This window comes from Danio rerio, chromosome 17, assembly GCF_049306965.1.
Source record: "Danio rerio strain Tuebingen ecotype United States chromosome 17, GRCz12tu, whole genome shotgun sequence".
NCBI lineage: Eukaryota > Metazoa > Chordata > Actinopteri > Cypriniformes > Danionidae > Danio > Danio rerio.
This window is the reverse complement of record NC_133192.1, coordinates 28816002-28960180: the sequence shown is the minus strand read 5'-3', so window position 1 is coordinate 28960180 and position 144179 is coordinate 28816002. Positions and strand designations below refer to the sequence as shown.

At 36.6% G+C, this 144179-nt stretch overlaps 4 protein-coding genes, 2 long non-coding RNA genes and 1 other non-coding gene across 14 annotated transcripts; 4 read left to right on the top strand and 3 right to left on the bottom strand.

Moving 5' to 3' along the window:
* Positions 1-7677: 7677 nt before the first annotated feature.
* Positions 7678-12158, bottom strand: ctsl.1 (cathepsin L.1). 2 transcript variants are annotated; one of them, XM_005158777.4, is made up of 9 exons: positions 11962-12158; positions 11669-11769; positions 10042-10184; positions 9629-9826; positions 9337-9528; positions 8556-8721; positions 8263-8368; positions 8068-8170; positions 7678-7902 (listed from the first exon to the last, which is right to left on the bottom strand). In XM_005158777.4, the coding sequence occupies exons 2-8, from the start codon at positions 11766-11768 to the stop codon at positions 8071-8073; spliced, it is 1005 nt and encodes a 334-aa protein (XP_005158834.2). In that variant the 5' UTR covers position 11769; positions 11962-12158; the 3' UTR covers positions 7678-7902; positions 8068-8070.
* A 7067-nt stretch (positions 12159-19225) lies between these two features.
* On the top strand, positions 19226-31556 carry LOC141378578 (uncharacterized). The gene is made up of 3 exons (XR_012393420.1): positions 19226-19364; positions 19554-19696; positions 30863-31556. It is a non-coding gene; the product is annotated as an uncharacterized lncRNA (long non-coding RNA).
* Positions 21454-32411, bottom strand: vgll2b (vestigial-like family member 2b). Its single transcript, NM_001033095.1, is given in 4 exon segments — positions 21454-21991; positions 24035-24454; positions 30897-31212; positions 32135-32411. Coding segments are annotated over 4 exon segments (867 nt in total). The 5' UTR covers positions 32222-32411; the 3' UTR covers positions 21454-21947.
* A 15492-nt stretch (positions 32412-47903) lies between these two features.
* Positions 47904-59488, top strand: ythdf2 (YTH N6-methyladenosine RNA binding protein F2). Of its 4 annotated transcripts, none has more exons than XR_012392656.1 (6): positions 47904-48075; positions 48241-48265; positions 50097-50176; positions 51981-56490; positions 56641-57535; positions 58266-58422. XR_012392656.1 is itself a non-coding variant. In XM_005158763.6 (6 exons), exons 1-6 carry the CDS (start codon positions 48049-48051, stop codon positions 58287-58289), a joined length of 1842 nt encoding a protein of 613 aa, XP_005158820.1. In that variant the 5' UTR covers positions 47904-48048; the 3' UTR covers positions 58290-59488.
* Positions 59489-63444: 3956 nt separating this feature from the next.
* Positions 63445-141914, top strand: msrab (methionine sulfoxide reductase Ab). 4 transcript variants are annotated; one of them, XM_073928604.1, is made up of 8 exons: positions 63602-63695; positions 63789-63849; positions 63995-64066; positions 101741-101809; positions 104488-104607; positions 107621-107725; positions 120664-120770; positions 140513-141914. In XM_073928604.1, exons 4-8 carry the CDS (start codon positions 101791-101793, stop codon positions 140684-140686), a joined length of 525 nt encoding a protein of 174 aa, XP_073784705.1. In that variant the 5' UTR covers positions 63602-63695; positions 63789-63849; positions 63995-64066; positions 101741-101790; the 3' UTR covers positions 140687-141914. The 4 variants fall into 4 exon arrangements, with proteins under 4 accessions (XP_073784704.1, XP_073784705.1, XP_073784706.1 ...); XM_073928603.1 differs by having other exon boundaries at positions 63445-63849; XM_073928605.1 differs by lacking the exons at positions 63602-63695; positions 63789-63849 and having other exon boundaries at positions 63932-64066.
* On the bottom strand, positions 64848-64930 carry dre-mir-124-4 (microRNA 124-4). The gene has a single exon (NR_030062.1). It is a non-coding gene; the product is annotated as a microRNA 124-4 (primary transcript).
* LOC141378577 (uncharacterized) lies at positions 134519-136099 on the top strand. The gene is made up of 3 exons (XR_012393419.1): positions 134519-134633; positions 134765-134870; positions 135225-136099. It is a non-coding gene; the product is annotated as an uncharacterized lncRNA (long non-coding RNA).
* Positions 141915-144179: the final 2265 nt, after the last annotated feature.

Sequence of the window (144179 nt, the reverse complement as noted above, 5' to 3'; positions counted from 1 at the left end):
CTTAATAATAGCTTGTATTGTAGGTAATGCTGTTTCAAAGGAACTAGCTTGAATGTATACCTACAACTATTGCCTAATACGCTGGGGCATCTGCTGTTTAAGTAAAAATATAAGGAGGCTTGACAGTTAAAAAAAGCGAGAGAAAAATATAAGCTTGATGACAAAATTCTACATGGCACTTAGCCTGCAAAATTAGAAGAGCTCTGGTGAAAAAATGACAACGATGACAGCAAATGCATCAATGAGGGGAAAGGATGTGTTTTCTTGGCTTGTGTTAACACTTTTTGTTTATTCTTTCTTTCATAATAGACCATCAAAACAAATCATAACAGAGCCTGTTGTCAGTAACTAAATTCCAAAAGAAATACTGAGTTTTGTGTCTGACATCTTTGGACTTTAAAGTTAACTTCTTAAATAAAAAATATAATTTCTGATTTACAAAACTGGAACAGGAAATCAGATGAAAAGTTATGGATTCTCAAGTCCTTCAGTCCTTTATATCATAAAATTCAGCGCTTTTCAAAGCTTCTCAGTTATTAAGACGTACGACTAAGTACGTCACAACATGCACGTAAACATCCATTCCATCTTGACGTCCTAAGATGAGTCAACTGTATTTCTGACTGAGAATGACGTTGGTTTTCACTGGCAATCTTTCCATTCAAGAAACATCCGGTGATGCTCCTGTTCTGATTGTCACATGCTCCACTGATCTCCATTCACTTAAGAACAATGCAAAAAGCCTCTGCTAATGCAAATATAACTCGGTATTTAAGACATGTGGGCAGAGCTTCACACATGTGCCCAGTAATTAACCATGTGGGTCGTCAGGCAGCTCTGGCAGTCTGTGGGCGCAGCAGGGATGGGTCCTTTTCTGACTAAACAGCTGGAGGGAGCTGGGTGTGTGTGTGTGTGTGTGTGTGTGTGTGTGCATGCATGCGTGTGTGTCTGTTTGTTTGCCCGTTTGGAAGGAGGTATAATTGGGATTACAAGCTGTAATCAGGAGTCGTGCTGACTGCCCCAGTTTTTGCTGTTTATCTGATTCACTTACTGACTGGAAGAGCCTCACGATTTTGGTTTCAGTCAATCACGGGGAGGAAGGAAGACAGATGATTAGTCTCTTCATTGTCCTTTTTTCATTTATTTACATTTGGCGTTTTCCACTTCAAACTCCCACTTCTTTGTTGCTGAGACATCAGCCAATCAGTCATATGTTGTGCACTGAAAGATGAACCTTGTCTGTTTACATTCACATTTTCTAAATGTGATCATGTTTTATTCTTCTTCCTAAAGACTGTATTAAAATCGTATTACACGCCTCCCTGGAAGATGACATTCTGATTGATCAATCATGCCATTCACTAGCATCTATAGAGTTCAGCAGTCGGCTTCTGGACAGAAAGTTCCCATTCATTTTCTCTGTAAGGGAATTGATTTCAGAGAATAAACCTTTTAATATGGAGCAATGAGGTTATTAATCGAAGGCAAATACTTTCATTGAAGCCGTCAAGCCCACATAATGAAACCCTTTTTAAAAGTTGAGTTGTACAGTTTCTGCACTACTAGTGTCACTTGGTGGCATGACATTGCAGCATATTTTCAAACAACATATGTAATTCATTCATTTTCTTTTTTGGCTAAGTCACTTTATTAATCAGGGGTCGCCACAGCGGAATGAACCAAAAACTTATACAGCATATGTTTTATGCAGCGGATGCCCCTTCAGCTGCAACCCATCACTGGGATACACCTATACACTCTCATTCACACACATACACTACGGACAATTTAGCTTACCTAATTCACCCATAGCGCATGTCGGAGAGAACATGCAAACTCCACACAGAAATGCCAACTGACCCAGGCGAGGCTCGAACCAGTGACCTCGCTGTGTCACCGCGCCGCTCCATATGTAATTGCAACACTTATTATTAAATGTACCTATTTTATATGATAATGAGGTTAAACATGGCAAAAACGTACTACTTGAATTTACCTGATGAAAAAAACTGTCTTGATTGAAATCCAAGCATTTCATCTGATTTTGGTTGAACTGGAAAGTGCCTCAGATTTGTTTTGATGGTTATTGAGAGGCTCAGTATTGACACTTTTGATGTATAATCTCATGAATTCCATACTAATAATAATAAATAATCCTTTTCAGCAGGTAAGTTTCTGGTAAAAAAAAAAAAAAAACAAGGGTTAGTTCACTCAAAAATTGAAATTATGTTACTAATCCCCCACCCCCTCATGTCGTTTCAATCCCGAGACCTCCATTCATCTTCAGAATACAAATTAATATATCATAAATGAAATTTGAAAGCTCTCTCAATCTCCATAGACAGCAAGGATCCTGAAAAGTCTAGAAAAGCAAGCAAAAACATTGTCAAGACATTCAATGTGACTTCAGTGTTTCAGTTGTAATCATATGAAGCTCTAAAAACACTTTTGTGCAACAAAAGAATTATATTAAAATTAATTTTGTTGGCCTACAGTAGGCCTATACCTTCACATTAGATGCATCCCACATAGCAAAATTTCTCTGGCCCACACAATCAGTGTTTGCTTGGCCCACATGCCCCAGTGAATTACAGTACATGATTGCACCAAGTCTGGCTTCCAGGCAAGGGCCACACATGGGTCATGTCTGGGACAAGTTGTAGCCAGGTTAATAACACTGAACTGGGTAATTGTCTGGACGCAAAATTCCAGTAGCAACACACAGAAAAGAATAGATGAATAATTTAAACAATTAAATATTGATTGTTTTCTGGATTACAATGAAGGCATTAGAAGATGCAAACAAGACGATGGAAATGATTTTGTGTATTAAAATATTTCTTTACTCAAAAAAATTATTAAAAGGATTTTAAATGTGGGTCAAGAAAAGCCAAGCTTCTGCGGCGCACATATAATTTTTTTTATATCTGGGCCAAATACTACATTTGACTCCTGGCCTATGTCTTCTATGACACTTTAGGACGGTGCCAACTCTGCCTGTTTTACCCACATGCTATATACCAGTGCCTGATGAACGGCTGCTGCACCAGCTTTATGCCAAATCTGGGCCAGAATTCTTTGCTACCTGGGATGTTCACGGCAAGCATTATAACACTTGTGTGGTATGCCGTTGACTCTTATGGCAACATCTGTTGTACTGCCCATAGTAAATGCATACCTTGATGATCCACCAAGGAAGGGAAGACTCGTGAACAAAGTAATTTTTACAGGTTTTTATTTTGTATTTTTTTTGGAACACAAAAGTGGTCTTGGGGTTTCATTTGATTGAAGTTGAACCACTGAATCACATGGAATGGGAATGTTTTTGGTTCCTTTTCTGGACTTTGAACATCTTGAGACTGTTGCTGTGTATGGGAGAGCTCTAGGATGAAGGTTTCAGGGGATTGGAAGAACATAAGGGTGAATGATTAATCACAGAATTTTCATTTTTGGGTTTCTGCTGAAAACTCTTGACCATAAACTGCACAGCATAAAGCTTCAAGAACACCTTCAGTTTTAGACTCTTAAAATACTTTACAATACTTCTTGCTCACCAACAATAGTTTGAGTAATTAATAATTTCTTCTTTCACTTGAACCAACTTTTACTCAGTATTTTTGGATGAGCAGAAAAATCATTTTCCTCACAACAACCGCTGAAAATGAGAAATGAGAGTCTCATTAACCAACAGCTGTGTGGTGATGATGAGATTCACAGAGAGGAAAAGAGGAAGGAAGCAAAGAATGAGAAAATGATGGAGGATGAATGGAGTAAATCAGAGCTGTGCAAATTGTACTATATATGTATGTGATGCCGATTCTTCATCACTCAGATTTATTTAGCATTACGTGGGCCTGTAACATTCCTCATCAACATACTGCAATTGCAATATATCTGTTATTAAATGCACAATAATTCCATCATTTACATTTAAATGAATAACACGTGTAATTTAAAAGTAAATGCAAATGTAAAACACAAATAAACCATGAAATAACATTCATTTTAAGTAAATAGTGCTCCTGCTAGCTGGTTGTTAACATCCCCCTTATCATTAGCTCAATATAAAACAAAAGAAGTCAATGGTTAGTACCTACCATGACAGGAAAACAAACATAATGTGCTTTTTTTGATCCGAGAGTGAGTCAGTGTCAGTGGGTGTTAATTCTGCATTAATCTTGGCTGGGATGCTGCAGCTTTTCATTCCTGCACATTTACAAAAGACCACCAGTATGAGACTGAATGACTCTGAACTACTAAATCGATGAAAGCTGAATTACAGAAAGTTGTTGAGTCTCTTGTTCTGTGTTCAATCCATCGCCGCCTCCTGTGGTTCTCAACAGGAGTGGGAGGATCATCATCATTATTATTGCATGTGACACTCTAACAAGACGCCATCATCAATCTTATAATTGCTGCTCAGTAGCTCTGCAGTTTATACCATTCAAATTTCTGTCAAATGCTGAACTAAAGCAGATTAAACAAAAAGAATTTAAACATAATACAAAACATGTGTTTTTAAATCAATAACTTGTTTAGGACAATGTAAAGTATAACAGTGTAAACTATTGCATCTTCAAATCCCAAAAATGTAAACATACCAGTTGTAGATGACAGGACTGAAGCTAAAACTTAACATAAATCCTCACAGCAGAAGTGCATGGTTTGGGCTTTCTCGCCATCCAGTGGTTAAAGTGTGAACTGCATTTCAATTTGGTTTGAGAACTTCTCTGTTCGTTGGCTCGGGTGGTTAGCACCGTCGCCTCACAGCAAGAAAGTTCGAGTTCCTGTTGTGTGGAGTTCGTCCCATTTTCGTGTGGGTTTCCTCCAGTTTTCCCCACAGTCCAAAGGCATGCTATAACTAAGTGGCCATAGTGTATGAGTTTGTGTGTGAATGAGAGGCTGTATGAATGTTTACCAGTACCTACTGGGTTAGAGCTGGAATGACATCCACTGTGTAAATCATATGCTGAATAATTGGCAGTGCATTCCGCCGTGGCAACTTTTCTGTTCATGAAGAGGGACTTAAAATGTAGGATGACTAAAAAAGTTAATTTGCGACATAAAATAAATAAAAATAATAAAATATATTAAGGATGTAAATACAAAAATAAAAAATAAAATGACCAGAGATAAGTCAATTCATGCATTTCTGCAGTTTTGTGTCATGCATTTTTAAGCTTTCAGAATCAATTTCCTTACTAAAAAAGACTTTCGCTTTCAGTGAAACTGTCGTTTGGTTTTTCTTTTGCTTTATCTAAGTAGATCTGTATAGTGTACATACCGTAGAATGAAGCTTGAGCAGTTAGTACGTGCTAGAAAATGTTTAAGAGCTTTAGGAGGAGCCCTACCTTTTTTTGTTCTTTTTTATTAATTGCTTTTATGAAACATGCTAGTTAAGATTAGGAAAATGTGAATAAGATAATTAGGAAAAACAGAAAAGTATTGATATGAGAATAAGGCTCATTCCTTCATAATTTTAATTCACAAATTATTGTATCATCATCAGCAATGCAGTGGTGCAGTAGGTAGTGCTGTCGCCTCACAGCAAGAAGGCCGGTGGTTCGAGCCTTGGCTGGGTCAGTTAGCAATTCTGCATGGAGTTTGCATGTTGACCCTGTGTTCGTGTGTTCACTGCGGGTGCTCTGGTTTCCCCCACAAGTCCAAAGACATGCGCTATATGTGTATTGGGTAAGCTAAAATTGTCCGTAGTGTAGGTGAGTGAATAAGGGTGTATGGGTGTTTCCCAGTGATGTGTTGCAGCTTAAAGGGCATCCCCTGCGTAAAACATGTGCTGGATAAGTTGGCAGTTCATTCTGCTGTGGCGACCCCAGATTAATAAAGGAAATAAACTGAAAAAGTAAATGAATGAATGAAAGTATCATCATCATTATTATTATGTTTGCATTGAATAGGGAGATGCACTTAATCTCATCGCATATGTATATTATGTACATTGCATATGTGTACAGTGACAATAAAAGGCATTCTATTCTATATGCATTTGAGTGTGGGGTAGAAAAGTGGCTTAGTGATTAGCACTGTCACCTCACAGCAAGAAGGTTTAAAACTAAACTAAATAATTTGTGGGTGAATGTCAGAGTGAATATATTGGTGTTTTCCAGCACTGGGGGTTTATGAAGTCTGCTCTCAGTGTAGGTTGTGGCTGGATGACAATAGGTTCTTATGAGGTTCAGTTTAGGGTGTAGGTGTAATAGACATTAATAAAACACAACAGGTTACTGTGAGGTTGGGTTTAAGGTTGTGGTAGGTGTAGACAATCATAAAACACAATAGATGTTAGATGGACCACAGACACAATACAATAGACTCTGCGTCATGTACAAGACATTGAATAAATTAAAAACTCTAGATTCGTACAGCACATTTGAAGCAGGCTCCGACCTCCATTTACTCTATAACCTTCTTGCTAGAAGAGCATCTGCTGCATAAAGCATGCCACAGTAATTGTCGGTTAATTCCGCTGTGGCAACCCCTGATAATCAGGGAATAAGCTCAAGGTGATTGAGTGACCTTTAAGTGTATATGTAGTTATGTTTTTTCTTTCTTTTTTCCTCCGTCCTTTCTTTTCATGCTTGTTTACACCTACAGAGCTCTGCAAATGCTTGGATGCAGTAGAAAGTGCAATGTAATTTTCTGTAAGTAAGTGATGAAGGCAATATGGACAAATCAGGAAAAGCACACTTAAAATCATATCTATTTTTTTACAGACAAAATCAAAGTTAATGCCATTAAAGAAAGTAAATAATAATAATGTGATTTCTCAAAATGTATTAATGATAGATTTCTAACTATAAAATATGAATCGGCTCTCTGAAAATGTGACTGTAGTATTTTAAATCTGCACAAACTACAGAAAAGAGAATCACAGAATATGATAAATGTGACTATTAATGACGAATTATGTGGCTGCACAAAAAAAAAAAAACATAATAACTCTGGGTTAAATAAATAATAAATCTTATTACAATGTCTGTTTAAGCCGAGTTTATTTGAGTATTAAAAACAGCATCTGTTTCTTAACACCAACCGGACCAGAGAGACTTCCTTTGAAAAGAAACCTCCAACTGAAACACTCCATTGGGACCTAAAGCTCCTCTAAACTGTAGTAATGTTTTACTTTCATTAAATGTATTTTCATGGTTTGTTCAGTCACTGACAGATGGGAAGGAATAGAAGTCCCTGTGACCGTCTCTCTTGAGAAAGTAAAAGCTTATGTATTTGTCCCAGTTATCTCAAGTTTCAAGCAGAAGCTTCCAACAAATCTCCAGACATCATTGAGTCTTCCATGATTTTTCTTTTTCTCAGCATATAATTCCTGGCTATTTTAAAGACTTGCATTTTGCCACAGCCATAGCACCCTGCAGCCCAAGACCAGTTACTCACTGAAGCTAAGCAGGGATAATTCTGGTCAGTACCTGGATAGGAGACCACATGGGAAACCCGATAGCTGTTGGAAGTGGTCTTAGTGAAGCCAGCAAGGGTCACTTAACCTGCAGTCCTAACCGCTATATAAATACACATTACATTGTTATCCCATTAGTATTTCAGTGTATTTGAAAGGATACTTATACTTAGCATTGCGCTGATTCTGAATTATGAAAACAAAAAGTAAAACCACAGGAATTACTGTAAAATATACTCCACACAAATGTATTACTTTTTAGACATTTTTATTTCCTATTTTAAATTAACAGTGTTTTCCTAGACAGGGGCATTAAAAATGATAACAGCTAATGTCAGTTCATCAGAACATTTAAAATGTTAATTCAAATATGAATTAAAATGAGTTATGATTGAGGTATTATGGTAAAATCATTCAAATGGTCTACATTTCACTTTTCTTTTCTCTTCTTTGCTCCAGATCCATGTCTCTCTTTCCTGCTGAAAATAATCATTTTTATTTTATTTTGTATATTTTACTAACTGCAGAGTAAACTATTAAAATATGCTATGTAATATTATTATATGTTAAGCATTTATAAATATTTATTTAACTTGTTCAGTTCCGTCAATTAATGAAATCATGAAATTTGTTGAGCTCACCTTTTAGACCAGAGGGTAACTGGCTGCAGTGGCAATGCCACACTGGTTGCTCTTGTTTCTCGACATCAAGATATAGCCCTTAACACCCCAATCCAGGCCCCAGCTAAATTCACAACAGTTTAACTGTTAGTTGACATGTTTTTGATTCCTCCAATCTTTCATTTAAAACATTAATGTATTGTCTTTTTATTTTACCTGTTCTTGACAATCCAATAGTCATCACCATTGCTACTTCCATAACCAACAGCCAGAACACCGTGATCTAATTCAGAGCTGCTGCAGTCAGGCTCATCATAGACACCTGTAAATATTCATATTAATCATCAACTTGTCAGTTAATTAGTTTGAATAAAAGTAATATAATATATAACTAAATATAATATATATAATTAAAATTTTATTTACTTCTAAATGTGTGGAAACACCCTTAGCCCTTGTGAACATCTATTGTTAGCCCTTGTAGTATTTCTCTCAGAAAGACTGGTTACCTGATGAATAGAGCTGAAAGCTGCTGTGTCCAGCATCTATGGCAACAGATATGGGGCCGATAGTGGCTACAGCCTCCTGCAGTGCACTTTCATCTCCACTGGCGATATCAACATACCCTGTGCATGAGGCACCTACAGTGCTTGGGTTGAAACGGCACTCACCATCCTGTGTGGAGAAAAATTCAAATGACTCAGATTGATTTAAGAAGCTCAGAGTATAGTTTGTTTCCATTTATATATTGGCATACTGTTTTTCAAAGCTGTCTTTATTTGATAGCACACAGATGAACAGTATGGAAGGCCATCGGGGTCAAAAGTCAAAACACACACACACACAGTTTAACAATTAAAACACATTAACATGAGACTTATTGGTTCATGATGGATATTTTAATAGTGTACGGGAATGTAGGCATACAAACATCAGAAGACATTTATTTAATAACTTCTGTATTAATTTATCAAAACCATATGGACTATGCTGTGTGGAAAATAAGGATTAGCGAAAATTACAAAAAAAATTTTTAAATAGGTATGCTTTTTTTTTTACACACACAAGGCATACTGCTTTTAAAAGTATTTTCAATTTTATAGCATACATATGAATGTGAGCACTTAACACAGGCACAACGATTTATGTTTGTGAAGATGCTTTTGGCCTCAATGACCTTCCATATACAGTATGCCATACATGACAAGCTGCACATTAAACACACTGTCCCTCTACCCTAAAATCTACTTTAATACTAAAGTCATTCTCCCAAACATTATTAGGGCTCACCTGGGCTTCATAGGGGTAGGAGTCCTCTGTATCCAGACCTTTATTGGCTTCGATGTACTGGAAGGCCTGATCCATAAGTCCTCCATCACAGCCATAGTTCCCATAAGAACCAGAGCAGTCCACCAGCTGCTGCTCACTTAAAGACACCAGTTTCCCTGTCTTCCTGAATGTCTGACCCTCCAGGGAACCAGTCTGAATAAAGGAAAATGAAGGACATTAAATGCTGAACTATATGTGCTGCATATACATTTGGCATCTAAGATCTGTTTGTAAAGAGAATTGTAGGTCTTACTGCACTGAAGGCCCAGCATGATCCACACTGTTTCTGATCTTTAATATCAGTCACATAGCCCTTGTCCCTCCAGTCCACTGTATCAGGCACCACAGCAGCCTTTCTCAGCCTGAAGAATGTAGATCCACCACGGGCCTTAGTGTTATTCATGGAGCCCAGACATCCACGAAACACCAGTTGTCTGTATTCCTCATTACTCTGAGAGAGGACATAGGGATGAATTATGATGAAATCTGAAGTTTTATAATGAATGTAATTATTAGATAATTTTAAACAAAACATATTATAGACTAACTCTGACGTTGATTATTTATATATTTATTATAATAAAAAATACACTACATGTTCCTACTAATAATGATAATCGATGTCACTAAAAAGACCTGTGTTTTGAGTTTGTTTTAATTTCCTACCATGTCAGCAAAGTATGTCATGCCAAGTCGGTAGGATTTCAAACCCTGATCTGCCATCATGTTGTGGACCAAAACCAGTTTGCGATTGGTCAGCCAGGTCAGCTGACGGTGTGACTCTTCCTCTGCAGATCTGTAGCTCTTTCCTAAAGCATAAGAGAACATTTTATGATGCATTATGATTTAACCAGTATTTACTTATATTCTCTGCAAAAGGTTTTGTTTGTTAAAATAGTTTTAACTGGCATTTATAAGAAAAAAATGAACAGCATAGTTCATCCAAAAATGAAAATCATTCATGATTTTCTCATCCTCCACTTCTGGTTTTAAACCTGTTTTAGTTTTTGCGATTTGTTTATGAATGACATTTGTTCGACACTCGACCTGAGGCACATTTATACATACTTTAAACAACCTGTTTGACTAGCGATATACCCGTAACCTCGGAAAGTCAATTCTTGTGCAAGTTTAGGAAACACTAGAATATAAACTTAACTAAAACTAAACTCAAAGAAATGAAAAGGACCACTGTGAAAAAGATGCAGTCAGCAAATTCAGACAAATCGGCATATTATCATCTCAAAAACAATGCAAGTATCAGATGTTTTGTTTCCAGTTAAGACTTAGTGAAACTTGTCCGTGCAGCAGTGTGTAACGGACTCCTCACTGACCAGTAAATGACTATACTGTAAAAAAAAAAATCTGTTAATTAGAATCTGTTATTTTTGTGATTTAAAGATTTTCTTTTCAGTTGTTTATTTAGGAATTGCATTATAGGACCTTGATCTCTGCTCTGTCGAATTTTGATGTTGAAAATTCAACATCAGTTTAACATCAGAGTTGCTTTTATTGACATATTAATAGTTTAAAACAATATCTGTAAAATATTATATATAAAACAATATATCGTAAAAGAATTTTGAAAGAATTTGTAATCCGAAAAAGTGGCAGTTTATTTATAGATTTTTGAACTGTAACAACAACCCAGACAATTTATTACTTCAAACTATTAAAATATCTAAAAGTGGGGACTTTTTCAAACTTTTTTACATTAAGTTCTTAAGTTTTTGGAGGAAAGAACAAGATGTTGTTACAGTGCAGGCATCTGACCAGAACAATGAAAGACAATCAAAGCACATCACACCAGTCCTCAGGTCTTTACACTGGCTTCTAATTAAAGTAGATTTTAAATGATTTTTAATTGTTTATAAATCAGTAAATGGCCTAGGACCTTAAAGCATTGCAGTTATGCCCACAGAGTATAAACATAACAGATCAATCTTATCAGTATGATTGAGTGAATAAAAAATTCCAAGAGCTCAGTCAAAGCATGCTGAACCTGCTTTCAGCTACTATGCCAACCGCAGCCTCCAGAAATGATCAGATGCTGATCTGATCACGCTATTCATACATCTCTCTTTTTAAACCTTTTAACCATTTCTTAATTACTTATTTTATTATTCCTTTAAAAAAAAAAATTATTTTAAGTACTTTGAATTAGACCTGCCATTGTCTATGAAACGTGTTATATAAAAAGCCCAAACTTGCCTTGCCTATTTTGAATTAGTTATTGCAGTCACTAAGGAGAACCTGCAATTTGCTACAGCTAAGAAAAAAAAGCTAGACTTACCAAACTTCAGTTTCCAGGCGTGAAACTCCATGTCCTCCAGAGAAAGACTGGCAGCACTGGCAACAGCCAGAAAAGCAGCAGCAACGACCAGAACCCTCATCCTGCACAGAGAAAAGAAATCAGACAAATGTGAGGTCGCATAGAGGTGCGTAAGATAAAACAGACTCAAGTGTCTGATGTCATCATTTCAGGTTTTCTGTCACGCACCCACACATTTGTCCTCAGTACAGTAACAGTATTTTTAGTTCCATAGGAGGCCTGAAATCTGGTTCAACCTGAGTTTGAATACTTACTTGTTGTGGTGCAAGATCTATAGATTTCCTTGTCACCTGTGTGTCAGCATTTGTCTGAATGAACATCCGGGTTTATATAGGAGTCTTTGGTGTCGGTGGTCAGGTGCCTCTCATAAAATCATAAACAGAAAAGCATTGCTGAGTGCAAAGATGAAAAAGGGAAATTGCGTAAGAGCAATATTGCGTGTGGTGTATATGGGTGTAATGCCGGGGAACACATTGAAGGGAAGTTTCCTGTAAATATCAGCCAGGTTCTTTTTTTAATCGTTGTGGTATAAAAGTTATGTTTAATTACATTGTTCCTTTATAAAAAAAAATGCATTAGTCATACCACTGAAAACACCTATGTCATACTTTTTTCTGTTGAGCTTGCATTTTTTACAAGGTTTCCAGGAACAACTTGCATGTGACTTTCCTTCAGAACTGGCATAGAAACACATCAAGAGTGACACACATCATAACCTGAAACCACGCCCACCAGGAGAAAAACAAGCCGACCATCTCTATTGACTTTGCATGGCAGGGAGCTGCCTCTGACTTTTAACAACAATAAAAACTGAACATTGTCTAAAAAATTGCTTTGTGACAAGATGTACAGTAAACAAGTTGAAAAATCAACAATTTAAAAAATTTCATTCTTTTGTTCATTCATTCATTTTCTTTTCGGCTTAGTCCCTTTATTAATCGTGGGTCACCACAGCGGAACTGCTTATCCAGCATATGTTTTACGCAGCAGATGCCCTTCCAGCTGCAACCTGTCACTGGGAAACACTCATACACTCTCATTAACACATGCACTATGGACAATTAAGCCTACCCAATTCATCTATATGGCATGTCTTTGGACTTATAGGGGAAACCATAGCATGCGGAGGTCACCATTCCTTTTGTTTTGCAGATTTATGCAACAAAGGCTCATTCTGAAAACGAAGCCCTATATAAATTTCTGGTATATAACTGGTAGATCGCAAACTATTTAGCCAGAGCTATGTGCATTTCATCTTTAAAACAAACCAGGGAGTATGATGCCGTTCCTTTTCTTGCTGACCGCTTACCTCCGTATGGACGGCTTTTCTGCTGTTGCCAGTTTGTCCGGGAGCTCAATATGTACGTCAGCGGACTTCAGATGCAGAGCAGAGTTGACTGTGACAACGGGTTTCGAGTCTGGTGCAGAATGGTTCCAGAAAGCATGTAAGACCAAAACAACAAAATAAAATAAACAAGTAAAACACAGGGTGAGAATGAGATAAAAATCAGGGAGCTTTTATTTTTCTGAATTGCTTTTTAAAAGTCAGTCGGTGCTTTTTAAAACACTATTGGTTGGATTTAGGGAAGAGGGAGGGTGGGGGTATCAGTCGGTTAGTCAGTCAGTCTGTTGACAGCAGTCTCTGGTGGATTTACATGAGAACAGCAGGCGTGAATGGCACTCGCAAGAGAATTTTGAGATCTAAAAAAGCGTATACAGCATCCTCTCTCCAGAAATATATAAGGGGTACGTAATCAGAATGAGCCTGGGTTGGACTTATGAGTGGTCGACTCTGATTGGCTTGTAAGATTTTAATGGACAGCACCTTGTCATAGACATAGAAACTAGTGTGCATGTTAGAAAACTAGCTGTTAAATTGTGTGGAGAAATGCTTCATATTTTGTGTGAGTATTATTAATTGACATAAATAATATATAAGTATTGGTGAGATAAATCGAGAACAAATTGTGGCATGCTCTACAGGGTAAAAAAAAAAAAGTTTATTGATTAGTGTTGTAGCACAATTATCTTGGGCTCTGGCGGAAGTAGATGCTTATAGTGTTCAGTGCCTCTCTTGAAAACTCATCCGAGCAAAGCCCAAATATTATTTAGGCTACATATTGAATAAAATATCTTTATTTATGCCACCAAAACAGCACTGAGTATGTTTAATGTAACATGCAATCAAATTCTGTTTTAGACATATCATGTGGTATCTGGTTTGAGGTTAGCATCTCGAGCTAAAGCACAAAATAATAATGGAAAGTTTCAACTCTGTTATTGTCAACTCTGTTAGTGGTTTAAAAAGATTAACAATAATACCCAAATTGTTTCTTAGCACATAAAAACATTTAGTATGTGTGTGTCTGTGTGTTTGCGTACATTGTTTAGTGTCAGCAGACGTATGGTCTATTTAGTTAGCATGTTGGTAGATGTAGGTAAGTTGAGACTGGATTTGTGCCCTCATGGCATTTGAGGTCTGGTTGAGGACATGAGCTGACTTACAACAAACGTTGCATGACACTGCAAGAATTTTGGATGTAGCCTATAGATGTAGTATATAAATATATACAGTAAATGAGTGATGTTTTGCATCTCCAAGATAAACCTTTTATTATTTTTCATAACACAAACTGAATGAAAAGGTTTTGAATTATTGACACAAATTACATCTGGTTATCTCTAAAAAATGTTTGTATGTGTATTTTGGGTGATTCATTGTTTTGAAATATTAACTTAGACTCGCACTACACCTGCATGTACTTTTGACTATCTCTGCCTTTTGACTCATCCAACTTTATTGTTCATTAAATAGTTAAGTGTAAATGTCCTATTTAGTGTGTGTGTGTGCGTGTGTGCGTGTGTGTGTGTGTGTGTGTGTGTGTGTGTGTGTGTGTGTGTGTGTGTGTGTGTGTGTGTGTGCGTGCGTGTGCATGCGTGTCTGCATGTGCGTGCGTGCGTGTGTGTTTACGCTAGGTTAAATAAAAATTAGCATTAAGCATTTGTAATTCCGGTTTTAAGAAAACATTTTGTTTGTTCCTATGTTCTGGTAAATGTACTTTGGTTTTAAACAAGCAATCTGTAAAGCACCTGTAGAGACATGTGATTTGCTCCAAGTGATGTCACTTCCTCTGGCGGGAAACTCTGGAAGGCTAAAGTTGTGTCATAATTCTTCTCATTCATTTGTACAAAATGTTTAGGATAAACCAGTTGTAGCTTAATTATTAGTCAAGTATGTTATTGTAATATTAAGTGAACTTATTTCTTAAACTCATTCATTTTTAAAAAAAACTAATATGACAGGGTGGCATGGTGGCTCAGTGGTTAGCACTGTCTCCTCACAGCAAGAAGGTTGCTGGTTCGATTCCCGACCGGGTCAGTTGACATTTCTGTGTGGAGTTTGCATATTATCCCAGTGTTTGCGTGGGTTTCCTCTGGGTGCTCTGGTTTCCCCCACAGTCCAAAGACATGCAGTATAGGTGAATTGAATAAACTAAATTGGTCATAGTGTATGTGTGTGTACGTGAAAGTCTATGGCTGTTTCCCAGTACTGGGTTGCAGCTGGAAGGGCATCCACTGTGTAAAACGTGCTAGATAAGTTGGTAGTTCATTCTGGTGTGCAACTTCTGATGAATAAAGGGACTAAGCCGAAAGATAGTTAATGAATGAATGAATGATATGATGCCAATACATCAAATTCTGTTTTAATACCATTTGGTATCTGGTTTGAGGTTAACATCCTGTGCTAAAGTAGAAAATGGAGGAACATGTCAACTCTGTTATTGTCAGCCTAATTATCTTTTCATACCAATAATGGATTCATTTCACATAAATTTGTCCTTTTTCCTTTTATAATTCTAGTTATTAAAAGAATATAAATGAAAGTAAAATGAATGGAAAATGCTTGAAATGTAACTGCAGTTCTAGAATGAGTCACGTGTTTATGAAGATTCCACAACACACAGAGAATTACTTTTAAACATCACCTTCTTCTCTTTACATTTTTTTCACATGAATTTTAAACATACTTTTATTTTTAAACAGATTTCAGCTTTTAAAAAATCGAATTCCCTTTTCGCAGCCTGTAAATATACTGATTGATGCAGACCGTTGATTTCCTGTTAATGTAAAACATCATATGAGTAGGAAGATGCAAACTACTTTGAAACAGAGCTTGTCTCGATTTCTTTGAAAAGTTTCACTAAACCCCAGACATCCTGTTTACCTCTGTTTTGTGTTTTGTAAAGGTTTTGTCTTGTGAACATATCCTCCTTCACCATCTCTTGTTTTTTATGAGTTGTTTATGAGTTGTATCTTTCTGGCAGTGAGTAAACTGTGAACTCATTGTGCTTCTACCGATCATTAACCTATATAATTCCATTTTTTTCACAGTTTCATTTTAGTCATAAGGCTTTTCTAAAACATAAACTTCATGCCTCTGTTGATATAAAAAATAGGTGTCATACTTGATCACAAAAGTGACTGGTGGGAAACTGCATTGACAAAATTTGTTAGCAATATAACTGTAATATTACAGGTAACAAATGTGACATTAACAAATTTCCACCTCTTACGTTTTTTGTTTTAGTTGTGCAAGCTTGTAATATATGTAAAAATGTGTTTGTGCCTCTGACTCTGCTGTTTTTGCAGTGTCATTATAAAGGTGTCGTGATAGAGGTTAAAGATACATTGAAGTTCCCAGTTGATCATGGCACAGACGTGGTTTATGGTAACGTGCTGCAGTTCCCATGATCATAACATGACAATAAGCTGTTTTGTGTTAAAATGGACAATACAGACTTCTTCTTTGTGGTGGTTTTAAATGTATATGTCTGTACTGTCTGTTCATGTGCTGCACATTTATGTGTTTTTCCGCTGTAAGTGCTTAGTGTGCAGTTTGTTGTTCTTGTTTTTTAGCATGCATTGTACACTTTTACATGTGTCTTGTTCCTCATTAAAATCCTATTAATGCCTGTGTTTCCATTATATATTATTTAGTGTAAATAAGAAGATCCAGGTGGGTCACAGTTTTTACAAAATATTATTACTCACCTGGAAAGCAAAACTCCATTTATCATACATTTGTCCTAAAACAGTAATACTGAAGAATCAAATTCACATTGATGACAATGGAGATTATACAAATAGCATATCTGCCCAGAAAAAAGAGTGTGTTAATAAGTTATATGCATTAATATAATATATTAATAATATAATGAAAGTTAATAAGGTTATATTAATTTATATAATAACAGGTTCAAAGGTGTAAAATTGGTATATGGCTTTTGGGTAGTTCATGATTGGGGGTTCATCTGCTTGCTTTTATAGGCATTATGAAGAAATATGTTGTGAATTTGAGCTCTTTAAAATACATTAAGCGCGTACATTCTCGTGTTAACCTCTTAATGCATGACTCATTAGTTCTTCTCACTAAATATTTCAATAATGTGTTTAGATTATTTTGAAAAATATTTCACAATATCTTAAATATTTTCGAAACAAAATTTTGTTATTGTTATTATTGTTTGTTTGTTTGTTTAATAATGTTTTTTGTTAAATAAATATGTAAGTGCCATAAATCAGTCATCACTCATGAACTGTAAATTTAAAGGAATATTTCCAATATATCCTTGTTATTTGATATTTATTGTGATAAATTATTTATAGTTTGATTTATTAAATGATAAACTATATATAATATATATATATATATATATATATATATATATATATATATATATATATATATATATATATATGGAAGCATTTTACAAAAATTCATATTCACTCTTTGATCAGAAGTTGCTGTTTTATTATATATAAAAAGATTATTGTGCAAAAAAACATTTATTTTGAATTCATTATGAGGGTTGGGTGCTTTAGATTGTATGCTAAAATACTGCAGCATTTGTCATTTTTATTATTTGCCCTAATACTTAGTTTTTCTCATTTTGATAGGAGAGCCCAATATTAGTTACTTAAAACTATTGTACATTGTTTGTACTGAATGTGTTGGCCACAGTTCTGTTCAAATCTATGTACAAGTGATGAGGTTGAAACTATGAAAATGGCCAGGCAGCAGATAAAAATGTAATATAAGTAATGTGCATAGTTAATAATTTAGACTAATGTTAAACATATTTGTTTATTATTATTATTATTATTATTATTAATAGATTTCATCATTTAGTTTCATGAAGTTGGGTACTGTGGATCTTTATCATTTGATCTTCTATGTGAAATGGTGGTCCTGAAGCAAACCATTTGAGACTAACTGATCTAAAGCACAATAGGTATTCTAAAAATTACCAGAGAAAGCACCAGATGACAGAATGACAGCCATGCGCTTGCAGTATTTCTGATCACATGTTTGAAGTATACAATCTTTATAACTTCTGTCAACTGACTGACTGCATCGATGTCCTAACATCCTTAACAGACACGATCTGCCCACAAAAAAATATTTTCAAATTTTACCATCTGACACATGATTGCCATATAACAACAATACAACTTTCCAGACATGTGACAGAAGTCTCAGCCGGCAGACACAAATGTTAAGTCAAGTTGACCCTTTTTAAAACATACTAAAACATATTCATGAGAAACTGTTTATTGATTAGACACAAGTTCATAATTGATAGATAGTATATAGCCCTTATTTAAAATGTATTGATTTATTTACATTACTTTCAGTTTTGACAATTAACTATTCACTATATTGGTAACGTAGTACTTTTTTTCAATTTAAAACCGAAACCTTTTTTATTTTAGTAGGAAAACTTTTAATTAAACCCTGCATTACCAGAAATGAATGCGTATAGTATTTATTAAATATGAACTTGTTTTTTAACAAATAAGTATCTGGAGGGAATAAACACCAATATATGAAGAATACACACTACCATCAAATTAATTAGAACTACTTAATGAAAAAGGCAGCAAGGTGGCGCAGTGGGTAGCACAATCTTCTCACAGCAAGAAGGTCGCTGGTTCAAGCCCCAGCTGGGTCAGCTGGCATTTGGAATTTGCATGTGCTCTGGTTTTCCCCATAGTCCAAAGACATGCACTTTAGGTGAATTGAATAAGCTACATTTTTAGTATATGTACACATATGACTGTGTGCAAGAATGTGTGAGTGTTTCCCAGTGTTGGTTTGTGGCTGGAGAGGCATCCGCTGTGTAAAACGTTCTGGATAAGTTGGCGGATCGTCCCGCTATGGCAACCCCTGATTAATAAAGGGACTAAGCTGAAAAGAAAATGAATCAATGAATGAATGAATGAATTTAATGGAAAATATACTTTCTTATTAGGTCAAGACCTAACATAGCATAAAAGTAGATACTAGAACGTTTTCAGATTAAATGTTACACCGAATTGCTCTGATTTTGTTTTACATCCTTTTCATAAATCCATTGTTTTTTTAATGACTCTATAATAAATCACTAGTTTTCATATTTACACTATTAACCACCAAGCAATTACAGTTCATGACCAGCAGATGTCGCTTTTGTTTCTGCTGTTGTGAGTATGATTGGCAAACACACCTGACAAAACCCTAAAGTGCGCATTCATGATGTCCTTACTAATGAATGTTTCACGTTTAAACTGACAAAGTCTTCCTAATTTTCCTTTCCTCATCCTCAAGTGCAGTAAGGTACGGTGTGAAGAAAGAACAATCACTGTTTATTTCACGGAAGTTTATTTATTTACTTGAAGTAGTTGTGGCATGTGTTTTATTACATATATATTCGTAATCAACTTTCTGATTTAGCTTAAAACACAATTATAAATAGTGCCTGTTGACAGACAGAGATTTTATACCAACTGCTGCCGTGTTTTATAGGTTTGGCAGGAGAGTCTAAGAGGAACCAGGAACATTCGTATACCCGTTTATAATTTCACGACAAGAGTGAGTTTGTGCCCAACAACATCAGTGATAAGCCTGGAACATCTTTCCATCCAGAGGAACATAAACACCGTTAAACGGTATCAAATCTAGGCTACCGAAACCCGCCATTACATACACATACACGAGTCAATTAAAGGGGCCGTTTGCCCAAAATAAACATTTAGGCTACTGAACATTTACTCACCCAGGCCATTTTGGGTTTTTTATTCCAGAACAAAGTTTGTAATTGAAACGTTGTTCCTTCAAATAACTCAGCTTAATGGGTATCTTGCCAACAAAAATGAATATAGGCTACGGTAGCTGCTGTAGGCTTGGACTTTTAGTAAAAATGTCAGTCTTTGCAAAAAACTGAACATTATTTACAATATAATTTAATCCACAGAAGACAGTCCTGAATACCATTCTAGAGCAGATAGTTCCTGTTTGTGACAATTGTTCACTGCATTTACAATGTGTCTGCCACTAAGTTGTTATTTATGTCCAGCTTAAAGAGTTCACCCAAAAATGAAAACTCTTCCAATGTTGGGGAGAAAATTATTGTTAATGGCTGATTTTTTCCCCAAAAAAAACTTTAGACATATAACATGTATAACATATGTTGTTTTGTGTTGAACAGAAGAAAGAAATTCATAAAAGTTTAGATCTGAGTGAGTAAATGGTGAGGAAATTTTGGTTAAACTGGACATTTTTGAGTGAACTATCTCTTTAACTCCGACACACCAAACAAACATTTTTAGTATTTCATAACTATAGAAATTGTTTAAATGTTTAAAAAGTCATAAGGAGAACAAAGCAATTTATTCAAACTCATGTTTAATATGTAAATACAAACACTGTCTTACATTTTCAGTTTTAAAAATTTTTATTGCAATAAAATAGACCCACCGTTTAAAAATATTACACCAAAAACGATTTTGCCTACAAAATACACTAAATCGCTTCAGCATTAATATCGCCATGTGAGAATTTGTAATAGTCACATCGCAGGATCTGCAATGTCAAGTTAGGATTATAATGAACCAGGAACCACAGTTCAGAACATGTGTTTTGTGGTCATTGCAAAGCTTAACTTTATTCTAATAATGTGAAAGATTTTTATTTGGATGTTTTAAAGGATTGTGCCTGCATGATTTAAATCATATTAATCCATTTGGGCACTAGAAATCATAAAGTTTTCCCCTTTAACAAGGATTAATTGTGTTTAATTGTCAATACAATGAATACTATAAAGTGATATTTCTGTCCCTCAATACTTTTAGACTTCAAATGTGCTGTTTCTTTTATTATTTATCTTTGTTCTGTTGTTTCCATCTGTGCTTTGATTTATTTTATTTTGTATATTGTATACAAACGCACAAAACATCATAAAAAAAATCATCCCAATTAAATTATGTATTCTATCCAATACAAAGTAATCTTGTAAAATTATATTCACAATGCAATAAATATTGCAATGCAGTTTTATCCAATATCGTGCCCATATAGCCCTATATGGAACATTTATTGTTCTAGTGGTTGGTTTGAAACTTTCATATCAAATAAAATATCATCAATACAGCAATGTTTCTTTACAAAGTAATATTGCCAAGTACATGGCAGCCTGGCCTAAAAATATATAGTTTTCAGTCATTTCTGTGGATCCGTGTGAAACTTTTTATAAACAGAAAATGACCACTTCTTCATTTTATCTAAATTGTTGTTGTAGAAACTTAACCTAACATGATAAATTACACATTTTTTCACTGTTTTATTATGTAGTATATTTTATTAATTAAATATTATAGCTGTTTCACAATATGGCACATTTCCTATATGAAAAACAACATAAAACATATCACTGGCCATAACTGTATTTTAATTAAAACACATAAATACTACTGTATATATATATATATATAAATAAAAATACTGTACATGAGAGGAAAATACAATACAAACACATCGCTGCCACCTTTGTTCAATCAATATAAACAGCCATATTTGTTTTAGAAAATGTATCATTCCATACTGTATATATACGGCACCATGCAGTATTTCTTACAGAGAATCAGAGAGCAAGCTGGATGTTTACACCACAATAAATTAATAATAAAAAAAGATCAAAAAGAGAAAAACAGATCCAAAAAGAGAAAGAGCATGTCAGCTTGCGCCCCCTGCCTCCCCCAGGCGTCCTCTCGTCGCCCGTGTTCGTATCTCCATGGTGCACACAAATAGTCCTGGAGCGCGTTCAGAGCGTGTGCAGAGCCGCGTGGGGCTAAAGAAACAACAGTTCGGCTACAATGGGCCAAACTGCAGGCTTTAATTGGATGGTCGATGAAGGGCTTCTCATTAAAACCAGTAGAGCTCCTTCCCTTTCTTGTGGTGCTGGAGACCTGCGGTGCAGAGCAGACATGAGCACAATGGCTGAAAACAAGAGGACCGTATACACACACACTGAATCTCCATGGTGGCTGCAAACTCTGTATATAATAAGCAGCAACAACTGAGGCCAAACAATCCATTTCCTGCCATTATCCTGGAGGGGTTTGGGTGTATGTGTGTGTGAAGCTCGTTTGCCTTTAACATAATTCATGCACTTTTCTAAACAGAACGTTCTGGAAACTTGATGGGTAATTTGCCGGTTCACTCTCAGTTAGTTTGGAAAATGAAGCACTGTGGAACAAATAGAGGCTTCAGAGGCTTTATTTTTCAAAACTGATTTAGATTTAACAAGCAAATCAGTGATTAAGTTTACATGATGTTCAGTTGTTTATGAATATCTAGCATGCAAACAGTAAAAAAGGTGGAAGCCATATTTTGTGAGTTATTTTATTTTTATTTTGTGAGTTATTTATTGCATAATAGGGTGCATCTGCTTTAAATGGTTATTATTGAGACACATATTAGGGATTTTAGGAAAAGTTTAACAGATCTTGCTACAAAACCAATTTTTTAATGTATGTGTAATAATTAATTAATAATTAATAAATGCTGATTCTGAATTAGCATTTGTTAAAATCAAAGATGCCCAAAGTAGGCCGACGATAACCTTTGACTTTGCCCACCATCACATTTTTAACATAAATGTAACATATTTTTTCGTTTTAACATAATCTTTTGTTTCTTTGTTTTATTGCTGAGCTATAAAACAAACTGAACAATTAAATTAAATGTTGTAAATAACTTTTAAAAAGTACTGTCACCTGACAGATAGAGGACAATGCACAAGACCTCGGCAAGCAAAGGCAGAAGCAGCTCGACTAGTGTATTCAGCATTGAACTCCATTGTGTTATAAATAGGATTGTTTATGTTTTTACTGTAATAGGTTCATCATAAAATGTTTCAAATGATACTGCATTAGTTAAGATGATTCAAAGCAAGGTTTTCTAATTATTTTTAAATATTAGGAAATAAATTAGGGGAGAAGCAGTGGCGCAGTAGGTAGTGCTGTTGCCTCACAGCATAAAGGTCACTGGTTCGATCCTCGACTCAGTTAGCGTTTCTGTGTGGAGTTTGCATGTTCTCCCTGCGTTCACGTGGGTTTCCTCTGGGTGCTCCGGTTTCCCCCACAGTCCAAAGACATGCGGTACAGGTGAATTGGGTAGGCTAAATTGTCCATAGTGTATGAGTGTGTGTATGAGTGTTTGTGGATGTTTCCCAGAGATGGGTTGCAGCTGGAAGGGCATCCACTGCGTAAAAACATGCAGGATAAGTTGGCACATTCCGCTGTGGCAACCCCAGATTAATAAAGAGACTAAGCCGACAAGAAAATGAATGAATGAATAAATTAGACAAATTTAATGTAATATGGTTTGCATTTTTTATGTATTTCTTGTTATATAAATTAACCTTAAAATTAAATAACTATTAGATTATTATTTTAAGAAGTACACTCTTCAGGGTCACACTAAATTGCCCTTTTTTCATGTTTGTGTATTTGTTTTTAATTGTATGGATTGATTAATTGATCCGTTTTAGGATGTCAAATGGTGTATAAAAATGGTGTATAATTTGATTCATATATTTGTTTTTAACTTTTCTATTTGTAGGCTATTCATAAATCAACATTATAGACTTTCAAAAACAGCTTGTATAATTTTAAGAAATGGTATACAGTGTCAAATTAACTCTAAACCATTTTTGAATACATATTAAGATGCATAAAATTAGTAGATGACAAACAATACATTTAAATTGGTTTAATTTTTTAATGTTTCATTTATTAAACGCTTAATTTCATTTTTTTATCTGATAGAATACTTTTTTTTTAATTGTATAGTTGAAATAGTCAAAATTAACAATTTCAGCTTTTCAAAGCCATTTCAGCTTAAAATAAAAAAAATGTGTGTTCCTGCAGAAAATTCATGAGTCGAACTATCAGTGCATTTCTTAGTATTTGCATTTAGTTTGCCTACATTACACCTCATCAGCTTACCTGGCTCCATGTTGAGAGCCAGACTCTGTGCCACGTCGCCAGGAGGAAGCAGCCCTGGCCAAGTTGCGGTGGGCTCCAGCTTGCCCACATCGTAATGCCCAGGCAGTGTGGGCAGATGAGGCGGCCTCACAGCAGGCATCAGCAGGGGCCCATAGTGGGCATCCAGCCCAGGAGGAGAGTACAGTTCGTGAAGGGGCCGGTGGGCGGGATAGGCCTGGCTCTGGGAGTAGGTCCAGGACTCTGATGGGTGTGGGTGCGGGTGTGTGTGTGGCAGACCCGGGTGCAGGCCCTGGCTGTAGGGGTCTATGGCGTAGGTGGGAGCACCTGTAGGGTCGCAGTGAGGTCGGCTCGGGGGAGAGGGGTAGTTACTGTCCCAGAATGATGGAGGGAAACTGCGCCGACTGCTTGAGGATAAAGGATCTGATGGGGAGAAGAGAGAGACACAAATATAAATGACACAAATACATTTTTTGTATTTTTTAAATTAGTATTTCGCATACGTCCAGTTTTGACAATTATAGGGCAGGTTTGACATTCAGCATGCTAATTATTCATGTATTTTTTAGTTCCTTCCTTCTTTGGTCAATTCCCTGCTTTATCAGGGATTGGCACTGCAGAATGTTCAGGGCCAGAAATTAATAATAGCCTCAATTTATTTAACAAACTTTAAAAAAATGATTTAATTGTAAATGGCTTTGCATGAACAAACATGTTGTTTTTGCGGATATAAGCATAACTGTAATGCCTCATTCACTATAGCAGCAACTTTGTAGCTGCCTGTCGCTCTAGGTGGTGACCTGCTGCAAACATACTTTTGCTTGGAACCACGTCAACTGCGTGTGCACCTCACAAAATGGACAAGGCTGCGAACAGAAGGCATTAAAACAAACCCATCGTAAAGTCAGGCTGATAAATAGAGAAGTGGGAAGTTTCCGGAACAACGTCATAACATTAATATTATTCAAGATTTTTAAACTAAATCTTTTTATTATTTTCCTAATTTTTTAATGATTATAAAGATTTTCATAATCATTCATTATTTTTCTTGAAGTCAATCACTGTTCATTGATATGAACAGTTGCTTTTTGCTTTGCCTCTGCGAGTCACTCGTAGTGTGAATGAGGTTTTAATGTGACGTTTATGTTATACAAAAGACATTTCAATAAAAAAAGTTGTCAATATCGGCTGTTTTTGCTGTTTCATACAAAAACACATCAGAACATTTTTGTTTGTCTGAGCAAAACATAGTTGTGCTTCGTTCATTTCTGAATGAATTAACATTTTTGAATGAATTGGTTGAGTTAGTGACAATGACTCAATCACCTGGGCTCTAGCACCGTTGTCCTGCAAGACACATTTCCTTCCTCTGTATGTCCACACATGGCGCGGAATGACAATAAAGCTCGACTTGACTTGACTAAAAATGTGGACAATACAAGTAATCAAAGCAACAAATAGTGTTGGTGGACAGTCAGAGTTTGTTTGGAGTTTTTGTAGAACAGTGATGTGTGAAAATGGCCTTCAATCAGTTAAAAGGGGCAAATATCAGTGTTTATTGAAAAGTTAATTTCTGTCAGTGCTGCTGTTGCTATGGTGACCTCATCAGGTGACTATGACCTCTGTTCACCAGCATCTCTCTTCAGCGGGATTGAACTAACTTGTACCCTTATGTTTGCGGTTGTTGAAATGCTGTCTGAACACCACCGAAACTTCCTTTCGAGCTTTAATTAGAGGGGTCAATCCCCCCATAATTTGCATGCTGTGTGGATTAGCTATCATATTATTGGAGGTTCAGCTGAGATGGCATGTCTGTGTCTCATTTGTCCACATATAAGGCCGTTGCACCTTGGACTCTTAGGTCAGGCTTGCCACATGATTTCACATGATTTCCAGCCCCACGCCTTCAGATGTCTTTCTGATTGAATCATATGGTGTTCCATTTGCTTCTAAAGAGCTTAGCACACATCACAGAAATACACACAGCCACATGAGTAAGATGAGAGACGGAGGGAGAGAGGGAGAGCGAGAGGGGAGTTAGAAAACCCACGAAAGAAATACAAAAGATGAAGAGGTCAAGAACAATTAAGCTAATAAGTTTGACAGACATGTTTGATATGAGCTTCCATGTTTTGCGTGCAATGTAACGCTGAAGTATGAAGTTGAAAAAGTTTAATATTGAGCATTTTTATTCTGTTGTCTGACATCTTATTTTTTCCTCATGTTCTGGGTAAAAAGTTAAAGATTTCTGTAAAGATATTTACCTCAAAAGGACTTTTTTCTGTAGTAGAACAAAGATATTTTGGGCTGAAACTATGATCCTTGTTGATATATTTAGTGCAAGTTCATTCATTCATTCATTTTCTTTTCAGCTTAGTCTCTTTATTAATTAGGGGACGCCATGTTTTACCCAGTGGATGCACTTCCAGCTGCAACCCAACACTGGGAAACACTCATACACTCTTTCAGTGCAAGTTGCCACTATTTATTGGTAATAGTAATAATAATAATAGCAGCACTTTGAAAGTAAAAAAATAAATGCAACAGCTTAAACAGATTTGTGAAGAAACTGAACTAATTATTTTTGGCAGCTCGCAAATTCAATCTGCATTTTTCAATAATGTTTTAAATTACAATTTTATTTTAATATATGTTTTGGATTACAGATTGTCGTTTAGTGTAAAGTTTATTTGACTGAAAAAACTTGTAGGTCTTGAGAAATAAATCCAACTGTAGCAATTTTATTCTAAAACAAATGTACTTGAAGCTGACTTGCAACCATCAGACATAAAGTCAGTAATTCCTCAATACAAGATATGTTGTTAAATGTTTTGTGCATATTTTTAGTGCATTTTAATCAAATTTAAAGCAGACTTTTATGTTGACAAGGCTGACACATTATTTTCTGAGCATACATATGATAGCTCCACATAAAACGGTAAATGCTTGTGAAGTGACTGTCAGATCAGCTCTGGAGATTAAGTCTGTGTGTGAAGGTGGATGAGAGCATCGTGCAAGCTTTAAGATGTGTAATAAATGAAACCACTCCATTCATTCACACGTACGCAGCACAGACTTCACCTCATGTTTCTCTTATGGTTTAATATTCACTTGTTATCCATATGTGCTTTGACAATTTTTAACAGAGCAATCCAAATTCCAGAAGAATCTCATTATTATTAAAATTTTAACTCTCAAAGTTATAACGATTTTTTAGATCATCAAAATGTTACTTTTTGGATGCTGCAAAGTTGTAAACAAGCAGCGTCAGCTTATTTGAATATCGTGTGCTAAGGTTTTAAATTAAAAGTAATAATGAAGTAAATAATTCACAAATGGATCTTTTTGCATCCTAAGACCTCAATATATCATCAGGAGCCATGAGTAAGAAATTAGTTTTTCCTGTTTACACGAAAAAAAGGTAACTCAACTTAAAATTGTAAGGCAACTTGCACTTTTTTAAGTTGACTTAACTTTTAAACCAAGTTCTGCACTTGACTTGAATTTAAGTTGAGTCAACTAAAAAAAAGCTCTGCAACAAGTTGCCGTACAATTTTAAGTTGAGTTAGCATTTGTTTTACTGTTCATGTTTTTTTGACTGTCGAAATGCCAGTGGCTCTTCACATGCTTTTTATGCACAGACAATGATTACAATTTCAGCAAAATAATTTCCCTAATGTTTCTCAAATGTTCTAACAACACCGAATGGTCATTTTTGGGTCAAGTACCCCTTTAAGAGTCTCTGTGTGTCCCAGCAGTCTATATAAGGCTGGAGTTTAAACCTGGAGATCTGCATGTGGTCTTCTTCTACCGTCACCAGCACCTCCACAGACCTGCAGACCCCTGTCTCTGATCGTGTGCCCCCACCTGTTGTTTTTACTAACCCTCTCGCCCCCCGTAACCCCTCGTAGAATGTGCCGGGAGGGGAGAAGCGTCTTTTTAGCTGTTACTTTTATATTTAGAATTGGTCTGAAAAAAGACACCAGTGATGTATTGGTGATCAGAGGAGGGGTGGACGAACTCCTCATAAATCTGACGCGTGGTATTGTGAGCCGTTTGAACGCGATACCAGCTCGAGCCACTGCGCTTACCGCCATGTTTAAACATAGTATCTGTTGGGAGGCAGGCAGTGTCTGAGAGGCAGGATGAAGATGTCATGGGGAGGGGAGGAAATATAGCAAAGGTTCATTAAGGTAAACACACAAACACATTAAGCGCCAACTTGCGCAGAAGATACTTGTGCGCTCTGCTATTCAGTAGGCTGTGCACGCTCACATTTGATTGGATAAAAGGGGCAGAAAGACATTAGTGACTGTTTTGTGACATTTTTCATGTGCTACTGTAGATAGTTTAGCCAAAAAATTTAAGTTCTGTCTTTTTTTTTTTTTTTTTTTTCTAGCTTATAACTTATAGACCTGAGTTGGTCAAATAAGGTGTAATTTCACACTTTTGCCAGCAACACATTTTTACATACTTATAGATAAAACATTTTAAAATATTTTAATGAATTCATTTTTACGTAATTATAAGATATATATGCTTTTCTCAGTATTGTTTGGACTTTCAGCAGAGAAATTTAAACCACACTGAGCTGAATTAAACTGGACCTCAACTCTGAAAACTGGACTGAGAAAGTTTCAATTTACTAGATTATCTATGTTAGGCTGCTTTGACACAATCTACATTGTAAAAGCGCTATAGAAATAAAGATTAATTGAATTGAGCTGAACTAGTGTGTTCCGGCTGAAGGGCATCCGCTGCGTAAAATATATTTCAGAATAGTTGGCGGTTCATTCCACTGTGGCGATCCCTAATAAATCAGGGTCTAAGCCAAAAGAAAATAAATTAATGAATGAATATATATGCTATGATGAATGACAAATTAGTAGACATGTCTATTTGCTATTAAATCATTTTTGTATATTTTAATTGATGCTGACACCAAAATGGGATGTTCTAAAGCACTAACAGCTGAAATATTCTTTGAAATATCTCCTTTAGCATTGCACATGCTCTTAAAATAGAGATTTTCCTGGTGATGCAACAGAATCCAGTGTAGAAAAGCCATTTGGTTCTTCAAAGAACCTTTTTGTAATGAAGATTGTTCAATTTAATTCAGTTCATCTTTATTTTTATAGCGTTTTTACAATGTAGACAGTGTCAAAGCAACTTAACATAGACGTTCTAGTAAATTGAAACTGTGTCAGTCCAGTTTTCAGAGTTGAAGTTCAGTTAAGTTCATTTCAGTGCAGTTTAAATTTCACTGATAAAGATTGCTCCACTAATCTGAATAATTTCTGCTATAAATAAGCTTTTGAGCATTGGAAAGGTGGATGTTAAAGGTTCTTAGAACCATCAATGCTAAAAAAAATAAAACCCAGACGAAAGTCCCACAAGTTCAGTATGACATGAAAATAAGAACAACTCTTTTAAAAAATGTCAAATATCATTTCCCTCTAATATTGTTCTGATATGAAGCCTCAATCAGTTTAATTAAAGAGACAGTTCACTCAAAAACGAAAAATCTGTCAAATTCCAGCAACATCTAATTATTATTAAAATGTTAACTTACAAACACTGTAAAAAAAAATGCAGGGTTCCACATAATTCATTCATGTTGTCCCAACACAAATCGATTAAGTTAACTTAATACTTTTAACAAATATATGTGGATTGAATATAAAAAATTTAAATTGTTCCAATGAAACCTCAAGAATGGTGTTGTTTTAGCTCATTTTAAATAAGTAATTTGAACAAATAATTTTTTTTACAATTTAGATCATTAAAATGTTACTTATTGGATGCCGTAGCCATATGAAAAAGTTGTAAACAAGCAGCATCTGCTCATATAAATATTGTTTGCTAAGGTTGTAAATTAAAAGTAATAAAGTAAAAAAGTGTTTGTTTTTTGAATAGATGCATCTTTTCAGGTAATAAGGCCTCAATACATCATCAGGACCAGGGATTTTCTTGGAGATGCAACAGAACAGTGTAGAAAAGCCATTTAGTTCCTCAAATAACCTTTTTGAAATGAAGATTGTTTTACTAATCTGAATGATAAACAAGCATTTGAGCATTGGAAAGGTGGATGTTAAATGTTCTTAGAACCATCGACGTAAAAAAAAAAAATCCAGAAGTCTCACAAGTTCAGAATGACATGAAAATAACAACTCTTAAAAAATGTCAAATATCATTTCCCACTAAATTTGTTCTGACATGATGCCTCAATCAGTTAAATTAAAAGGATAGTTCACTCAAAAAAAAAATCTGTCATCAAATACTTTCCCTCCAATTGTTTCAAACATGTTTGAGTTTATTTCTTCTGTTGAACACAAAAGAAGGTAAAAATATGTAAAACAACAGCCATTTACTTCCAGAGTATATTGTTTTTTCCTATTATAGATGTTCAGTGCTGCTTTTTCCCAACATTCTTCAGAATATCTTGATTTGTGTTCAACAGAGGTAACATATAGAAGTTCAGAAACACCTGAGTGTGAATTTTCATTTATGGGTGAACTATCCCTTTAACATCAATTAACAGCATGCCAGCAGACTAATTCAGACAGATTACAGATCAACTGTCAAACATTCCACCACCCGGTAAATGCTATTGAACATGTTCAGTTAACATTAGTGAGAAATGAGCACTGATCAATGCCAACAGATGCCAACAGTTTTTTTTTTATTTGTGATGCGAATGGAGGTGTAAAACACTAATCCAAAATCAAAAACAAAGTGTCTCATTTGAATGCAGATGAGCCATGAGACAGCATAGATAATTAGTATACAAACTCATTTTAAATTCCTTTTGTCTGTTTCTTGTGTGCTCAGATCAAATAGTGAAATACTTTTGGCATGCTCTCACCTGTGCTGGGATCACTGGCCCTCTTTTTGCCCTCTGCCTCCATGTATGTGCTGAGGGCTCTGGAGAAGTGCTCGTCCACCACGCTGCTGATGTCTCCTTGGTAGTAGGTGAAGAGGACACACCGTGAGCTCAGGTATTCTGCCTCTCCGACCTCTTTGTCCTTTGTAGCCTCCTCTACCTGTCCGGACGGAGGGTACGGTGATGTAGATGGACCAGCTGAGCTGGAGCTGCCGGCATTGTCCGAGCAGCACAGGGCTCCCGCACTGTCCATGGGGTCCCTACAGCGAGACGAGGGGCTTCTCAGACCAAGGGGAGCCTTAAAAGAAAAGGCAGTTTATAAGCATTGCTCAACATTGTCTTGTTTTTGTAAGAATGAGGAGGTCAGTGTGTGCGTGTATGCCTGACCATTTAATTACGAACATGTAAGTGTGAATGGCAATTACACATGTATAAAATCAGTGTTACTGTACAGTTTAGGCAAAAAAAATTATATTGTTTGGAATATTATTTTTATTTAATTACATTTATAAAACACATTATTTTTGACAAAATGTATTTGACATCTTAGTAAATGAATACATTTGATATTTTTGACATGTAATAAATTGTTCATTAATTATTTCATGTATACATATTTTTCATCATCTTCCAGTAATATATAAAACAAAATACATAAAAAAAACAATTACTAAAAATAAAGAATATTTGAATAAGAAATTAAACATTAATATATTGAAATATTAAACATATAATTACATTTAAAAGATACTTTTGCTTATAATAACAACTACAACAACAATAATAATGTCCCATAAAACATTAGGTTTTATCTATTTTGACTGATTTAACTAAATTTTTTGCAATTTCATGAATCTTTTTATACATTTTACTGTTATGAAACCCGCAAAGTAAACTATACTGTCATATTACACTGAGAAAACTTGGCCTATATAACGTGACAACATCTCTCGTTCAGATGGTCAGCTTGTGTTGAGTGAACTGCATCTTTTTGAATAGCATTCATGTGCAATAACGATTTGCCTTCTTTAAATAGCCAAACTTAAACATTTCTGCCTTTACAAAACCTGAGAAGTATTTACTAAAGTGTGACAACTATCAAACCTCAATCGCAGAGCAAATACATGCATTATAAACGATACATAAAGTGCATTTTACATCCGCACAATGTGCACCTTTAATACAGTCGATTCAAACACACTTGATTAACCGCTGCTTACCGGTAAAGTGCTGATAAAGGCTGAAGCTTTGTGCGCGTACGGTGCGTAATGACCATAAGCCGGGTACATAACATCCAGACAACTCATGATAACCCGCTCGCTCCTCTCGGCTCGCAGGCAGCAGAACTGTCGCGCTCTGTTTCACGTGCAGAAGCAGAGAAACGGCTTGTTAAAGTCAGGTTGGACGGCGCGACATCTCGGTGTCGGGAAGCAAAGCGCGCGGAGACTGGTCACCGGTCCTCGGTGACGCTCACCTGACAGCTGCACTTATACCACTGAATTCACTGAGTTCAAGACAGAGCTTGTCATGTCGACCCTCCCACCCCTCACCGAGACCCCCGACCAGCCTCTAAAACTGAGCTGCGTGATCCAAACAATGCAGAACAGATCAGTGACAGACCACAGACATCTGCGATGATTGATGAGCAGAGACACTGCCTGATAGACAGTAAAACATCCTGGTTGCCTTACATTTTTAAACTGAATCATTGAACTTATATTATGTTAAACTGACTTAAAACAGCTTGTGTATCTTATAAAATTGATTAACTTACCTTATTCTGTTACAATGAAGCATCACCATGCTGTCAGAACTAACTGATCATATAATTTTTTACACTGCAGGTGCGTGTGTGAAGCAGTTGAAGCGCATTTTGTCTCTATTTCAATTTTCATACAATATTACTGCTTCTCTTTTCAAATCATATTTGTTTAAATGTGACGGTATTTGTATATTTATTTAGTATTTAATATATGCAAGTATAGGCTAGTCCTGAAAAACAACCTGCCCCATGGGTATTTATTAGTTTTGCTTAATGAAGTTTGAATTTTAATTTAATTAATTTTCAATTACTTCAATTTAATTTTTAAAAAAGGAATTAGCATAATTGTTTTATTTATCATTTGGATTAAAAAGTCTTAGAAAAGAAAAACCAAAATAAACTTAAATTAAACAATTATATATATAATAGTAAATTATAAATTTTTTATATCCATGAGGCAATTCAAAAGTCTTTAAAATAAAGCAAAATTTATTAATCAAAATGATAATAAATTGTTTACATTTTAAATTGTATTTTAATGTCTTTTAGACTGTGTAATCATAAATAATATAGTAAATACAATAATAAAATAATACCATATTATATTATTTATGTTAAGTGTTTTATGTTTAAAAAACCTTAAAGAAGACTTAAAAATGACTAAACAAAAAAAGAATCAATGAAAGATTATTCAGTTCAATCATTTATTTTCTTTATTATTATGCAATCAAATTATTCACAAACAAAAATTACTAAAGATAATCACAATACTTATTATATTATGAGTAAAAGTATTTAAATAATTCTTTCTGGATTTAAAAATGATTTAAGCTTCTACAAGACTTAAAACTAATAGCAGCTGCACAACTATAAAACATCATGTAGTGAACTGTTTATCTTGCTGCACTGAAGAACATTGGAGGTATTTGGCTGATTCTCAGGCTGCCACATTGGTGCGAGGTAAAAACTGGACACCCAATCCATACCAGCACTTCAGCAAAAAGATTCCTCTCAAATCTAGCTCACATTATCACCTTCACTTAAACAAACACGAGGTCAGTCAAACACGCACCTATTAATGCGGCCTGTGTTCCACTAGTTCAAAAGAATATATATTCCACATTGCAGCTATTAATGAACCATTAGAGGCAGAACCTCCTCTAGATCCTGCTCTTTGAAGTGTGTCAGATATTCTCTCAGATATTAATAAATGCACACTGGACCTTGAGTTACCACAGTTTTCTGACAGGCTTTCTAGAAGGTTAAGAGAATCGTGTGGAATATTTGCAGAATTTCATTCAGCGGTGTTAAACAGAGAGGAATGTCTCTGAAGTGTTTGCTCAGGGTCGACAGAAGAGATACGTGCCAGCTTCAATTGACCGATAAACATTCTGTCTAATAGAACTGTTTTCAGACCAACTGTTTCTGCTGTTTGTTTGTTTGTAAGTGTCAGAAATGTCGATGCTTTTAAATAATACATACAAAGATTTCAATTACCTTCAAAACAAATTAACTTTGCAATCACCAAAAACATAATAAAAATTATAATATACATCAAATAACATTATATTAAATCAGTAATATTATTAATAATGTAAAATAATTATCTTAAAGAAGCATGGATTAATTTGATGATGGACTGTTGAATTATTTTAAAACAATTAACAGAAAAGAAGTAACATGTGCAACATGAAGAGCACCTAACACTTGTTATTCATATGCCCTTCTTTCACTGTAAAAAGTCAGATAGTCGAGATCGAGATCACATTTTCTTTTTTATACTCCATATATTATTTGATGGATCTTTAACATAACACTGATATGCTTTTCTAGTATATTCTACCATTGTATTAACTGCACATGATAACAAAAACAGAAAACGTAATTTTGACTTTTTTTCTAGACTAACATTTTCAGCATAACATGGTGTGGTTTGGTTTAGATGGCTCAGTTCAGCTTGGCTCACTTTTGGGTTTTTTTTCTTTTTAGTACCTGCATTCAAAAAATTACTTTTGCTGCTTAAACTTCTTATTTAATTCTTTAGGTTTTGGGGGGCACAACTTTAAATTTGTTAAAGTGATCCAGTTAACTTAATCGATTTGTGTACGGACAACATGAAGGAATTGTGTGGAAGCCTGCATTTTTTACAGAGTGGTATTGAGTATTTAGTAATGATATTTTTTTAGTTCCTCTTTGAGTGAGGTTCCGAGCAAGCCGTAACATTACCAAAATGTGATGCATACACACTGCTGATCACAACCACTACCAGCGTCATTGGATTTGCAAAATGAAATACTAAACCACTTTGAATAGTCAGCAGCCGCCACTACTGTATAGTTAAAAAAGGAAAACGACACCTAAAATGGCAGCATGATAGTCAGTAGAAGATGTTCCTCTCATTGGTAGCCGAAGAGTGGATGAGATGGATGGGATGATAAAATTCAGCAAGTCATGGCAGTGGAACTTTAGTGACCCACTTTAACAGTAGAACTATATAGATGGTTATTTTTTAATTTTGTTTAAATAAAACCCAAATATTTATAATACTTTGATTTTTCTTAAATGTGTGACTATTTAGTTTTTTTGTTTATTACAAAAACCACAAAAGAGTTCCAATTACTTTTATCTTGAACTACCATATAGTGGTCAAGCTGACCCCATGCATTTCAGTGTTTGCTACTTTATCCCTCGCCTTTGAATATGCGTGCCTCTGTTGCCTAGCAACTTCCTGCTAACATAAACATTACTTTCTGATAGCAAAACATAACTTGACTTCAGATATGTCTTTCAAAACAACATATTCAGTGCTGCAAAGAAACCTTGCTCTCCCACTTGTGAAGTGAAAGTGAGTGCACAGTATAGACTCACACACATTTATAGGCTATATTATGAAAAAGATTATGAGATTATTATGAAAAAGATGACTTATGTATTTGACTTATTATAATGACTTATTATAATGTAATTATGATGCGACAATGTGATGAGGTCTTTTATAAGAATGGCTGGAATGACCCCGTTGGATATTCTAGTAGTTCTAGAATTCTTGTAGTTAACTGCAGTGGAAATGCAAGCCGAGCTGAGTGTTATGGTGCCAAATTAGAAATAGTTGCTTTGGATGCTTGTTTTCTGTATTTTAAAGATATATTCAACTTATTTTTACCTATAATCAAAGAGAGAAAAATACTTTGCCGTGAGTATATTTTAGCATTAAATCAAGTTCAGTCTCTTGTATACAGTAGTCCCTCACTATAACACAGTTCACCTTTCTCGGCCTCACAGATTTTTTAGTGCAATTTAAAATACTTTTTTTACAGCGCATTGGGTTGTGCATCCTGATTGGTCGTAGATCATTGTCAATCAATCTCCTCTGTGTCTCCTGTACAGTACATAATGCGTTCAGCTTGCCAAATTTACATAAATATTCAATCACTAGCAGTGTGAGTTCCAAAAATCATGTACTTTTTTTATCAGGCTGAATTTGAGAGTGTCATTAGGTATGGTCTATCTACATGTGTAACCCCGCCGGTCCTACACCACCAAACTCGCTCTGAGCTGGTATCACACCGGCGACTTTCCGCATGGGAGTCTGTTGCTCTACCAAGAAGGCCAAAGATCATGGCCTCTAGTGCTTGTTGCTAGGGCACCTTTAGAGGTCAGAGGAGTGAGGTTTACCTGCACAGCACTTACTAGCTGGCCTCCGTTACACTCACTCCCCTAAACCTCACTCCCATCTGGGTCGCGGCACCAATGTAACCTCGCCAGTCCTACGCCACCCAACCCGCTCCGAGCTGGTACCACACCAGCGACCTTCCACATGGGAGTCGGTAGCTCTACCAAGGAGGCTAAAGACCATGGCCTCTAGCGTCAGTCACTAGAGCACCTTTAGAGGTCAGAGGAGTGAGGTTTACCTGCACAGCACTTACTAGCTAACTACCCCACTTACTAGCTAACTACTAGCTTACTACCCCTAAACCTCTCTCCCATCCGGGTCACGACACCAATGCAACCCCTCTGGTCCTGCGCTACCCAACCTGCTCCGAACTGGTATCAAACTGGCAAACTTCCGCATGGGAGTCGGTTGCTCTACCAAGGAGCCTAAAGACCATGGTCTCTAGGGTCTGTCGCTAGGCTCAGAGGAGTGAGGTTTACCTGCCCAGCACTTACTAGCTGGCCTCTGTTACACATGGTATGGCAATCTTTCTGTAAATCTGAAATCATTTTTTGTATATCAACAGAATAACTATTTGACTAATATTATAATAAACCTTTACTAGTTTTCAACACTTTATGAGCAATGCACTTTTAATGAAGCAAAAAGATATTTTAAACAATCCATCCCATGTACTCTTTCCATTTTATGATATTTTACCTTCTCGTAAAAGATACAGAACTTCCCGACTGAAGCAGAACAGACTTAAGAACTCTTTTATCCCAATTAGACTGTTGAACGCTGATCGATATGTTTTTCTTGTATGTAATCCCTTTACAGGGTTGCCTATTTTATAATTTTTTATTGTGTCAGAACATGCTTAAGTGCTCTGTGAGTCCACAGAAAATATACCCTTCAAAGACAATAAAGTAAACAAACAAACAAACAAGGATGCAAAAAGGGTTGTAACTGTCCACGGCAAGACCATTGTAAAGGGGTCGCACACCAAATGTGAAGTGCCTTGCATTTTAGAATTGTAAACATAGGTTTATAATAAGGTACGCACACCCAGTGTTCGAACTATACCATAGCCTTTGGGGAAGCCCACTTTTTTTGTAATGGAGTGAGGGTTTACTTTGATCTTGAGAGTTCCTTGCCACAATGGTGTAGGCTATAACACACAGGATCACTTACAACCGTAAAGCCTATGATATTTAAAATAATAATAATAATAAAACTGACTACTTCGCAGATTTCGAATATTGCAAAATTTTTAGAATGTAACTACCATGAATTACAAGGGACCACTGTACAATGAAAAAAATTAATGTAAACATATCATTTCCTCCAAATTTAACCTGAAATAATTTTTTAGATCTTATTTATTATATTTCTTAGTCAGTGGAGCAATTACATCATTTGTTTGTGTTGACATTTTTAGTGTATCCATACACATGAATGCTAGCACGGGAAATACAATTTGAGTTGCAGTTCACATAGTGGCCAATGGTGTTGCTGTGTTTCTGAGTTTTACATGTGGTCTCCCTACAAAGCACAAATTGTCAATTTTGATTTCACGGTAACATGTTCTCATCTATATCCACATAGACATACTTAACCACATGACATTTTATCAAAACAACAACAAAAAACAACTTTGCAAAACTTCAGGCAAATGCAACATAACAATTTGTACTAACACAGCCGTTAAAATACACTTGCACAATTACAGAGTACATTTACAGGAATGAGAGACGCGGTCACTTGAGACTAAATTGGACGGAGCTCCACACTGCTGTCATGAGTACAAGCTTAACTAGTCTCTTCTGCAGGTCAAGAGGTCTGGGACTATTAACCTCTCGTTTTACACGCATTCAAAAGACCTGTTCTCTAAATGCATTCTGCAGTCATGGACATGATGTGGCCCTTCTGATGTCTGTCTGTGCACTGTGGGGTTTATTTGGGATACAGAGAGAAGGATGCAATGCCGCAGGGAAAGAGCTTAAGAGCTTCAGCTGCTCCTGACGACACGCAGCACAGTTTAAAACAGACTCTGCACTATGACCACATGGAGGAGGATCCCTTTTTATTAATGGCCATGACCGATTGCTCTCTCTCTCTTTCTCTCTCTCTTTCTGTATTCTCTCAAAGTCTTCCCAGCAACACATATCACTCTCTCCTTCCTTTTCGGAACAGTAAGTCATTTGTCATTACTAAGAAAACAGGTTGTATGACTATATGTGTATATGCGTGTGATGTCTGGCCCAGTGTGTATCACAGTGAATGACCCTTAATGTCGAGCTCTGAGTGACCAAACTTGGGAACAGAGGAGAAGGACAGACGAGCCCCTCCTTCCCTTCTCTCCATTTATCTTCATTGCCACTTCATTCACTGTTCTAAGGCTGTGTGTGTGTGTGTGTGTGTGTGTGTGTGTGTGTGTGTGTGTGTGTGTGTGTGTGTGTGTGTGTGTGTGTGTGTGTGTGTGTGTGTGTGTGTGTGTGTGTGGGGTGTGTGTCTGTATTCGTGAACGAGGAGAAAATAAACGGTGGTTACATCATCGTTTGGTTTAGACCCTTCATGCTAAGTCATAAAACTAAACTGACAAATCGGTCAGCTTGAACACGGTGTTTGAAATATCTTGTAAAATGTATCGTGGGATTGCGTGAACATAAATATGTGCAGTGAAAATCATTGGCAGTTGTTTAGGTTATGCAACATGTGAATTAAATTAAATTGAAGGGGAGAGATTTTTTTAAAGCTGGCTTATGTTGGAAATTGCTAAAAGTGTTCATAAAATTAAAATGAACATTATTAACTTTCCTAGGTCACATTGCAACTCTGGAGGTGGACAAATAATCTGTGCAAGTTCCCTTTGGTTTATTCTCTGCTTTATCAGGGGTGGCCACAGTGGAATGATCCACCCTGTGCAAGTTAATCCACTAAAAAAATTTTTTAGTTATGCTTAATAAAATTATGAACATTTGCTGCCTTTTTGGAATGGCAATATATAGATGGAGCATATTAAGATTGATTACTTTTTATTAATATTTATTTATTTATTTTTTATTTTATTTTTTTTCTAAACCATGAAAAGACAAATGTTATGCTTTCAGCTTGTTGTAATAATAATTATATATTTTTTAAAACTTTAAGCTTCATTTTTAATTTTAATTCATCTAAAGTTTTTTCATGAATTAACTTTTAGTTTTTGTTCTGGTAACTAACACTGTGAACCCTGATTCAAGCTGAAAGTATTTTTGCAAAACAGTCAAAGCAATTAAATTCCTAAAAATAAACACAACCCCTCCTCTTACTGCTCGGAAAATCATCCATTTATACATCAGTCATATCTTGTGGAGGCCCTGAAACACTAGCCTGAATTTAGAATTTAGGGCCTAATCTGGCTCATCACCATTGGGTTCAGGGCTGGAGGTCACACTGTTGTTTATCTTGTTCAGCTACGACTCCCTGTGTAGAGTACAGTTGCTGCATAACATACAAACTGCAAAAGCACACACACACATACACATACACATTAGCGCTGACTATTACCACAGGAAAAGCCAATTTGATTTTGCACTGTGACAATAACTATTTAACAAAAATATATATAAAATGTTTGAGCTATCAACATTTTCCTATGCACCATGATTGGAATATCTTCTGATTAATTCACTGTAACAAAAGCTGGGTTCCACAAAAGCTCTTCATGTCATCACAACACAAATCAGTTAACTTAACTCAACTTTAACATTTTAAGTTGATTGAACATAAAACAATTAGGATGTCTAAAAAAACTCAAGAACTGTGTTGTTTGAGCTCATTTTAAATAAGTAATTTAAACAAGCAGTAATATTTTTTTATTGTTATAAACAAGCAGTAAAGTGTTTTTGTTGTTGTTGTTGTTGTTGTTGTTTGGTTTTTTACTATATAATGAGACGTCGCTATCCTCTTCACAGTTCCAACAATTTTTAAGTTTTAAAGTTCTTTAAAAAAAAATGTAAGCAGATCATAGTTAATTATGCCCTGTAACACAGCTCACACTAAACCCTTTCTTGCCTTTTAATTCATAAAATATTATATATTCATTTTCTTTTTGGCTTAGTCCCTTTATTAATCCGGGGTCACCACAGCAGAATGAATTGCCAACTTATCCAGCACGTTTTTAAGCAGCGGATACCCTTCCAGCTGCAACCCATCTCTGGGAAATATCCACACACACTCATTCACACTCACACACTACGGACAATTTAGGCTGTAACAAATTCACCTGTATCTCAGGTCTTTGGACTGTGGAGGAAACCGAAACACCTGGAGGAAACCCACACGAATGCAGGGAGAACATGCAAACTCCACACAGAAACGCCAACTGACCCAGCCAAGGCTCAAACCAGCGACCTTCTTGCTGTGAGGTGACAGCACTACCTGCACAACTGCATCGCCCCTTTACTTCACACAGAAACGCCAACTCACCCAGCCAAGGCTCGAACCAGCAAACTTGTTGCTGTAAGGTGACAGCACTACCTACAGCGCCACTGCGTCACCTATAAAATATTATATCAAATGTTATTATACTCTCTACTTATTTTTTCTTTGGCTTATTCCTTGCTTTATCAGGGGTCACAACAGTTAAATGAACCACATATTATAATATATTATATTATATTATATTATATTATATTATATTATATTATATTATATTATATTATATTATGGGCGACGCGGATGGCATATCTGTGTGGAGTTTGAATGTTCTCCTCGTGTTCATGTAGGTTTCCTCCAGGTGCTCCGGTTTCCCCCACAAGTCCAAAGACATGGTACAGGTGAATTGAGTAAGCTAAAAATTGACCATAGTGTATGAATGTGTGTGTGTGAATGAGTGTTTATGGATGTTTCCCAGGGATTGGTTGCGGGTGGAAGGGCATTTGCTGTGTAAAACATATGCTGGATAAGTTGGCGGTTCATTCCGCTGTGGCGACTCCTGATGAATAAAGGGACTAAGCTGAAGAAAAATGAATAAATAAATATAATATTAGTGATAAACTGTATCTAAAAACTAATCTTTCTTCCCCTTTCAGTAGTTTATATTCATCAAACTTTCTCCTTGGGCCTGTTTATTAAAAGCTAACCCACTCAGTATGTCCAGTACGTGAACAAGCAGCATGACTGAAGTAACTGACGGGTGCCACATTCCCACTTTGGCAGCCTGGACTGTCCCAGCGATGCAGACAAGCAGCTGATGTCATCCTTGCTCAGTGTGTGTGTGTGAGTGCATGTGTGTTTGTAAAGGGCTCGCTGGAGATTGTCACCCTGCTGTTGAGCATTCCTGTCCCACAAGCACAGGAGAGTACTGCTGCCCCCAGAGAAGATGGACAGATAGAAAGAAAGAGCAATAGAGAGAAAGAAACTGACCTGACAGAAGAGGAGATGTGGTTTCAGAGCTGCTGTGTCACATGCTCCAGCAGCGATAATTTACTCCGCTGCCGTCAGATGGTGTTAGAGCCTCAGAATGACAGGAACGCAGATGAGTTCATTCTGATGATCACACTGGCGCTCCATGTTAAAGGGCAGTTCCACCAAATCTTTCAGGGCTCTCTGGGGATTTATTGTGGTTTTCTGCTTACCAGCAAGGACCTACATTTCAAAACAAAACTGAAAGTGTTATTAAAACTTTGAAGCATCAGCTACGGTTTACCCCTACAATTTCAATTTGCTCATCATTTACTCAAGACATTCATTCATTTATACTTCTTCGGCTTAGTCCCTTAATTAATTAGGGGTCGCCACAGCAGAATGAACCACCAACTTATTGAGCATTCGTTTGGGAAACACCCATACACACATACTGTACACTACGACCAATTTAGTTTATTCAATTCACCCATAGCGAAACCGGAGCACCCACAGGACACCCACGCGGACACAGGTAGAAACTCCACACAGAAATGCCAACTGACCCTGTTGGGACTCAAACCAGAGACCTTCTTGCTGTGAGGTGACAGTGCTACCACTGAGCCACTGTGACACCCTTACTCAAGACAAACTAGTCTAAGTGGTTCCAAATCCCCATAAGCTGCTTTTTTTCTGCTTAGCACAGAGGAGCATATTTTGAAGCATGTTGAAAACCAGTAGACACAGACATACACTGTAAGAAAGAAAGCCAGTGGCTACAAGTTTACAACATTCTTCAGAATATCTCCTTCAACAGAAAAAGGGGACTCAAGCAGGTGAAATAAGTTGAGGCAGGATAAATGGCAGAATGTTCATTTTTGAGTGAACTATACTCCTTTATTTACAGAGCATTTGTGCATCCACCCTGTTCAAGAAAAAACCTTATTTCGCTTGCTAAAAATGATAAATCATGCTAGCCGGATATAGTAAAACATTTGAACAACATGCTAGAACAAAAATATGTGAAAGGTTTGAAGCTAGCATTGTGTTAAACATGGTAGAGACATGCTAATTTGTGCTAGAAATGTAAAAGATGTAAAAACATGCTATAATAGCAACAACTAAAATATGTAAACACATGTACTATACGCTAAATTTATGCTAATTCATATTGTTATAACGGTAAACATAACGCTAGCAGCAATTTTCAACATGTCAGCTGGCTCAAGCTCACAGCTTGCTAACAACACGTTCATTCATTTTCTTTTAGGCTTAGTCCCTTTAATGATCACCACAGCGGAATGAACCGCCAACTTATCCAGCACATGTTTTATGCAGCGGATGCCCTTCCAGCCGCAATCCATCACTGGGAAACATCCATACACACACTCATTCACATGCACTACGGACAATTTAACCTACCGAATTAACTTATACCGCATGTCTTTGGACTTGTGGGGAAAACCAGAGCACCCAGAGGAAACCCACACGAACACTGGGACTCGGGGAGAACATGCAAACTCCACACAGAAATGCCAACTAACTCAGCCGAGGCTTGAACCAGCAAACTTCTTGCTGTGAGGCGAACGTGCTACCCACTGCGCCACCGTGTCACCCCACAACACTTGTTAGAAACATGATAATTCATGTTAGCAATGTGCTACCCACATAGTAACGACATGCTAATTCTTATTAAAGCATGTTAGGCTAAAACCTATGATTACTGACCCCCTTGTTCATACTTCCAAGTATTAAAATCATGCTTGTTAAAAAAAGTAGCTAGACATGTTAGAAACATTTTATTGACTTTCTCTGAGCAAAACATTTAAGTTCTAATCATTCAAACGTTGTCTTACATGTTTTCTATTTAAGCAATTCTATTTAACTCAATTTCTATGTGCTGCTTTGAATTATGGGAATTGTTTCTTTCATGTTGTGCCATCTGTACAGTGCAGATGCAGAGTGATTTATTTAGTGATGACATCATTGAGTTCACAGCTATTTTTATTGGCCAGTAAATTTGTAGATCTGCCCTCAGTTACAGCCGCTAGCCAATCAGAGAGGGTATGTGGGAAAATAAACATTATGCTGGCAATCAACCAGGCCTCCACATGGAAAAGCTATGCTAAATTGTGTAGGCAAACTCAAGTTTCTGCATTTCTGCAGAATTTCTTCTGTAAAGTAAAACCTGTCTCTGTGCTAACTAGACTGTTAGCCCACCAGCCCCACCAACCCCACTTTATCCAATCAATTTTCCATCTCTTATTTCTCACAGGACCCTGGAACATTAACGTCACCCCTGTGCAATCTCAGTGTGGGACACTCTACTCAGATCAGTGCCATCCACTTTAAATATAAAATTCACCTGTCATTGACCTGCCACATGCAGCGATCCTGCAATGTGACTACGTTTATGAATCCTGGCCTTTGAAATAAGGTGAAAGATTAAAAACAGGGAGGATTTTAATTTCAAGATGTTTATAACAAGATGTCAGTAAATTGATGCAATTCATAAGGTTAATTAAAACTAAGATCAGAACACTCTAACTTGCAAATATGACACATAAATATGTGCCTTTGTGAAACTAACAGCTTCCTCATTCTTCCTTTTTCAGCCGTTCAGTGTTTCTTTAGCACTTATAAAAAATGTGAGAGATTTTCCTTGTTTGCATAATATGTGACTTGCATTTTCACACAACACTGAAAGTTCACCTCAATCTCCTGCTGTTCTGAAAGCAAATGTTAAAAGGGTTCAAGTATATCTAATTTTTATCCAACACATCCAACCACAAACTCAACTCCTGCATTAAAAGATTATTCACAGAGCTAATTACAGACTCTATAAGGAACCCGGGCTCGACCACAAGCACTTTTTCAAAATAATCTCAAAAGATCTGACATCGGGCTTTAAGAGCACATTACAGGCCAAGGCTGGAGCTTGAAAGGTTATAGAGCACAGGTCTTGCATCTGTTAATAGAGATAGAGCTGCTAATGAGTTGTTTTGACACAGTCTGAGACTCACAAATTGGATCAATACACATTCAGTAAATGGTAAAGACACCATCTTAATTGGTCATTCATTCATTTCACTCCTTGCAGGTTTTAACAGGTTCATTTGTGGCTGTGTGAGCGTGTGTGAAAGAGAGAGAGGGAGAAGAGAGAGAGAGAGAGAGAGAGAGAGAGAGAGAGAGAGAGAGAGAGAGAGAGAATAATTTGCAGTATGCATATACTAATTCTTAGTATAACCAGCATTTTTGTTAGATTGTTTTCTTTTAATATTGTTTTGCAATTTAATGGTTTAGGGAAATATATTGGAAAATACATTAAAATAATTAATAAATAATTTGATACAGTAAGATTAAAATAAATAAACAATTAAAATGTATTTAAATTAATTACATTAGAATGAAAGACACAATCATTTAAAATATCAAGCTTATCTATTGATGGTAATAATTATAAAATTGTTTAAAAAAAAGATTAAAATAAAATTGAATAAGGAATAAGCCTAATGAAGGTAAGACTAAAACACATATTCCAAATTGTGAATAAAATAAGTATTTAACATTACATATTAAGCATGTGATAATAATTAATAAGCATTAGATTAAAGCAAACTAAGACATTTTGATATGTGGTTCAAGTTAATACTGTAAAATTCCAAATAATTAGATAAAGTAGTAAGTATTATAAAGAGTATAATGTAACCTAGTAGAAACAAAATATTTTCATTATATATATATATATATATATATATATATATATATATATATATATATATATATATATATATATCATAATAAAATAGAGGTGGCTCAGTGGTTGGCACTGTCAATTCACAGCAAGAAGGTCACTGGTTTGAGTCCCAGCTGGGTCAGTTAGCATTTCTTATTCATTTTAGTTTATTCAATTTACCTATAGCACATGTCTTTGGACTGTTGGGGAAACACACTCTCATTCACACATAAATTACGGACAATTTAGTTTACCTATTTCACCCACATGTCTGGACTTGTGGAAGACAGCGAAGCACTTAGAGGAAACCGACGCGAGCACAGGGAGAACATGCAAACTCCACACAGAAATGCAAATCGACCCAGCCGAGACTCAAACCAGTGACCTTATTCCTGTGAGGTGATCATACCCACTGCACCACCATGACGACCTACAATATTATATAATATTTCTATTTTTATATAAACAATATCTTAAAAACTCATGTTCTAAACTTTGGTCTGTAAGGAAAAAAACATTTATTTCTGCACCTTGAGTTCTGTAAGAAAGATTTTTTAGCTACTACTACTATTGCAAACTTTAAGCCTTGATTATCGGCCATGTTAGTTAGAAACACTGCCATTTCTTTGTAAATATAACTTCTTGCACTAAACCTGACATTCAAATAATATTTTTTACAAATGTGTTTGTTTGTTTGTTTGTTTGTTTGTTTGTTTGTTTGTTTGTTTGACTTTATTAATCCCCTAAGTTAAATTCATGTCACAGCAGAGCTTTCCACGCTAAAATAGCTAGATAAAATAAGCTATAAAAAAAAAAAATATATATATATATATATATATATATATATATATATATATATATATATATATATATATATATATATATATATATAAACAATTATAAAATTTCTTTCATACTGCACACCTTAGTTTCAAAAACAACGAGTAAACACTTGTTGTGCATATCTATCAACTAGGCCTATTACAAATCAGCAAACTACATCTAGTATGATTTTGGTTATACAGTCTGATCACTGTAGGTAAAAATGAACTCCTGTATTTTTCTCTGTAGGAAATATAGGTTGCTCTTGAAAATAAACCATAAAGCGCAAATGTACTGTAGTTGCGTAAGCTGTTACGTCCACGACTGTCTCTCTGATATAACATAAATGTGCTGCGTAATCAGGGCGACATCTAGCGGCTCACAGGTGACAGTGCATATTTTAATCGTGACTTTTTTTTAGTTCATAAAGCGCACAAACACAAAGTAAACTCATTATAATAACATAACAATCGGGTTTTATTAACGTCTTTAGTGCAACAACCAAAATTGCAGAGTGAGAGCTGATAAAAAAGACAAAAGTGTGGATATTTTACTGCACTGTGTAGTAAATTGAGAATTAATTTTGATATAAAAAAGTGAATTAGACGATTTATTTGAAAAACACTGTGTCATTTACTTTTATTTTATTTAACCCTATTCGTGTATTTAATTAAATTATCCTTATTTTGTATTTGTAATATATCAGTAGGGGCAGTAGGTTGTGCTGTCGCCTCACAGCAAGAAGGTCGCTGGTTCAAGCCTCGGCTGTGTCAATTGGCGTTTCTGTGTGGAGTTTGCATGTTCTCCCCGCGTTCGTGTGGGGTTCTTCCGGGTGCTCCGGTATCCCCCACAGTCCAAAGACGTGGTAAGCTAAATTGTCCGTAGTGTATGTGTGTGAATGAGAGTGTATGGGTGTTTCCCAGTGTTGGGTTGCAGCTGGAAGGGCATCCAATGCGTTAAACATATGCTGGAAAAGTTGGCGGTACATTCTGCTGTGGCGACCCCTGATTAATAAAGGGACTAAGCTGAAAAAAAATTCATGAATGAATTTATCAATATCAAAATCTGAATTTGATATAAAACCAAATGGATTTATCAATCTGCTAATTTGAATAATGATAAAATGATTACAAATGCGAAAATAATGATAGCCGTATAATCATGACATAATACAATGTAAATTAAATAATTGCACATGAAATAAATTTCGAATTTAGAACGCATAAATAAAAACAGATTATTCAAAAAAGCTAATAAATACAACATATAGGTATTCAAACAAACAATAAAGAAATTAAATTGTGATTAAATCACTGAATACAGTGATGATTACTTGAAAATGTAACTTAAAATAAATTAAATATTCGTATACTAAATACATATACTTTGAACATTTTGATAATTTTATGAGTCGGATTTTTTCTCAGTTTAAATCCCTTGCCTTAGCTACATTTACCCCTTTAGGATCGCCACGGATTATCATTTTGGTGGGACTTGAATTTGGACCCACTGTCGTTCATTCATTACCTTCACCTCCTCCCAGCCGCAGTGTGGCGCTATACCGCCGGGGATAAACGTGTGGCGGCATCTCGGCCATGTTGAAGTGTGGAGGAACTGCAGCCCGCCATTGTGTGTCTGATCTGCAGCTGTAGCGAGAGAGAGGGAGAGAGAGAGACTCGGGCGCAAAGACTCTAAAAACACACACATTTCCCGTTGACTTTAACCCGCAAACAAACGCGCAGTCTAACACACAGGCACCGGGGAGTGAGAAATGTCAGCCAGCAGCCTTCTGGAGCAGGTAAACAGAGGCACTTTGTGAACATTGAGCAGAAGTGGCGTCGAGGCGGGTTTTTTTTCTCTCTCGCAGCGCGAGTTCAGGCCTGAGCTTCATATAAACCTTCATTTATTCTCCCTCTTTCCTCTCCAAACTCACTCCTTCATGAATCACCTGGACCCAATCCAGAGACCGAAAGGCCAAGCAAACAAAGGTAGGTGAAGTGTGTGTCGTTTTAGCGCTGTAGATAACGAGAGTCTCGTGCTGGTTCTCCTGCTAGCAGGCCGTGTGTTCAAACCAATTCCGCTATCAAATCAAACCGTGTAACCTGCTCAGAACAGACACCCGTGGGTTTAAAGGATAAGTATGTCTTATAGTAGATGATCTGGTTGACTTTAGTGTTATTGATCCGATAAAGAGCTGGTGTTTTGGAGCCCACGCTAGTTAGCCGCTTAGCACAGCGCTAAGGCCGAGTGCAGCAGAACGCGTGACACTCCGAAGCACCTGAACACCCACATACACTACAGCTTTCGCTCTTTTTAGACGCTTGTTTAAAGTGTAGCGGTGGAAGGGTCCCGCATACCCATAGACCACCCCCGCTACCGGTGGGCAACAGGCGGGGGGTTAACATGCCGCCGGGGGACCTGTTGAGGGGATTTTCAGCACCCCAGTCTGTGTCAAGCTTTCACAATCCAGTTGCGTGTTGAATCAGTCTATTTAACACGTGCATTTAATGTGACAGCTTTTAGTTCTTTATTTTTAGTCTATTTCTAATCCTTTTGCATACGGTGCATTCTTGACACAAATTCATTTAAAAAGCCATTTGGTGTTTAATCGATTATTACGTACTTTAAGGAAAATGATACAGAATAAAATAGTTTAATCATAGTTGTAGTGACTACATGACTGCACAGACAACCGATCCTCAGATGCAACAATGGCTGTTATAAAGAATCATCTCCGTTTAAAGTCTTTCACAATGTTAAAACTACAATTAGATTTTAATTGCTAAAATTATTTAATTATATTGTAAAGTAGATTTTAAAGAAAAAAAATAAGCAAACTGTTTCAAAATTAATTTTAATATATTTAAACATGCATGACGGGAAACATGCAGTTAAAATTAAGTACAGCTGTTAATACAGTGCCACTTTAGACAACTTTTTTTAATAGAGACATCCTTGGTCAACAAAATGTGCTTCTTTGAAAACAGTGTTGTACTTGCATCATTTACCCTTGTTTCAAATCTTTGAATGTCTACTGTTCAACACAAAAGTACATATTTTGAAGAAATTCTTCTCTTTATAAGAAATACTTTATTATTTATTACTAATAATATAATTGATATTTTAGATGCACTTACGTATGTTTGCTTTTCACCTTGTAAATATTGTATACTGTAGGCTAAAGAACGTAGTGTACTATGCCAAAGCTCAATTTCTGTGGGTGCTTCCCAAATTCGCAGCTTAAAAGGTATGACGTGGTAAGCTTCTGGGAAGTTTGTGTTTATGAGTTGGGAAGTTGGAGTAAGGTCAGTTGTGGTCAACTTTGGTTAGATGGAGTGGGTGCTTGGCTCACTGGAGTGGAAAAACAAGGCATTTTAACATTTTTTTTTTTTTTATGAAACTACGTTGATCCAGTGTACTTTATATGCTTTTAACATGCAAATATGACATTCCTGACATGAACTTAAACACCCCGTCAGAGCAATGCACCTGCTGCTGAATTGGACAGGTCATTGATTCTTATCATATTTAAAAGATATCACTAGATAACAACAGAAAATATGTTTCATCAAAAATATAATCTGACTGAATATAGTCATAAATACAATGCATAGACAGATTCAGGAGAGGACTCGTTTAACAAAATCTTAGGGTTTACATATAATTAAAAGGGATTTTAATCTTTTAGATGACACAGAACCCCAATTGAACATTCCTCATCCTGTAATTATGCATGCATGCATGCATGCATGCATGCATGTGTATGGATGGATGGATGAGACGAGACCTGTACCTTAACTTTCTCTGTTTTCTTTTCAGTACAAAACGGAGCTGTTACCCAAAAGGATACTTTGAACGATGATGAGTTCGAGCCTTACCTGAATGCTCAGCCCAGACAGGTAGGTCTTGTTTCAAAGTTTTAACAAAAGAAGGATCTCATAGAGACAGCGTGCCGTAGCAATTGTTTTTCTGTCTATTGTTTTAAGGATTTATTATGGTCCGTAATTGCATCCTGGCCACGGGGCTTTGTTTTCTTATTAGGGTGTCTCTGTGGCCTTTTACATTGTGGCTTATCACTGTATGCGTAGTTTAAAGCAGTTTGTGGACTTAAGTCAATTCATCCATTACGTGTATTGAGAAATATTTAGTTGCTGTCTAGGTTGAAGTACATGCGGATGAGTCATAGGAAATTATGCAAAAAGCAGCACAGTCGTTTACCAGGAAGTGGAGAAAGGTGATTGCGTTTATGTTCCTGTCCAGATATTCTGTAATAGAATTCCATTCAAATTAAAAATGAATCAGTCCTGGCACTGATAAAGAGGGTTCTGGCAATGGATGTCTTCTGAGGAAAAAATAAAAATGGGACACGGACGAATAAAGGGTCTAGTATTCACCCTGTCAAAGGAATGCTGGGATCCTTTGTAGGGAATCTGTGCCACTATTGCCCTCACAAAGCTGATTGCTGGTGTTGAAAATGCGAGCAGGCTGTGTGCCTGGAGGGGGGGCTAAGTCCAGCACCAGTCCCAAATGATCTGAGGAGGTTGTTCAGTCCAGATTTGCATTGTTTGGTGTTGTAGTTCACAGAGCTTAACACTGATGCTCCACTTGACCCAAGTTTTTATTTAATTATATTTTGTCAATGTATGGAAAATTGTATGACTGCAGATGGGTTTTTATTGCATAAAGTGATCTCAGGGGAGCTTTAAAGGGATAGTTCACCCAAAAATGAAAATGTACTTTCTAATTGCTTGTCCTCGCATGGTTCCTTTGGGTTTCTTTCTTTTAAGCACAAACGATATCTTGAAGAAAGCGGAAAACTTGTAAACACTGACTAGCTTCTATAGTAGGAAACACATGCTATGGAAGTCAATGTTCAACAGTTTTCAGCTTTCTTCAAAATATGCACTTGTGTTCAATAGAAGAAAGACACAAAAATTTGAAACAAGTAAAGAATAAAGGAAGCAAGTAGAACACTATTTTTTTTATGTTTTTGGAGAAATATATTTTGTTGACCAAGGAGGTCTATTAAAAATAGTTGTTAAATTATCACTGTTTAACAACTAGGTTTAATTTTTAAATGCATGCTTGTTTAAATGTATTAATGTATTTTGAAACGGTGTGCTTAATTTTTCAGAAGCTAATATTGTGTAGTGTAAACCAATTTCAGAACGCATTTATTTGAATATACATGCAACAGTAGTCACTTGAAATCTGTCCATTTATGAAGTAGTTTTAACATTACATTTATAATATGTATATGAATATTAAAACCATTTAAAGTTTAGACATTTCATTATCTGTCGATAGAATATTATTGCTGTTATTTTTATTTTAGATATATTTTTTGCTATATTTAAAATTATGCAAAATGGGTGCATATCAAAGAATTAAAAATATTTACCTTAATGGACATGGAAAATTTCATTTAAATTTTTTTTATTTAGTTTTTATTCAGGTTTACTTTTACAAAGTAAAATAATAAAGCAAGAGATTATCTTGATAATTGATTTGACTTTAATCTACAGTTAATGTACTTAAGTTTTTACTCAAAGGGTTAATGCTACAAGGGGAGAAATGTTTCCAGGTGACAACAGGGAGCAATTGTCACCTGGCAATATTTTCCAGGTTGTTGCATTACCTTTCTAATCCTACTTGTCTGGAGTTGATAATGACTAATCACAATTTATGTTGTTGTTTTTACAGAGCAATGCCTATACGGCCATGTCCGACTCCTACATGCCCAGTTACTACAGCCCCTCAATAGGCTTCACCTATTCCCTGAATGAAGCGGCATGGTCAACAGGTGGAGATCCCCCGATGCCTTACCTGGCCTCTTATGGACAGCTTAGCAATGGGGAGCACCACTTTCTCCCGGATGCCATGTTTGGACAGTCTGGAGCACTGGGGAACAACCCTTTCCTAGGACAGCATGGCTTCAACTTCTTTCCCAGTGGGATTGACTTTCCCGCTTGGGGCAACAGCAGCTCTCAGGGACAGTCCACACAGAGTTCAGGTTACAGCAGCAGTTACGCCTATGCCCCTAGCACGCTAGGAGGTGCAATGATTGACGGACAGTCTCCCTTTGCAGCCAATGAGCCACTCAACAAGGCAGTGGGGATGAATAGCTTGGATCAGGGCATGGCAGGGCTTAAAATTGGGGCAGGGGACATGGCACCAAAGGTTGTTGGTTCTGGACTTCCCGGAGGGCCATTGAGTCAGGTGTCTACAGCTCCAACCATGCCTCCTGCCTCCATGGCTCCTGCGAAAACTGCTTCTTGGGCGGACATTGCCAGCAAGCCAGCCAAACCACAGCCTAAATTGAAAACTAAGGGGGGACTTGGTGGGACAAATCTGCCACCACCTCCAATAAAACATAACATGGATATTGGGACATGGGACAACAAGGGGAATATGCCTAAACCAGCAGCCCCACAGCAGACTTCCCTGCCCACTAATGGACAGCCACCCAATCAGTCGTCTCCTCAACCAGGTGCTACTGCTGGTGGGGTGCCTCAGTTGCCCCTCAGCAATGGACAGCTAGTTCCTCCTACTGGACAGCTTGTCCAGCACCCTCTTCCTCCAGGTGGCCAGCCCGGTGCTGTTCCACCTCAACTCTCCCAGGGCCCACCAGCTTCCCAACCCTCCCAGCCAACCCGCTGGGTGCCCCCGCGTAACCGTGCCAACGGCTTTGGGGATGCAGCAGGTGGACCTGGCCAATCCCCTCCCAATTCAGGAATGGGTGGCATTACTGTGCCAGCAGAACCCCACCCAGTTCTAGAAAAACTGCGCATGGTAAACAACTACAATCCCAAGGACTTCGACTGGAACCCTAAACATGGTCGTGTCTTCATCATCAAGAGTTACTCTGAGGACGATATCCACCGGTCCATTAAGTACAATATCTGGTGCAGCACAGAACATGGCAATAAGCGTCTGGACGCTGCATACCGTTCGCTAGCCAACAAAGGGCCACTGTACCTGCTCTTCAGTGTGAATGGCAGTGGGCACTTCTGTGGCGTGGCGGAGATGCGCTCGCCTGTGGACTACAACACTTGTGCAGGCGTGTGGTCGCAGGACAAGTGGAAGGGTCGTTTCGATGTGCGCTGGATCTTTGTCAAGGACGTTCCCAACAGCCAACTAAGGCACATTCGCTTGGAGAACAATGAGAATAAGCCGGTAACCAACTCTCGCGACACACAGGAGGTTCCTCTAGACAAGGCACGTCAAGTGTTGAAGATCATCGCGAGTTACAAGCACACCACCTCCATTTTTGACGACTTCTCACACTACGAGAAACGTCAGGAAGAGGAGGAGAGTGTAAAAAAGGTAACCTGCCACGGCCTTGCTCCATCTGGAATATAATGCTGATTATCTTTCATCCAGTTCTTCTGCTGTTGTTATTTCTAAATGTTAATTTTGTTCAGTATTTTTTCTTTTTATTTGTGCATCTAAAATCATGACTTTTCACTCTGGTCTTTGAGTTCCCCTGATTCAGAAGATGATTGTTTTCTATGTCTCAACCATTTACTCAATGATATGGTGAATGAAAAGTGTGTTTTGAAAATGCAATCCCAGATGCTGCACATTTTTGCTTGGTGTAATGGATTTTTTTTTTCAGAATTGTGGTTTGATGCGCTAATAGCTCATCTGCAAAGAGCTCGGTTATAAATATTCAGGGAACAAATAATTTGCAGAGTCAGTGCACGCTAGGTTCCTTAGAGGTTGTTCAGATTAAATGATCTAAATAAGTCGTTAACCTAATGCAGTGATTCTCAATTTCCGGTCCTCGAGCCCCTCTTTTCTGCACATTTTAAGTGTATTGCTTAACCACACCTGATTCAGATCATCAACTTGTTAACAGAGAAATCCATTAACTGATTATCGTGTCTCAAATAAGAGACATGCAAAATGTGCCAGGCAGGGTTGGAGCGAGGACTGAATTGAGAGCCGTTGACCTAATGTGACCAAATCTATATTCATTTATTTTTGGATCATTTTGTTTTTTCACTGTGTGGATAAGATTATTTCAGAATAAGATTCTTCAAACTAAGTTTATTCTACAGAAAGTATTATACATGAAGACATGAGAACATCAATTTTCTTTTGCCAAATATTGCTTATATGGATTGTGACACTAGTCTAAGTTTTGTATCATTAGAATTACATGTGCCCATGTAAATCTTCTAAAACCTGCCTTTTATTTGGTGAGAATGTTTGCATGTGACATTAGAAACTTTATACCCACCTTAAAATCTCCCAACCACAAGTGTGCTAATAAGGCTTTTTGTTCCTATGCGTCTTTCCAAAAGAACATGTTTGCTTGACAAATAATATAATGTTGCCTGTCCATGATTCATATCTGAAAAACTCCACTTTATTAGTTCACTTCACTCAAGCAAAATTAAAAAAGAGCAATTAAAATGGATGTTTCTTTTTTTATATATTTATGCTGTTTATTATATTTATGGCTTGATGTTCTTTCATGTGCTATACATTAATCACAAGTTTATTAGTTTAGTTTGTTGAACAGCATTTAGTTCCCTAACAGCTCATTCTTTTGAAACAAATGATTTATTTGTCTCTGTGCAGAGTTTACTCAAATCCTGTGTGTATGTGGTGCTGTTGTAGCTGTCATTTTTAGGGAGGTCATTTTAGAGAATGCATTTTTATTACTTTAATTCATGTGGATTAAAACTCAAAGCTATAGAAAAAAAAAAGTTCTTATTAGGGCTTGGCAATTAATATTAGATTATTTTTGAGAAATTTCAGTAAATCCAATTCTAGTAAACCTCTAGATGGAGCAGAGTAAACCAAAGGGTTGCAGTTGAGATGTTTTAAAATCAGATACAATCTGATTGGTCAATGACATCAAGATAATTCTGCTATAATTAGTGCTGTTTACTTGTTAGTAAGTCTATAGGTAGTAAAGCCATAGTAAACATGTGAAATTACCAAAATTACCTCTGTGAGATTATTCAATTTTCGTTTGTTTATTAGTCACTCTGAATCTTTGAAAGCAGGTAATTCTTGTTTATAATGCAACTCTATACGGGATATTTCCTGGCTTTCTGAGAGCGCCCTCTGGCCTTCAGATGATATTTACCACAGATCACACCATTCTTACCTGACAAGATGTGCATGACAATCGCAACTTTACTCCATCACATTTGCAGTTTTATTTCTATTATTTGCCTAGCTCTAGTTCTTTTTTACAGTTCTTTCTGTATCCATGTACTAACTTTAGTTAGTTTTGCTCATTTTAAGGTTGTTAGCACGACTTGTCTGAGTGTATAATTGCTTTTGTGAAGTATTGCTTACTGACAAATACGATCAACATAACATTTAGCTAGATATTGTTAGTTCCCCTCATCTTTTCACTGACTTTATCATTGATCAAACTAGATTTTCCATTGTCACGTTTAATGTGTCTGTCAGAATAGATGAGCACCAATTCATATTTTGTCATCATGCATTGTCCCTATGCAGTAGACCTTGGAGTATGTATCCCTTTCAAATTGTCCAATGTGGTATTGATAAAGAGCAATGTTTTTTTTTATTTTTAACTTGTTTCATTCACTGTTGATTTAATTTCATTAACGTGTTACCCAGTTTGATGTTATATCACTCTGGAAACCTAACTACAAACTTGAGGGGAAATGATTGTAGAAATTTAAACCCTTGAAAAACATTATGGGATGCAGTGAATGTAGATTTTCAAGTATAACCAGTCACTAAGCGATGTTTCAACCTTTTTTTTGTACATCCTCATCTATTGATTATTTAGACATATTAAATTATAATGGAGGCTAAGCAAAGCTTTGTGAAGCATCAAGGCTTTCTTTTCAACAAATGGTTCATTACTTAAAACCACTCGGTGTAGTGTGGATATTGTAAAGCACATAAAACTATGTTTCTTGAAGTTAATTTTGGGTCTCCTATTTACCTTATTCACGTACGAGTGGGGAAAGCCATTTGGATCTTTTTGGCTTGAGACTTCTAGTCTCATTTACTTCTAATAACTTGTAGGCGTTAAAAAACAGCTCGTTATGTTGCTTGTTGTTGCAAACTGATATTTTCTTATTTTATTCTGCTTTGTCTATATATTCATGCAAACACTTGTTTGTAGAGCAAGTAGTTAGACTGTTTTTGCCTTTTAGTATTCACATTCATTTCTCCCATAGACAACTGAAAGGAAAGTTCTAAAACCAGGTGTGTCCAAACTCGGTCCTGGAGGGCCGGTGTCCTGGAGAGTTTAGCTCCAACCCTAATCAAACACACCTGAACCAGCTAATTAAGCTCTTGCTATATAAACTAGAAACTTTCTGGCAGGTGTGTTGAAACAAGTTGGAGCTAAACTATGCAGGACACCGGCCCTCCAGAACTGAGTTTGGACACCCTTGTCTAAAACAATCGCAATAACGAGTGCACTTCCACATTGAAGCATAAGGTCTATAGAAATTCCATTGGGTTAACAATTTTGTATTGAAGTCAGTCACATACTGCTTTGAATCAGATACTTTAACAGTCACATGCTAGGGCTGGGCGATTAATCGAAAAGTAATCGAAATCGACATTCAGAACGTATTATCTAAAAAATTTTTCAGGTAATTTATTTCATTTACTTTCCCTTCCGTGTGTGAAGTTCTGTGACACTGCTACTGTTTACACTTCTGTGTTGAGCGTAGTGTATGGTCTGGCACAGCCTCCGTGCTTCCACATACCCCTCGCCGTGACTGATGCTGATCTCTCAAAAAATCTAACTACACGTTGCAACAACGCATAGCGCAAGGTCTTTGATCGGTCAGCTTGGTAGCATTGATGAGTGTAGGCAGCGCGGAGAGGACAAAAAAAAAATTGTTTCTAAAATGTAATCAAGTTAGTGTTTAATTAATGGAGAATCGCCCAGTTCTATCGCATGCTTTTAGGATATTCAAGCTTTAAATAATATTTTGGCAAATTAATCAAGCCCTCATACATTGCTTTTATGTTAAATTAGTGGGGGTTTTTGTGTGTTTTTGTTGTCAGATGCAAGTTGTGTATATAGCTTAGTCTAAAGTGTTGGTATATTCTGAAATGATCTTTGTTGTTAAGTGTCAACCTTAGTATTCAAATATTATTGTTTTCTGTCATTTACATTTAAATGATGTTCGATATTTCAGGATTATTTGACTAAATGCTGTTCTTCTCTTGGGTAGGTGGAGGTTCAGGGCAGTGACCCGTACTCCAATAACTCCAGTCGGAGCCACTACAGAATGCAGGTGATGCATCTTGTTCACACTGTTCTTTGTCTGTCAGCATGTTTTGTGAGTTTCTGTAAGCATGTTAATGGGTTTCATCTCTGTTAGCTTTGGCAGTAGGCCCTGCCATTACATGTGTGTCAATTGAATATGTCAGTGACAGGTTTAGGGCTTGTCCGTAGACGCATTAGTAAAAATATGTTCTGATAACAGCAATTAAATGTTTTTGTGGCAGTAATTTTCATATTATTTATTTAAAGTGATAGTTCAGCCAAAAATGAAAGTTTACTCATTTTCAAGTGGTTCAAAATTATGAGTTTCTAACTTCTGTTGAACACAAAAGGTGATTATTTTAAAGAAAGCTGAAAACTTGTAACTATTAACTTCATAGTCCACAGCAAACAAATACTATTCAACAGACAGAAGATACTCAAACGGGATTGGAAAAAGTGGAGGATGAGTAAATGATGACAATTAAAATGTTTGGGTGAACTATATTTAAAGAGTGCTGTAAAGTTCCATAAACCTTAACATTTAAAAAAATGTTTGAGCAGATTTTCATTTTTGTAGTAGTTCTGAGATACACAGCATTGGTTACTATTTAGAAGCAATATTTTCAGCTTTTTTGAAGACTTTCTGAGATGTTTACATGGTTTGAATTTATATTTAAGAAATTTGCTGTCAGAATGACCTTTGTGGGCATACGTTGATTTAAAAAAAATAATAATGATGATTTTTCTTTCTCTTGCAGGATCGCCAAGGACGTGTAAAGTAACAGGCACTGCTTTGGGCAAAAGACTGAAAGGCCCTATTTTTTTTTTTCTCCCCAATCTTAAAACCAGATATTTTCAGAAATTATTTCGGGGAAAGATTTAACCAAGGATTCAAAAAGAGGAAAAAAAAAGAAACTAAATGAAGACTCTTCTTTGATTTCTGTTGACCTAAAAGACTTACTTCGAACTTGTAGTAAAAGAAAATGACACAATTATTCATAGGACTACAACTTAATTCTATAGGATTCTAATAGCAAACCCAGTACTTCCCACTTTTTTGGTCCTGTTTTCATTTGGCTGGCTCTTTTCTCTCTCTCTCTCTTTTTTTTTTTTTTTTTTTTTTTTTTTTTTTTTTTTAGGAAAAACATCTGTTTTTACAGTCCAAACACATGGCTTTGCTTCTCTCTTACAATTGTGAGATTTTTTTTTAGAGTTTCCCCAATCTTCATTTCTCTGTCCTAACTCTTTATTGGAGCTGAAACCATCCAATCAGGAATGATCGTCGCCGTCTCAGTGGATGTTTCTTTATTGGTAAATTGGCCACCAAGTTGCAACCAAGTGAATAAAATTGAAAAAGAATTGTAATTCAAAAGAAGAAAAATAACGAATGTTCAGGAATGTCCTGAGTTTTCTTTTTTTCCTGTTTGTTTTTGTTTTTTGTTATTGGTAATAGAGGGTGTTTTGCAGGGGACGGTAAACGGAGAAGCCAATTTGTTGTGTTAAGGCTTTTGCTCACTGGATCAGTTTTATAAGTGTACCAAAGGGGGCAGCGTTTGAGAGTTGTCAGCTTATTTTCCATTTACTCCTTTTACTTCTGCAAGTTAAAGAAAAATTGTTGCTATGGGCTGCTCTCCTCCCGTCATATTTTTTTTCGTTCTTGTCTTTCTCTTCCGTTTCTTAAGTCTGCATTGAGGTGGGCCCTGCACCCTCTCTTTCTCATAATCAGTTCATTAAAAATAAATGTGGTATACTCGGCAGAACTTGTGTGTTGCATTTTCCCCTTGTTTGACTTAATACTACTTCATGCACTAACCTGTGTCCCAAACTGCCTGGTCCCCTTCCATCCAGCACCCACACTCCTCTTTTACACTATAGCTGCCTGCACACTTCATCCCTTCTTCTATGTTCATGTTGGTGCATTGAACAACTCATGCAAAACTGCTGGCATTTAGCAGTGTCAGAATAAAGATGCTGCACAAAGCCTCAAGTGTGTTTGCTTTCTCAAGAAAAGGATTGATCATGCAACTACAAATTTGGTGTAATGGAACCTGTCCCAGGGTTTTATTTGTATCCTTTGCTACCTATGACACAAACAGTTTTTTGTCTTTGTGGTTAATCAAGCTGTCTAAAATGTTAAGTTTTTAAAATCCTCAGTATAAATTAATTCAGTGCAGTATGCTTCCCTGTACTTTTTTGTGACCATGAAATACAAATACCCTTTTTAAAACCGAACAAGTGAGCAAGGTGTCATTGTAATATGTATTTTAAATTATCCAGGGCCTAGGTTGAAGCTTGTTTTCATTATGGAAAAGACATTTTCCAATCTATTTGCAAATGTGAGCTCTCAATTGTGACTTTTTCTTCAGACTTATGGGCTCTAAAATTGCTGTGCACCTTATAAACTTGCGTTTGTGAGAAGCTCAGAATTTACTTGTTTTAAATGCAACTAAAGTTGTTCATTGATGGATTCTGACTTTATATCCTTGCAAGGGAATTCTTGGCTTATGTTAAAAGTCAGATGTTATGTTAAAATTGAGAAATCTTGAATTTGAGCATATGGCTCTCTTTTCGGACTTTTGTCTGAATTGTGAAGTAAAACTCAATTACAAGTAATTACATTCTTCTATCCTTTGGCTAATTGGCTTTTACAAGCCTTTTCTCAAACATTTCTCCATGTATTGACCAGCTTTTCTCACAAAAAAGTGTTGCATGCTGAACTGTTACAAACAATTTGTGTTGAATTTAAACAAACAAATTAAATTTAATAATGTTCAACTTAATTTGTTTAAATTCAGCCCAAATAAAATTTTTACAACCACCTACCGTAAAAAATTGAGTGAATCCAAGGAATCGTGAATAATTTTTAATTTTAGGTCTATTACTTAAGATTTTCTCAAAACATTTTATGTGTTTTATTTATATTACGTGAGGATGGAATTCGGAAATGTTTCTTTTTCAATGTTGAATTGAGTGTATAGCTCTCATTTCTTTTCTTTTTTTTATCTGAATTGTGAGATGAAACATTAACTACATAAACTACATTTCTCTATCTTTGGGCAAACTGGCATCCTTTCTCAACAACTGAAATGGTTCTCTGTGGATTTACAAGTTTTTTCATGGCTAGTGATCTAGGTTTTCCGTGAAAATGTTTGATTTATTTAATTTATCATAAAACATGTTTTATGTGTTATTTTTTTTATAACATGAAGAATGTGATTTCATCAATCTTGCTTTTTCTGTTTACTTAGTGAAGTAGCCTACATTCTTTACTCGCCTCTCTGTGGCGCCGTTTCCACCTCTAACCTGAATGTTGATACACGTTTATACCTTGAGCGTTTACAACGCTTGCATGTTAAAGAGCCTCGCTGTTTTCGCCGTTATCTGTAAATGGATTAATTATAGGCTATTTACGTAAGTAATATGTTAATATCTTAAAATAGTGAGTCTGCTGCTTTATACTGTTAACCGGGCGGGCTAGTTTAATCCTAAAATGGCGGCACGATGTGGAACTGGTTATGTTTGTCCAACAGGGGGAGTTATAACTTTATTTTTTTATTCGCCTTTCTAAACTCGTCTGAACAAAATTAAATACACTGAGATTGGGTTTTGTGACGTTCAAAATAATGTATATAGGGCCTATTGGATTCCCTTGTTCTGTGACTTAAAGCTACAAAAAAGATTAACAAAATAGCTTAAATTACCCAAACTTTCCAATAAATGAAGCATTGTATTTTTTTGCTGTCATCAACCTTTACTGTATCAAGATGTGTGTGTGCAATGTCATAAACCGATTCACGATAAATATTAGTTTACCAGAATCAGTTAATTTGTCACCAATATTTTGTTACCAAAAGTATTAAAACATTTTTGTGTATTCCACAGAAGAAAGAAAACAGGAACCACACGAGGGTGAGTAAGTAATGATAGAATTTACCTTTATTTTTGGATTGGACAAATTCCCCCCAAATTGTGTAGAGTGGCTGAATGTATTCACATGTTTGACAATGCATTTGTGTAAGATGGTTACGAGAAACAATGTCTGTTACTGTATACTGTTTAATAAGTTAACCTTATTTGTGTTAGGACAACATAAATGTATGGAACACTACTTTTTTTACAGTGCACACATGGAAAATATTTGGGTTCCCTTGTAGCTATTTCGGTAGCACAACACAACCAAATCCTTTGCTTTGTTTTAATGAAAAAAATTAACAAACATTTTACAGCATTTAGCAAATTTTAAAAATACAATAAAATTACAATCCCAACTGTTTCGAGCTTGGGTGATTTGTCAATCCCCTGCTGTGCCAGTGAGGTCACAGCAATCAATCACTGTAATATTTTAATTGATGACAGCGCAGAAGAGTTACCTCCTTAAGTGAGAAGACCAAGTGTTTACAAGAAGCCTGTGTGTTTGAATCAGTTCTGATGCATGCATGCATTTTAGGCTTTGTATATTTGTGTCTTTAGTGCATATCATATTTCTTCTCTATTTGAGTACTGTATGTGTAAGAGAGAGAGCGCCTACTGAGCTTGATTTAGGTATGAAGGGGGAATAAGACGCAGCACATGGCTCAACCTTCCGTCTGTCTATATGATGCTGCCTGAGGGGCCCTTTTCTGACCCCGGCCTCTCTCTTTCTCCCCAGGGACCCCAAAACCTCTTGGGATCCTCAGGCAACATGAAGGTGGGGAGGGGGCGGCACGTGTCTAAGACCGTTGATGCGGTGTGTGTTTAAGACAGATGCAGTCTGGTCTGTCCTTGTGTCTGCTGCCATCCCTCTCTGAAAAAAAAATCTGCTCATCTTCAGCAAAACAACTGGTCTACATGCCTGCTAATGTTTATATTTTGTCAACACAAGCTTATACTGATATTTTGACTAATATGGGGTGCTGTCAGGAGTTTTGGAGAAAATCATAACCTCATAATGGATAGCCTATTTCTCGTGCAAACTATTTTACTATTGAATAAAAATAGGCTTAGTAGCCTAATGTCTAGGTATATCTTGCACATTTGAGCATCAATCACTATCACAGAGCAGGCCTCAGGAAAGTCTGCTGCGATTTTCAGGCTTTTCAGATCATATCTGTGTGGCCACTGATAACAGGCCGCACCTGAATAACAAAGAGATGCAGGCCTGAACTCAATCAGTCTCGGGTTTAAAAGCAATAGATGTTGTGAATTTCCGATTTAGGTTGTTCTTGTACCCCAGACAGTATTATCGCTTTTTTATCCTGCTGCCGTAGCCGTCCGGATTGTGCGCGGGGTGCGGGGCGAGGAGCGCGCGCTGCGTTTATCAGCGTGTTGACAGTCGAGCAGCCGCGTGCGTTCAGCGCATTATCAAGAGCGCGCGCGTGTATTTTTGCCATTAGTAACGCCTGGCCATGTCTGCAAAAGATGCAATTTACATAATAAAATCATTTCTGTACTACACCCAGGCACCGATTTATTTCAAACGAATGTGTATATGGGGAGGTAGAACGAAAATATCAAAGGGGGGCATTTAAATGCCCCTTTAATTGTGTGGTGCGTATTTAACACAATTTAAAAGTAGATGAAATAACACGTTTTTAGTTAAAATTGTAAAAATAATAATTTAGGGTAATTTGTTGTATACATATGCAACGCCTTGCATGTTTAATAACTGTCTTCTTACATTTAAATAGTCCATTAGTTTATAAGCATCTGTTGTATTTATATCACATTTAGTTATACGACAACGAAATTATTCAAATTAATTAAAAAAAATATTTATTAATTGTAATTTGCTTTTCGTTTTTCTGGGTTGCTTTTTAATGTTGTCTATTTGCTAAGGATAACTTTTTTTCTCGTCTAGAGAATTTTAATAGACTAGGCAATAATAATAATAATAATAATTTTTATTATAATAATAATAATAATAATTGTTAATATTAATAATATAATAGCCTAATAAATGTAATAATAATCTAAAACTACATATTTAATTTGAGACTCGTGTAAGGCTTCTCGACTTTATTATCTAAACTTTGCTTCTTATTTTATAATTAGGCTGGTTTATTCTTTAATAGAAAAATATTTTTTAGGTTAAATGTGTTTCCGTTGTGGTCTTAATAGGCTTAGGGGTGTTAGGTGAAAGCCTGTACTGTGACGTAGGCTATATGGCCTCAAGTTGATTTAAGAGCAAGGCGTCGTTTCTCTACGTCTTGGTGCATAACGGCAATTTCTAAATATTTATATTGAATTTAAACGAAAATTCGCAATGCTGTTTTACAAAGCTGAATATTTGCTTCCTTTTTAAGCATATCTGAAATCGTCAAGAAGACAAATGTGAAGTGTGGACAAAATAAATACGTCCTAAAGGTTTGTACTTTATATGCGAACAACAAAAATTAACCGTAACTGTGTGCAGATGTATTAAAGCGTAAAATGCAACACCAGCAATGTCGTCGCGTGGTGTCTGAATGACTGTCAAAGTGATTAATATTTGCTTTTATTGTCTTCACAGTTGTGTGTTCCGTCGACAGAAATCTAGCCTGAGGGGCAGAGCCTCATCCCAGACCGTGTTTGCCTTTCTTTTGTGAGTAAAATTCATCATTAGTCATAAATAATAGGTAAACTTTGACCCCTCTAAACATCTGCGCCACGTGCCCAGAGCAGATAGCTGATTTATTACTGCTAGTGTGAAGGGGACATGATTTGAATGTCAGGAGCATGACGGTGGGCCTTATGCTCTTATGCTGTGGTGTTTGTGCTGTTTAAAATGTCAATTAAAAGGTTGCTACAAACCCTATTGATACCTAGCTAAATTAAAAGGGTTTGTTCCAAAAGACTCCTGAGCTTTACTCTAAAATTACTGCATCACAATGCTGTCAGAAATTGTAAAATGATGAAATATTTTGGTATTAGTGTGTTATATTCAAATCTTTTAATCCCATACTTACTACATAGCATTTGCATATCAAACTTCAGCGCATGTATTGATGGTTTGTGTTGTGAAATGTAGGTCATAACGCAACCTTTGCAGTTTTTGCCTCCGAGCATTTTTGCCGAGCATTGTCACCAAATATAATCTCCTGGTTTGGGAGAGATACTGCCGTGCCTTTTGTAAATGGTTAGAGTATGCGTATTAGGCCCTGTGTTTATTTCAGTGTAATGAATATTCGATGGTCTGCTTAAGTGTTCGCCATGCATAAGGGGATTATCTGCTTCCATGACATTGCTGGGTATCAGATAGGGAATGGCAGTGGGATGGTGCAGGGTGTTATTTTATTGTGCACTAATATGAAAGCACAGTTGCAGTGACTGTACTATAGATGACTTTGTCCTGTCGACCGGGCGCTCAGGTGAGTGCTGCTGTTGGCTTCTCTCTTGGCATTCACCGCGTGCCTTAATTGTATTGAAATTAAATCAAGGTCCACTGTGAACACAAAGAGCAAAAACCCAAGTTTCCGAATGTCATCCGACTTGTCTTTTCCTAAAGAACTCTCTTCGTTCCTCTTCATCACGGCTAACGGTTCGGTCGTCCAGCTTGTCTGTATTTGGTCCCTATGCAGTCTGCACATCCTGTTCTTGTCCTTCAGTACAATACCACGTTTCTGTACTCATCTAAAATCCCTTTCTTCTCACCTGTCCTCCTCCTCCTGCATCTGATGTGGGCTTTGCTGGTGTTAGTGCAGTCCAAACCAGAAGTCCTAATCGCACACACACACACACACACGCACAATTACACATCTTTCTGAGGATTCTCCCTGCTTGTGCGGTTTTAAATCCTCCTTTCCGTCGGCCTAGATGTGTGGTGAGAACAAAACATACATGACAACGCAACACAGTGTTTCTTATGATCATATTTTACACACAAAAACATCCAGAAGGACCTTTCTATTTATATCACGAATGCATAACCTGACAGAGAGAGAGAGAGAGAGAGAAGACAGCGAGAGAGATAAAGAGGGATCTACCTTTTGTTGTACCCATTCTGCAAGAAGCACCTGCCTTCTGTTTCATTCCAGCAGACCTTTTCCCTCTACCGGCCAAACAAAGAGGACCAGCAAAGCTGAGCGTGAGGGATGTGCGAAGATGCAAAGCTATGCACTGCTCTCTTGCTCGTCCATTCAGCACGTCCACCGCCATGATGAGACGGCTGCCAGCATCGCAATGTAAAGCTAGCGCTTCCCTATGACAGTCTGTTCTCTGCCTCTCTCACCCCCCCATCTCTCTCTCTCTCTCTCTCTCTCTCTCTCTCTCTGTCTTTTATTTCTCTCTCTCTCTCACCGCACAAGCACCTATACGGCAAGTAAAAACAAGTACAGTTAAAAACACAACACACAAATGAGTGGAAGCTGACCACAAATAAATGCATACAAAAAACATACATGTATTTACAAAAATAATAACATTCCAGGGAAAAAAAAAGCATCAGATCACACAAGAATTACCCAGAAATATCGTCTATCTCTGCAAAACTACTAACATTATCCTAAGCTTCATTCTTTCTCTTCTCCCTAGTGCAGAAGATACACAAGCGTACATCCTGTTTTTCCCTCCTGTTCTCTTAGTTCCAACAGTTCTCGCTATTCTCCATCCAGGGGTGAACAGGGGGTCCTGCTGAAGCTCTCTGCCCCAGCTGAGGCTCCTCTTCCAGGGTTGCAAGGGATGATGGTCTTGGGGTATAGGGTGGAGGGGATTTAGGGGGGAAAGGTAGGCAGGTTGGAATGTTTTCATGCATGCAGGAAGGGAAAATCAGGTGCTGGGATGCCGCAGTTGTTTAAAAAAAAAAAAACCAATACAGAGAAAAAAAAAACAACAGAGGAGTATTCTCCCCGTGCCCTTCAGCGTGAGAAAATCCAACTGTGCGCGATACAAAAAAAATGATGCGTAAAAAACGAAAAGCTAAAAATGCGCATATACATATATAAACGCATCATATATGTATACATATCCAGAGGAAGAGGGAAGGAGCAGGTATGCAAGGGATGAGCGGTTCACACACACGGACACACACACACTGCGCTGCGCACACGCTCGGGCTACAATTTATGCTCTCCGTTTGACACCACCCCCACCTCCCTGGGCACATACATACGCGCACACACACACACACACACACACACACGTGCGTGTAACGTCCCAGCTGATCGTGGTAGAGAGATTAGATTGTGGGGACAGCTGGCAGGGATTACACACACAGGGGGTTGACTGAGCAGGGGAGGGGAGACCCTCTCTGACCAAGATGTATACAGACACACACTCATACCACCTCACTATAAATTTCACGAGGAAAGTGTGCAGCATCATGTTTACCTCCAAATATACTGATATCACAGATAAATGCATGCTATATTTGCAAAGAAGGTGAACGCACACACATATCCTAATGAGATATGCACAAATAGAGTGCATCTAAACAACGAGGGTTAATGTATGGTAATACATACTGACTGCTTGGGGGTGGCGGGGTGACACAGTTGACCTTTGACCCTGTACCACTCCATCTTTTCAGGGTGATCAGCTGATTGCAAAAGGGGGGTCCGTGGGGAGGCAACCCAATATGCTCTTTTCTGACACACACGCATGCAGACGATACATCATGCATGATATAACACGAGCCGCTGCTTCGCTAATGCGCAATATCGCTGCAAATCAGTGGGACGGAGGATTTCAGATGCGAAATCATTTTTTTTTTCTTCTTAAAATCGGTTTCTCCTCATTTTTGTCCGCAGCGCTCATGATGGCGTTAAATCTGGAAGCGTTTCAAAGCGTGAAACCCCAGTGAACTAGCTGTACAGAAGGGATCAATACTGTTTAGTCTTGGATTTTGAACAGCGTTTGAACTATATCTGACATTTAAATCAATTCTATGCTTCAGCATTTTCTGTTGCAGAGAGCTGTGGTCTGTTGTGTGGAGAAAGGATCATCTTAAGCAATATCATGCAGAATAGGCACAGAGTCTGTTTAATTAGAATTTTTATGAGTAGAACGAAGATTAAGTGTTGCTAAAATATTTCATTGTTATAAATAAACGCATATAAATGACTTTTTTCAAGATTAATTAAACAGCGCACATTGATGTTTGAGCCAGAGCGTCATTTTTAATTTTAATGGAGCGAAAACATTAAAGAGAATATTGTGTGCGCGTAAACATCCACAACTGTCATTAAAACTGAGTTTGTGTGTGTGTGTGACACGCTGAAAATGTGTCCTTGCTCTATTTACGTCTTTGGCAATGTGAGGATATACCTGGATTATTGCATATTTTTGCATTTTGTGTGTGTTTGTGCCTCAGGCAAATCAAATAGAAATGAGTGTATGTAAATGGAAGAGATTAGAGCCAATATGTGTGTGTGTGTGTCAGCACTAGCCTAGCCTGCATTCCTCCTAGCAATAGCGTCCTCTGAGTGCACTTTAATCTGTAATCTGACAGATTAGCAAATAGGAGCGTTTGAGCTGGATTATCGCCTCATTACAAATGACGAGCATCCCAGGACCTGCTCCTTATGTGTGTGTGTTGCGTGTGTGTGTGTGTTAGTGTATATTCTATATTCTTTGTGCTCGGTGCTTTTTTTGTGGTAAGAGATTCATTTAAATGCACTTTATTGCTTCGGTGTTTCGTTAAAATGACTCTACATTCATTGCATTTGGATAACATTTGATTGAAGGATCGAAGAATATGTTTTTTTTTCCTGCAAAGAATTCAACAGATTTAAAGAAATAAATTTTTTTCTTTTTTTTGTAATATCACAGATTTTTTTCTCTTTTTTTAACAGCAAAAGAGAGATTTTCAGCCTTCATCGAAATAATTATTATTATTTTTTAATTTAATCCCAGAGTTCATATTGTGTATGTCTGCATCAGATTAAAAACTCCATCAAAAAAGAAATAAATAAACAAAAACAAAGCAACCAGATGTTCTGTAAAGCGGTCGGTCTTTGCGCTGCATCATTTTAAAGAGGTCACATAACAGATGGGTCGCTAAAACGTCCTCACCGGCAAGCCGAAACGGGACATTTACAAGATTACAAAGACTAAAGCTAAATGAGTTTAAAACCTAAACCTGCAGTATTTAAGGGTGAAAGATCACTATTCTAAACTAATGCATGCTACAGTGAGCGATTGGGGGAAAGGAAAGCGGAGCACAGATTCACATTGACATGCGTTTTCCTTTTTTTTTTCTGTGCTTCTGCTTTAAAGGTATATGGGTATAATGCTGAGTTGGCCATTATATGTGTGTCTCAGGAGTGTGTATGTATGTGTGTGTGCCTATGGGCTATGCACAGATGTGTGTGTAAGCAAGCACTGATGCGTGTGTGTCTGTGCAGAAAGCTTGGTCGGTCGTTCAGTAAATCTGGCAGCATGTGCTGTTATGTTCGCTGCTTTACTAGCATGCATGCACAAATATATAAAATGCACATATAAATGCAAAAAAGGGCAATTTGTTATTGAATTAATATTCAATAACAAAGATAAATATTCTGCAAGTATTTATTTGCTGTGGTGTTGCTTAAAATGTTGTCTACAAAATGTTGTTCTAAAAGATGACATTTAAATCAATGCTATGCTTTAGCATTCTGTTGCAGAGAGCTGTGGTCTATTGTGTGGATAAATGATCATCTCAAACTGTATCATGCAGAATATGCATAGGGTTTGTTTAATTATACTTTTTGTAGTAGAATGACGATTAAGTGTTGCTAAAATAAGCAATAAGCATGGTTTTAAATAAATGCATATAAGTGGCTTTTTTAGATTAATTAAACAGTACATGCTTGATTCAGATTCACATTTTTTATTTTAATAGAAAGAGAAATTATAAAATAATATTCTGTATAAATGCATATAAAATATAAATGCATATGAAGTGCACCAATAAATGCAAAAAGACGATTTGTTATTGAATAAGCACATAAAAAAATTCTGTAAGTTTTTGTTTGCTGTCATGTTGTTTAAAATGTTGTTTAATAAATTATTGTTCTGAAACAGACACATTTTGACGAATATAAAAACTGTTCCTTTAAAATACTTTTTAAATATCTGCAACAACTAATGACAAATGAAACCCTTGCCATTTATTAATGTCTATGTTGTTCTGAGCATGTATGACTTTAACTCTTCTGTATAACCCAATTGAAAAAAGGTTAAGATTTTAAAATAGCTGTGAAAATATTTTTTTTCTAATTTTGAAAAAAATTATATCTGCAACAATCATCATATAAATCACAAATTAAACAGATAGTTAACCTAAGAATGAAAGTCCTGGCATAATTTATTTGTCCTCGTTCCAAACTGCTGTTTTGTTTTTTCACTCTTCAACGAAATGTAAAATATTAATGAAATATGAGAATAAAGAATGTTGCTATTTTTTAGAAGACATTTTTAAAGTTTCTGCAACAAATAAATACAATTTGTTGCTAAATATACTCAAAGAATTAAAAGAACATAGACATGTTTTGAAAATGATAATCTAGCTTCCATAAATTTACCCTTGTCTTGTTTTTAGTCTTCTGTGGACCACATAAGAACATTTCAAAAGTAATTTTTTCTGTTTTTCTGCAGCAAAAAAGTAGATTTCAGTCATCACATCCTGTACCCTAAATCAAACGAAACTAGGGCATAATGTATTGTAGTTAGTATGACGAAATGTACTGTATATATATATTTTTTTTTACATATGTTTTGAACTTTAAATGTTTAAAATTGGAAGATTTAATATGTCCTGGCATAACATAAACATTTAAAAAATGTTTTTTTTTTTTTTTTTTTTTTTTTACATTTTATTCACCCTCATGTCGTATTAAACCTGTAAAACTTTTGTGGACCTCAAGAAAACATTTAAAATGCTGCATCTGTTTTCCAATAGGCATTTTTAAAGTTTTATTTTATTATTTTTTCACAGAAGAAAGTCAATAAAACAGTTCTGGAACAGTATTTGTGAATATTCAATTGGACGATGCTCAATTATTTCCTCTAATTACATCCCTTTAAATATTATTCCACTAGATGGAAAAGGTATGTCATCGAAGCCTTAATGCGTCATAGATGTACTATAAACCCATTGCTTTCGTATATGGCGGTACAGTACATGATGTGATGCTGGTTGTGGCAGTGCAGTCTCCAGTGTACAGCTGAAAGCATGAGCTCCCGGTCATCATGAGCGCTTCATTGTGGATGGATCGATGCCCTGCTCTCCCCCTGGGTCACTGCTGTCCTCCAGTGCCCTTAATATTAGTGGCAATTTCATTAGCTCTGACCACATTGCTCTGATAGAGAGGCCGACGGGGCGTTTTTTTTTTTTTTTTAGGACTTGCTGATTAGGTAGAATCACTGAATTGATATCACATCCAGAAGAGCTCAATTTAGCATTTTCTTCATACCGTCAGATCATTATTGGTTGTCTTTATAATCAAACCTCTGGAATATTGCATTCGGGATGGGATCTTTTATTTTTGGAAGCTTGTTGAAATATAACGATGCTCCTAGACCCTAAAACATGACTAATTCCCCCAAAACAGGGATGGGAACTTCTCATTCTGTCTCAGTTTCTCTCTCCCTCCCTCTTTTCTCAATACGCCCCAATAGTCAGCCCAGCAACAGCACACAGAAGCTCCCAAAAGCAACCCCCCTCTCGCCGCCTCTGCATCCAGTGACCCAGTTTCCACCCCCTCTCTAAAACAAATCACTCCATGACCCACTTCTTGGTTTCGCACCACTTTAACGTGCGCATGTGCTTCACAAAATTATGCATCTGTCTTCGCTCTGAGCTTCAGAGGCATTTCATCTGTGCGTTTGGTTACGGAAAAATACTGCTGGCAGTCTAAAATCCCCCACATTAATAATAAACGCACTGAGAACCGGAGGATTTTCTGCTTTCCGTATGTAACATCAGTATGTCTGATTATGATAGGAGAGTCCTTCAAGGTCAGAGTTGCCTCGTGTCCACCCATAAACATAATTCTTTTTTCAATAGCAATTATTTTAATCTGCCACTTTTTGTGGTACATTTTAGCATAAGTGCGCGATTCGTAATTAAAGTACGTCGTCAACGGCTGAATTATTTTCTGATTAATGTATGTGATAATGCACGTACTGCTGATAATAAGAACATGTCAGTGAGACTGTCAGAGGCGGCAACAGGAAGGCAAATCAATTTTGCGGCCTATTTAAGCAGAGAGACGAATGGTAATTTTTAATAATCAGCTACGCTCAGACGGAGAGCCGCACATACAAACAAACTTGAGTTTATAAGGATTAATAGGTAAACATTTGTAATGTTTAATAGAAGTGTTTTCCTGCGAAGGCATCTGCATGCCGACAGGCTCTTGAGTGGAGTTTATTTTAAATGAGCAGTGGGCCACGGACATCCTTACAAATCTCTGACTCAGAGGTGCATCGTTTAGAAAAAATTTGTGGAAAATGCGCCATTAATTAATGCAGTGGTGTAAGTGTGTGTGCGCTGCAGTAAATGAAAGGCAGGGGAGATCAGATTGACCCTGACTGACTGGTGTCAGGATCCACATAACGCCAATTAATTTTCCTGGGTTAACTTCCTCCACCTCTTCTCTTGCTTTTTCTCTCTCTCTAGATTTATTGGCAATTTCTGGAGAGAGAAAAAAAATCTATTTACTGTACGTCAGGCACTAGTAGAAATCCAGTAGTAATCCAGTCATGTTTGCTGCCTTAAATATCAGTCTTTTTTGTATTTCAAACACAAGCCATACTGGCTTTTTATATGTGAGAAATTTATTAAACTGTTTTTTAAACCAATTAAAAATTATCAAACAGAAACTTATTGGTCTCAAATAATGAAGTCTCTAGAATTTGACTTTTCTTCTTCTGGTGTGGTTTATGCAACATGCTCATTGAAGTATGTGCTTCAGCCTATGTTTTTGTGAAAAAAACTTACTTTAACATATATTTGACTGCAGTTTATTATGACACCAACATCTTTTGTTCCATTTCACTCTAATGATATTTAATAGGATATTATTATTGTAGTACTTTGCACAAGTCCATATAAATACCACTAAACAGCAATGTATAAGATTTTAAATCAAATACGTTGGCCTCACCTTTCTAATTCCATATGAACAACTTTTCTGGCATGGTCAGTTTGGTAAGGAAGTCATTGATCGCGTTGCTTTTTTTTTTTTAACGCTTGCTTTTGAAAACACTTTAGACCCTTTTCACATTTTCGAGTTTGTCAGTAGTGGAAGGTTTCATAGTTGAGAAAATTTAGAGCGCAGTGAATGGGAGAGCACAACAATTTTTTTTTACAATCTTACTTGCGGAAATAATAAAAGAAAAACTCCACAATGGTGTTATCAAGACTTTCAGAAAACAGTAAAGATAGTGTGAGACTGATAACGACAGCCGGAGGAGAGAATAACGTCAAATTTACTGTCCTGTCCCATAGACACTGCAATAGAAACACCTCACGTAAGCGGTAATTCGTTTTTTGTAAGTTGACGCAAAGATGATATAATACATGCATAAATGCAGATAAATGTTCTTACGGATTTCTTTTTATCAAATATTAAAAACTTTTAAGGATTTAGGATTATGTTAACCGGTAAACACATCATAACAGGCTTGTGAAAAGGGTCCAATTGTTAGGTTTAGGGAAGGGTGTAGGTCAGTGGTTTGCTGGTCTGGGTGATATGTATGACAGTGGCTTCTTGTGGACTTGTACAAGATGAACATGTACAGTTGAAGTCAGAATTATTAGCCCCCTTTTGATTTTATTTTATTTTTTTTAAATATTTCCCAAACTATTTTTAACAGAGCAAGGAAATTTTCACAGTATGTCTGATAAAAAATTTTTCTTCTGGAGAAAGCCTTATTTGTTTATTTCGGCTAGAATAAAAGCAGTTATTAATTTTTTTTTTAAATTTTGAGACAATTATTAGCCCCTTTAAGCTATTTTTTTTCTCGATAATCTACAGAACAAACCATCGTTACACAATAACTTGCCTAATTACCCTAACCTGCCTAGTTCACCTTATTAACCTAGTTAAGCCTTTAAATGTCACTTTAAGCTGTATAGAAGTGTCTTGGAAAATATCAAGTAAAATATTATTTACTGTAACCATGTCAAAGATAAAATAAATCCGTTATTAGAAATAAGTTTTTACAACTATTATGCTTAGAAATTGGTGAAAAAAATAAACAGGGGCGCTAATAATTCAGGGGGGCTAATAATTCTGACTTCAACTGTATGTAAAACATAACAAAACATACCCCAAGTAACATATTTCATAAACTAAATTGTACCCATAGCAACGTATTTTACATTTAGATAAAATGTAAGCTGAAGCACAGATTTCCAAAAGGCCTGCACTGGGTTTATACTCTCTTTTTGCAATATAAAAGGGTCCTAGTATTAAATTAATGTGCTATATTTTCAGACAACCAGTGCCACCCTGATGTGTAAATTGTAAACCGTATCTTCTGCAGACTGTATGACTGAGATTGATCATTTCACTCTGGGGATGGTTGAGGGACTCAAACAAAAAGGTTTAAAAGGTTTAAATCCACACTGATGTTCTACACTTTTAAACATGATGATGATCTCCAAATATTTCTTATTTTGTTAAAATATCATTGTTTGCAATATAGTACTGCCGTTTCAAAATAATAAATAACAGAACATAGTTGCATACATAATATAATAAAATAAAATATAATATAATATAATATAATATAATATAATATAATATAATATAAGCGATGCGGTGGCGCAGTAGGTAGTGCTGTAGCCTCACAGCAAGGTCAGTTGGCATTTCTGTGTGCAGTTTGCATGTTCTCCTCGCGTTCGTGTGAGTTTTCTCCGGGTTCCCCTTTTTCCCCCTATAAGTCCAAATACATGCGGTACAGGTGAATTGGATAAGCTAAAATTGTTCGTAGTGCATGTGTGTGAATGAGTGTATGGGTGTTCCCCAGTAATGGGTTGCAGCTAGAAGGGCATTCTCTTTGTAAAACATATGCTGGATAAGTTGGTGGTTCATTTCACTGTGGGGACCCCAGATTAATAAAGGGACTAAGCTGAAAAGAAAATGCATGTTCATAAATATGGTGTTACTGCAGTTTATGAACTTCTGCACAAACACCTGAGAAGAAAAGGAATTATTGGCACTTTATCAAATGTATTGTAGCTGGACCTTATTAAGTGTACAATGTCTATAAAGTACGCGTTTTTTTACTAATAGTGTTTATTTTTTGTCTTTTGACCTTTGCCATGTCCTTTGAACTGAATATCCATGCAATTTGAAATATCTCTTAAGGTACTGTAGGTGCATTCGGAGATTAAAGATGTGTACTTATTATATAAATGTGTTATGAATTTAATGATGCAAAAAAACACAAAAATGATCTAATTTAAATTTAATTAGCATAATACTTGTTTTAAACATTGATAATAGTAGGTTAACAATTTACAGTAGTCCATTAGTTAACATAATGCAGTGAGGAATATTGCAAAATTTTTTATTAATCTATATAACAATATCGATATAGTTATTTATAGTTCATAACCTCAATTCTACCAGTTGTTAGCTAACGTAAAATATCATAAAAATTTTACATGTTCATGCCAGATTTTAGTAAGGCCTTGTGAATTGTCGTTTCAGTTGTTGTGTTTTTCTTTTGCTGCTGTAGCTCCTCTGCTTCAAGGTTTGACATGCTCAGAAATGCTTTTCTGTAGACCTCTATTTATTCATTTGTTCTCTTTTTGGCTTAGTCCCTTTATTAATTAGGGATCACCACAGCGCAATTAGCTGCCAACTTATATAACATATGTTTTCACACAGCGGATGTCCTACCAGCTGCAACCAATCACTGGGAAACACCCATACACTCCCATTCACACAAATACACTACGGATAATTTAACTTACCCAATTCATCTATTGCGCATTGTCTTTGGACTGTGGGGGAAACCGGAGCACCCGAAGGATACCCACGCGAACACTGGGAAAACATGCAAACTCCACACAGAAATGCCAATCTTCTTGCTGTGAGGCGCAAACCTCTGTTGTAACAAGTAATTTCTTGGGTTTCTATTCCAATTCTTTTTGCTTTGACCAGTTTAGTCACTCTCCTGCCCACTGGAAATCTTTTTTAAACCATTCTTTGTCATTTCTGGAGATAGTTGTGCATGAAAATATGTGTAGATCTGCAATTTCAGAAATAAATAGACCGGATTGTCTGGCACCAATAATCATACCATGTTTAAAATCATTTAATTTACCTTTTTCGCCCTTTGTGATGTGTGCAGTGTGATTAAATTTTTACATTGACCAGTTATGCAGCTATATACTATATTCAATGTAAGAGAGCACATCCTAAAACAACCACGCTGGTGTGAATTTTTATCAATTTTGCTTATGCATTTCACAGCGCCTCCTCAGTGCTTCCTCTGTTTTGTGAAGCTTGCTCACAGTGAAAGGCCTATAGGAATCATTAAAAGCCTACAGCCACAAGAGCGAGTGGAAACGGATGACTATGAGGGGAGGGAGGAAGGGAGACCAGTGGCACGTGTCCAGATTAAACGTAATCCCAGCACAGGATGCCAAACAAGGCTTCAGGTGAGAGAGAAGCTTCAGCAGGTGGGGTTTGTGGAAGGACAGGTGGTCAGGAAGACAAGAGAAGGGAGAGAGAGAGAGAGAGTGAGGGAGGAGCTGTGCACTGATTTGCCCTACAGTATAATAATACCCTCTCTGGAATGGGAATAAAAGACAGGTTGAACTGTATAATTGTCATTGCATGCATGTGTATGTGAACGTGTAATATGTGTTTGCATTCTTGATCATTTTCAAATGTTCAGAATGGGAAATAAATTAGATAGAAATAATAAAAGGAGGGAAAAAAAAGCTGTGTTCTGAAGGACCCGACCCACCTAAATATAAACAGCTCTGTAAACATCAAGTAATAAGTAGTTTTTTCAGGGGCGCAATGCTGCTTGTGCAACTCGTGACGCTGGATCTCTGTTATAGTGTTTGTACTTTGTAGGGTTTGGATATGTTTTTTTTTTAAATAGGATTTTTAAAAATAATTGTGTATTTATATTTTGTAGTTGTGTGCAAGCCTATGTCTAAAGATCTTTTCTAACCCCTGTGGGATAAACGATAAAGTTTATTTTCAAAAGAATTGAAAATGTTTAAAGTAATTAGAATATAGATATGCCCTGTATAAAACAAATAATATATACATATGATAATAATAATAATAATTCCTTACATTTATATAGCGCTTTTCTGGCCGCTCAAAGCACAATGGGGGGGGGATCTCCTCATCCACCACCAGTGTGCAGCATCCACCTGGATGACGCGACGGCAGCCATTTTGCACCAGACCACACACCAGCTGATTGGTGGAGAGGACACAGTGATGAAGCCAATTGGAATATGGGGATGGTTAGGAGGCCAGCTGGCAGATTTGGCCAGGATGCCGGGGTTAAACCCCTACTCTTTTCGAAGGACATCCTGTGATTTTTTTTTAGCAACCACAGAGAGTCGGGACCTCAGTTTTTAACATCTCATCCGAAAGACGCGCTCACTGAGCAATATAGCATCCCCGTCACTATACTGGGGCATTAGGACCCAAACAGACCGCAGGTTGAGCGCCCCCTGCTGGCCCTACTAACACCACTTCCGGCAGCAACCTAGCTTTCCCATGTGGTCTCCCATTCAGGTACTGACCGGGCGCAGCCCTGCTTAGCTTTAGTTGACGACCATGTGAGAGTTGCAGAGAGCTAGCTGCCAACATATACATGCATACAGCTGTGCTCAATTTTACACACCCCTTGAAGAATCTGTTAAAATGTGAATAATTTTAACAAAATAAGAAAGATGATACAAGATGCATGTTGTTGTTTTTTATTTAGGACTGTCCTGAGTAAGATATTTTACATTTTTACATATACTAAAACATAACTAAAATCACTTAGATAATCTGCTGCAAATGTATTATAATCTATTATATTAGAGGTGTCACGATGGTGCAATGGGTAGCAAGATCGCCTCACAGCAAGGTCACTGGTTCGAGCCTTGGCTGGGTGAGTTGGCATTTCTGTGTGGGGTTTGCATGTTCTCCCCGCGTTCACTTGGGTTTCATACGGGTGCTCCGGTTTCCCCCCTACTAGTCCAAAGACATATGCTATAGGTGAATTGGGTAAGCTAAACTGTCCATTGCGTATGTGTGTGAATGAGTGTGTATGGGTGTTTTCCAGTGATGGGTTGCAGCTGGAAGGGCATCTGCTGCGTAAAACGTACTGGATAAGTTGGTGGTTTATTCCGCTGTGGTGACCACAGAATAATAAATGGACTAAGCCGAAAAGAAAATTATTATATTATATTATATTATATTATATTATATTATATTATATTATATTATATTAAACATGCAATTATGTTCTGCTGTTTTGAAAGTAAAATCTAGATTGAAAACAATGATACTTTAACAAAATAAGTGCTTTGTTTAAAAGTTTTCACCCCTCAGCCCTTAATGCCTCATATTTCCTTCTGGAACATTAGTGAGAGTTTAAACCCTTTTTAACAGTTGTGTTAAAAAGGATAATACAAGATGCATTTTTTTTAGTACTGTCTTGAGTAAGATAATTAAAGGTAGTATAAGATAAACTTTTGATTATTTTATTTTGGTAAAGTATTATTGTTTTTAATCTAGATTTGACTTTCAAAATAACAGAACATAATTGCATGTTCAATATAATATAATAAAATAAAACATTGGCAGTTCAATGACCCCTGATTAATAAAGGGATTAACCCGAAAAGAAAATAAATGAATTATATAATAAAATATAATATAGGTGACACGGTGGCACAGTGGAAAGGGCTGTAGTCTCACAGCAAGAAGGTCGCTGGTTGGAGCCTTGGCTGGGTCAGTTGGCGTTTCTGTGTGGAGTTTGCATGTCTTCCGAGTGCTCCGGTTTTCCCCCACACTCCAAAGACATGTGGTACAGGTAAGCTAATTTGGTAGGCTAAAATTGTCCGTAGTGTATGTGTTTATGGATGTTTCCCAGTGATGGGTTGCAGCTGGAAGGGCATCCGCTGCGTAAAACATATACTGGTTAAGTTGGCAGTTTATTCCGCTGTAGCGACCCCAGATTAATAAAGGGACTAAGCCGAAAAGAAAATGAATAATTTAATAAATATATTATAATACAATATAGTATAATATAATATAATATAATATAATATAACTCCAGTTCCTAAATGTAATTATGACAGTTTACATTTAACAAAAAGGTAAGAATTATTTAGATATATTATACATTTTGTGCAATGTGTGTCCATGAATATGGTGTTACTGCAATTTATAAACTTCTGCACAAACACTTTTTTTATGTCCTGTCAAGTGACAAATAGTGTTCATTGACCTTTGCCATGTCCTTTGAACTGAATATTCACACCATGCAATTTAAAATATCACATAAAAAGGCTAGTGTTTAATTCATGAGGCATTTTTAGGGATGCAAATATACCATAGAATGAAACAAAGAAAAAAAATGTGACATACTGACACAAGTCTCTGTAGTCTGTGCATGTGGGATTAAAGGGAGGCTGTAATCTGACCATCCCATGTGGGGTAAGAGTGTCTTACTCTAGGCTGCTCTGGGGTAAAAACAGCAAGGGTGGAGGGGGAGGGGAGGAGGATATCTGCTAACCAGTTAACGAGTTCACCAGCTAATCCTGAAGTGGGATTGGGTGGATGCAGGCCTGGATTGGACACAGTGGCTGCAGTGTGACCTTCACGGACACACTGTCCATATATTTCTGTGTGAGTAAAGGGGGAAGACGGGAAAAAAGGATTTCTTTAGTGGTGACGCAGAATCATGATTTATTATTTTAATTAAGCATCTCACTCGAGTGAGACCAGCAAAGCCACAATTATGCTAAAACACCCAACAGTCGACTGCCTCTTTTCTTTCTCATGTTAATCAGAAAGAGATGTGTGTGTATATGCCGTACGCATTCAAAACTAAACAACACTCTCAGCTGAGGCAAAGATGCCATCGCAAAACTAATCAATTTTTAAAACTAACCCATCAAACCTGGCGCCAAAAACACAAGGCCAATCCCTTCAGAAAAAAGGCCTTAATTAATCTCTGATTAACTCATCCCGTGAATCCATTTATCACTTGCGCTCTCCTTTTCTGTCTCTGAATATCCAACATTTTACCTTCGCTCTCTCATTCTCAATCTACAGTAATCTGTCATCCATATATTCAGCTCTCCTGCACATTCTAAATCCCATGATCTGAACCTTCAGCAGGTATGAAAGGCATCTGACAAAAATAAATGTAAATGTAAATGTAAATGATCAGTCATTAATGGCCATCTAACAGTAACTAGGAGAAAATATAGTTGCAAATCACACACACACACACACCTTTTTGCTCCAATTCATGAGGCATCTACCTAACAGCGGCTTTGTTGCCATTTACAGAAACAGCAGTTCAGCATCCCTCCACCCACTCAGAGTTCACAGACCTCAGGAAAGAATTGCAAATACCTCCACTGAAAGAGACAATATTATGCACCAAAAGTCCTAATGATGGAAATCCACAGTTGTAAACCAAACAGTGCAGTCCATCTTTATTCAAATAACCATAAAAGTGTCATTTCGTGTCTATCTTACAATGTGATATTTTATTTAGATTTATTTTATCTTTATTTATTCAGACCAGAACTGCCCAAACCAGGGCCCAAAGGCCAAAGTTGGCCCATGCTAACCTAAGATTTGGCCCACCTTTCCATTTGAGAAGAAAAGGAGAATGATGAGGAGATGGTTGGGCCGAAAATCTTTGGCAGAGATCCTCATTTCAAATTTGATGTAAAGTTTTGTTTGTTTGCTTTGTAATTTCTTTTGTTTTGTAAATTAATCTAATTATTAAAAATGTTAAGACTGTCATTTGACATAGGAGGCAATGCACAAGACATCAGTGAGCAAATCAAGGCAGAGGCACATGCAGCTTAGTGTATTTAGTATTGATTTCCATTGTGTTATTAATAGGATTGTTTATGTTTTTACTGTAATAAGTTCATCATAAACATTTTCTAAACAAACTGCTTTAGTTAATGTAATTTAAAGCAATGCTTTGTAGCTATTTGTAAATATTAGAAAATTAATTAGGAAATTACTCAGGGAAACTTTTATGTAAAATAGTTTTGTATATTTACCTTTGTCCCACAGCCCTCAATCAAGTTTGGGTTTTCGCCCTTTATAGAAAAAGTTTGGGCACCCCTGATTTATAAAAATACCATACATGTCACCATGATTTGTGGAAGACACTAGGGTTGTGCCGATAGACGATGGCATCATCCATCGTTGATGGCCAGTAGACAACACGATGCTGGATCGGCATCGCCGATCCTCCGCCCCGCCCTTGTTGCAAACCCGCCTATGAAAAATACACACTTAGGCCCAGTTTAAACTAATACGTCTTAGTGTTAAGATGGCATTTTAGAACGAAAATTATCCACATCCACACCGTGTTTTACCTAGCATGTCTGAACAGCCCTCCGTCTGCTGAAAATGCACATCACGTGACCACACAGCCAGCCACACACATGCACTGTCATGCACTCGCCTGAGCTCCAGTGAGCAGTCCATGTCGGACAGTTTATCAAGGATGTACCGCTGGATCGCGTCTCACTATAGTTGTTAAACATGATATTCAGACATCCCAAGTCTCCCGGAAGTTTCGGGAGTCTTTTGCAAATGCATAGAGACTCCCGGATGCCCGCAAACGAGTGATAATCTCCCGGAAATCGCACGTCTCCCTCTCGGTCCTCAAATTAATTGCACACCCTTCTCACCCCTCACCACCGTATCCCTCCTCGCTCTTTAGACACGTCGAGCGCACTGTCAAACACCCCCATCCCCCCAAAGGTATTAGAATGTTGATGATGACAACATTTTTATAGCAAACTGTGGGATATGTAGACTTGGGAATGCAAGAGGTCAAGAATTGATGTTATTTATTATTGATTGTTCAAGCTACCTTACAGAAGTGCTTTGTTTGTTAACAGAGTTGTTAAATGTTAAAATAAGGTGAATTAAATAAAAAATATGGAACATTCTGGATCTGTTTCTTCGCTCTTCTTTATTATTTTTTTAATGAATTATAAAAAGTAATAGATCGGGTTTTGGTATCGGTAGGTACTCTGAATCAAATGACTCGGACTCGGTCTCAAGGGCAAAAAAACCTGATCACAACATTCAAACAAGAATCTTCAAATCTTGTGGTGCAAGAATCATATGGTGACATTTAAAAAAAAAACTAAGGATCCCAGTGCAATCTTTTAAATCTTTATTTGTATCCATCAACAAGATTTAAACTTTTTCCAATTGTCCATATGCACAGGACAGAATGTTGCATTTTTACATAAATATCTGTTACACAGGATGATGATGGAGCATCATAAATCATCTTAATCATATTTTGATATAGAAACTTGAATTTAAAATGTTCTCTGTGTATATAAAACCACTTTTGTAAATGTAATTTAATCTAGAAAGGCACGTCTCGTCTTTGTCTGTAGCAGATAAAATCATTGAATAAACATTACAAAAATTAGAAAGAAGCAAGACAGTGAATCTGATGTGGAGTTTAAAAACAGTACCGCAATTGTAATCCTATCTCTCTGTTTAAACATCAGTATATCACAGCCTCCATTAAGCAGTGGTTTCCTCGTGTTTTATTTTAGCAATGTTGCTTTCCTGCCTGCATTTGGTTATAATTATATCTCATTTGCAAGGCAATTTCAAAGCCTCTCTTTCTGCCCTTAACACCTCCATGGTGACACCATACCTACTCTTCTGCTCAGATAAGAGACTGTAATTTGACTGAAACTGAAAATAACAAACAAACAAACAAAAAGCCTGCTATATGTCTTACTTTCATCCCTCCAGTCTGAACGTGTATATAATGCATTCTTTTTTGTCTCTATCTATCTATCTATCTATCTATCTATCTATCTATCTATCTATCTATCTATCTATCTATCTATCTATCTATCTATCTATCTATCTATCTATCTATCTATCTATCTATCGGTCTGTGTCTGTCTTTTATCTATCTATCCCGTTAACCATGTAATATTTTCATATATGGAACAGATTTGGACAGAAGCACGATATCAACTTAAATGGAATTTAACTGCTCTGTTATGACCTGCACTGATTAATCTTGTAAGTATTACAACTTATTCATCTCACTCTGATGTTTTAAAGAAGATAACGCAAGCGTTTTGTCAGTGTTTGTATGTGTCTTTATTTTGAGACATGCCAATAAATCCAATGGTGTTCTTTATGTTAAGCTTGTTTATTTTTATAATAAACTGAAATGGGGCAGCACGGTGGCGCATTGGGTAGCGCTCTCGCCTCACAACTAGAAGGTCACTGGTTCGAGCCTCGACTGTGTCAATTGGGAATTTCTGTGTGGAGTTTGCATGATGAGTGGGTCCCTCCCGGTGCTCAGTTTCCCCCACAAGTCCAAAGACATGCAGTATAGGTGAATTGTGTACGCTAAATTGGCCATAGTGTGTATTCGTGAATTGAAGTGTATGGGTGTTTCCCTGTGATGGGTTGAAGCTAGAAAGGCTTCCGCTGCGTAAAACATACAGTATGCTGGATAAGTTGGTGGTTCATTCCGCTGTAGCGACCCTAGATTAATATAGGGACTAAGCCAAAAAGAAATAATGAATGACTGAAAGAATAGATTTGAACTGAAGGTTGAAGCACCACACATCAGCCTAAATTCTGTGAATTTATGGCTGTATTATGACCTGTATTGACAATTTTTGACAGTTTACTGCTTTTCCATGGCACTGTGTGCAGAATTACATGAGCAATTTAACATTTTGAGAAAGCCAAAGCATGCTTTTTGACAGAGTTTGGAGGCAGTGTGTTTTATTTTGACACATGCCAGCAAATAAAGCCACCACTGCAATGGAAAGAAGTAATGCACATGCACAGAAATAGCAGTAAGTGGTTTTGTCTCCTTTTTAGCTATTTGGTACTTTCCTTGGTTTCTTGTTAATTTTTCTGGCCAAATATTGTATATTTATTATGATATTTAATTGAATTTAAAGGCTGTATTGTGACCTGTACTTGCAAATGACAACAATACATCCGTTTCATCTCACTATCCGGAGTTCAACGTTTTAAAGGCAAAACTCTTTCTTTCTGATAATATTTTGAGGCAGTGCCTTTATTTTGACACTAGTCACTGAATAAAGCCACCACTGCAATGGAAGGAAATAATGCAAGTATTTACACGCACAGAAATCGCAATAATCATGATGAATGGATTCCAGATGCTAATTTTAATGTATGCAGGCGCGCTCCTCCACGACAGTACACAGATGCTCAGTTTTGCTATGCCGGCAGACGTAGTGACGGGGGGTGCTGGTAGCTCATTTGCATGCCGAACTGCTATCTTAATGTGGATATTTATTTTAATTTAATTTCTTACCCGCACATACCGCACGGGAGGCTTTTGTGGCAAAGTCACATTAACCTCTGGCTAGTTAATATTCATCTGGCGAAGTGCCTCAGCGCTTGATGAATATTCATGAGGTGGGCGCGGCTGTGCCCTCACTCCTCCTCCAGCTCCATGGCGCCCGCGCGGGCATATTTATTTCCGCAAGCAGGAGCGCACGCGGCCACCATCCTCATCACCTTCTTCGTCCTGCAGCTCGGTCTGTGTGTGGTAGTCGCTCAGCTCGAAATGGCAAACAAGAGCGTTTTGCCAACCAAAGAGCGCGCGCTGAAGGGCAGGGAAGAGAAAGTGGTCGTGGCAGGTAAATCTCTTCTCTCGTCAAATTCGGCTGCCACGAAGCGGGTGGTGTCGAGGGACACTGATGTAAAAGCAGGTGGATAATGTGACTCTTACCTTTCACATCTATAAGCTGTCCTGTGCTACATGACATCCGGGACATCGGCTCTTTAAAATACGACTTCCGCATTCAAACAAATGCTTCGATAACAAATGCTGACAAATTCCACGGTTATAGTCACTAATATCATTATAAACTAATGCAAAGTCTGCTTCATATGGTGAAAGCTTTATTATTTAGTGTAATATGTTTTTTCTAATGAAAGAGATACTTGTAGATAAGGTAACTATTTAAACACTACAATTTATATATGTATTATAAAAGTTCTTCTACAATTCAGTTCTTTGTAGGTTTTGAAATTATGTTTTCAGGTATTAAAAGTACTTTATAAGAAGCAATTATTTACGGACGGGCTAGATACCAGCCTAATGGACTAAAACTTTCAGCGTTTTGTATTACTCAACAGAAAGAAATCATCTTAATATACTACATTGTAATAAAATCTTTCAAATATATTTAGTATTTTCTTTCAAATAAGATGCACATTAGCTTTATAGCTAATTCTGGCACAACATGTCATGTTGTACATTATCCTTGTACACATACACCCACGGGCCACTTTATTAGGTACACCTGTCCAACTGCTCTTTAACTCAAATTTCTAATCAGCCAATCACATGGCAGCAACTCAATGCATTTAGGCATGTAGACATGGTCAAGACGATCTGCTGCAGTTCAAACCGAACATCAGAATGGGGAAGAAAGGTAATTTAAGTGACTTTAAATGTGGCCTGGTTGTGGATGGAAGACGGGCTGGTCTGAGTATTTCAGAAACTGCTGATCTACTGGGATTTTCACGCACAACCAACTCCAGGGTTTACAGAGAATAGTCAGAAAAAGAGAAAATATCCAGTCAGTGGCAGTTCTGTGGGTGCAAATGACTTATGATGCCAGAGGTCAGAGGAGAATGGCCAGACTGGTTCAAGCTGATAGAAAGTCAACGGTAACTCAAATAACCACTCATTACAACCGAGGCATGCACCAAGGTATGCAGAAGAGCATCCCTAAACGCACAACATGTCGAACCTTGGGGCGGATGGGCTACAGCAGCAGCAAATCACACTGGGGGGCCTTTCAGCTAAGAACAGGAAACTGAGGCTACAATTCACACAGGCCCACCAAAACTGGACAATAGAAGATTAAAAGTACATTGCTTGGTCTGATGAGTCTCGATTTCTGCTGTGACATTCGGATTGTTGGGTCAGAATTTGGCATCAACAACATAAACATCCATCCTCTCTTATATCCTATATAAGACATCCTGTCGTAGTTCAGGCTGCTAGTGGTGGTGTAATGGTGTGGGGGATATTTTCTTGGAACACTTGGGCCCAATAGTAACAATTGAGCATCATGTCAACACCATAGTCTACCTGAGTGTTGTTGCTCACCATGTCCATCCCTTGATGACCACAGTGTACCCATCTTTTAATGGCTACTTACAGCAGGATAATGCGCCATGTCAACAATGAGTTCACTCTGCTTAAATGGTCTCCACAGTCACCAGAACTCAGAGCACAATTAGGATGTGGTGGAACGGGAGATTCGCATCATGGATGTGCAGCAGATGAATCTGTAACAACTGCTTGATGATATCATGTCAATATGGAACAGGATCTCTGAGGAATATTTCCAGTACCTTCTTGAATCTATACCACGAAGGATTAAGGTAGTTGTGAAGGCGAAAGGGGTCCAATCCGGTTCTAGTAAGTTGCCAGTGTACCTAATAAAGTGTCCAGTGAGTGTAAATGAATTGGTTTTTGTGATGTTTATCGATATTTGAAAGAGGTTTAAACGATCCTTCTATATTTACACTATTTTTATCATATTAATGCCATTCTGTGTTAAGACATTTTTGGAAAGTGTAGTAAGTAAAATCCATATCATCAAAAGTCTTTTTATTGATGTATTTGTTTTCTTAATTTTAAAATGAGAGAGTAAGAATGTGAATAACTATATTAACTACTAAAACTACAAAATGTGCAATATTGCAAATAATTTCTTTGAATGATGTAAATAGGTCAAGTTGAGCTTGGGCCAAAATTACGTATCATTTATAAAATCTTTATTCATGAAAGAAGATTTACTTTAATGATGGTGCAAACCATTAGTAACCTTTGTTTTCCATTGGATTATTGGATTATATATAATTTACAATAGATATCATTGAACTGGTTGTCAACGTTTTTAAAAATATTTTGTGTTCAGCAGGAAAATAAGAAAGTCATTGAGGTTTAAAACCTCTTGAGGCTACATAAAGTAACCCACTGTAATATTATCTACTGAAAATTTACTGTTATAAATGTAAAAATTACTATGGGACCTAAAAAGTATTTAATTTTTCAAATGAAATTTATAAATGAAATTTATATTGCAATTAGTGAAGATGTTTCCTTTAATTTCCGTTATGTCTATTAGTCAATAATAAAACCGAATGGGTGAAAAGTCTAATTTTGGATAATTAATGTTTCTTTCATTAGTCTGGGATGCACAGAGTGTTGACATTTAGTGTGCTAGTGAATCCCATATTTATTTATTTATTTATTTATTTTTTTTTACATTCACTATGATTGGATGAAAAGGTTCATAAAAAATGCATCAGTCCTTGACTTACTTGGCAGGACAGAGTTCTTGGCTGTTTAGAGTAAAACTAGGCACAGTTGAGTTGTCTATTATGATCCCAAAAATGGCTAAAGCCTTTCCTTTATGTAAAAAAAAAAATGTAGAAGCACCAAATCAGATGATTTTGTGCCTTCAGATAACCATGACATTTTTGCTGGCCTGGTGCATCCTGGGAGTTCTGGTGCCCTAGCAGTGTCCAGAGGCCCATCTGTGCATTATGCGCATGAAAGCTCCGCCCCCGTCATGCATTCCCGGCCCTTCTGTCGAAGCAGCTCGCTGTCACGGCATGGCGGAAGCTTCCGGGCCTCTGCGTCCATGGGGGGTGGAACAGGGTATTGGGGAGGATGATCAAACCTTACCTGCTGTTGCCATGCTGGCACGTTTTTGGCCTAGAAAAGCCTGAGGAAATGACAATGTCATTTGTGGATTCAAAAGTATTTATGTATCAAAATGTGTGCTTTATTTAATGGTTATATTTTGCTTTGATTGCAGTATAAGAGTATAAGAGCAGAGCAGCTTGACGCATTCCATGAACAAAATACTTTTATATATATATAAATATATATATATATATATATATATATATATATATATATATATATATATATATATATATATATATATATATATATATATATATATATATATACACACACACACTACCTGACAAAAGTCTTGTCGCCTATCCAAGTTTTAGAAACAACAATTAATAACTTGACCTTCTGGTTGATCATTTGGTATCAAAAGTGACTTATATGAAAGGCAAAGGCCTCTAGATTTTATCAAGACAAAATATGATCATGCCTTGATTGTTAATTATTTAATTACGACAGTAATGTCTGACTTTGCTTAGACAAAAGTTTTGTCACTTAACAGAAACAATGTGCAGTATAGAATATAAAGTCATGGTGCAGTGGAAAAAGAATTAATATTATTTATGACTCCCGAGGACTGCATCCATAAATCTCTACAATGACTCAAATAACTTATTAATAAAGTCATCTAAAATGGCAAAGAAAGTGTTCTTGCAGGACTTCCAGAGTTCATCACGATTCTTTGGATTCATCTTCAATGCCTCCTCCTTCATCTTACCCCAGATATGTTCAATAATGTAATGTTCATGTCTGGTGTCTGGGCTGTACAGTCGTGGAGCACCTTGACCTTCTTTGCTTTCCGTAAGTTTGATGTGGAGGCTGAAGGATGAGAAGGAGCGCTATCCTGCTGATGAATTTGCCCTCTCATGTGGTTTGTAATGTAATGAGCAGCACAAATGTCTTGATACCTCAGGCTGTTGATGTTACCATCTACTCTGCAGATCTCTCGCATACACCACACAGAATGTAACCCCAAGCCATGATTTTTCCTTTACTAAACTTTTCTGATTTCTGTGAGAGTCTTGGGTCCATGAAGGCTCCAATAGGTCTTCTTCAGTATTTGTGATGATTAGGATGCAGCTCAGCAGAACAGAAAAATCTATCTTCTGCCACTTTTCCAAATGATAAACAAGAAGTCAATTTATTGTTTTTATCCCCTAAAACTGGGATAGATGATAAGACTTTTGTCAGGTAATCCATTTTAAAGGTCCAGTATGTAGTATTGGCACAGTGGTTGAACTAGGAATTGCAGTTTAAAATCAACTCTTTTTCATACCGACTCCTCTTTTGAGTACATGAAAATGCAGTTTACCAGATTGACAACACCAAAAGGAGCAAGCATGCCTTACTATCGAGCATACACCATAGCTGCGTCCCAAATCGCATACTTATGCACTATTTTACGCCATTTTGTAGTATAAATAGTGTAAGTAGTGTGTTCACATTGAAAACTCTCAAAATAATAAGTGCACTTTAATTACCCGGATGATGCACTCATTCAGCCGCTAAAATGAAGTGTGTAATGATGGACACTTCACGCACTCAACGACCGCAGGTTTGCTTACGTAGCGGAAGAGGCGGAGCGATCGGACGCACATGTTGAATAACTTTATTTATTTTGGATAGTGAAAGCAAAATTCTCCTACGAGAGTGATTATAGCGCCTCCGGATGGTAAATGCGGCAATACTCACGGCAGGTATTACTTGATAATTCAGTCGTTTATTTCACTGATTTGGCAACAGTCAAACGTCATCAGGTAAACGGTTTGAATTTCCGCTTAGTAAAAAAACATTAGTGTGCCATTTGGGACAGCACTACATACATATACTATCCTGTTGAGTGTGTAAGTGCATAAGTACATAGTGCATGAGTGCATAGTGTATAGTGTGCCATTTGGGACACAGCTCATAACTACATGCAACAAAAGGAATCCTTTCCATGTTATGTTTTTGCCCAAATCCCCACAGAAATCTGTTTTAGAAACGATTTTGTCAGATAAAGGAACTACCTTTAAAAACTCAAGTACATGCACAGAACAACATGAGCATTTATAGCAAATAAACGCATGCAAATATCCCGCTCACCTTCTGAGCCTTGTCGAGCGAGTTCTTACACCCCTATGATTGGTCACGCGCTCAACAGAAAGGGCTAAGATTGGCTGTAACGCTCTGACGCTGTTTACAGATTGAGTGACACTGATAAACGACAGTCAATCATAGCTGATCTGTGATAGATGCAGTGGAGAAAACTTGCTATGTAGACACACGCTCCAGAAGTATCGCTGTAACAGCTGAAATGAGAGAAAAAGTTACACCACGCCATAAGGTCTAAGGTCCACAGTGAGAGTGAAATGGAGTTTACTTTTTTTTAGTTTTCAGTTTCTCCATAACATTGAAACAGGGCTTCTGCTGTAACTTCAGTGTAAGTGAAAGACAGTCAAGCAAACACACAAGTCAATTGTGCAGTTTTTTGCTTTTTGAGTAGTTGGAGTGTTTTAATTACTCACGTTCGCCTCCCTCTCCATAGTAAGCTAACGCAATATAGCGCATACAAGATAAATGACGTCACTACCTAAAAACCGATACCAAATTGTCTGCGTCTGCATTGCCTTGCACTGAAAAAACAAATAATTTTGGCACCCCTAGTGCAGACACTCACATTGTTTGTCGTTGGATTTTTGTTGTTGCATTTTGTTATGACATGGTGTTTCAAGCTATGCTGTTCAGGTAATGTTTACGTTTACATGTAATATTTGTATTATTTGCTAATTAAAATCTATGCAGATTTTTATAACGCTGAATCTGTATCTCATTTCGGAGGCTGCTGTTGTCATGCATATATCGCATTTGTGTCTCCGTCTGCCTGCATACATTGAAGCAGCCTTCATGACTAAAATAAAATACAATGTATTTTCCACCAAGGCAACTCAGAGTGCTGAAATATAACTGGGTAATATGGCAGTGAGCGGGATATAGAGACCAAAATAAAGACACACATTTTCAAAAGAGCAAAACTTACTTTATCATTGTTTTTCAGATAAGATGTTCAGTTAGTATGTTTCTTAAATATTTGCCAACATTATGGTATTTTTATGCTTTAGAAGAGTCAAAAATGTACATACAGCACCTTTTAAAAATGTAATTTACTCTAATTAGTTAATAAATTAATATTTATTAAATTCAGCCAAGCCAGATGTGGTACCTTTAGCATTAGCATTTAAAAAGGATATATTTGTGAAAAATTCTCTTTTATCAACAGCATTTTCTCCGAAATATGCATTCTGCCAGAGTTTCATTTAAAGAGCAATTTCATGCGACCTTGGTGAAGAAACAAGTTCCGTAAAGAGTGACTAGACGACTTCTATTGGTTTTCCTTATCCCCCACACACACACACAAGTATTTAGCAGATGCTTTTTATCCAAAGCAACATAGAATACACAAATAGGAGGCTCAGTCCACCGTGAACAGGCAGTAGTTAAGAGCTTTGCTCAAGGGCAGAGTGGTGACAGGAGTGTAACTGTAATCAAAGTAGCTCTCAAGATCCAAACCTTCCCTTCCCTTAGGTTGAAACCATAACCTTTGTGATTGTAACCGTGGTTTCAAACCTATGTACTGAAGATTATAACATTGTTCTGGCTTTTTAACAACAAACGTTAACACTTTATCGGATGAAGAATGAACCATACCTGTTTATGGTAACTTCATTGAGATTGATTAAAATAAAAGTTTTTTAGTTATAAATATGCAAATGTCATGTAATAACTTCCTGTAACACTACAGAGTTTTTCCCAATTAATATTTTTGTAATTGCTCTATTAAGGACTCATTTAAGTCTTCAAACTGAGCAAAGCATACTCCTAATAGTGGATCTATACTTTTTGACATCGTCATTCAGAAAGTTGGCATTTCTTTGCAGAGGCTCTGAAAATACGGTTTTGTTTTGTTTTTTTAGCTTATGTTTGGCATCAGAATGCTGGAGGTGTTCCACAGATTACATGCACTATCTTGCAAACTGTAGCAATGAGGGGGGCCAGCCTTCACCATAGCAACCGGAAATGGTTGCTTGGATACAGGTTTGAATAGAAAGTATGGTATGAATGCATCAGCAGTCGCCTCCAGGGGACATACAGGCACTTGAACTTGTCGGTGACTCCAGTGTCTCAGCTGATTCAAGTTGACCCAGCATGAGGTGATGTTGCTGCAGTCCAACAGAAATGGTCTTGAACATGCAATATTTGACGAGAATGTGAAGACTGCTTGGTTAATACACTTTACAGACTGAGATTGCTTTGATTTTTCCTTTACATTCAGAGTCATAAACTCAGCATGTAGGTCTGCAGCTGTTCTCCACAGTAGACTTGTTTATATGATCATACTTGAAGCAGGAGACATGTTTTATACTCAAGAAAATACGGTGGATTTGGAATTTTTGTTTGCAATCGGATTTCACTCCGTTTAATATAGGTTATTTGTTTTCTTGAAATCATTGATTTTACCATTCATGTCTTGATTGTTTGCAACTATTTAGCTTATGCAAAGACTACACTACCTGACAAAAGTCCTGTCGCCTATCCAAGTTTTAGGAACAACAATTAATAACTTGACTTCTAGTTGATCATTTAGTATCAGAAGTGCCTTATATGAAAGGCAGAGGCCTCTAGATTACGTTAATTTTGGCAAAATAAAATATGATCATGCCTTGATTTTTAATTAAGACAGTAAGGTTGACTTTGGTTGGACAAAAGTCTTGTCGCTCTTCCTTCATTTACCCCAGACATGCTCAATAATATTCATATCTGGTGACTGGGCTGGCCAAGGCTGAAGTATGAGGAGTGCTTTCCTGCTGAAGAATTTGCCCTCTCCTGTGGTTTGTAATGGGATGGGAAGCATGAATTTTTGATACCTCAGGCTGTTGATGTTGCCATCTACTCTGCAGATCTCCAGCATCTCCCCATACTGAATGTAACCCCAAAGAATGATTTGTCCTTCACAAACCTTGACTGATTTCTTTGCGAATCTTGGGTTCATGCAAGTTCCAATAGGTCTTGTGATGACCGGGATGTTCAACAGATGATTCATTGGAAAAAATCTACCTTCTGCCACTTTTCCATGATCAGTTGAAGTCAAGTAATTATTTGTTGCTCTTTCAACTGGGATTGACGACAAGTGTTTTGCCAGGTAGTGTATATATTGCCAATCTGATTTAACATGGGCAAGTCTTGTAGTAGTAGCTGTCATAGTCTATATGTTAATTTGGCCCGAATGCATTCAAATAACCAAAAAAAACCTTATTGGGACAATTTTTTGACACATAGCGGCCAAATAGGATTTAAATGTTGCTATTTGAAATCTTAAAGGTCAAAATGTTAAAAGTGCTTTATTCTCTTGCCAGTCCCCATTCTTACAGTTTTTTACAATTGCTATGACACTTTTTTCAATACATTTAACAAGTTTCCTAAACTCTTAACACGGTTAGCACAACATCCGTCTTCGTGGGCTATACAATTAACACATTTCTTGTTGCTTTGACACAAAATGCATCCAGTTAACACAAATTTAAAATGCTTTAACTTCTTTTACACACAAGCACAACCAAGACCAAAACATTGTAATTTCGTAGTCCAATTTACCAATGCTTTCACACAGTATGTCAGAACAGATAACATCATGTTCTAAACAGAACCTATATAGGCTAAAGCCAAAGTGAACAGCTGTTCATATTGTCAATTGAAACACAAATACATTCCCTGTGTGTGTGTGTGTGTGTGTGTGTATATAAATATATATATGTGTGTGTGTGTGTGTTTGTGTGTGTGTGTGTGTATATACCACTGTCAATCCGCTGTCATCTGTCATATATATAGACACACACACACACACACACATACATACATGTATGTATACACACACACACACACACATATATATATATATATATATATATATATATATATATATATATATATATATATATATACATATTTATTTATTTATTTATTTATGACAGCTCCCATCTCCCATATGAACATGATTCCCATCTAGAAAGCACACTCCTGTGTTGAGATTTTTCAAATCACATGATCATACTGTATGTTCTAAAAAAAGGACTCATGAGGTTTTTGAAACGAACAAGGCGCACATTGCAGAACTCCGTCACCAATATGTCCAGGTAAGGTTATGCAATACAGTGATTACTTTATGCACAGTGTGTTTTGCAGTAAACGACTCTATAAACCTGGCATTCATCAGTACATACATTACTGTAGCTATAGTACAGTGAACCATTTACACTGTGTTTAGAGGGTCATGAAGTTGGAGGTCAATCAAGTCCCACATGAAATTATCTATGTTGACGAGACTGGCTTCAACTTGGCGAAAAGGCGTCGCCGTAGGAGAAACATAATAGGCCAAAGGGCCATCGTTACCATGCCGGGCTAGAGAAGAAGTCGGGCAAATGCAGAAGACCAGGCAGAATAGAAAATTACTTTGTTTTTTTTATTATAATTGCGATGTTTTTTCTGTTTGTATATCTTGCAGTGATGTCCTTTTGCAAATATAAAAAATTCTGTGTCTGTATTTTTTTTACATCAACTGTAAATTTTATAAAGCAATTTATTTCTTTATTTTTGTATTGAATTTTTGCAGTAAAAGAAAGAAAATGCCAGAAAACAAAATGGAAATGTAGAGAGTCTTAAAATATAAGGACAGAGCTGACACATAAACTAATGCAGTTTCTGTAATTTTAGCTAATGATAGTGTTTTTATTGTCAGTGTTTTCTGATTGACTGAATGTTTCTGTTGAAAGAGAACATGTGTTAGTGTTTTGCACAATTATGTCATTTTGGAACATGTTTGCAGTGTTTTGTTATACATGGTGTAGTGTGTTCGTTTATTATTGTATTTTGAAAAGAAGTTTAGAGGTTTAGTTTACAATGTTTGATTTTGAGCATGAAATTAACTGTTTTGCCAATTGTGTGTTTTAGGTGTGTTGCTGCGTTAAGAGTTTAGCAAACTTGTTAAATGTATTGAAAAAAGTGTCATAGCCATTGTAAAAAACTGTAACACAAACCCGTAGCAAAGCACTGGGATAGCTTTGTGGCTATGGGAGCAGAAATGAAAGCTATTGCTCTCCAGATGCTGCTCTTTTTCTGTTCCCTCCTAACACATTTGCATGTAACTTGTGCAAGTTTATTTAAAAATATAAGAACAGACAATCAGAAAAGGCCCTTACACACATCAGCCTATTGACCTTACACTCAAAATAATCAGTGATAAAAGGGACAGTTTAAAACATGAGGTGTAAATGAGATCTACCTCATCTACTTGTTATCCAGTCAGTCGAAACGCAGCTTAATACAAGGTGTAACCTGGGCCTAGGCTGCCACAAAGTAAACGTGGAGCTTTACACCTAACATCAATTATGATCATCCAGTTAACCTAAATTTATCCATATACCATTAATATAGAGGGCAGGTTTAGTGGTAATGTAATCCTTTGTATTCAAATTCGTTGGCAACTGTAGTAGTCCAGTTTAATGGCAGGTCCTTTGGTAATGGGAAAGGTGTTGTGTTGAAAGATTGTAAAGGGAAATTTCTGGAATTACTGGAATAGCTTTGTGGCTATGGGAGCAGAAATGAAAGCTTCTGCTCTCCAGATTGTTTTCTGATCCCTCCTAACACAATCGCATGTAAATTATGCTAGTTTATTTGAAAATATTAGAACAGAAAATCAGAAAAAGACCCTTGCATACATCAACCCATTGGCCTTCCCCTCAAAATAATCAGTAATAAAATGGAAGAAAAGGACGAATGAAAACTTGAGGTGTACATGAGAATGTGTCTTGTCTTCCTTATCTACTTGATATCCAAGCAATCAAAATACAACATAATACAAGGTATAACCTGGGCCTAGGCTGCCACAATGTAAACATGGAGCTGTACACCTCATATCAATTATGATCATCCAGTCAAGCTAAATTCATCCATATGCTATTGATATGGAGGGCAGCTTAGGTGGTATAGTAATCCAATGTATTCAAAATCGTTGGCAACTGTAGTAGTCCAGTTTAACGTCAGGTCCTTGGGTGAAAGTTGTTGTGTTGAAAGATCGTAAAGGGTAATTCCAATTAAATTTGTAGAAAAGGACGAGGACCAGTGTTTCGGTTTTCTGATATTTGTCAAGGCTTTGGCTTTTCCTTCTGTTTGCCGGGACACAATGCACCCCAAATTAGGTCCGTTCTTGTTGAAGTTTGGAAAAAGAAAAGTCTTTTTGTAATCTCACCGCTCCAATAAAAAGTCCTCTTCTGGTTCTTTTGTCAAGCTCACCCGCCTTCCTTCTCCTCACTTTCTTTTTTCCTATTTTTTCCCCTTTTGTTTTCGCTGTCCTTTTTTCGGCGGAGCGGTTGGTAAGGTGTTGTGGTGTTGGCGAAGACGTCTTTTGGCACAGTCACAGGGCACTGTTAAAGGAGGCAGACTGGCACCTCCTGGACCCATGCCAGAGCTCCTCGGGAGAAATACCCACTGCTGTGGTTGGTGTGTGAGTGTGTGAGCGAGAGATAGATAGAACGGAGAGAGAGAGAAAGGCATTATGGGAAGGTGAAGGGAGGAGGTTGGAGAATGGTAGAGAGAGAGAAAACACTAGGTTTATGGTGCCAGAGCTTTTGTGGATGTTGGTTGTGTTGGCGTGTTCTTGGCTGGGTTCACTTTATTCCAGTTTGTTACATTATTATTTTTTTCACTCTTCACTGGATGGAGCTTCTGTGTGTTATCTGCTGCCAAAAGCCATGATGGAATGAAAAACAAAAACGCATAGCTCCATATTTCCGCTGCTCTAATCTGTTGCGCATCCTTTTCTTTTATTCCTCTGCCCATTCATGTCTTTAACTCTCACTCTGTAATGTATTTGTCCTCTATTTCTCACCTTTTCTCATTTGGAAAATGTTTTTTTTCTTCTTTTCTTTACAGATCCTCCCTTGCAGAAATTAGAAATGGCATAATTGTACGCTTGGCTGGCAGGTCAGTGCCAGGTGGTCTGCTCGAACATAGTGAGATTTGGCAAATGTGGCTGCAGAGGTGTGTGTGTATGTGTGCGCATGCACAATTCCTCACCCCCAACAAGAAGAAAGCAAGCTTTTCTTGTCAAGGTGACAAAACAAGCTGCTCTTTTTATCTTGATTTGGTATCATGGCTTTTGTTTGCCTGGTTGTCTTTGTGCCACAGTTGTCTGCTTGTCATCTTGTTTCCTTGTATATTAAGCAGTATTCTTTGATTTTTAAAGGTGCAAAACAAGTAGAAGTTGGAAGAGACCAAGACACTTCGTGCTTTAGTTCTGTCACCCTGTCAGTGAATAATAAAATACATTTAGGCAACTAGTAATCTGTTATTTAAAAATCATTAGTTTATAAGTTAATCATTGTACTGCACTTTAGCTGTTAAGTGCTTAGTAAAACTGTCCCAGGGGGGCTTTAACTACTTTTAAGTTGCTTTAAAGCACTGCTTTTTATAAAAAGCGACTCTGGACATTATTTTACTGCACTTTCTTGACTTAAGAACCCTGTGACAAATGTCACAAATTTAAGACACTGTGGCTTTGTGTGAACCTCATGACAAATATATTAAACACATTTCAAGCATAGATAAATACAGTAGAACACAACATTTTTAACCACCAATTTTCAAGTGCAGAAATAAATAATTAAATATAAATTAAAACTTTGTGGTTTTCATTGTATAAATTGAATACAATTAACCATTCTTAAAGCTATACAAACCACATAACTGCTTTAAAATATCTTGGATAGTTACACAGTGACAGGGCTTAAAGGGCCATGAAACCCCCTCGTTTCAGCAGGGTGTTTTCACACGTCTACTTTGGAAAAAGTCAGAAAAGTCGGCGCGTCCAGCTCTGTTTAGGGGTGAGTGTCGGAGGAAGAAAAGAGGCTTGGTGTGGGAGTGTCTATTTGGCCGCGCTGAATTTCAGAGTCAAAACACACAACCACATCGGACAAAGTGACTGTGTTTACATGGACATCTGTAGTTGAATTATTTGCCAAATTATTAAATGGTGGACTTTAACTGCAGTTTGGCTCTTTCATTCAGGGAATTCATTCATGTCCCTCGCAACAAACAAGATATTTGATTCGAGGAACTGCTCTAAGCGTGTATTTTCATGCAATGTTTGATACCGCACGGCGAATGAGAGAAAAATAACTCAGCATTTCCCGGAAACTTAGACGCACATGGCAGGTAGCGTCAGAAAGCCGCGTGTGTTATTCCGGTCACAAAATCCTACACGAGGTTATAGTTTGGTTGTAGTGCTAACTTGTTTACACTCGGTGCAATAGTTTTTTTCGATGCGAATAAAATACGAACTGAATAAACAAAGAGCACTGGTCGCTCACCAAATCTGTAGAGGCAGGACAATCCACAGCAACTAGAGCTGCGTCTTTATTAAGAGGAGACTAAAACGAATCTGGATCTCAGCGTTTGCAGATGAGAACAGCTCTCAGGTAAACAATGTTCCTCCTTAGACATGTAAGTTATTGTTGTCGAGCGTCACGTACACTGTTAATCCACACGTGACGCCAGCTGCGATCTCACAGAGAGAAAATGAAAACAAAACTTAACGGCAGCAAACTATAAAAGCAACACTTCACGCTTGTTTTGCCAACACAACGTGGCGTCTTTGTCATCTAAACACTGTGACAGTAATGAATATTAATGAAGTACTGAAAAAGAGTACTGAAAAATCATACTTAAGTAAACATACCATTACTTACCCAGAAAATGTAATGCAAGAGTAAATGTATCTGTTGTAAATATTACTCAAAGTATGAGTAAAAAGTAGCCCTTTTAAATATACTTGAGTAATGAATAGTGAGTGAGTACACTGTGAAAAGTTTATCTATTTACATGCAGTTTGTGCAGGGATGTGTAAACGTAACATTCTGTAGTGCATTTAGTGATCTTCCAATATTCATTTGTTCCTTCCATTGTTTGTTCTGTCCTTCCTTCCTTTTTTCCTTCCTTTGGTTCTTTGTTCATTTATTAATTCTTTCATTCCTTCCTTTGTTCCTTAGTTCCTTTAGTCCTTCTGTCAATCTTTCCTTAATTCATTTTGTCATTCCTTCCTTCCTTTACTAGATCAGTTCTTTCTACATTTGGTCCTTTCTTCCATTTCTTGTTTGGCCCTTCCTTCATTCGGCCCTTCCTTCCATTGTTCATTTGTTCTATTTAGTGATTGTTTAAGGCTGTTTTGGTGATTTCAGTCATTATACAGTGGAAATCCTTCATTTTCTCATCAGTAACATGCAGTCTATAAACAGTCCCTGAGTCATTGTGTGTAAAACTGACAAACATGTCCAAAAGGTCTGCTGCATTTTTAAAGCGCAGATATTTTGAGGTTGTTCAGTATGATGCGATTTACTTTCTATGTGCAATTTGAAAACAGAAAACGCAGGAATGAATTTTCTACTTTAGCCAATTACCATAGACGAGAAAGAAATAAAGTAGTGACTGCAGGTAGAAGTACAAAAGTAAGGGCGTACTCACACTATGCTATTCTTACCGTGCCCAGGCCCGTTTCCCGGATCGTTTGAGAAGTGTGAGTGCGCTGAATCAGGCTCAGGCACGGTTCACTTGACCGGCCCTGGCCAGGTTGGAAGAGGTGGGTCTGAGCGCGGTTCACTTGGGCTTTGGCGCGGTACGCTTGTGTGTGAGTGCAAAACGCGCCAAAGCCCGAAACTGAAAGCGAGATGGGACTTAAGGGACTGTTTCATATGGATTTATTAATCAATCTTACTGTTCAGTGAACGTAAACTGCAATAGTTTATTAAATACCCAAACCACTCACTGCACGACAGCTGTGCACATTCAGCAAACCTCCTCATTCCTGCAGCACTAGGGCTTTATGATTGTTTATGAGCGCCAAAAGTGGCGGATCTGTTCGGTGAAATATCTGACTGCATGTCACCGCATCCTTCAGGACTGTTATCAAACGACTGAAACGATATAGCTAGAGAAATCTCCATTGTGCTGAGCGAGAGTGCTCATTGAAGTGCAGCATCGATGACGTAAGCGTGCCCAGGCCCGATTGTAGTGTGATTGCGGGCTGTCGGGGGAGACGGGAGGGGGGACAAGCGTGCTTTGGCCCGGTTCGAGACAACTGTTCATAGAGTGAGTACGGCCTAAAAGTACCAATAAAAATGTACTCAAGGGAAAGTAAAAGTACGCATTTTTAAAGCTACTTAAATTACAATTCCTTTGTGTAATTTTTTTCTTTACAAGACTGCCATCTGTATGGGTAAACTTTCCAGTTAATGAATGTCTGGTGGGTTATGATCCCTACTTGACATCACACATCCATCCTGTGATTTGAATATTGCAGACACACATTGCATTGCGCTCAAATGAGATATGAACTTTTGAGCAGACCTATTATTAATCTTTTAAATCTTTTCTAAAAAAAAAAAAAAGTAAAGTGGTTAAAAAAGATGAATCAAGACATTGGGTGTTAATGGAAATGTGTCTCAGATGTCAAGTGATCTTATTGACCAAAATCAGTTCTTAATTCTCGATGTACACAGAGCTAATATTGCTTAGGTTCCTCAGTCATTTTACATTTACATTTACATTTACATTTAATCATTTAGCAGACGCTTTTATCCAAAGCGACTTACAAATGAGGACAAGGAAGCAATTTACACAACTAAGAGCAACAATGAATAAGTACTAAAGGCAAGTTTCAGGTCTGTAAAGTCTAAGAAGGGAAGTATTAGTAGGTTTTTTTTTTTTTGTACAGTTAGTGTGATATTCAAAGAGGCAATTGCAGATTAGGAAGTGAAGTGGAGACTAAAAAGTTGAGTTTTTAGTCGTTTCTTGAAAATAGCGGGTGCAGTTAGGGAGTTCATTCCACCAACTGGGTAGATTGAGCGTGAGCGTTCGCGAAAGTGATTTTTTCCCTCTTTGGGATGGAACTACGAGGCGACGTTCATTCACAGAACGCAAGTTTCTGGAGGGCACATAGATCTGCAGAAGTGAGTGCAGATAAGAAGGTGCTAGGCCAGAAGTCACTTTGTAGGCAATTTTAGGTTCATGTTGTACTTATTACCGTCAGGAAAAAATCTGCTAAATAAGTGAAGTAATAATGAATTTCTCCTTAGCAAGATGCTCAATTTGAGGCATAATTCATGCCAGGTCTGACAATTATATCATTTGACCATCGATATTGAAATTATTTATTAAAGATTAAAAGATAAAGATATATTATTTCATTTGTAATGATTTAATTATTACATATATATTTTTTTTTATACAATGATGACTGTGATATTTTAAACTTGATTATTTTGCATTTCTGTACTTGATTACTCTTAGACACCCCCAAAAAACATAAAGGACTCTTTATTTTTTATTTTTTGCTTGTAATTGATCATAATTTATGCAGATGCACTGTATAGAAACAGTCTTGACCATCCCAGTCAGTCTAAACGTATGAAATCTTTCCAAATAGAGCCAATATTATTCATATTGCAAAATATATCACAGCAAAACAAAATATCGTGATGTCAAATTTTTTTTTATAAGTTTTATACGTTCAGCTAACTTTCAAACTGAGCTTTTGCAATCAGTAATGGACAGACTTTCAGTATTCAGGTCAATATCATACATAATCTACATTTTAGGGAGATTAAAGGACGAGTGAGGTGCATGTTGCTCTAAATGCACTTATGCGTGTGTTTGTTTGTAGGGCCATGACACATTTCTTCATCCATATGCTAATATTAGTGCACTGTGTGTAAACCACTATCCTTTGCTGCCTGGAGATTTAGGTGGTAAATCACTTCAGTCTTCTTAGCTGTAATCCTCCCCACATCTGTGCCCCTTTTCTTTTCCTCTTTACTGCTCTAATTCCAGTATGGCACAGTTGGCTTCATCCATCCAACTCAGGAAACATTTTGTTTGTACACCCTTTTTCTCTCCCTGAGGCCTAATCCACTTCAGGTCGTTCTGCAGGGCTTTCAGAGAGCTGGTATTGTCTCCTTCCAGCGCGTTTGTGTCGCTCGTGGTTTGTGACCTTCTCTGGATGGTTTAGAGGCGTGTGTGTGAGTGTGTGTGTGTGTTGGGTGGGGGGAGGTTCAGCAGTGTAATCTGCTAAGTGTCTCCCACTGCAGAAACAGCAGCACTGATTCAGCTTAGCCTGAGCAGACCAGGCAAATCTGCAGTAATCCTCGCCACAGAACCCAGTCTGACTGTCCCACCATCTGGAACAGCGCCACCTCGTGCATATGTACACCCCATTGATAACAGACCCATTATATTGCTCTGATTCTTTCATCTCTGTTTCTGCAGCAAAACACGCCGCCAATGGAAACACTACAGTGGAGCCGTTTCCTGACGGGATGGAGATGATTATGTTTGGTGAGTTTGGAGAACGTTGTATTTAGGGCATCCTTGGGTGCAAATAATGGCTTCTTGAAGGTGCAACTTGTCAGAGTGGCGCCTCATGCAAGTTCTGGATTTGAGACCGGGCCACTGTCACGATCTCATCTTCTCTCTTTCTCATCTTCATTTGTGGCTAATAGCCCATTTAAACGGACAGAATCATCAGTGTCCACACAGTAGTTCTGTTTCAAGGCCTAGTGAGCCTCCGATATAGAAAAAGATTATGTTCTCTAGTTCGGATTTTATAAGCCTCGTTTCAGAGCATTTAATGGAAAGATCAAATAAAATGACCACCCATCGATGTTTCCCTCAAAAAAAAAAAAAATAAATAAATAAAAATCAGCAATGATGATGAAAATTGAAAAAAGCGACTAGTTGGAAAAGCATTAGTTGTAAACTGAAATTTGTCTGTCTTGTCTACTGTACACAGGGCCTAAAGTTTGTCCAGTGTCCTAGGAGGTCACTATTGCTATCAATCCAAAAAGCATGAAGACTACATAGCACACTCAGGCCTTGTTTACACTAATACGTTTTAGTTTTAAAACGCATAAGTTTTGCTATATTTACGCCTTCCATCCACATTACCCCAGAGTTTTTGAGTGGTTAAAACGGAGCGTCTTAAAAACACTGAAGAGGCCATTTTGATTTTAAAGGCTTTTAAAATGCTCCGTGTCAGTGTGGAAGGGGGTAAAATGGACACACCTGAAAACAGAGGCATGAATGCAGACATTCGCTAATGTCTAATCTAATTCGTTAATCTGATTGGGGCTTTTCCCTCAATATTAAGTGCACAAAATTTAGTCTTGCATCCTTTCCTTGTAAATTTGATCGCTTGATATGGAAAACAAACTCCCGAGGACACGTCGGGTAAATCTTCAAAGAGAACAGTGTACTTTATAACCTCATATTAACAATAAAATGAAAACAATAATAATGAAATGCCTATTTCCATTTTGACTTTACCAACTTTACAGACACCAAAAATGTTAAGGCATTAAGTCTAGCTGCATATTTACATGACTATAACCTTTATATTCATAACAAAACAGAGCCTGTAACATAATTGCCTCCTTTTATTTTCATTGAAAAATGCGAAACAGACCCTGTGTCTTTGGCTGAACATCAGTTTAATAAACAATAATAGTCATTATAAAAGTATTATGTAGCCTACAACAAGTCTATTCCAAGGGTTCCCAAACTCGGTCCTAAAGAGCCGGAGTCCTGCATAGTTTAGCTCTAACTTCCTTCAAAACATCTGCCTTAAAGTTTCTAGTATACCTAGAAAGAACTGCTTCTGGTGTGTTTAATTGGGGTTGGAACTAAAATACGCAGGACACCGGTCCTTCAGGATCCAGTTTGGGCACCCCTGGTTTATAGGAAATAAAGGAAATAAAGGTAAGCAATTAGTCCAATGTACGGAATCAGTGTACATGGTTACATACATTAATATATTAACTTATCTTTGCGCTCAGCCAAAAATGCATTACCCGAGAACAAGTAATAGATTCAAAAGACCAAAGAGTCGTTAGATAGAGACAAGATGAATTAAATATTATGTTAAACAACTATAGTTAGATTAGATCCAGCTTTCATCCTTGATGAACAGTCGGACGTGTGCTGCTCGCACCAGGGGAGGTGTGCTCAAAGTACCCGCTGACTGCCTGGAGCTCAGGCCTCTGCAAACGCTTTTTTGCATTTTCAGCTGTGTAGTGTGGATGGAGAGCTGTTCAGAAACGCTTGGTGAAACGCCAGTGTGGATGTGAATCGTTTTTATTCTATAACATTGTTTTAAAACTAAAGTGTATTAGTGTATACGGCGCCTCAAATGTTGGATAAAATTAGATCAGGGGTGTCAAACTCTTGGAGGGCTGCAACTTCACATAGTTTATTTTCAACACACCTGCAAACAAGACTGAAGGACTCAATTATTTTGATCAGGTGTGTTTAATTTTGGTTGGAATTAAACTGTGCAGAGCTTCGGCCCTCCAGAGTTTGAACTGAGTTTGACACCTGTTAATTAGATGAAAAATTCTAATAAAAATGGTTGGTTGTCACTACCAACAACTAGGTTTGCAAGGAATCTGCACCCTCGGAAATCCACAGAAAACTCAGCAGAGTGTTGACCCTATCATATAGATATAAAGTGGTATCATATAGCCAGAGGTACGAGTAATTTCAGGCTTGACTTTGTATATATTATTTGATGTATTATTTATTAGGCCTACTCTAGATTTGCTACCCATCAAGTGGTTCTAATTAGTTGAATTTACATTTTTAAACATTCAAATTTTAAAAAGTTGTTTTGTATTTAAAATTTACAGCTTCTATACTTGAAATCATTCAGATGAAATACTCAGATTTTTTTTATTTTTAACAGATATGTAAAAATCTGCAGATTCAATCTGGCCCTCCCAATAACCAATATATTTGCAACCTGATAACCGATCTATAGGCTGTTAAATGTAAATTTGGATATGATCACAAAAACAAAAGGCAAACAAACAATGGACAACTGATTTAATTTTACAACCTTAACATCAGAAAGCAGAAAACTATATGCAAAGTTTTTGATGATTTAGCAGCTTGTATGTCAAAAAATCTCTAAAGCAGAAATAAAATGTTGTATTTGATGAAAATCAAATGTCTCCATTCAGGCATGGGCTGTTTTTGGGGAGCTGAAAGGCGTTTCTGGAAGATCACTGGTGTGTTTTCTACACAAGTGGGCTATGCTGGAGGCTTCACATCTAACCCTACCTACCATGAGGTGTGTTCAGGTAAGTCCCAGCCATGCTAGAACATCCAATCAAATACAGATCTACACAAACATACATTTTCCCCTTTCTATTTAACTCTACCCACTCGTTTACCTCCCATGTCAAAGAGGTATCTGATGATGATTTCCGCAGCAAAAAGCCACAGACAGCCACTTCCACCAGCAGCAGCTTCACTGTACCCAAATTAGTGCTTTGCTGCAGCCTTCACCAAAACATTCCCTTCATCTGCAGTGAACTACCCAGAGTGCACTGCTCACTCCCAGATCCGCAGCCCTTCCCCCCCTTCCTCTGTATGACCTACTTGTAGCCAGACAGTTCAGAGGAGATGAGATGGAGGGAGGGATGCAGCTGTGATGTTGCAGTTTCTGAACTGGTCCCAGTGAGGAGGTTCTGACTGCAGCTCTGCAGAGGGTTGACTCTCTCCACACACACAAACAAACAAACACAGGCTCTTTCAAGTGTGTAGTGTTGAGAAGAGCCGTGGCTGTCAGCGCTGTGTTGGGGTTTGGGTTAATATGCAGACAGGCTTTGTTATTTATGAGTAGCGAATGCACAGACAGATACAGTTTCGTATAAATGTCAGTAAAATGTTTTGTCGTTGATGCGTACGACAGAATGGGTTTTATGGTTTTAATAAAGGTTCATGAAGGTGTTTGTTGTTAAAAAACAATTTCAATGTATAAACCTGTGTGGGATCTCTGAATGCACCTGATAAAGTTATCATTATAACCACAAGAAATACAAACAAATACAGCACCATGCAAATGTTTAGAGATTCTTTTTATGATTGCATGAAATCTTTTTTTTTTAAATTTATATTTTATTTTTAGGCTATTTTGTTTTTAATGGATTGATAAAGACTGATAATGTACTATTCAGGCCCGTAGCCAATCTGGTCAAAGGAGTGATTCTTTTTTCTCAAAAAAGTGGACCTTTTTGCAGTTATTCACCTCATTTTCTATTTAATTATGAGATTTAAATATCTTTTTAAGATATTTTTCTATTTTTGGTGACATTTTAATCACTCTTTTTAGCTTCATTAGCTTGTCAGGTGGTCACCATAATCCTACTTTTTCATATACCAAAATATTTACTAAATATTTAGAATAAACAAATATTTTTTAATGCAAATGTATTACATCCTATATGATTAGAAAAAAAATTTAATTAAAAACTGTAGTTTATTGTAATTTATTAGGCAAATAAAAAACCTGCCTGCACAGAATTTGGCCATTTGAATAATAAAGTCAAAATAGTATTCAAATTGATTTTAATATGGGCTACTTTTGATGCATCACACTTTTTAATTGGTCATGTCTTCTTTTGAGAATAAAGTCCAAGATTTAGAAATAAAGTTACTTGTCAAATGTTTTCTCTGTTTAAAAGCATAACAGTAGCGAAAGAAGACTTCGCTTATGTCAGAGGTTTTCTTGCACAGCTGGATATTAGACTCTTGAAAAATAATTGTTTGCATTGGCCAAAACTGATTAAGTCACATCAGGATTCCGCTTGGCCCTAAAGCCTTTTTCGATTGGTTAATTTTACTATTTATGCTGAATTACATAGCAAAAAAATGCTTTTCTTACTTAGATTTTTGTTTTGTTTCTAGTCCAAATATCTAAAAATTCTTATATCAAGAAGCATTTTCTAGGCTAACAAAACATAATGTCTTGTTTTCAGAAATAATGAGTCAATATTAAGTGAGTTTTTCCTTAAGCAAAATAATCTTGTTTTTCTTTTTGACATAAGATTATTTTGCTTAATCTATTGGCAGATTATTTAACACTTAATTTTGGCATAATATTTCTTTAAACAAGACAATATATTTTGCTTGTCTAGAAAAAATCTACTTGATGTAAAAAATTTTAGATATTTGGACTAGAAACAAGACAAAAAAATCGAAGTAAGAAAAACATTTTTTGCAGTGTAGCAGTCAAAATAGGACAAACGAATGAGAAAGATCCTGGACCTTTGTCAGTCAAAGGTGGGTGATTTGTTGTCCTACTTGACAACAATATCTTAATGTATTATTTAAGGTATTAAATATTAATAACTTAGTCCTTATAGACAATTAGTTTAAAATACATTATTAACAAAGTGATACTGAATAATAAACAGAATATCCATTATGATCCTGTGCGCGTATGCGTATTTGTAGCAGTATGTCAAGAAAAAATCATTCAAAACATCTTAATATTTTAGAGAAAGTAGTCAAAGTTTAACCAACTATTAACTATTATCTTATCTACCCGCAACTCGACCATATCGTTAAACTTTTTGATTACCTGACACAAGGATTAATGGCAGGACTCTCATATATAACTAAAAACCCCACATAACAGGGTTCTATGCGTTCCCAATATGGAATGTATAGAGAGTGACTCTATAAGGTAACATACACTGCACACACTTAATTATGTACATGGACACGTGTCAGCACAAGGATAACTTATGCTTTAAATGTCAATGCTTAATATGTAATCAATAAGGTCTTTGAATTTACAGAGTTATCAACAATGTGTGTATATTTTTGGCTCGGTACAGACTTCTGTTTTTGCTACAAGCAAAAAATAAAACCTCCTTTCAAATTAGTTGCACTTTCATTGAAACCAAATGTATGAAGTATTGGAATCTGTACTCTGTATCTGCTAGTACACAAGGTAAAATACTCGCACTCTTATTGGTTTGTAAAAAAGTGGTATCGGTTCATCCCTACTTATTAGCATATACGTTTAATTTGATAACAGATAATTAAACATATCCAGTGAAATAGCCACTATTTTCAAGAGTGTTTTCATAATTAAAATACTTAAATAAAAAAATGTAATTCATGTGTATCACCACTTTAAGGACACAAGGAAGAATGGCATTTAATTGTTAAATTTAGCATACTCTGTACAAAAAAACTTAATGGCCACATAAAAGATTCATTAAAATCCTCCTGAAAATCACTTAACATTTGCACAGCTCTATTTGTGCCTGATCTCATTTATATCTCTGCCATTCCCTCCAGGTTTAACAGGGCACACGGAAGTAGTGCGAGTGGTCTTCTCTCCCAAAGATGTCAGCTTGGAGAAACTTCTCAAAGTCTTCTGGGAAAGCCACGACCCCACTCAAGGTCAGCAAACACACCTATTTCCTCAAATTTACACACATGCAATCACACAGATGTCCATAGAAAGACCCCTGGGTGCAGGATGCATTGGTCCAAAAGCAAACGGCCTCATGAGGTTAAAACACGGCTACATCTGTGTGCTCGCACTGCCTGTGTGCCGGATGGTCCGGTGGATCTCACGGGAATAGGAACAGCCTCAGACAGGCTATGTTAATGTGTCTGAGACCAATTCAGCCATGAGAGGGAAAGAGACATCGCGGATGTGTGTGCATTAGTGCAAGCGTCACCTATTCCTCCAATCTAGTAGAAACAGACCCAACACACAGCTGAAATTTGCCGTCTGTGTTGTCCTTCAAGGGCTCATTTGAGAATTAATCAGCCTAGCTGCCTGTCACAAATCCAGGGCTAAAAATGAGACCCCCAAGAAACCCAGAATACAATTAGATTTAAAAATGAATTCACTCCATTAAGTTAATTGGTTGATTTCTGATTCTTATTCTGTCTGTCTGTCAATTTATAAATGTTTCCACGTGTCTGTCTGTGTGCCTGTCTGTCCATTCACCTATATATTCTTCCAGCTACATTATCTGTCTTTCCTTGTTCATCAGTATTTTCTTCATCTGTATACCCATCCATCCATTCATTTATTGATGCGTTTGTCAGTGTACATGTCTATCTGTCATTTCCTTTATATGTGACCATGGTCCAGAAAACCAGTTATAAAGATCAAATTTGGTTAAACGAGATTTATACATAATGTAAAAGCTAAATAATTAAGCTTTCTATTCATGTATGGTTTTTTTAGGACAGGGCAATGTTTAGCTAAAACACAATTATTCACAAATGTGGAATCATAATGTGGAAAAATAATATATGTGTGTATATTATATATACATATATTATATATATATATGTATGTATGTATGTATATGTGTGTGTATAGATATATATGTATGTATGTATGTATGTATGTATGTATATATATATATATATATATATATATATATATATATATATATATATATATATATATATTATATATATATAAGGTTTTAAAACTACTAATTCATGCTTAATTGTCACTAAAAGGACACAATGAAGACTTTGAATTGATAAATTTAGCATACTCTGTACAAAATAACGTAATGGCCACATAAAAGGTTAATTAAAATCCTCCTGAATTACTGTATATTCTTTGTCTATCTAGTCTCTCTTTCTTTCCGTCTGCATATTTTTAATTTGTCTGTGTGTGTGTCTGTCAGGCTGTTCTATCTGTCGGTCTATACAGTCGAAGTCAGTAATATAAGCCCCCCCTTTGAATTTTCTTTTTTAAATATTTCCCAAATGATGCTTAACAGAGCAAGGACATTTTCACAGTATGTCTGATAATATTATTTCTTCTGGAGAAATATTTGTTATTTGTTTTATTTGGCTAGAATAAAAGCAGTTTTTATTAAAAAAAAAAAAACATTTTAAGGTAAACATTTTTAGCCCCTTTTAAATGTGTTGAAGAAATCTGCTCACCTTTAAACAGAAATTGGGGAAAAAATAAACAGGGGGGCTAATAATTCTGACTTCAACTGTATATGCGTCTTACTATCACTCAGTGTATCCATCTATCGTCCATTGTTCAGTCGGTCTGTCCGTTCATCTGTCTTTCTATACCTCTGTCTTTCTCTGTCCATCCATCTCTAAATTCACCTGTCTGTCTGTTTCTGCCCATCCATCTACATGCTATGTCTGTCTTTCAGTCTGTCTGTCTTTCTGATGTAACATTGTGGCTGCAGCATGAAGCTGTTGTTTGGCTCTCAGTGTTCAGTCACCCTGAAACAGAGAGAGAAGAGAGGAAGAGACACTCCTCTGAAACATTCATAAAGCCTGACCCTGAGGACCTGAAGTGCGCACGCTCACACACACACACACACACACATCTTTTTGGCTCTCCTTCATCAGCTGGACTGTGGAACTACAGTCTCAGTTTGAATAGTTTATATGACGTCTGCGGTTTGTTCAGTCAGACCTTGCAATAACTTTCACACTTTTTTATTATTATTCTGGAAGGTGCACAAATACGGTTTGCGGATCAGTAATGCATGTCTATATATCTGCCAGTAAAAGACACGCCCCTAAAACCTGAGTCGGAGTGCGGTTTTAAGAACCGTGGAGTGGTTTTCGACTCTGAATCTTTCAGATGTCAAATCAGAGCTGACATGATTACCCCGTGTGTTCGCTTCTGTGCCAGCTCTCTAATTCACATCATGTTCTGAAAGTGTCTGAACTTTAAAAAGTCACCCGAACACCGTCACCCTGTCAGCCAGAACGCCCCAGAAAGTAGAGCGTAGAAAATTACTCATAGGAGCCAGGGTTATTTGTCAGAAATGGCCTTCAGATGTGATTAAACATCTACCCTGCGCTGTTTTTTTTTTACCTATGAGACTATCGGGGATGTACAGACATATGTTTTCAAAATTGACTCGGATGTGTGTGTGTGGGTTGACTAGCTGGTCTTAAAGGGATCGTCCACCGCCATAATATGAATCTTGACATTATTTACTCACCCTCAAATCAGTCCAAACATATGTAACCATTTTTTTTAATGAAAAAAATAAGACTTTTTGAAGTAGATTGTGGTCTATACAACATTTTATTTGTCTTTCATTGTCTGTGGATTGTAACTCTTAGTATTTCACAGGAAGAAAAGAATATGAAGCAGATTTAGACCAAAATGAGAGTGGTTATATGATGAGGTCACTTCAATCATTGGATAAACTATTCCCTTGATTTAATTTTAAGGGGGTGTTTGCATAAGTTTTATTTTTCCCTTTTTAGAAAGCAGATTTACAGAGAGAATGGCACACAAATCAAGATTTATAATAAAGATGAACTGTTTTTAACATAACTCATAACTTCATCTTGAAAAGGTATTGCAAACAAAGACTAGCTGTTTAAATATAGTGCAGCCTTTTATTGTGATAAATTATTGATGTTTGACTAGACAAAACTAAATAACTATAACATTTTACTACACAAATCTGTTATTGTCTTCATAAAAAGCCTGCTAATCTTCTGTAGTACTGTTATGTAAGCTTTGCTTATAGCAGAACATTTGATGTACGACTGTATTTGTCTAAATATGTTGCAAAATTAAAATGATCCCTAAAATATAAGTGGTTCTCTACCTTTTTTTTTTAGATGTCAAGGCCATCATTGTCAAAGATGATGCCTAAGGCACCCCTAGATTTTTCCAGTTTCCCTTCTGAAATAGAGAGTGGTCATTTTTCAGGCTTTTTTTAAGGAAGCTCATAATGGCAGTGTATTGAGATGATTCAATAACATGAGTGGTCATTTAAAGACTTCCATAAGTCTTATATTTGTACACCAGTCAACTTCTCTGGACATTTTGTGATTATAGACTAGAGTTAAAAAAAGAAATCACTTTTTGGAAATCCCCTCATTTATCCTAAATAGACCCACTCTACTGATTGAAAACCAATTTTGACCATCATGATCAATTAGTAACAAACAAACACGCATCGATATGAGAAAATGTGTTCAGCATGTAGAAAGCTTGCTCATCTAACAGGTGCATTGCAAGCAGCATTTCATCATGTACTAAAGCAAATTGTGTGTCACTGTGCACCGTTTGGCATTTTTAGGCCGTGTTTCATGACCCTGCAGGAGTTTGGGTAGGGAAGCACGATGAAAAGCATGGCCCATGTGCGTGACAGAAGCGTCAGATTGTGTTTTTGGCGCAGATCGCTGCGCAGCGATTGGCTGCTGAGGATCGAGTACGTCTCTGTAGGCTGTTCATCCATGCATGTTTAATGCACACTCCATTTGTCCGCACCCGAATGCTCACACTGATGTGTTGCTTTAGTCATTACTTTACATGTATGTACAATTGTAACTGTGTGCTGTTTCATAGGCTGCGTATGTGTACGGTTGTTTCAGTTATGCTTGAAGACCTGTGTATTCAGCTGCTGTCTCACAGTTCAAAGGGTTCTGCTTTCAGCAGCATGATTTCCGAATCGCCCAATCACAGCTTGGATGGCAACATCCACAGCCAATCAAATGCTCCCAGCACGCTCCTCTTCGTACCCCCATCTCATACCCAGCAACACTTGCTCTGGCAGAGTCTTTAGGTCATGGTATTGCGAACATGCGGCAGCTTCTTCATACCCTATGCTCATTTTTCTAAAAATATAAGCTGTATTTCAAGCCGTCATGCTACATTTCTGGCAGTGCTGACAAAGATAGTACAGGAAGCTGAGGGTGAGGAGACACGAGTAAGGAAAATTGGGTTCCTGGATGGATTTGACGAACAGGAAATGACTGAAGCCAGTGTAACAATTCTATCGCCTGTGGCAAACCGTAGAGTGGAGTGCAGTGCGAAGACACACACACACACATGCACACGCATGATCGGCTCAGCAGTTTGTTACTTCCTTGTTTAAGAAAGACTCCCTCCCTCCTTCCCCATTCCCAGTGGACCTCAGGGCTCTCAGTCTGTCTACAGGATAACAACATCTTATCTTCTCTCTTCTCCTCTCTTTTTCTCCTCCCCCATCCCTGGCTCCTTCTCTCCTCCATCTCTCGCTCCCCCTCACCATCATCCCATCAGCATTTCCGCAGTGACTCCTCATTCTTACCCTGCGCTTTTATCTCTTAGTCACTTTCTTCGTTCCGCCATCCGTGTTCCCTCGTTCCGCTAACAACGAAAGGCAAGAGGGCGGGTTTCTCTCCTCCTTTGTCCTCGTTTTTCTGTCTTACCACTTTCATCTTTATCGTGTCATGTTTTTCTTTTTGAGATTTGCAGTATTTATGTTGCTGCTGCGTCAGAGAGATGCATTAACGCACACTTCATGGAAGAGAGAGACAAGATGGCTGACGCAGCCGCTCGTTGTGTTTACAGAAAATAGCGGCTGATCTAGATTCTCTCAGGCCTGAAAACGTTAAATCCTGTTTTCCACCTGCCTTCGTTGTGTAACCTGTGACTGACACCTTTGCTGTGTATATTGAACCCTGAAAAGCGAAACATCGATGCACAAGCTAATTATGTGCCCAAACTGTTTGCAGGATCACCATAATCCTTCAGCAACACTCTTGAGTTGTCAATGAAAGCAAAGGTTGTTGGGTTCACGAACACCATTTTGTACACAAGCCACCAAATGGGACAAAAAGAAAAGGGTGTTTCTAAATTAAGACCCCCCCCCCCCCCCCCCCTCATCTTTTTGGGGTTCAGTCTGCAACGGGCACGTGCCTCTCGGGGGGTGACCTCGACCCCAGCCCCTCCCACACAAGAGCAGCTCATTACAGACTGTCAATCAGCTACAGGGGGAGGGGCAGACAAAGGTCATTTATGAAGAGTAGATGAGCAACGGTTGAAGAAATGCTGGTCTTTGATGAAACAGAGCTAGAATTGATCTATGTATAAACTTTTTAGTAATAAACAAACAAAGCTTATTTTTAAGCATATTTATCATTTTTGTGTGTGCCTTGATGTTGTTGCTATGCAGAAGATGCACAAAGTATCTTTTTCTCATAAAAATGGAAGAAATGCTCGATTTTCCTTTTTCCAAATAAAATCACATGAGTTTTACAAGGGAACTTTTTTACTTACATATTTATACCACTAAAATATGGTTCCAAAGCCACATTTCCCATGTCCAAAGTACATTTAAGGTGTACATATTTTAAATGTGATTTTAATTTTTCATGTTTTTAACATGACCAAATGAACTTGTGTATTTACTAAATTAATCAGTTTATTCAGCAGCGATGCCTTAATTAGTTTAGACCTATCACAATTATTGATTAATTGTCTTGTGGCTTTTTGTTGATTCAAATATCTTAAAACAAACATTCAGATAGTATAATAATCACAATACAATAAATAGAAATCATATTATTATTATTATTATTATTATTTTGTTTTTATTTTTAAGTAATAATTTTTAAATAATAAATTAATCAGTTGATTCAGCAGCGATGCATTAATTAGATTAGACCTATCACAGTTATTGATTAATCAGATTAATACTGATTGTGTTTTTGATCATTCAGATATCTTGAAACAAACATTCAAAAAATAAAATAATCCCAGTACAATTAATAGAAATCGTATTAATTATATATTATTATATTAATATTATTATAAAAATAAATAATAAAAATAATAGTAAAAATAATAATAATAATAAAAAGTATTATTTTTATTACATTAGTTTTTATAAAAAAAAGGAGATGGGGTTATTATTGAATACTTTTTTTTAATTAAATCTTATTTATTTTGTCGGCGCCAGTGGTGTAGTGGTTAGTGCATTCGACACATGTGCTCCCGGCTACCTGAGTTCGATTCCCACCTCACTGTATTATGCCGATCCTTCCCCTCTCTCTGCTCCCCATGCTTTCCTGTCAATGCTCTCTACTGTCCTATCCATTATCCATTTAGGGTGAAAACCCTGAAAAAATAATTATGAAAAAAAATCTTATTCATTTTAATACCATTTTGTTTAAAAAGGAAAATATACATCTATATCATAACTGTTTCCACAAAATCAGTTTTAGGCGCTGAAAGTAATTAAGTGTTTGGATAATGCATTCAATAAAACCTATTTCAAATTAAAATGTTACACAATATTTAGTTTAAGACAGCAACATTTTCTGTTTTGTTTTATATCGTTCCATGCGTTTGCCTAAATTAAATTGAAATTAAAATAAATACAGATTGGAAAATTTCAAAGGAAAACATAGGCAGAGAGAAAAGCACTGAGATCATAAAATGACAGGATGTTTTCAAACCTGCATTTCTGTAAGTGGCTCTTACTGTCATGAGCATGTGCATCACCCACTGTGCCATGCCTACAACACTTCAATTTTCTTTTCGGTTTTTCCCCATTAGGCCATGAATACCAATAGCAATGATGTATGTTTGCCACAGATTTGTTTATAGTTATAGATCTAATGTTCAATCTACAAATTAGCTCTATTCATGGTGCAAATCCTGTATACATCAGTCAATTACTAGAGATACAAACACACACATACAAACCATATTGCTTTTACTACACATTGAAAACATGTTTTTATTAGTAAAGCTAGTGTAAGAATTTTTGTGTGCGCGCGAGTGTGAGAGGTTGTGTGTGTGTGTGTGTGTGTGTGTGTATGAGTTACATAAGAGGTGTAAAAATAGTCCAGGCTCTGCACCATTCCTCTTAGTTGGCTGCTCTTGCACGCACACTGCTTCACCGTACCCACAGGGCGCACACATACACTCCCATATGAGCCTACATCACACACACTCAAATTCACAAACACACACACACTCACCAAACCCTGCTAGAGCATCAAACATGCACATGCACATTGACATACACACACACACACACACAAGGTGGATGAACTCCTTCACCTTAGCAAAAAAAAAAAAAACACACAGTAGCACAATCTCTCTTTATAAAATGCAAACAGCTTCCGCATGTGCGGTTTTGTGTTATTTAGGGTACATTTGAGCCTCTTCTGTATTATTTTTTTCATCCTGAATCTTCTCTCTGTGATGCGTTAAACCAGGAGACTGAGATTTAGAGCCATCAGGGTGCATGTGATTAATATTTTGTGTGACAGTAAAATTGAGCTTCTAAAAGACGTGGAGAGATTTTCAGAGTCAGGCCACGGGCTTCGCTTGGTGCAAGGCGCTTTTAATTCACCTAAAAATGAAAATAATATATCATTTTACTATGCATTGACATGTTTTCACAAATCTCTACGTTATTTAAGATTAATGTGCTATTTAGTTTCATAAATCAATGTTAATAGTGACCTCCAAGTGTATTTTAACTGTTGCGATCTAAGATTTTTTATTTCACGAATTTCATAGCCAAAAGAAATCACAGTAACATTGTGTCACAGTACCTTTATAGGCCATATTTTCAATCTCAATTTTGCATACAAAAGGAACAAGTACACTAAATAGAGAATATTAAAAATGAGCATTTATGAGAACAACAGCCATACATACGTACTACATATTGTCCATACATACATTAGTTGGGTATTAAATGTAACTCACTTTTGTGAACTGGTGTGGCTTCTTATCACAAAATCCAGTTGAAGTTGTTGTTTTTTTTCAGGTGATGGAGGCAATTATCATTTAGCATAGACATATGCTTTAAAGAACAGATACACCTTGGCAATTGTTGATTTTCTTGATTCATCTGTTAAAACTCTTTAACCGCAGATTTTTAGCTAAGTAAGAGGCGGTGTCCTGCAAAGTCAATAGCTCCGTTTTTATTCTCCTATTCTTATTCGCATTTTGGAGGTTAATATAAGCTAGGCATGGGCCATTATAAGATTCTGATGGTATGATAACATTGGATAAAAATATCAGGGTTTTGCGGTATGACTGTATTATGATTACTGCTCTATAATATATTCTTATTAAATGTCCGGGTAAAAAATTAAAACTTTTTTTTTCCATTTTGAACACTATATATTTTATTTTGAGAAACATTTAGAACATTTTGGATGAGTAAACATGTCAGACTTCTACTGTATTCGTTCGTTTAAAAAACAGATTTCTTTTGCAATTTAAAATAGCATCTTTAGATATATTTTCTGCTGGAGATTCTGTTGTCCTAAAAAACAAAACAAAAAAACATCAATAAACAGTTGTACACATACTTTAGGAACAGTATTGCAGAAAATTTTGACTTTTAAAAACTTTTTAAACCTAAAGACTTTTCCAAATTGCGGTATACTTTGAATAAAAAAGCATATGCACATAACTAAATAGGATATACCTTTTATTCGATAAGAAAATATGCAGATAAACTATGATGGAAACACTTTTACAGAACAAATTCCAGCATGCACTTTAAAAAAGGTCATTTGATTTTGTTATAAGAGATCATGTGATGATACAAATGTGTGTGAATAGACTAATCAGCAGGCTGTGAACACGTTGTATAACATCTGAAATGTTGCTATAGACATTCTAAAACCATTATCCATTTCATTATTAGTGTTATATTATTAATTACCTCCAGAATAGTCAAGAGTATCTGTGCTCTACGTCTGACGCCTTCAAACGCCACCATGTGTTCATTACTTGTCGACATTGTCTTCTGTGGCACAAGTCATTTATTAAAAGTAAAAGATTCACACAGCTTCTTCTACCGCAGCAAATTTCGTCTTTACTGTTGATGATGAGCGGCAGTTCATCAGGAAGTGACTATTTTGCTCTCTTTGACTCGTTAGATAGAAACGCTGCGTTATTTGCATATTCCAGCTTTACGCATGAAGTTAATTTGCATTTTTGGATGGAAACATAGCTAATGTGTTTTGAACTACTGTGAGTCTTTCTCAAGGACTTTCTGAGCAAGGGTGCCCTCTAGTGTACAGTATGAATTAATAAGTCACTTATAAGAATTGTCTGAGTATTATTTAGTCTTTGTTTTCAGTTCAAATTTACCCTGGGATTTGTTTTTACAGAATTTGCGAACCCTGGTTATAGCTACTTCTCAAATTTTGGGGATATTTTGGTACTTTTTTTGCAATTTAAAAAAAAAATCTGGTTAACCACGTATGGTGTTCCCTGTCAAAAATGATCGGACTATTTAAAAATAAAATGTATAAATCTCTTTTTATGCTGTAATTACCAGCAAATATTAGATTTTTTTTGGTCAACGTTAGAACTGGCTTTGTATGTCTACTTGTAACCTCATTGATTTAAGATTGTGTTTGTCAGGTTTTGAGTGCAAAAAAATCTTGTTACTTCAGAACTAAGTCCACAAGCTCTTTCCTGCCAAAACCTGAAAACTAATAAATATATGCTTTCTATCTTTTCCTTTTCAACAACAAATCCGCCAAAAAATGTGCTGACATCTTAAAAGTCTGGATTGGTCAGATCTGTCTTAGAGGATTGGTGTCTATCAGCTTGATGCTGAGTGTGTGAGCGCGCCTGTGCTTTCATATGAGTGTTTAGCTTACTCCCTCACAAGTACACATAGTAAATCTCCCCTTTCTTCCCTCGCTCTGAAGCAGAGGGTGACGCTTCTTGACCTCTGCATTAACAGAAATAGTTTTCCTGCGGTAGAGAGTGACTGTGTGTGACATTTATGGAGTCAGCTTCTGCCCGTTTGTGTGCTGACGACACATCTGTTCATGTGTGTGCGTGCACTTGTGTGTGTGAGAGAGGAGAGATTCTGTGTATTATTCAGCTCGAACAGGGAGGATCATCAATAATAACTAAGCGCTGTGATGGAGGCTGTAAAAAGAAGCCCTCCACTGTCTCTGTTAGGGTACACTGAGTGCTCGTGGTTGCCTTTTTGTTTTTAACTCCTTGATGTAAGAGGTTTTGATATATTTGGACACAGCAACACCACTTTAGTATGTCTGAATTGCATTGCTTAACAGCATTTCTAAACAAATTAACTAAACTCACTTAACATGAAAATAAAGTCTTTTGCTATATAATAGAAAGTGTAATTTTACATACACTACAGTTCATTCATTCATTCATTTTTTCGGCTTAGTCCCTCTATTAATCTGGGGATGCCACAGCCTAATGAACAACCAACTTATCCAGCATATGTTTTACACAGCGGATGCCCTACCAGCTGCAACCTAACAATTTAGTATATTCAATTCACCTATTGAGCATGTTTTTGCTCTGTGGGTGAAACTGGAGCATCCGGAAGAAACCCACGTGAACACGGGGAGAACATGCAAACTGCACACAGAAATGCCTTAAATGGGACTTAAACCAGTGATCTTCTTGCTGTGAGGCGACAGTGCTAACCACTGAGCCACCATGTTGCCCAGTATTAAACATACATTCCTTCATTTCTTTTTTGGCTTAGTCACTTTATTAATCTGGGGTTGCCACAGAGGAATGACCCGCTAACTTATCCAGCACGTTTTTTTTTTCAGGCAGCGAATGCCTTTCCAGCCGCAACCCATCCCTGGGAAACCAGTATTATCATAAGTTATTTGATTAATTTAATTTATTATTTAATTATTTTTATTTGTTAATTATTTTATTTAAACAAAATATTTCTAAAGGATCAAATCAAAATATTGGAATAATATCTAAAGGATCATCAAGTTTGCCATAAATACGTTTGATTTCTAAATATTTTAAAATGCTAAATGTTTATTTGGAATCTTAATACTGCACAGTTCAGCGTATATTTCCATTTATACGTAATGTTTGATCAATTAAATAAAGTCTGGCGTAAGATAAAAAATTATTGTATGGTTGACCTTAATTTAAACCAGTGGTCACCAAACTTGTTCCTGGAGGGCCCGTGTCCTGCAGATTTCAGCTCCAACCCTAATCAAACACACCTGATCAAGCTAATCAAGGTCTTACTAGGTATACTTAAAACATCCAGGCAGGTGTGTTGAGGCAAGTTGGAGCTAAAACCTGCAGGGACTCTGGCCCTCCTTGACTAAGATTGCTGACCCCCAATTTAAACGTTTTATTCTCTTGAAATGCAAGAGAAAAGTATGTGGGGTATTAGTGGATCCTATTCTTTAATCTTTAAGTAGGTCCACAACAGTTTCTTTCTTGTTAAACACAAAATAAGATATTTTGCAGAAAGCTGAAAACCTTTAACCTTGGCTTCCATAGAAGAAAAAAAAATACTATAATGCAGTGGTCTCCAACCCCTGGGCTGCGGATCAGTACCGATCTGTGGATAAATTGGTATGAGGCCGCACATGAAGTCACTCTTATTTCGGTTTAATTTATTATCCGAGTCTAAATGATCTTTTGTTTTGAAAAAAATCTTTTGTTTTGAAAAATAACCATATTGTCTTGGTTATATCTTAGTCACTTAGATTGCAAAATTGAAACCAAAAGCAAGCAAAATATGGAAAAAAAAACTGATGTCTTTGGGTCTGTGCCAGTAAAGTAGTGATTAGTGCGTTGACACATGCATGCCAGTGCTCTCTGCGACCCGACTTCGGTTCCCACCTCAAGGTCCTCTGTCGATCCATCCCCTCTCTATGCCCCCCATGCTTTCCCGTCAATGCTTTTTACTATCCTATGCATTAAGGATAAACATCCCCCCGCCCCTGCCAAAAAAAATTTATTTAATAAAAATAAATGAAAATTGTCTCAGGTAAAATTGTCAAGCATTGACCGGTCCGCTGTGATAAAAATATTTGGGACCACTGCAATAATAGAAGTCATCGGTCACAGCTTTCCAGCTTTCATCAAAATATCATCCTTTCTGTTCAAGTCAAACTGGTTTGGAACAATAGGAAGGTTAGTCAATCATGACAGAATTTTCAGCTTTGGATGAACGATCCCTTCAATTCGTGAAGAACTTTAAAAGTCTAGTATTGTCCAGCGTTGTTGGTTTGCAGATGGTGAAGTTTTGGTTTGATATTCTCACTGTGTAGTATATTCAGTGATTTGTAGAGGTAATGAAGGACCCAAATACTTCATTCTGGAACAGTTCTCCAGTGTAATTTGGCGTAAGGATGTGTTTGGCAACTGTGGTGACACACCGGCCTCAGGGTCACAGGGAAGGTCAGTGACTGTTGCTCTGCCACTTTGTAAGATCAGCCAATCAGAGCACAGAGTTTTGGCATTTGAAAAGAGGAGCTACAGAAGGCACAGCACACAGAGCTAAAGGCAAGATGGACGACATCCAGTTCTGCAGAAAAAAAATCTAATTCATTGGAATGAAAAAATGACTGGGAAATACTGCAAAACAGATATATTTTCAGATATTAAGATGGGAAAATGTTTTAAAGTCTGCTATTTTAAATTATACTTTGAATTATTTCATTTTTGTGTTTTGTGACATTGCAGCAGAATCGATTGCATCGTCCTAATTGCAGAAAAAATAATTAGAAAGACTGGCATAATGTGACAGATTCTTAAGGTGTGAGTGTTTAAAGTGTTCTAAAGCATGATTGTGTGTTTTTAGGAATGGCACAGGGGAATGACCATGGCACACAGTACCGTTCTGCCATCTACACCTACAGCCCAGAACAGCAAGATCTGGCCATGAAGAGCAAACATATGTACCAGGAGGTGCAGTATTTCAACACACACACACACAAACACACACACACTAACACACACACACTAACACACACACACACACACACACACACACACAAACTTTACCATCACTTGTTATATAGCCTTTATTGATCTTATATTACTAACATATGGACATACATACAGTTGAAGTCAGAATTATTAGCCTCCCTGAATTATTAGCCCCCTGTTTATTTTTTCCCCAATTTCTGTTTAACGGAGAGAAGACTTTTTTTAACACATTTCTAAGCATAATAATTTTGATAAATAATTTCTCATAACTGATTTATTTTATCTTTGCCATGATGACAGCACATATTTTACTAGATATTTTTCAAGACACTTCTATACAGCTTAAAGAGACATTTAAAGGCTTAACAAGGTTAATTAGGCTAACTAGGCAGGTTAGGGTATTTAGGCAAGTTATTGTATAACGATGGTTTGTTTTTTATTAAAAACTGCTTTTATTCAAGCCGAAATAAAACAAATAAGACTTTCTCCAGAAGAAAAAATATTATTAGACATACTGTGAAAATTTCCTCACTCTGTTAATCATCATATTGCAAAATATAAAAAAAAATAATAATAAAAAATAATAATAATAATAATTTTGACTACAACTGTCTAAGCCTTTGCATTACAGGAAATCTGCTATCCTTGAACCTTGAACTATCATTAACCCATATAGTTACCTTATAAAATCAAAGATGATCTTAGGCAAGTCCATGTCAAGTACACATACTGTTAAATGTTAAATTCTAAAATTAAATGCAACCTTTATGCAACCTTTTTTGGGGGAAAAAATTACTAAATATCCGGAACCAAGAAATGTCCACAAACTATTAACAATGGTAGTAGTTAAACTAATTTTAGCACATCAGATTAGCATATTACTATTATTTCTGAATGATCGTGAGACAGTTGATATTATGATGCTGAAAATTTGAATCACAGGAATGAATTGCACTTTACAATATATTAAAGTAAATAGCTATTTAAAATTGTAATAATAAATACATTTTTTACGAAGAAATACAGCAACATTGACTTCTTTTTAAATCATATTTCAAAAATGCATCTAACATTTAACAATTGGGCTCAGTTTAACTACATGACTGCACAACCAAATTTACTTCAGCAAAAAATCTGCATATTTATCCAGTAGTTTTCTCCCCATCACCTCCCCAGAAGCTCTTGTCACGTTTCCAGCCTCTCTCAAACTGTCCGCTGTCAAACGGCGAGCGCCCACACCTGTCAGAGAGATGCGTTGTGGATGCTCATCTGGATGACTGGACTGTTAGCTCTGTCCAACTAGCGTGAGGCTTCTTTGTTTTGGGAGCTGCAAGAGTTTGCGGTAAACCGTCACTGTGGTCTTCTTGTCATGGCTCTCGCTTCGGGGCTCAGATGCGGTTTGGTTGCGAGGGGAAGGAGGCGGTGGTGACCCCTCTTGGCCTTGGCCTTGTGCGTGTCAGGGGTGAAAGGTCAGGCTTGTGGGGGGCAGCTGTGGTTAAAGGGACGCAATCAGATCAGAAGAGCGAAACGGACGTGATGTTGACGGCCCCGCTGACCCCAATAACACACACATCACTGATGGATGAGAGTGAACCCCAAACACTGCAGTCAGCTGGGGGTCAATATGGGCTTTTTTAAGTATCAGAATAATACTAAACCATTTTGTCTGTTCATTAGAATGTATGCTAATTATATTTTTATCTGTAAAAAAAAGGCTATCATACATTTTTTGCCTGATAAGAGGAACAAATATGTAATTCATTGTAATGTTTGTCAGGCATATTTGGATCAAAAGTCATTTGTTACCGTATCTCTTTCATCTGCTTTCAAGCGCTGATAAAACATGAGCATGTGAAATGGAACAAATATTTTGTTTGTTTAAAAGCAGAGGCTCAGTTGTTTATTTTGATATATTAATGCTCATAGCAGAATATTCTCAGAAGGCTGTGAAATTTAGGTGAAAAGCATCAAAAATGCTGCTGGTGACTGGCACATAAAAAAAACAAATACTTGCGGGGAAAAATGTAAAAGTTTTTATTTAAGGGTTACATGAAAGCGTCAACATATTAATGAACTTTCAATTTTAAAATTTGATTTTGTTCTTATACTAAAAACCTCAATGTTTTACCCACTTGGCATCAAACTGCTTTGCATATTTTGTAATAAATGTACTTATTGTTTTAAAATTTGTATAAATTACAAAACTAATTTGTATAGTTGGATTAAAAGTGTTATTTTTATACAATTGCATAAATCTGTTACACTGAAAGATAATTAATAGAATAATACATAGAAAAATGATTGTGTGTGTGCGTGCATGCGTATGTATGTGTGTGTGTGTGTGTGTGTGTATATGTATCTATGTATGTATGTGTGTATATATCTGTGTGTGTGTATGTATGTATGTAAGAGTTATGTATGTACCAGGTTAGAATAAATATGCAAGTTATAGTATAACAATGTTTTGTTCTGTAGACAATTAAAAAAATATAAAGCTTAAAGGGGCTAATAATTTTGACCTTAATGTTTGTTACAAAATTAAAAACTGCTTTTATTCTAGCTGAAATGAAACAAATAAGACTTTTCTAGAAGAAAAAATATCAGACATACTGTGAAAATGTTCAGTGCAATTGCACACACACATAGTATTTCTAATAATTGGATTTTTAAAAAACAATTGTGCATAATTTCTTGATGTAAAAAAAGATCATAAAGCAGCATTGGTTAGAATAGAAATCTTTTGTTGGATTAACATAATTTTTAGCTTTACTTGTGATCATTCTTGTTAAACATTCTGGCTGAATAAAAAAAAACTTTTGAATGTTATATTGAGAAGCGTAAACCGAGTGATCTGAAAACTGACATTGGCTGTGTAAATACCAGTAACACAATTGTTGACATTTTGTCTAATTCTTGTGTATGGTGTGTAAATGCTGTACACTAGCATTTACTGGACTGATCATATGCCTCCAGTTTGCATAAAATAACTTTAAATGTATTGATTAAAAGCCAAAACATCCCCTAGACATGATGGTTTTTCCGCTTGCAGTTGTTGTTTGTGCTCTTCTCCTGATCCTCTTCTGTCTAAGTGCAGAGACGGTCTGAAGTGGTTTCGAAGAACGTCTCTGTTACATAAGCCGCAGTGATGAGATTAGACATGTTAGCCTACAATATTACTGAAGTATTAAGGAATGTGTCGTTTGTTTATGTGCCCTTCATACCTTGTAAAAGCATGGCTGATTGTCTTGCGCATTTGAAGAGAGCGACACAGAAATGAAAAACCGTGTGAAGAGATTGATGAGGCCTGATTGAGGACACTTCCATCAGGTCAAATTCAGGTGATGAATCCGACAGCGGCATCACATCACACGCAGACGGCAAATGAATTATTAGAGCCCACTGAGAGTTGCACTCCATCAGAGTCTCCTAAAACTGTGGCATGAGCGAGGACAGTCGAGGAGAGGAAGAGACACTCTTTTAAGAGCCGTGGTTGAAGGAGGGAGGGCTGCTGTAATGAAATGTAGGAATTTGCAGAACATCAAAGAGTTTTTATTCAGTAGTGAAAGAGAGTGCAGCAAAGCAAGATGGAGTGGAGGTGCAGTTCTGCTGCAGTCAGGCACTTTCTGAGTTATTTTGGGGATTTGAATGGAAGTTTGTGCATTTTCTTTGTTTTTATGCATGTGTTATGCTGCAGACATCAAATGTGTACTTATTTATTTTTAAAAAGATCCTTAAAACATTACTATATAATATATATATATATATATATATATATATATATATATATATATATATATATATATATATATATATATATATATATATATATATATATCGAAAGTTATAATTATTAGCACCCCTGAATTATCAAACCCCGTTTATTTGTTTCCCCAATTTCTATTTAACATAGAGAAGATTTTTCCAACACATTTCTAAACATAATAATTTTAATAACTGATTTATTTTATCTTTGCCAGGATGACAGTACATAACATTTGACTAGATATTTTTCAAGACACTTCTATACAGCTTAAAGAGACATTTAAAAGCTTAACTAGGTGAATTAAGTGAACAAGCCAGGTTAGGGTTATTAAGCAAGTTACTGTATAACGATGGTTTGTTCTGTAGTCTATCGGGAAAAAAAATTGCTTAAAGGGGCTAATAATTTTTACCTTAAAATGGTGTTAAAAAGTTTAATAATGGCTTTTATTTAGCTGAAATAAAACAAGTAAGAGTTTTTCCAGAAGAAAAAATATTGGGAAATATTTAAAAACAAAATTCAAAGGAGGGGGGCTAATAATTCTGACTTCGTGTGTGTGTGTGTGTGTGTGTGTGTGTGTGTGTGTGTGTGTGTGTGTGTGTGTGTGTGTGTGTGTGTGTGTGTGTGTGTGTGTGTGTGTGTGTGTGTGTGTGTGTGTGTGTGTGTGTGTGTGTGTGTGTGTGTGCGCGTGTGCGCGAGTGCGTGTGTGCGTGCATGTGTGTGGTGCTTAGCGTAAATGGGTACACCCAATTTTAAAAACGTATGTTTTTTTTATCTATTACCCATTGAATATAAATTAAATACAGTATTTTTGGTGTATTTGAAAAAAAATAATTTATTAAACAGATATATTTATTTAAGTAATATTTTAGTCACTGAACATCTTTAGAAATAGATTATACATTTAGATTCAAGCTAAATGTTTCAAAAACTATTTCAACAAAGTTTGATAGATTTTTCTTTTTTCTCTTGATTTTTCCCTGACTTAAATTTAGGCTACTCTATTATTTATTATTTACTTTATTATTTTGGTAGATTAGCTCTGTATTTGGCTTTAGTAATTCCTAATCTAATGTATATGCACAAATATAATATTTAGAAGCATCCAATAGAAAATATTATTTTAAATGAGAGTGTAACCCAGGTTACTAGTGGGTAGTATACAGCAATAGAGCAAATAGAAATATAAGGAAAAACATTGGCAGAATACTCGATTAAATAATATACATTAAAATTATTTACTTATATAAATAATTTATAATAGAGTATTATACAGCATTCAAGGGAATAGTGCTTTAGAATGACATCATCGTGCCTTACACTATAGCAGCAGATCAGCTTTTCCAAACAATAACAAATCTCGCTTGTCTGTTAGCTTGTGTTTACCGTTGCTATGGTGATTCAGGGTTCGCAAGGGAAAGCAGAGATGTAAGTTGTTATATTAATAACAGTAATATAACTATTAGATTTACATCTTTTAATGTTTAATGCGTATTAATTGTGAAAATTGACCATTAATAAGATGCTGACATGATTTCAATCATATATTTTTAATGAAGGATTGAGAGAAAAAAGACAAGATTTGTCTCTGAGAGTGAAATCTGCACACGAGTGCCACCTGGAGTTTTCCTGTTTGTTTCGTTTTGATTTTGAATGATTTCCTTGGTGAGTTTGTGTTTTTATTATTTATTATTGTATTCATTATAACATGATTTAAACTAGTGTCGAAAAATGTGTTTCATTAATTAACCATTTGTTTGGTCTAGTAAAAACAAAGTATTATACAGAGTATTATACAAGTGATTGTGTAAAGTTTAAGTGAGAAAGTTTAAGTAAAATGCTGTCATTTGTAAAAAGAAAATGCCAAATAGGAGAGAGAAATAGGAAAAACACAGAAATTCAGCAGAGAGAAGCATATACATGGTTATTTACTGTTGCTGTTTATTTAGAAATGTGTTTAGCTGAGATAATGCATACACTGTAAAATGCTAATGGTTTCTTTGGCCTTGTGTTTTCAAGGCCAGGTTTTTTTTTCTTTTCCTTGGTTTTGTTCGTTTGTGCATCTTCTTCTGATTTTTCATCGGTGAGATGTTCTATTGACGTCAGTTGCTGGATGTGATCTGCTCTGGATTCGAATTAATTGAAGTTTGAACTTTTTCTGGATTTGGATTGTCTCAACTTCCATCGGCATGTCTAATTGTGGAGTTGGACTGGCGAGCCTCCCATTAAGTGGATTCTTTGGATACACCTGTTGAAAAGATACAAAGTAAAACCTATTCAACGTCATGGTAGGAGTGTAAATTTACAACACACTCACAAGTGCAACATCCTGGATCTCTGGAACTGAATTTGCAACCTAGTTGTTTTGCAAAAGAATCTTTTTGAAAGTTTATCACCTTTACTGGACTTTTGGAACATTTTGAAATGTTTTAAGTGAATGTTTTATTTTCATTTTTATTTTATTTGTACATTGTTCCTTTAGAGTGTTCATTCGTTGAAATTTTTGAATCTTTATAGAGAGAGGTTAACTGATTTAAGAAGGGAAATCTTGATTATATGTTAAATAATAATACAATTTTAATATTGTATTATTAACTTACACTTGCAAACCTTTAATATAGTACTGTTATTAGCATATTAATATTATATTATTGTTATAATAGTAACCAAAATATAATATTAGCCTTAACAATAGAAAAACAGAAAAACAACAATATTAACTTACCTTATTAGTGATATAGCCTGTGAAGAAAGAGAAGTGTTATTAGAGAGTGTAAATAAGATTGAGGTCATTAGATAAGTGTGAAAAAATCTAGAATTTGTTTTATTTATTTTTATTTATTTTTATATATATTTCTGTGAACATTTTACAATACAATCTTTTAATATTCTTACCTCTGTGTCCGAGTCCTTCACTGTTGTTGTATCTTCTCTCTCTTTGGAGGAATTTAGACTTCTGAGCATCTGGTCCATTGATTAAATCTTATAATACATTTGTCTACCGAGGGTTACATACCAAAAAGTGGCGAGAGCCAGCCAGGAGAGAGATTGCAACAACAGCGTCTAATTACAGTATTCGAGTTCACTATAAATATTACAAATCGGAGAGAACTTTAACGTCATGGATATCATAGAAAAAGAGAATGTAGATATCTCAAAAACAGTGATTGTGGGTGGAATGACACTGACTGAGACAGACTCAGATTTAGAGTCATGGCTTTTAAGATATGGAAGTATTAACCGACATCTTCTAATTGATGACCCTGACTGTGAGTTTCATCGACATGCTATCATAGAGTTTACACATAACTCCGCGATGAAAACATTGATGCCTCTTTTGCCTTTAACTGTAGTTAGTATGTCAAACCCAAGTACCACTTTCATGGTACGTGCTTTAAGCTGCGTTTACCCCCATATTGCTAGTGATAGTGCTACTAATGGATATCTGGAGGAATTGCAAAACATTGCTAGTTTTAGTGGGAAATCCATTGAGGAAGTACTCCAAACAGAGTTACTGAAGATTAAATTTGGTCCTTCTCATGCTGAGTCACTACCTGTTTTGGATAAAAAGCTTGAATTTCCAAATGCAGCACGTTCTCAAATACTTGATCGTAGCACAGTCAGTTCACCAAATAGACTGCTGTCCCCAGTCATATCACAAAGTATGATTACTGAACAAACAGCTTTTCCTTCATCTAGAATTTTACCATTTCATGAAGTTGAATCAACAAATTCAAAAAACCTGTCCAAGGAAAGCCTTAACCATAGAAGTACTAAACCCACAGTAACAGTGTCATCCCATCCAGCACTTACCATGGATATAATTGATCCTCCTAGCGTGCAAAAGGTAGTAGTTGAGCACATTGTCCGCACAAATGACACAGCTCCAATGCACCATACCTCTTTTCGCCTCCGATCTTTCTCTGGAAAAATTCCTAGACCTGTTAATGAGCCAGACTTTGACACTTGGCGTGCCAGTGTTGATCTCCTACTGACAGATCCTTCTATATCTGACTTAAATCGAGCCAGAAGAATCATAGACAGTCTGCTTCCCCCTGCTGCAGATATTGTTAAACATGTCTCACCTAACAGTTTACCTGCAGTATATCTGGAATTGCTGGAGTCTGTATATGGCTCTGTAGAAGACGGAGATGAGTTATTAGCCAGATTTATGAATAGCTTCCAAAACAATGGTGAGAAGCCTTCAACTTACCTGCACAGATTACAAGTACTCTTAAGCACAGCTATTCGACGAGGTGGGATATTTGAAGAAGAGAGAAACCGATATCTTCTAAAGCAGTTTTGTCGCGGCTGTTGGGACAGTTCCCTCATTGCTAACCTTCAATTAGAAAGGAGAAAAGCCACTCCTCCTTCATTTGCAGAATTAGTAGTTCTCATCCGTACAGAAGAAGATAAAAATGCCTCTAAAGAAGAAAGAATGAGAAAACATTTAGGGCTAAATAAACACTATTCTGCCCCCTCGAAATTCAGACTGTCAGCTCACCAGATATCTGCCCACCAATGTGAAATGCAGGATGATCAAACTGACACATCTCTCGCAAAGCAAGTGTGTGAACTTCAAGCTCAAGTTGTTGCACTGCAAAAGCCTTTAAGCCAGAAAGAAAAGAAAAAAAATGCAAAACCAGATGAAGTGAGTGAGCTGAGAAATGTTGTCACTGAGTTACAGGCACAGATTACAGCCATGCAAACTACAGCCACTCCAAAAATTAAAAGTGATGTAGAAGCAACTGAAATTGCTGACTTAAAGAGACAGATTGCTGATTTAAAGGTTCAACTGTCTGCCCCTGATATGTATAGAAACCGCACCAGAAACTTGCTGCCTGAACCTAGAGCAACAGATTGTTACAGAGCTAGTAAACTACCTGAAAGTAGACCTCGTCCGGGGTATTGTTTTAGATGTGCGGAAGATGGTCATCTTGCCAGCAGCTGTAGTAATGCTCCTGACCCTACTAAAGTTGCTGAGAAAAAACGCAAGTTAAGGGAGCGACAAGCCCAGTGGGATACCCAACAAGTAGCAATAATGAATCCTTTAAACTGAGGACGGTCTCTGTAGAGGGGCATACAGAGACTAAGAGAAATAATAATTGCCCTGAGAAACGTAAACAATTGTTCAACCAAAATGCGTGTGACGCACCCCCTTTGAGAAATTTACCAAGAGGATTAGTGGGAGTGAAGTGTACTGCCCAAATAACTGTTGGTAATAAAAGAGTTTCCTGCCTTCTGGACACAGGGTCCCAAGTAACTACTGTTCCCTGGTCATTTTATCAAGATAATTTATCAAATTGTCCACTTAAATCATTGGATAACTTGCTGGAAGTGGAAGGGGCAAATGGTCAAACAGTGCCTTATCTTGGATATGTGGAATTGACTCTTAAGTTTCCCAGAGAGTTCCTTGGAACAGAGACAGAAGTGCCCACTTTAGCCCTGGTAGTCCCAGATTTGATGAACACTCCCCAAGTTCTAATTGGCACAAATTCATTAGATGCTCTTTACAGTAACTATGTTCAACAATCTGCTTCCTTTCCTCAATCTAACTTCCATGGTTACCGTGCAGTGCAAAAAGTGTTAGAAGCAAGATACAAACAAGCAAGTGCTGATGTAGTGGGCTGTATCAAATTCAAGGGACATGTTCCAGAGGTAGTACCTGCAGGATGTACAGTGGTTCTTGATGGACATGTTCTAGTTAATTGTCCTCATGTAGGGAAATGTGTAGCTCTAGAGTCACCAACTTCACCCGCTTTACCTGGTGGTTTGCTAGTTGCCAGCTGTTTGCATTCCTTACCCAACAAAAGGAATCAACAGTTACCAGTTGTGTTACGGAATGAAACTCAGACCGACATTACCATCTATCCCAGAACTATAATTGCTGAATTGCGGGCAGTCCAAGAAGTAATAAAGAGTGGGCCAGTAAATTCCAGCACTGTCAATAAAGAACTTTCTGCTTGTTCCAATCTCAAATTTGACTTTGAAAATTCCCCATTGACACCTGAATGGAAGAAACGAATAATGGATCAATTAAATTCCATGCCTGAAGTCTTCGCCTTGCATGACTTAGATTATGGACATACAAACAAAGTCACTCACCGAATAAAGCTTAATGATGAGACTCCTTTCAAACACAGACCTCGACCCATACATCCTCAGGACATTGATGCAGTACGAAAACATTTGCAAGACTTGTTAGCAGCTGGAATTATCCGAGAGTCAGAATCCCCCTTTGCCTCCCCCATAGTAGTTGTAAGAAAGAAAGACAATTCTGTACGTCTTTGCATTGACTTCAGAAAGCTGAACTCACAAACAATTAAAGATGCCTATGCCCTGCCAAATCTGGAAGAGGTCTTTTCAGCACTAACTGGTTCAAAATGGTTCTCTGTCCTTGACTTAAAATCAGGATATTATCAGATTGAGATGGAGGAAGCTGACAAAAGTAAAACTGCCTTTGTATGTCCCTTGGGGTTCTGGGAGTTCAATAGGATGCCCCAAGGCATTACCAATGCCCCAAGTACGTTTCAAAGGCTGATGGAAAGATGCATGGGTGACTTGAATAGAAAAGAGGTGTTGGTCTTCATCGATGATCTGATCATTTTCTCTGAAAGTTTAGAAGAGCATGAATCAAGGCTGATGCACGTTTTGAAAAGGCTCAAAGAATATGGACTGAAGCTATCGCCTGAAAAGTGCAAGTTTTTCCAGACTTCTGTTCGATACCTTGGTCATATTGTATCAGACAATGGAGTGGAGACTGATCCAGTGAAAATCGAGGCTCTAAAAACCTGGCCAAGACCAAGAAATCTCAAAGAATTAAGATCTTTTCTGGGATTTTCTGGATACTATAGGAGGTTCATTCAGGATTATTCCAAGATAATCAAACCCCTTAATGACCTCACAGTAGGGTATCCACCTCTTCAAAAACGTCACCTACAAGAGAACAAGAATAAGCAATATCTGGACCCCAAAAAGGAATTCGGAAACAGATGGAATCAGCCCTGTCAACAAGCCTTTGACATGATTATTGAGAAACTCACCTCTGCACCTGTTCTGGGATTTGCAGACCCAAAGCTTCCTTATGTTCTGCATACTGACGCCAGTACCACTGGGCTTGGGGCAGCCTTATACCAGAAACAAGAGGGACAAATGCGGGTCATTGCTTTTGCAAGCAGAGGGTTGACAAGAAGTGAAAGCCGGTATCCAGCTCACAAGCTAGAATTTCTAGCTCTTAAATGGGCAGTCACATCTAAATTCAGTGACTATTTGTATGGAACAGAATTTGTGGTCGTAACTGATAGCAACCCTTTAACTTACATTCTGACATCTGCAAAGCTTGATGCTACCAGTTATCGCTGGTTGTCAAGTCTGTCCACTTACAATTTCAAGCTCCAGTATAGGGCTGGAAGTCAAAACTGTGATGCAGATGGCCTTTCAAGACGACCACATGGTGAGCTTTTAGATGACCCTGCATCTCAGAAAGAGAGAGAGAGAATTAAACAGTTTACCCTTCATCATTTAGATGAATTTGGAGTTGAAGATTCTCTTATCCTCCCAGAGGCCATAAAAGCCATCTGTGATCGACATCAGATTGGAAATTCCTCACATAAATGCAAATTTTCCAACCCTTCCATTGCCCTTGTTGAGTCCTTAGCCCTGCATGCAGATGTATTACCAAATGCGTTTGAACAAGAAAATGAGCATGGTCTTCCAGTCATTCCTTACCTGTCTAACGAGGAGTTAAAGAGACAGCAGAGAATGGATCCTGATCTCAAATTCATTATCGATTGTTTACAGCGGAATGAAAAACCTTCTAGTTCAAAAGACCAGTCGCTTGCTGTTACTCTGTGGATAAGGGAATGGAACAGATTAGAATTAAGGGATGGATTGCTTTATAGGAAGAAGCAAGATCAGGAAAGCACTCACTATCAATTAGCCTTACCTGTAGCTTTACGTGGAACAGTGTTGAAGAGTCTCCATAATGATATGGGACACATGGGCATGGAGAGGACACTTGACCTTGTCAGAACCAGATTCTTTTGGCCAAAAATGTCATCATCTGTGGAAGAGAAAATTAAGACATGTGAGAGATGTGTACGTAGAAAAGCGTTTCCTGAAAAAGCAGCTGAAATGATGAACATCAAGACTACCAGACCCTTGGAGTTGGTCTGTATGGACTTCTTGTCTTTAGAGCCAGATCAGAGTAACACCAAAGATATATTAGTTATTACAGATCACTTCACCAAATATGCGGTGGCTGTGCCTACCAGAAACCAGAAGGCACAGACTGTGGCTAGATGTTTATGGGAAAACTTTCTAGTACATTATGGATTTCCGGAAAGACTGCACAGTGATCAAGGACGAGATTTTGAGTCAAGCCTCATCAAAGAGCTATGTCTCGTCGCAGGTATACACAAAGTGAGAACTACTCCTTACCACCCAAGAGGAAATCCAGTGGAGAGATTCAATAGGACCCTTCTCCAAATGTTGGGTACTCTTGAAAACAAAAAGAAGTCATGCTGGAAGGAGTTTGTCAAGCCTTTGGTGCATGCCTACAATTGCACTCGAAATGATGTAACAGGATACACTCCCTATGAACTTATGTTTGGTAGACAGCCCAGGCTGCCAGTCGACTTAGCCTTTGGGTTACCTGTGGATCGTTCTACCAAATCCCACTCTCAGTATGTAAAAGATCTGAAAGAAGGTTTAAGAGAGAGCTATGAAATTGCCATCAAAAACTCTGCAAAAGTAGCCCAACGTAACAAGCGCAGATTTGACAAACATGTGGTTGTTTCTACTCTTGATGTGGGAGATAAAGTCCTTGTGCGAAATTTGAGGCTAAGAGGAAAGAACAAACTGGCAGACAAATGGGAACCAGATGTCTATGTAGTTATCCGTAAAGCTGGAGATCTCCCAGTATATGTAGTCCAGCCTGACGGAAAGACCGGTCCAGTTCGAACTTTACACAGAGACTTACTTCGACCTTGTGGATATTTGTCTGAAAATGAAATTGAAGAAATGAGTCCTCCAAATGTTCAACGTAAGCCCAGAACTAGGTCTAGCTCTGCTCTAGAATATGCTCCCAAAGAACATCAAATGAGTGATCAGTCAGAATCTGAGGATGACTCTCTATATATTAGAAATGCAGGACGCCAGTTGGAATCCATTACAACGACTGTGTTACCTTCATCACAAAGTCCTGTGCTTGTAAGGAACTTACCTGGCATAGAGCCCATTGAACCACTCCCTGTCGTGGTGAACCCTGAAAAAGAAACCTTACCTGATTCCAGACTAGAAGAAGACTTAACAGAGAATCAAAGAGATGATGTCAATGAGAATTTCTTACCTGTGCTGAACCCTGCTGATATTGACCCCAAAGAAATTGAACCTGAAAGAAGTGGAAATAGTGTTGAACTACAGATCCATAGAAGGGCGCTTGAATTAGATCCTGTTGATGTATCCCATTCTAATGATCAAAATCCTCATGTCAGAAATGTTTCAAGTAACCAGCCAATAGTGGATGAAGACCTAGATACCAGTGGGCCTAGACGCTCAAAAAGGCAATGTAGACCTCCTAATAGGTTTGAATATCATAAACTAGGAAATCCCTTGACACTAGTCATTCAGTCCTTACTACAAGGTCTGAGTTCTGCCTTTACCACATCGTTAGAAGAACCCATACTCACTAGAGATCAGCCCTTTGTTGTGCCAGACCCTTTTCCAGTTGCAGTGACAACCCAACCCCGTACATGCCCGAGGACGTGCCTGAATTCAGGGGGGGAATGTGTAACCCAGGTTACTAGTGGGTAGTATACAGCAATAGAGCAAATAGAAATATAAGGAAAAACATTGGCAGAATACTCGATTAAATAATATACATTAAAATTATTTACTTATATAAATAATTTATAATAGAGTATTATACAGCATTCAAGGGAATAGTGCTTTAGAATGACATCATCGTGCCTTACACTATAGCAGCAGATCAGCTTTTCCAAACAATAACAAATCTCGCTTGTCTGTTAGCTTGTGTTTACCGTTGCTATGGTGATTCAGGGTTCGCAAGGGAAAGCAGAGATGTAAGTTGTTATATTAATAACAGTAATATAACTATTAGATTTACATCTTTTAATGTTTAATGCGTATTAATTGTGAAAATTGACCATTAATAAGATGCTGACATGATTTCAATCATATATTTTTAATGAAGGATTGAGAGAAAAAAGACAAGATTTGTCTCTGAGAGTGAAATCTGCACACGAGTGCCACCTGGAGTTTTCCTGTTTGTTTCGTTTTGATTTTGAATGATTTCCTTGGTGAGTTTGTGTTTTTATTATTTATTATTGTATTCATTATAACATGATTTAAACTAGTGTCGAAAAATGTGTTTCATTAATTAACCATTTGTTTGGTCTAGTAAAAACAAAGTATTATACAGAGTATTATACAAGTGATTGTGTAAAGTTTAAGTGAGAAAGTTTAAGTAAAATGCTGTCATTTGTAAAAAGAAAATGCCAAATAGGAGAGAGAAATAGGAAAAACACAGAAATTCAGCAGAGAGAAGCATATACATGGTTATTTACTGTTGCTGTTTATTTAGAAATGTGTTTAGCTGAGATAATGCATACACTGTAAAATGCTAATGGTTTCTTTGGCCTTGTGTTTTCAAGGCCAGGTTTTTTTTTCTTTTCCTTGGTTTTGTTCGTTTGTGCATCTTCTTCTGATTTTTCATCGGTGAGATGTTCTATTGACGTCAGTTGCTGGATGTGATCTGCTCTGGATTCGAATTAATTGAAGTTTGAACTTTTTCTGGATTTGGATTGTCTCAACTTCCATCGGCATGTCTAATTGTGGAGTTGGACTGGCGAGCCTCCCATTAAGTGGATTCTTTGGATACACCTGTTGAAAAGATACAAAGTAAAACCTATTCAACGTCATGGTAGGAGTGTAAATTTACAACACACTCACAAGTGCAACATCCTGGATCTCTGGAACTGAATTTGCAACCTAGTTGTTTTGCAAAAGAATCTTTTTGAAAGTTTATCACCTTTACTGGACTTTTGGAACATTTTGAAATGTTTTAAGTGAATGTTTTATTTTCATTTTTATTTTATTTGTACATTGTTCCTTTAGAGTGTTCATTCGTTGAAATTTTTGAATCTTTATAGAGAGAGGTTAACTGATTTAAGAAGGGAAATCTTGATTATATGTTAAATAATAATACAATTTTAATATTGTATTATTAACTTACACTTGCAAACCTTTAATATAGTACTGTTATTAGCATATTAATATTATATTATTGTTATAATAGTAACCAAAATATAATATTAGCCTTAACAATAGAAAAACAGAAAAACAACAATATTAACTTACCTTATTAGTGATATAGCCTGTGAAGAAAGAGAAGTGTTATTAGAGAGTGTAAATAAGATTGAGGTCATTAGATAAGTGTGAAAAAATCTAGAATTTGTTTTATTTATTTTTATTTATTTTTATATATATTTCTGTGAACATTTTACAATACAATCTTTTAATATTCTTACCTCTGTGTCCGAGTCCTTCACTGTTGTTGTATCTTCTCTCTCTTTGGAGGAATTTAGACTTCTGAGCATCTGGTCCATTGATTAAATCTTATAATACATTTGTCTACCGAGGGTTACAAGAGATTATGAGGGGTGTACTCATATGCTGATAGCATATGAGTACACCCATCATAATCTCTCATTTAAAATAATATTTTCTATTGGATGCTTCTAAATATTATATTTGTGCATATACATTAGATGGATGGATGGAAGGATTGATTGAGCTAGGCCAGAATCAATCTTATTTACATATATTATTTAAAATCTTTTTTGGACTTTGAATGGTGTAGTAAACTTATTAAATAGTAAAAATATTCAATAGTTTATTTTCATTTGTAAATAGTTCATAAATACAGCATTTTTAGTTTAACTTAAGTTTTTTTATTGATAGATATTAGTCAGAGAGCCACAGCACCAAATTCATAGAATCATTAGACATCAACTGCTTCAATCTAGCAGCAGTGCAACATATTCTTGCATTAAGGTCAATATAAAAAACACAAAACAAATAAAAAATATATGATAATAAGATCGATAAAATAACATAGATAAAAGTAACACATGTTAGGTCTTTTTAACAATACAGGAAAATGTATAGATACAAATATGCAAAGGGTACAGCAGTAGAAAATAAATAAATAAATTAAAAAAAACTTTTCATTCATAACTTAGCCAAGGGCAGGGAAAAAAAAAAAAAAAAAAAAAAAATATATATATATATATATATATATATATATATATATATATATATATATATATATATATATATATATATATCGTCACCTTAGAATTATAAGGTTCTATCTGACATTTTTGTCAAAATTAAGTAATTGACATATTCTTATTAATTGAAAACTTACTTACCATATGGGATGCTTATTTATAAGTTGCTTACATTTTAAGACTTTTTATTCCAAAAACAATTTTTACACACATACCGTTTCTTATGGAATACAAAAACTTTAAAGCTCATTATCTCAAAATCATTCAGAACGCAGATAGAACCTTATAATTCCAAGGTGACTATATATCTATATATCTATATATATATATATATATATATATATATATATATATATATATATATATATATATATATATATATATATATATATATATATATATACAGCATTTTAAATGAAATAAAGACAACATAGGCGTAACACCAAATATAGCTTGTTTGTTCACTTTATAAACCAAAAACCAAGCTAAATAGAAAATGTATGTATAGTGTAACTGACTGACAACTAACAGTTTGAATTTCACGATTCCGTCAATGGCTTAATGTGCAGTTTCAATATAAAATATTTCTGTTTATTGAAGCTAAATTGGCTTTGAACTGCATGTGGGAATAACTTCAAAATGAGAGATACTGAGGAGCTCTAGAACCACAGGGAAAATATAGCTTTTGATTATTATAAACAAGTTAGCTATTTAGATAACTGAACGGGCCATGCTGTTATCACAAACGAAGTAGAAACTGTCCTAAATAGACTAAATCTTCTTCTAAAATGCCTGTCTCTAGTGCTGCCTGCCTCAGGTTCCCAAAAGCTCTCCATCTAAAAACAAAATCTCTCTCTGTCTGTTCAGTGTCATGTAATCTCGCTCATGCTCTCACACTTTGATCCGTCTTCTCTCTCAGGTCACATGACCCTCCACCGCCTTATTCCCTCTCACAAAATGCAGGAACAGCCAAGGATGACAAAATGGATTCCTGACTATATCACACTGACACACACTCTCATGCTAACATACAAACGAAACGTGTGTGGAGAAAATGTACAGAACATGCAGAGAGCAGCCTTGGCCCTATGCACTGTGGGTTTTTATATTGCACCGTCGCCCTCTCATATGTTTAGCCTGAAGTAAATCACACATGCGTATAGATGGGTATATAAACACCTACACATCCCTTTATGTTGGTGAAGCAGTGTGTGATATGTGGAAGATGCTGTAGCTTTTAGCAGAGACGCTAAACTAGAAGAATTTAGCTTACTTGCTAAGCTAAAGACACTATTGAATCTTTTACACCGTGACTGAGTTAGCATGTGCAGGTTTGTGAATGTGCAGAGAAATATGCAGCTTCTGATATGGGGAAATTGTGTTGTAACTTTTAGCACAGAGATAAACTAGAAGCAAGTAGCTTACTAGCTAAGTTAAAACACTTTTACGATTTCTATATTTGATTCTTTAGCTGTGTAGACATTTAGTTCATAGAAAGAGCTGCATTAGTATGATTTATTTATGTTGGAATGTTAAAAGTAGGACACGCTGTTTTAGTTAAAACTGACGCAGGGGCTGTGTGCTAGCATGTACAGGTTTGTTAGTGTGCAGATGTGTAAACAGCGATATGCACAAATAAGAGGCCAGCAGAGAAATACGATACAATTCAAATTAAAATTGATAGGAAAATGAATGAAATTTTTGGTCTGAAACTTAGATCAGGAATACACCAGAAAATGCTTTAACTAATAATTGTGTGTGTGAGTGAGGATGCAGAAACACTTAGTGGCATTAGTTGAGTCATCAGAGTCGGATGAAGCATATTCAAATATGCAAATGCTTATGTAATATCTTTCTCTCTCTTTCTCTCTGTCTGTTTGCTTGAGTGTCCACAGAAATGTTCTCCTCCAGTGCAGAGACTCAGACCACTGAGCTTTGACAGCACCAGCTCTATGACAGCATACACACACACACACACACACACTTTTCTCCCAAACTTCTTCTTTTAATGCATGCTATTGTATTTAATCCAGTTTGGACAATTTAAAGGTTTATAAACAGGGCTTGGAAAACTGATCCTAATTGTATCTATCATGGTGGTTATTTTGATTTGCACGCAAGTCAAAGCTTAACACAAACATTGAGAATTGTTATTTATTTGTATTTTTAGAAAAAAGTGTGTGACATTAATTCATTTAGATAGCTTTTGATCATTTTGACCATGTTGTTGGTCAATTAGAATGAGAATTGAGAAGAATTTTTTAACACAAATGGGAAGTCATTAGATTAATAATAATCAAAAATTAGAACTGACGTACATGGACTACATTTATTTATGAAAAGTTACACCTAAAAATGCTTTATTTTGTAAGTATTTTTTCTGTTAGAATACTCAAAAGTAATAACTTTAGATCATAATAACAATAAAATTATGAGAGCAAAAATTTTAGTTATTTATTATATTATACATTTCTATTATTATATTATATTATTATATTTATAGTTATATATTATAAGTTATAATAATAGCAGAGTTAAATAATACATTAGAAATTCAAACTGAAATACAAAATTTATAAAAAATGATATAAAAAGTACTATTTGATTATTATTATTATAGTATAATAAATTATAGATATAATTATATATATATATATATATATATATATATATATATATATATATATATATATATATATATATATATATATATATTACAATTTATTAATAACTAAAAGGGATTAGAGTATTACCAATACCGATTTTTTTTTTTCTTTTTTTTTTTGTGGTGGACTGATTTAAATTTGTTAAAAGCTAAAATTTACAAATGCAATATAATATATTAATTAAAATTATAGTTGCCATTAATAATAATTATTTTTAATTATGCTAACTAGCTCTGTTATTAATCTTATCAAGTATCTCTTTATGTGAGCATGGCTAAATGTTTTCTGTGTCTTCATCTGTCTTTCCACTGTAGGATTTTTACCCATTTTATAATCTAATAATAAAAATCTGACGCCTTTTGCTGTTAAAAATTACATTACATACAGTAGAAAGAATATGAAATCAAACGCATATAGTGAATGTGGGCTTCGTGTTGTGCGGACATCTTTGTTTTTGTTTACATCCAGCCTGTTATAATAATATCCTGCTGTTCTGGTGCACATGCAGCCTCTTTTGTTAGACATTACATCAAAAGCGACCTAGACGTCTGTCTTCTGTCTCCACCTAGAGGATGAGATCCGAAACTACATACAGTTCAGAAATGACAGTTTCTGCCAAAGTTATCTTAACTACAGTCTTTCTCTCGGTTATATTGACAGCTCCCTCAGGTCTACATGTGAGCTTCAAAAATACTGCGACTGATCTTCAAAGTTCGTTTGTTCTCCGTTTGTACTAGCACTACCTAAAGCAGTTTTTAGTTTATGATTGTGACCCCTAGAGGGAGACATAAGTTCATTCATGTCCCTTTAAAAGACTTCTGGACATTCAGCCTAACATCATACACACATACACAGGCACTCGCACAACAAAGTGTCATTTCAGTTCGAAATGAGTTGCTTCTCCCTAGAGTCAGCACATTTACCCTCTTGATATCCAGAAGGTGTCGTCATTTACTGTGTTTGTGTTTGTTGTTTTTGTAGGCTCTGAGCAGGAAAGGCCTGGGCGAAATCACCACAGACATCCGGCAGCTCACAGTTTTTTACTACGCTGAAGATTATCACCAGCAGTACCTGCACAAGGTGCCAAAGGGATACTGTGGGTTAAAGGGCACCGGTGTGACCTGCTCTATTACAGAGGGGAGAGATGAACTATGAATCAGAGATCACAGACATAGGCCTACTTGTTTTCTATGTTAAAGGTGTTGTACTGTATGTAAGTTGAATCTTCTAAAGCAGAAAAAAACATAATATGTTTGCAGATGCTTTAGAAACATCATCGTCTTTCTGAAAAACAAATCTGAAGTCAATTTTTCTCCTTTGAATATTTGCTCTCCATGTTTTAAGTTTTGTCTTTGTTTTGGTCTCTATAACCTGTCCACTGCCACTTTAACTATATTTCAGCACTGCTGCTTGCCTTAGTATGAAGGCTGTCTTGATATATGCAGTCGCGGCTGAAATGCAAACTATAAGTCGTAACAGCCTTTGAAATAAGACATAGATTCAGAGTTCTAAAATTCCACATTAAGTGTTTTGAATACACATGTAATATAAATATTGTAAATGTAAAAATAGCAGCAATGTGGCGCAGTGGGTAGCATGATTGCCTCACAGCAGGAAGGTCGCTGGTTTAAGCCCCGGCTGGGTCAGTTGACATTTCTGTGTGGAGTTTGCATGTTCTCCCCATTGCTCCGGGTGCTCCGGTTTTCCCCACAGTTAAAAGACATGCGCTACCGCTGAATTGAATAAGCTAAATTGGCCATAGTGTATGAGTGTGAATGCAAGAGTGTGCAGGTGTTTCCCATTGTTGGGTTGCGGCTGGAGGGGCATCCGCTTTGTAAAACATATTCTGAATAAGTTGGCAGTTCATTACGCTCTGGCGACCCCGATTAATAAAGGGATTAAGCCAAAAAGAATGAATGAATAAATGCAAACATTAGCTGAGAAGCTTGCATTGTAAAGCTCGATTCTCAGGCATGTTCGCTACTTTTGGTGTCATCAATCCGGCAACCTGTGTTTGCATGTCATCTATTTGATTGGGTGGCTAATTGGAATTTGTACAATTTAGTACGATTTGATAATCCACCAATGACGGTTGGGTCTAGGGGCGGGAAGGGTGCCACGCCTTCTTTTCACAATGAACATTTTCATTCGACTGAACTCATATTAGCCATTAAACTGGTAATATGTAAAATATTTCCTCATGAAAAATTAGTACTGCAAAACCTAGTTCAACAACTATGTCAATCCTACATACTGCACCTTTTAAGGGGGGTCTTAAAGTTTCTGACATCATCTAGTCTTTCTCAACCAAACCAAAGTTGTTGTTGTTGAATTAAACTGAAGCTGATTTTAGAACCATTAAACAGTTTCATTCCGTAAACCATCTTTTGTCTTCCGCCTATCTGAAAAACATTATTTCAGCTAGTAATTACCCATTTAAATTTAAATTATGAGTAGTAATGGCATTAATTGTTACATATGTACATATACAAAAGATATAAACTTTATTTTCTGTGAAATTGAAAAAAATTGATTTTATGCTTAAACTAAGATCAAATATCTATCAGTGTCATTAGAGCATGTATTTTCTATTTGAATATTAATCAAAGTGAAGTTTCATAAACTAATTTGGAGAGGAGTTATATGATTGAGCACTACTGAGCGGCCCTCATCTGTAATCAGTAATAATCCAGACAGAATGATCCTAGTTTACTATAAATGGATCATTTTCTCCTTACTGCTCTATCTTCGTTTTAGACAAATCCCCCCTTCCACTCCATCTCCTCCTTTTCCTCCCTTTTCTAAAGGGGGAGCTCTCAAGACCTACCTGATCTCGGATCTCCTGATATGCTTATTGACCGGGAGCCCTGGGCTTAAATATCTCTGAGCTCAGGGTTCTCTCCCGGGACAGCATGCCAAACCTGCTATATATGCTAAGCATATCTAAGTGGGAAATCTTAAATTAGAATTTGTTCATTTTGATCAGTTCTACAGAAAAAAAAGTTCTTCTGTCTTTACTTAGTGAGTAAATTTATCTTTAGGTATTTGCATAGGAAAGCAAGATTTACTGAGAAAGAACATGATTTTTTATTTATTTTTTTTGCTGTGTGTGTATTAAGGACTGTAGAGTTATTGAAGCATCAAGCTATTGTCATTTTTTTCTCTTTTTTTTTTTGTAAAATGGATTAAAACGCTGTAGTGGCTGTGTTTGATGTTAATTACTTCTGTTTTATTTAATTGGTGAATCTTCAATGAATTTTCTAAGAAAGTCAGGTTGTTTCGTTTGATATTCTTTCCCTAGCAGGGTTGTTATTATGAAGTAGTCTTTTCTCATAAAAAGTAGGGAGTCTTAAGTGATCTTCAAAATTAAATCTTTGTATAAAAGGACACATGCTTGAACAAACTGTATAGTAAATGTATTTACTGACAGAATGTGAGCTGATGATTGATGTTGGATCCCGAAGCGAACAGCAGTTTCCTCCAGCTGGATCTGTCATACTGTCTGCTATAAAGCGTGTCTCTGACCTCTGTGGACAGTAGAATCTGCGGCGTTCAATAAGGACTGTTTATTTATAAGGATAGTTTGTCCATGTAATATAATATATAATATAATAGGCAATATATAACTTTTTGACTGATCATTTTGCGAGATGCTAATATTCAGCTTAACGTGCAAATCAAAGGCTGAACTAGGTGGAACTACTGGTTTTGTGTTTGTAACCAGTAAAATAATAAACATTTTTAAAGAAGAAGAAGAAGAAGAAGAAGAATATTGGCAAAAGAAAAATTAAAAACTGTTTTAATTTTAGCCAAGCTACAAGAAATAAGGCTTTTTCCAGAGAAGTTAAACATCATTTGCAAAATATTACAAATTCATAGGATGGCTAATAATGTGCCTTAAAAAAAAAAAAAAAATATATATATATATATATATATATATATATATATATATATATATATATATATATATATATATATATATATATATATATATATACATACATACATACATACATACATACATACATACACACACACACACACACACACACACACACACACACACACACACACACACACATATATATATATATATATATATATATATGTGCGTGTGTGTGTGTGTGTATACATATATATGTATGTATTTTTAAGTGACTTACAAATGGGAATGTTTTTTGTCAGTCACTTTTTAAAATAATATATAATTTATAATAATATAGTACAAAAAAAATCATTCTCTGCAAATATTTTATTATTATTAATATTATTGTGTAATAATTATTTGAAAGAATATTAAATAGGTGACGCAGTAGTGCAGTAGGTAGTGTTGTCGCCTCACAGCAAGGTCACAGGTTCGAGCCTCGGCTGGGTTAGTTGGTGTTTCTGTGTGGAGTTTGCATGTTCTCCCTGCGTTCGCGTGGGTTTCCTCCGAGTGCTCCGGTTTCCCCAACAGTACAAAGTGGTACAAAGGTTCACTCTGCTGTGGAAACCCCAGATAAGCCAAAAAGAAAATGAACATTAAATATTTTTTTCCCCTTTATAGTGAGCTGCAAAGTTATGCATGCATTGTCTTTGTACCACTAGGTGGCAGCAATCGTACATAAAAAGTGAGTAAATCCACTTCAGGATCAAATGTGTAATTTCT

Coding starts and splice junctions, on each gene's coding strand:
- ythdf2 (XM_005158763.6), top strand. CDS start 48,049: ATGTCAGCCAGCAGCCTTCTGGAGCAG. Junction 53,604..57,472: donor AGGAGGAGAGTGTAAAAAAG/GTAACCTGCCAC, acceptor TCTCTTGGGTAG/GTGGAGGTTCAGGGCAGTGA. Junction 57,536..58,265: donor GGAGCCACTACAGAATGCAG/GTGATGCATCTT, acceptor TTTCTCTTGCAG/GATCGCCAAGGACGTGTAAA.
- ctsl.1 (XM_005158777.4), bottom strand. CDS start 11,768: ATGAGGGTTCTGGTCGTTGCTGCTGCTTTTCTGGCTGTTGCCAGTGCT. Junction 9,529..9,628: donor CATGCTGGGCCTTCAGTGCA/GTAAGACCTACA, acceptor TCCTTTATTCAG/ACTGGTTCCCTGGAGGGTCA. Junction 8,369..8,555: donor CTTTCAGCTCTATTCATCAG/GTAACCAGTCTT, acceptor GAATATTTACAG/GTGTCTATGATGAGCCTGAC.
- msrab (XM_009293138.5), top strand. CDS start 84,074: ATGAGGTGGGCGCGGCTGTGCCCTCACTCCTCCTCCAGCTCCATGGCG. Junction 101,810..104,487: donor GATGGAGATGATTATGTTTG/GTGAGTTTGGAG, acceptor GTCTCCATTCAG/GCATGGGCTGTTTTTGGGGA. Junction 104,608..107,620: donor CTACCATGAGGTGTGTTCAG/GTAAGTCCCAGC, acceptor CATTCCCTCCAG/GTTTAACAGGGCACACGGAA.